At 43.8% G+C, this 118737-nt stretch overlaps 1 protein-coding gene across 4 annotated transcripts; it reads right to left on the bottom strand.

Moving 5' to 3' along the window:
* Positions 1-14564: 14564 nt before the first annotated feature.
* Positions 14565-113546, bottom strand: LOC112263394 (rho-related BTB domain-containing protein 2). 4 transcript variants are annotated; one of them, XM_024439561.2, is made up of 11 exons: positions 113120-113546; positions 112287-112405; positions 65376-65577; positions 65174-65277; positions 55570-55755; positions 53511-54312; positions 52935-53154; positions 44248-44366; positions 20837-21076; positions 20371-20476; positions 14565-20127 (listed from the first exon to the last, which is right to left on the bottom strand). In XM_024439561.2, exons 3-11 carry the CDS (start codon positions 65565-65567, stop codon positions 19949-19951), a joined length of 2148 nt encoding a protein of 715 aa, XP_024295329.1. In that variant the 5' UTR covers positions 65568-65577; positions 112287-112405; positions 113120-113546; the 3' UTR covers positions 14565-19948. The 4 variants fall into 4 exon arrangements, with proteins under 4 accessions (XP_024295329.1, XP_024295328.1, XP_024295330.1 ...); XM_024439560.2 differs by having other exon boundaries at positions 113202-113546; XM_024439562.2 differs by lacking the exons at positions 112287-112405; positions 113120-113546 and adding exons at positions 65700-65885; positions 77796-78181.
* Between the last annotated feature and the right edge of the window lie 5191 nt (positions 113547-118737).

The following is a 118737-nucleotide window of genomic DNA, read 5'->3' as shown; positions in this document are numbered from 1 at the left end:
ACTGTGGACCGCCGCTGGAGGTTCCGGACTGTGGACCGTTGTAGGAGGTTCTGGACTGTGAACCGTCGCCGGAATCTCTGGACCTAGTGCGTGGAGCCGGTATAGGTGGCACCGAACTGGTGACACACACTTCAGGGCAAGTGAGTGGAGCTTGCACAGGACGTACCGAACTGGAGAGGCACACTGGAGGCCTGATGCGTGGAGCCGGCACAGGTGGTACCGGACTGGTGACACGCACTTCAGGGCGAGTGTGCGAAGCAGGCACAGGACGTACCGGACTGCGAAGGCACACGGGAGGCCTAGTGCGTGGAGCTGGCACAGGACGTACTGGGCTGTGGAGGCGTACTGGAGACCTGGTGCGTATAACCGGCATCAATTGTACCGGAACGATGACACACTTCGCAAGGCAAGTGCGAGGAGCTGGCACAGGACGTACTGGGCTGTGGAGGCGCACTGGAGACCTGGTGCATAGAGCCGGCACAAATGGTACCGGACCAATGACACGCTCCTTAAGGCGAGTTTGGAGAGCTGGCACAGGACACAGGGATGTGGAGGCGTACTGGAGCCCTGGTGTGTGGAGCCGGCACAGATTTCACCAGACTCATAGCATGCTCCTCAGGACGAGTACGGAGAGCTGACTAAGGTGGCATTAAACTGATAACATGCTCCTTAGGGAAAATGTTGTGCATCTTCCACCAACTCAAGAACTCTTTCCGTTCTCTCGACTCCAATATCTCCATCCACTCACCAATGGTCTCTGACTCTCTCCGTTCACTCTCCTCCAGTTACTCCCTATTCTCCCAGACTGGCTCTGGTTCACTCCTTGGCTCCGCCGACCACCCCTTGTGCCCCCCCTCCAAAATCTTGTTGGGCTGTTTTTTGGGCTTTCTTTGTGGCCGCAAACCCCGGCATGGTCCCTGTCCTCCCTTCTCTCCTTGCGTCTGCGCCAAGTAAGGCGATCCTGTCCTGCCAGGATTTCCTCCCAACTCCAGGATCCCTTCCCATCCAGGATCTACTCCCAAGTCCAGGATACCTTCTCCTCCTGGGCACGCTGCTTGGTCGTGGTGTGGTGGGATCTTCTGTCACGATCGTCGTAAGAACATTCGGACCAAAGCACAGCGTGATATGGTTTCCTCATGTTAAATTAATGAAATGTACAAAAACAATAAAGAACAAACAAAACTTGAAGTCAATGAATAGCTCACAGGCAAATGCACCTAAACAAGATCCCACAAAACACAGTGGGGAAATGGTTGCCTAAATATGATCCCCAATCAGAGACAACGATAAACAGCTCCCTCTGATTGGGAACCATACCAGGCCAACATAGAAATAAACACACTAGATTACCCACCCTAGTCACACCCCGACCTAACCAAAATAGAGAATAACAAGGCTCTCTATGGTCAGGGCGTGACAATGTCACTTATGCCTGGAACCGGCCCTGTCAATCCCTTTAATCTGACAAGGCACTCTCTACACACTCTTTACTACTGCATGTACAGTAGTGCTACCACAAACTCCTATCCACCTGTGCCACCTCTGCAGTCGATTTCACTGCATCGCTCCTTAAAAGGCTAAACCTCCATGGGAGCCCACCTACAACCCCCCTGCGCCTACCACCCCAGCCACCCCCTGCCTCCCCCTCCACTGGTTCATCGCCAAGGCTATAGGACAGAGGGCAAGACATCCCTATATCCCCATGCATCTATTATTCTTTCAACTTCCTGTCATTAGGGGCTTCTCTCTGGCCTGTCTGGTGCCCCTGGCTGGATGTGAACTGTTGTGCTGTTACGCTTCACTTCAGACGGCTCTGGCATTTCCTCTGCTTGGGTGCGGTGGCAGGCAGTTTTTGTTGGATGTGGCTTTTAGTGAGAGAAGGGGGGGGTGAGATTCGGAGGAGGGCTGTTTGGGGAGGCGGGGGGGTATTCATTTGACTTTTTACTGAAACTATTTCTCTCTCTAAATTGGCTTAAGAGAATTTGCTGTTGGATGCTTTCCTGTGGCCTGAGAGCTGAGTTTGTTCAGGCTAACAGAGTGTTGAGAGGAGTATCCCAAAGGCAACATTCTGTCTCAGCTCTCTCGATTGTGTGTCTAGGCGGTTGTTATTGGTCACTATGTACAGTATATCCATTGCTAGAAATGGTAGGCTCATTCACGTTTATAAGCAGGGTTATAGGCATGGTTGATTACACAGTACATTGTTGCACGGCGATGTATTTCCTTGTAGTATATAAGCAGAGGTTTTCAGCTATAGAAAGGTGTTCTATAATGAAGATGTTATTTTGTGAGTGAGGTGTAATGTGCACAGCTGCCCATACCTTTACATGGCTAGGTCATTCTTCAGGAAGAGACTATCTTCTCAAAATGTACTTTAAAAACACTTGCGCAGTATGAGCTATGGCTGGTATGCTTTACTGTCTGCTTATTGAACCGATAAGTACAGCCTTTCCCAGGACATTATCATGTTTAGTTGTCTCGTGAATTTACTACTTTCTGGAATGTGTCCTACCTTTGAAGGCTGTGTGCTGTGTTTTGGTCATTACCGTGCTACACAGCATTATCTATCCTCCAAGGAAAACACTGCCATAGGCAAATCAGCAGAGGGAATCGTTCTCAGGCATTCAATGCCTACTGTAGTCTTTCCATCTATTCTGATCTATTAAGCTCACAGCCATGTTGAGGTTCAATTATGAATAACGATATGCAGGCTTAGCTGAAAAATATTTATCTTTACACATATCTCTCAAAGACATCAGCACATGATTTGTATGAAGTTCCAAGCAAAGTGATCATACACTATATGTAAAATTGCGCATGCAGCCATGCAATCTCCATAGACAAACATTGGCAGTAGAATGGCCTTACTGAAGAGCTCAGTGACTTTCAATGTGGCACCGGCATAGGATTTCCATCCAGTCAGTTCGTCACATTTCTGCCCTACTAGAGCTGCCCCGGTCAACTGTAAGTGCTGTTATTGTGAAGTGGAAACGTTTAGGAGCAACAATGGCTCAGCCACGAAGTGGTAGGCCACACAAGCTCGCAGATTGGGACCACAGAGTGCTGAAGAGCGTACAAATCGTCTGTCCTCGGTTACAACACTCACTACAGAGTTCCAAAATGCCTCTGGAAGCAACGTCAGCACAATAACTGTTCATCGGGAGCTTCATGAAATGGGTTTCCATGGTTGAGCAGCCGCACACAAGCCTAAGATCACCATGTGCAATGCCAAGCATCGGCTGGAGTGGTGTAAAGTTTGCCGCCATTGGACGCTGGAGCAGTGGAAACACGTTCTTTGGAGTGATGAATGACGCTTCACCATCTGGCAATCTGACGGGTTTGGCAAATGCCAGGACAACTGTAAAGTTTGGTGGAGGATAAATAATGGTCTGGGGCTGTTTTTCATGTTTTTCAAGGGCTAGGCCCCTTAGTTCCAGTGAAGGGAAAAGTTAACACTACAGCATGCAATGACATTCTAGACGCTTCTGTGCTTCCAACTTTGGGGAAGGTCCTTTCCTGTTTCAGCATGACTGCTCTGGACTGTGCTTCCTAACCCAGCTGGGATGAGCTAACACACTGGCAGCCTGATACTAGGGTGTGTCCTCTCACCAATCCAAAATTCACAAAATGGGACAATTACCAAAATTGAGAACTTGCATGCAGAATTCTGCAAGAATATCCTCTGTGTACAACGTAAAACACCAAATAATTCATGCAGAGCAGAATTAGGCCGATACCTGCTAATTATCAAAATCCAGAAAAGAGCTGTTAAATTCTGCAACTGCCTAAAAGGAAGAGATTCCCAAACCTGGCTTAAGAAAGCCATCACCCACAGAGAGATGAACCTGGAGAAGAGTCCCCTAAGCAAGCTGGGACTGTTCAAAAACACAAAAAGATCCCACAGAGCCCCAGGACAGCAACACAATTAGACCCAACCAAATTGGAAAGAATTAACAAAAAAAACTGAGCAAACTAGAATGCTATTTGGCCCTAAACAGAGAGTACACAGTGGCAGAATAACTGAAGGAAAGCCCATATCTATTGGGTGACATAACACGATGTGCAATCACAGCAGCAAGATTTGTGATCTATTGCCACAAGAAAAGGGCAACCAGTGAAGAACAAACACCATTGTAAATACAACCCATATTTCCATTTATTTATTTTCTCTTTTTTACTTTAACTATTTGCACATCGTTACAACACTGTATATAGACATAATATGACATTTGAAATGTCTTTATTCTTTTGGAACTTGTGTGAGTGTAATATTTACTGTTCATTTTTATTGGTTATTTCACTTTTGTTTGTCCATTTCACTTGCTTTGGCAATGTAAACATATGTTTCCCATGCCAATAAAGACCCTTGATTTGAATTGAATTGAGGGAGGAAGGAAGAGAGTGAGAGTGAGAGTGAGAGAGAGAATGCAGGCCTGTAGTAGTATATATTATGTGTCTGCTCTCTGACAGGGTTGAAGCTCCTGGCCTCTCAGGTGAGGTCACCCCTCAGCTATGCGCCTCCCCAGCTACTCTGACTGACTTATCTTCCCCTGGAGCCCCAGTGTGTCTTACATACACACACATGCGCACGCACACACACTTTACACACACGCACTGGCAAAATACTTAGACTTACTAAACACATTGTATAACTCTCTCTCTTTCTCTCCACCTCTCTTTCTCTCTTCCGGTCCCTCTCTCTGTTGGACAAAGACTTTACTGAAGAATCTTTGCTACTGACCAATCACCAACGAAGGGGCGTAGACTTTGGCGCCAGAAATACATTTTGGTGCCCGGACAGCCCGAAAAAACCCTCACCGAAATCCAAACAAACAAAAACGTCGCAAAATGTCATCATAATGTACGCACAAACTCTACTGAACTGTTTCGGCTGGGAAGTATGCGGACGCCTTTAGAGTCCCCTGTCCATCACAAAGTTGCCATTTCTCTGAGAGATGGGTTGCTTGAGTCGATTGTCGATATTTTTATCGCAAGTTGACGTGCTTGCTCTTGAAACGTCAGCTCAAATACATTTATTGTTAGCTGCATGGCAATATTCTCCCTCCTTTCTTCACAGATTCACATCCTCTCATCCTCTTCCTGGAGAAAGCTCTGAAACGAGAGCCACATGTGGTGGTGGTGATGTCACCGTGTGTCACTAGCTCTTAGACTGCGTTAAACGAGGCTGTGGCGGCGGTGCTCAGTGGGAACGCTGAACATATCCCTGATAAAGCAGCGGACACAGGGTTAAGGCCTGTAATCACTGCCTCACTGACGTCTCTGGCCAGGTGACACACAGCAACCCAGTGGTCACCGCCACACACACACACACGTTTGTAAATCCCCCCCCATTTACTACAATATGAGGAGAAATGACGTCAGTTATAAAGGAGTTTGGGTGGCAGTCGGTTACTGGTGATGCAGGGGTGTTGTCAACATTGTGGCACATGTTAGGGTTGTTATTGCCATCGAACAATTTTGCATGCACGCAGACACAATTACACACTCACGGGGGCACACACACACATTCACACACACACAGACCCGGATTGAGATGGCATGGATACAAGAACTCCATGACCTGTAACCACCCACCCACCCCCACTGCCCTTCTAATATTACCCATAAGCCACATCACTACAAGTAACCATGGCAACTCAGCAATCCCCAGCCCAGTTTGCGTGGCGTTTACTAAACGCTTACCAGACTTCCTCTATTAAAACACAAAACTCTGACGGTTGGAAAGACTATATCTTAATGATTCATGTCTGCTATGAATAGACCAGTGAGCAAAATGGCAAAGATTTGCGCTTACTCAGTATACAGTCTGTCTGACTTCCAGAACCTTTCAGGAAACTTAGAAAGTAGAATACCATCCTGGATACAGGCAGAATACGAGATGTTTTGTCAGAAAGCCATTACATGTTGGAGGGAACAAGTAGAGCAAGCTGGGGAATGGCATTTCAAAATGAGGTAACGGTTTGGTTTGTGTGGGAATTGTTATTAGACAGTCCACAACCATTATGGGGATATAGTCACATCCAAAATGATTGACACCCTTGCAAAAGATGAGCAAAAAGGATTTTATAAAAATTATATTATTTTATACTAATAAAATTGCTAAGCATAAGAGTAATTACTTTTTTCTTTCAAAAAGATAAGTGTCAGAAATGTTGTCACTCCTAAAGATTCGTATAAATAAAATCAAACAAAAATGTTATCTGCATTGACATTCTACTTTTTTCTCAATTTAAGGAACTGTATTGTGGCCTTCCATGTCTTCCTGTTTCACTGGGGTATGAAAATGAGGTACACAAATGTGAAATCCCTATGTCATCCATTACCATGGAAAAAGGCAAAGAACTCACAAACGAAAATATTGGTAAAAAAATAAATATATACCACAACAATTAAGAAGTTTAAATCCACTGGAACAGTGGTAAACTGTTCTGGTATTGGACTCAAGTGTATCTTGACGTACAGTGAGGAAGATGGTTTGTGATGCAAAGAAAAATCTAAGGGCCAATATATGAGAATTACAGGACTCGGTCACATCTTCAGGTCAACAAGTATCCAAATCTACAATTAGACTCAACCTCCATGCCAATAGACTCTGTGGAAAAAAAGCCTTTATTGAGAGCGACCAAAAAATGTGAACGCCTGGAATTTTCTAAATGGCATTGGCACTTGGATTGGAACCAGTACTATGGTCAGATGAGACAAAAATAGAGCTCTTATGCCACACACACTAGGGGGGTTTGGCATTGAAAGAAGGATACATATGCAGAAAACACCAACTGTAAAATATGTTGGTGGATCTTTGATGTTATGGGGCTGTTTCGCTTCCACTGGTGCTGGGGCCCTTGTTATTAAGGTCAATGGCATCATGAACTCTAGCATGTACCAGGACATTTTAGCCAACAACCTGGTTGACTCTGCCGAGAGGTTGAAACTTGGCTTTAAGTGGATCTTCCACAAAGACAATAACCCCAAGCACACATCAACATCCACAAATAAACGGTTAATTGACAACAAAATCAACATTTTACAATGGCCATCTCAGTCCCAGACTCGAAACCCCATTGAAAAGCTATGGTTTGAATTGAATAGGGCAGTCCATCTTGGCAGACTGAAGGACATACATGATAACTTATTAAACAAAATGGTTAAATATAGCTCAGTATTTGTGTTATTTATTTTATAGTCTTATTTGCTCATCTTTATCAAGGGTGATTATTTTGGACGCGACTGTATAGGTAAACGGGCTATAGTCTACTGATCAGTTCACTGAGTAGATGATCAATATCAATGGGTTGTGTTGATGATCTCCCACATTTCATCTTGCTCAAATGAGGAACTTCACTGGAGTTCTCGCTCTTTTCTTCTTCTTCCGCCTTCTCTCCACTCAACAATCTGTCTCCTTTATGACAATAACAGCAGCAATAATAACAGAGCTTGAGGTGACTTGCTCAGTGTGCATGTTGTGGCGCTAGAGACAGAGACCCAATGTGTGTGTGTGTGTGTGGTGCTACAGCTTCACGTCTTCATACTCCATTCCCTCTGTATAGGCCAAGGCTGGGATCGTTCCAATAGGTCCACAGGCTGACTGAGACTCTGGCGTTGTTCCTCACTCCAAGGGAAAACCGGTAGAGCATGGAGATCACATGAGCTTATGTGAAGGAAGGAGAGCAGGGTACTGCTGTGGATCAGGTGTAGGTAGGCCCCACTTTTATAGACTGTAGCTAGGACCCAGAGTTTTTCCAGGTCAGGTTACAGGATAGGCCAGTTCTTATTCAAAACCACTGGTGGAAAAAGTACCCAGTTGTCATACTTGAATAAAAGTAAAGATACCTTAATAGAAAATGACTAAAGTAAAAGGGAGTCACCCAGTAAAATACTACTTGAGTAAAAGTCTAAAAGTGTTTAGTTTGAAATATATTTAAATATCAAAAGTAAATGTAATTTCTCAAATATAGTAAAGTATCAAAAGTAAAAGTTCAAGTATAAATCATTACAAATTCCTTATATTAAGCAAACCAGACTGCACCGTTTTCTTGCTATTTTAATGTACGGATAGCCCTGTGGCACACTCCAACACTCAGACATAATTTACAAACTAAGCATGTGTGTTCAGTGAGTCTACCAGATCAGAGGCAGTATGGTTGACCAGGGATGTTCCTCTTGATAAGTGCTTGAAATTGACAATTTTCCTGTCCTGCTAAGCATTCAAAATGTAACTTTTGAGTACTTTTGAGTGCCAGGGAAAATGTCTGGAGTAAAAAGTACATTATTTTCTTCAGGAATGTAGTGAAGTAAAAGTAGTCAAAAATAGTAAAGTAAAGTACAGATACCCCAAAAAACAACTTAAGTAAAAATACTTTAAAGTACTACTTAAGTACTTTACACCACTGTTCAAAACCAATAAAATGTTGTGATATTAGGGCTATGCTTGACCCTTTAAATTCAATCCAGTATATCTACAATGATGTGATGGTTGACTGTGGTTGATGTGGTTATGCAGTGTCCTATAAAACTATACACTATACACCTTACCTAAACAGGTCTAAGTTTTAATACATCAAACTTGAATTCTCAAAAGGATCTTGATTTGTTGTGATGATTGAGGCATTATTATGTCATAAACTGAGGCAGGAACTATGAGGAAGAAAGAGCAGGAGGCAACGTTGATCTCTAGCCCCATCTACTGGTTACATAGATGAGTCTCCTGACACAGACACAGACCAATGACTGTATATATGAACGCACAAAGCCATTGATCACATGACACCATTCATTCCTTTGTGAAGACTCAATAGCCATTGAAGCCAAAAAGTTGGTTAAGATGGCATCTCATTGAGACAGAACATGAGCAGTTTGAGCTATTCCAGGAAGTGACGTTGCAGGCTAGCTCAGTGCTGCCCCCTCTCACTGAGCAACTCAAATTGAAGGCCACCCCGGCTACTGCAGGCTGCCATAAATCAAATCAATCAAATGTAATTGTCACACACTTCGTAAACAACAGGTGTAAACTAACAGTGAAACGCTTACTTATGGGCCCTTCCCAACAATGCAGAACACAATAAATAATAATGATAGAAAAAAATAGTAACACAAGGAATACATACACGATAGCTTGGCTATATAAAGTGCCTTCAGAAAGTTTTCAGACCCTAAGACTTTTTAAACATTTTGTTAGACTACAGCCTTATTCGTAATAGATTAAATAAAAATAAAATCCTCAGCAATCTACACATAATAACCCATAATGACAAAGCATAAACATGTTTTTAGAAATGTACAAATCAAAAACAGAAATACCATATTAACATAATTATTCAGACCTTTTGCTATTAGATGCGAAATTGAGCTCAGATGCATCCTGTTTCCAATGATCATCCTTGAGATTTTTCTACAATTTGTGGTAAATTCAATTGACTGGACATGATTAGGAAAGGCACAAACCTGCCTATATTAGGTCCCACAGTTGACAGTGCATGTAAGATTAAAAACCAAGCCATGAGGTCGAAGGAATTGTCCGTAGAGACAGGATTGTGTTGAGGCACAGATCTGGGGAAGGGTACCAAAAATTGTGTGCAGCATTGAAGGTCCCCAAGAACACAGTGGCCTCCATCATTCTTAAATGGAAGAAGTTTGCAACCACCAAGACTCTTCCTAGAGCTGGCCCAATCGCCAAACTGAGCAATCGAGGGAGAAGGGCCTTGGTCAGGGAGGTGACAAAGAACCCAATGGTCAGAGCTCTAGAGTTCCTCTGTGGAGATGGGAGAACCTTCCAGAAGTATGATCTCTACAGCACTCCACCAATTAGGTCTTTATGGTAGTGGCCAGACGGAAACCACTCCTCAGTAAAAGGTACATAACAGCCCAAAGGCACCTAAAGACTCTTAGACCATGAGAAACAAGATTCTCTGCTCTGATGAAACCAAGATTGAACTCTTTGGCCTGAATGCCAAGCGTAACATCTGGAGGAAATCTGGCACCATCCCTACAGTGAAGCATGGTGGTGGCAGCATCATGCTGTGGGGATGATTTTCAGTGTCAGGGACTGGGAGACTGGTCAGAATCGAGGCAAAGATGAACTGTGCAAAGTACAGAGATCCTTGATGAAAACCTGCTCCAGAGTGCTCATGACCTCAGACTGGGGCGAAGGCTCACCTTCCAACAGGAAAACGACCCTAAGCACACAGCTAAGACAACGCAGGAGTGGCTTCTGGACAAGTTTCTGAATGTCCTTGAGTGGCCCAGCCAGAGCCTGGACTTGGAACCCGATCGAACATCTCTGGAGAGACCTGAAAATAGCTGTGCAGTAACGCTCCCCATACAACCTGACATAGATTGACAGGATCTGCAGAGAAGAATGATAGAAACTCCCCAAATACAGTCTGCCAAGCTTGTGGTCATACCCAAGAAGAATTGATGCTGTTGTTGCTGCCAAAGGGGCTTCAACAAAGTACTGAGTAAAGGGTCTGAATATTTAAGTAAGTAAAATGTTTCAGTTGTTTTCTTTTTCTAAATTAGCAAACATTTCTTAAAACCTATTTTTGCTTTGTCATTATGTAGATTGATCAGAATAAAAACAATTTAATCAAATTTACAACAAGGCCGTAACGTAACAAAATATAACAAAAAGTCAACGGGTCTGAAAACTTTCCGAAGGCACTGTATACGGGGTACCAGTACTGAGTCGATGTGCAGGGCTATTAGGAATTTGAGGTAGATATGTACATTTAGTTAGGGGTAAAGTGACTAAGCAACAGGATAGATAATAAACAGTAGCAGCAGAATGTGTTGGAGTGTCAGTGTAAGTACTGTATGTGTGAGTGTGTGTGCATACTTTCTGAGTTATTGCAAAAAGGGTAAACTATTTAGCAGTTTTATGACTTGGGCAAAGAAGCTGTTCAGGAGCCTTTTTCTCCTAGACTTAGCACTCTGGTACCACTTGCTGTGCGGTAGCAGAGAGAACAGTCTGTGACTTGGGTGACTGCAGTCGGACAATTTTTAGGGCCTTACTATGACACCGCCTGGTATAGAGGTCCTGGATGGCAGGGAGTTCGGTCCCCGTGATGTACAGGACTGTCCGCACTACCCTGTGCAGCGCCTTGCGGTCATCTGCCAAGCAGTTGCCATACCAAGCAGTGATGCAGCCAGTTAAGATGTACTCAATGGTGCAGCTGTAGAACTTTTTGAGGATCTGAGGGCCCATCTTTTCAGCCTCCTGAGGGGGAAGTGGCATTGTTGTGCCCTCGTCATGACTGTGTTGGTGTGTGTGGACCATGATAGGACAATGATCTGCAAACTTGATGATGGTGTTGGAATTGTGCGCAGTCACTCAGTCGTGTGTGAACAGGGAGTACAGGAGGGGACTAAGCACACACCCATGAAAGGCCCCCGTGTTGAGGGTCAGTGTGGCGGATGTGTTGTTGCCTACCCTCACCACTTGGGGTCATCCCTTCAGGAAATCCAGGATCCAGTTGCAGGGAGGTGTTCAGTCCCAGGAACCTTAGTTTGGTGATGGGCTTGGAGGGCACTATGGTGTTGTAAGCTGAGCTGTAGTTTACGATCAGCATTCTCACGTAGGTGTTCCTTTTGTCCAGGTGGGAAATAGAGATTGCGTTATCTGTGGATCTGTTTGGGCAGTATGTGAATTGGACTGGGTCCAGGGTTTCTGGGATGATGGTGTTGATATGAACCTTGACCAGCCTTTCAAAGCATTTTGGCTACAGATGTGAGTGCAAGGGGCAATAGTCATTTAAACAGGTTACCTTGGTGTTCTTCAGCACAGGGACTATGGTGGTCTGCTTAAAACATGTAGGTATTACAGACTGCGTCAGGGAAAGTTTGAACATGTCAGTGAAGAAAGACACTTGCCAGCTGGTCAGGGCATGATCTGAGTACGCATCCTTTTAATCCGTCTGGCCCTGCGGCCTTGTGGATGTTAACCTGTTTAAAGATCTTACTCACATCGGCTACAGAGAGCGTGATCAGACAATCGTCCAGAACAGCTGGTGCTCTCACATATGGTTCAGTGTTGCTTGCCTCGACGCGAGTATAGAAAGCATTTCCCTCGTCTGCTAAGCTCGCCTCACTGGGCATCTTTCAGCTTGTTTTCTCTTTGTAATCTGTGATGGTTTGCAAAGTTCTGCCACATCCGACGAGCATCAGAGACGGTATAATAGGATTCAATCTTATTCTTGTAGTGACACTTTGCCTGTTTGATCGTTAGTCGGAGGGCGTAGCAGGATTTTTTTTTTTTTTTTAACAAGTGTCCTGATTAGTGTTCCTCCATTTGAAAGCAGCAGCTCTAGCCTTTAGCTCACTGCGGATGTTGCCTGAAATCCATGGCTTCTGGTTGGGATATGTACATATTGTCACTGTAGGGACCACGTCGTCAATGCACTTATTAATGAAGCTGGTGACTGATGTGGTAAACTCCTCAGTGCCATCGGATGAATCCCAGAACATATTCCAGTCTGTGCTAGCGAAACAGTCCTGTACCTTAGCATCAGCTTCATCGGACCACTTCCGTATTGGGGCGTCACTTGTACTTCCTGTTTGAGTTTTTACTTGCAAGCAGGAATCTGGATGATAAGAGTTATAGTCAGATTTGCCAAATGTGGGGTGAGTGAGAGCTTGTATGCATCTCTGTGTGTGTAGTAAAGATGATCTACAGCCCCCCCCCCATCTAGTTGCACAGGTGACATGCTGGTAGAAATGAGGTAAAACACTTTTTTTTCCTGCATTAAAATCACTGGCCACTGGAAGCGCTGCCTGTGGAAAAGCATTTTCTTGTTCACTTATGGCCCTGTACAGCTCGTTGAGTGTGGTCTTAGTACCAGCATCGGTTTGTGGTGGTAAATAGACATCTACGAAAAATATAGATAGACTCTCTTGGTAAACAGCATGGTCTAACTCAGGTGAGCAGAACCTTGAGACTTACTTAATATTAGAGATTGTGCACCAGTCTTTGTTGACAATGAGACACACCCCACCCCACCCCCACGGATCTTCCCGGACGCTACTGTTCTGTCCTGCCGATGCATGACAAACCCTGTCCATGTCCTTGTTCAGCCATGACTCCGAAAAGCACAGTTTATTATAGTTCTTAATGTCTCGTTGATAGGATAGTCGTGCAGCTTGTTCTCCAGTGATTGCACATTCGCCAATAGAACAAAATGGTAGGGGCAGTTTATTCACTCACCACCGTAGTCTTGTCAATGTGCCTGTCCGGCGACCTCGATAACAACGTGTTTTCCTCTTTCGAGTGTCGGGGATTAGGGTCTGCTCTGAGGTGAGCGCAGTATGTCCTGTGCCGAAGACTCATTTATTTAACCTTTATTCAACTAGGCAAATCAGTTAAGAACAAATTCTTATTTACAATGACAGCCTACCCCGGCCGTACCCGGACGACGCTGGGCCAACTGTGCGCCGCCCTATGGGACTCCCAATCACGGCCGGATGTGATTCAGCCTGGAATCAAACCAGGGACTGCCTCTTGCACTTAAATGCAGTGCCGTAGACCGCTGCGCCACTCATTGAAGTAGAAGTCTTCGTCCAGATTGAGGTGAGTGATTGCTGTTCTGATGTCCAGAATCTTTTTTCAGTCATAGGAAATGGCAGAAACCTCATGAACAAAAAAATGTAAGACTAAATAACAAAATTGGTTAGGAGCCCGATAATTGCGGCTATGCATCCAAGCGCCGTCTTTATACAACAATTAGCAACTAAATTAGCGGGTTAGCATTTATTGAGATGACTCATGTACTGGATGCAGCTATGCAGATTGGTCACAAGCTGCATAGCCACAAAGTCATAAAATCTGATTTTAAACCTAACCATAACCTTAACCACAGTGCTAACCCTAATGTCTAACACTTACAGTACCTTAAATTAAGTTCAGAAAGCACATTTTCATTAAGTTTTACAATGTAGCCATTTTTGACTTTGCAGCTGGTTCGTCGAGTAGAAACCGCTCATTTCTGCCTCCAGGGCAAGACTCATGACAATAAATGTCAAACTGAACTAAATGATCCCTTCTTTGTGTGATTTTAAAATAATCAATTCAAGGACATACATTTGGTGTATTAAAAGCAACTTTTGGTAACATGATTGTCTTTCAAAGATTGACCACGAAGATCACCTTTTTTAATTCACTATAATAGGGGATCCTGTTTTGTTCTAAAGATGCCTGCAGTACCTGCGGTTGGTCTTGAACCTCCGTGGTTTCAATGAGAGGGCAGTCGCTTTCCCCTGACACAGACACGACACACACACACACACATTTTACTATCCTAGTGAGGACTAAACAACTGATTCACATTCAAAATCCTATTTTCCCTAATCCCTAACCATAATCCTAATCCTAGCTCCTAAACCTAATTCTAACCCTAACTCCTAAGCCTAAAATAGCCTGTTTCCTTGTGGGTACCGGTGAAATGTTCCCACAAATGTCACACACACACACAGTTTCTAAAAAATTTCTGTGCACAAGAAGCATCATGGAGAATTGATATAGAACAATAGGCTCAAAAGACAAAAGGACAAATATATAATATTTACTTAGGGTTTAATTAAAAGCCAGGTGAAACATTAAAATACTGAAACGGCAAAAAAAGTATATTTTGTTTCCTTTTTCTTTTCCTTTTTACAAATCAGTGGTTAAAAAAAATATTACAAAGGATTATTCAAAACATTTTTGCAAAAGCAGCAAAACATTCTGATTGTTGTCTTTTAAAAAAGCCCTTAATATGGTATGTACGTTGTGTGTTGTGTGTGTCTGTGTGCTTTTTCAGTTTCAGAAACATATGAACACAAGCAGTTAAGACCAATATTCATTTGAAATGAGAAGAGGGAAACAAAAGTGCATATTAATACTATGTATAAGTCACACTGAAAATGTCACAGAGCAGAGATACACCTACAACCTACCAAGGCTTCTGTCCCTCCCAGCTCTCTCCGTCCTGGGCGAATGACGCATTCATGTGCTAATTGGAACTATTAAAACTCTAAAAAATGTGTGACTTGTCAGGGGCTCCAAGTCAGGGGCCTTATGCACTGTGTACCCCACAGCTACTGTAGACTACTGTAGGCCTCAACAACATAGCCCCTTTGGTACACAGCATAGGATGGCGGAATCATTGGTCAATCCACAGGCACTAAGAGACAAGGAGGAAACCCGCCTGGTCCAATGTGTGTGCACATGTGTTTTTAGCCTGCATGGTGGGTGCCAACCTGAACCCAGAAGGCATTGGTTTAGAGGCCCCTCCTCATATGTACAGTAAGCCTATAGAGTACCATGGTACGATTCATAATCGTTTTTCCACCATTCATTTTTACCATAGGAGATTTTAGAAACACCTCAGATATGGGCTGTTTCGTGTAAATCTCTCTAGGACAAGGTGACTTTTATCAAAATATTTGCCTGTATTTATCCCCCAAAAAAAAAAATGAAATGCTAATGTGGCTATCATAAAGAACTACAAATGCTTTGATGATCTGGGCGAGACTGCCAAATCGAGGCAAAGGTAAGAATATCTGGATTAACTATCTAATGTTAGCTAAATGTAGTAATGAAAAGCGTCAACATTTATATAAATTGACAATTATGTAAACTGTTTTGTGCATGTTTTAAATTGAGACAAAACCAGTTAGCAAAGGTGTCAGTTACAGATGACGTGCATGAGCTTGCAGGGATTTGTAGTCTTTCATGATGTCTACTTTGATGCTAATTAGAATGTTCAAATCTGAAAGTAAATAGAGCTAAATATAGTGATACAATTTATTTTAAGTGTTTCTAAAATTCACTAAGAGAAAATTTAATGGTGGAAAAAATGATCGGAACCATATCCCTGTTTGACCGCTAGAGGCTCGACAAGAGGGCGCCAGCATGAGGTCATCTCAAAAGGCACAGGAGACGCCAGACCAGGGGCAAACAAACAACAAGGGGTTCTCTGTCAATAAGCGGCATGGTCGAAAATATTCTTCAAATTCTCAGCAATACTCATGTTTTCTTTGGACAATACTACACTCTTGAGCTGATGCAAATTAAGGTGATGTGAAAGTGACATCAAAAGAGTATGGACTTAATGTGACTTTTCAAATGACAGGTACAGAAATGGGCCAATAGAGGGCAATGTGGGTCAACTATTGACGGCTGTTCAAAGCCAAAGATCCACTTCGTAATTTGTTTCCCTGTGTATACATGCATTTCAGCCCAATCAAAACATTCCTCTCACTGTAGCTCCCAAGGCTGCCCGATGTATAAATAGGACATTCCCAAGGTGTATGAATTCATATAGCGTTAGAACGTGAGCACAACCTACGTACTGTACCAGCACCCGAGATGTCAAATCCTGGGGAAACCATGGTCCCACACCTGGTAAAATACTGCTTTTAACACTGTACAAGAAGCAACACATCTTGCTAACATCAATAACCATTGTCATTAGTTACTGACATGCACACACATTCCTGTGTACCCTCAATGTCATGATGAGATCCCCAATGATGTTACATTTCGGCTGTACTCAAGCCAACTGAACTTTTGAGGATAATATTATATACAATTACAATAGTATGACTGACTTGAGAGGCTTCACACATAATGGACAGAGGCTTTCATTTCAGTCACTAATACTACGATACTACAGCTGAGCCCGGGTTGCCTTTGTATGTGAGCATGACGAGATAGATACACACTCAGTAGAAGCCCTAGAAAGCCACATGGACAGTTGAAGGGAGAAAGGAAGGTCCCATGCTACAAAATATCACATTTTTAAAACAACCCGTTAAAGAATTGTCCATGCCAAGCACAAAACAGTCAGAGCTAAAAAGACCACAAAAGGAAGGAAAGTGCAACCCGATACTGAAAAACTGAGAAAAGTGCATTTACAAAACCAAAATTAGGCCATGATGCAAAAATAATAACCACATCCCACAAGTGTTGAACAGCATTCACACAAGGCAACCAGTATTCTCATAGTAAGCGTTCGCATCCCCTAGATCACAGGTGTCTAAACCTTGATTTCTAGGGCATTCCAGAGGGTAATCGGCTAGTTTTTAGTGGCAGACTAAATCAGTTTCCCAAACCGAAACAGACTAAGAGAACATACAATACTAACAGCCCCTTCACCTACTAACTTAAGGCCTGTGTTTCCACTGACCACCCGAAGACCCAGAAACTCTCCGGGAGTAGCGCTGGGGTCTGCATCCCCAGAGGGTAGACTCAGACGTGGGAGGAAGGCGAGGGAGAGGCCTGCCTCTCTGGCCTGGTTGAGTGGGTGAGACTGGGTGTGTAAGCATTAAACATAGACTGAATCAATCAGCTCTACTATTATCCTTTGTAGAACCTGTCTGCAACTGTATACCACTACCTTACACTGTACATTTTGAGTATACTCCGATTCCTAATAGTGGATGTACACTTCCATGAGGGAAGGCTTTGTAGGGCATGTCTACCATTAGTAAGACAACTTTAATAGCTCATCCTTGGGGCACTGAAAGGGGACATGGAAGTCAAATAGCTCTATGTTCCTATGTCAACTCCAGATTAATGTTCCAATATCCTAGTCCGAAATAGGGGCGCAAGGACTATTTCAGTGTTCCAATTCCAAATATGCAGGTTTGCAGTTTTTTTGGGGGGGGTAAAAATCAGCCCAATTCTCACTTGGGTCTCGTGAGATCCTATCGCATAGCTATTTCAGTAGCTGTTGATGACTAGAACACGCATCCTGTGAAGAAAAGCTAAAAATAAAAAAATACACGTTTCACGCCATCCATCTATCTCCCACAGTCACCTGGGTAAAGGCGGGGTGGAAATCTCAAACCCACAAATAGAACGAAGGTGGTAAAGAGAAACATGTTACAAAGTCTTCTTTTTTCCCACATAACTACCACTTTTGTGCAAAAAGAAGGCAATTCAAATACAGTAATAATGCTTTGTTAGTTATTGGTTTCTTCTTCTTCCAACTTGCCTGTTGTAATACAATGTCTTGCATTCATTAAGATCTTGACGGTGCCGTGGGTTATTAAGATGTTCTCGGCAGCCCAAAATCCAACTCCATAGCACTCAACTAAAAGACAGTACTACACATTCCCTTTGTTAACAAAATGATTGAAGCGGCACACTCCCTCACAACGAAAACAGAACTGCACTCTGCAGCGCAAGAAATCAAAAAAAGCAAGTGAAATATTTGGTCTAGCGCGGCATTGAAAACGACAGAATGTCGTGAAATAAATGGAAAGATTCAACTTCAAAGCGTAGCTCTGCTCATACTGAAAAGACTGAAATTCATAATACTATGAAAATATTCACTAACATTAATGTCTATTAGACACCTTTTAATAAGAAAAAAATAATCCTAGTGCAGCACATCTGAATGTAACACTATATGGGTAGATTGAAAGGTTTCCGTATATTAACACTGATGAAGGGCTGAGCAGACATAAACCCCCCAAAATAGTGGACCGAAAAGACAGGTACAAGTGTAAATGTGAGTGTGTATGTATGTATGTTTAAGTGTGTGTGTGTCATAAACATACGGTCTTTTTTAGTGGACATCCTGAGCGCCATTTTCAATTCCAGCTAAAGGAGTGGAAGTCCTGCAGTGGCACCTGGGTTTTACCTGACATTGCAGCTTTATAAAAACATACTGAGAGGGGGGGGATCAAAAAGTTTATCTTCCTCTATTCCTTATTCCCTTCCTCCCCACATTTGCCATGTTATGGAGGAGGCAAGGAGAGGAAGGCAAGGAGACAGGAGGGAGGGAACATGTCACAGCCTCATTTTTTTGGTATAATACATGTGCTTTCAACACTCAGTGAGGACAAAAGACTACAGTTGACTTTCAAATACAGCTGTAATAAAATAAAGTTAAAAGACACTAGAATTAAGGATATATGCAGGCAGTTTGCTCCCGGTGAGGGTTGATGATGGAACCCTGAGCAGTGCTGCCCCCTGTGGTACGGGGGAGTTAAGGCAGGCTGGCTGAGGGGCACCCTAGTGGTCAATTAAGACAGAGCAAGAAGAAATCTGTTCAGTTCGGCTTCTTACTCCCTCCCATGGCAGTGGTATAAAATAGTCCTCTGATCCAGAAATGCTATCAAGTGTTCACTTTGAATGTCATTGAGGGGGATTTGTTCAGCACCGTTGGCCTCTCCTCTTGGTGTTATGTGGGGGATCACGATGGGTGCTTGAATCACAAACCACCACCTTTGCTTGAGCAGGTACCTCAACCCAGACTAACCACCTCTACTGCCCCTCCCTTGCACAGCTGATTCTAGAACAGAACCTCCAACACGGAGCTTCACTGGTATGAAACCCGGGAGAAAACAAAATGGTGTAAAACCTGTCCAAAGTGGATGACAAAGTCTGTGGAAGAGAAGTCAGACAGGCATAGGTGGTGGTCAGAGAGACTGAGGCAAAACACCCAACTCTGGGATGGGCTCTACTCTAATTTAAAATCCCTAAGCGAAATAAAAACAAACAAAGCATCCTTCCATGTGTGTTGAAGCAGAGCTGGCGCCCCCTGGCTTCTGGTCTTGTCCAGTGTGCTAACAGTCTAATAGACGTGAAGGCAGAGGTAACCTCCCCATAGGGGAGTCTTAGCAGTGGTCTGTGGAATGGTCTTTAGCTTCTGTGTGACTGAGGGGCAGAGAGAGAGAGAGCCCTTTTGTTCCCAGTCTCGTCACCCCCAGGCTGGTGGGTGGATCTCAGGGGGAGGAGGCAGGACTGGACTGGTCACTGAGGCCCAGCTAGGTGAGACCATCTTGGGCACAGAGAACTGGACTGGTCACTGAGCCCCCCCCCCCATACACAATCGTACAGAAGGGAGACTTGGCTCTCACGTCATGGAGAGGTGGTAGACTCATAGCTGGCTCCCTCAGTCTGGGGTGAGAGGTCAGAAGCAGGAGGGGTCATGGAGGGGTGACAGCCTCAGGAGACATGGGGCGAGGAGGACGGGTTTCTCGAGAAGCACCAGCCTCTCTTGGTGCGCAGCTTGCGTAGGATCTCCTCCTCGCGCTCGCGCTCCTTCTGAGAGCGCAGGTAGCGGTCCTCCTCCTTCAGGAACCACACCGGAGGCCACCGCTGCTTCTCAAAGTGCCTCTGGTTCTCTACAAGCAGAGAGAGAGAGAGGGGGGGGGGAGAACATAAGAGATGCATAAAAAGACATAGAAAGAGAAAGAAAGCGTGAATACAAGGGACCAAAAAGTAACGTTAGAAACAAGTGAGAGATGGGGAGCGAAGTTGGGGATCGGAGGTGAGACTGGAGGTACAAAAGAGATGAAAAATGTAGAACAGAGCGGACGAGGAGACACACACAGACGTAGAGAAGAGAGAGGGAATGCGGTCTGTACCTGGAGACATGACCTTCATGTCTTTAGGGAACTTGCGACATACGCTGTTGTAGTTGGTGCAGATGTGATGGAGACACCAGGCAGACAGCTGCTTGGCATTGTGGAACTGCAAGGGATGAATGAATAGGTGATCAGTCCATCAAAAAGGTCCAATGGAAAAAAAAGACCTCAAACTTTCTTACTTTACAAATAAGAAAGATGAACTTGAATGGGAAGTGGACAAATGACTTTTAAAGATGAATGTCACCTGCCATTGTAGAACAAAGTTTTCTATAGTTGGGTATCTGATATAGGCCTGAGCTATAGGGTGGTCCGATCCTTCTTGGATATCAATTAGAATGTTCTCTCCAGTGAAATAGTATTTTCCTAACAACAGAATGTAGTAGTATGTGTATTATGTGTATTGCAGTAACAGTGTCATCAGTACAACTGTCATTCAGAGTATACGGTACGTGTAAAGACTCACCTGAGCCAACTCCAGGTAAGCCAGCACCTGTCCGTCGATGTCCACTCCCTTCATCGCCCACTGGAGCAGCTCATTCACAGCATGCTGCTCTGTGAGGGCAACAAGGCGTGGCAGACACAGCCGGTTGGATAGGACGATAAGCTCAATAGGCTCCAGGTCAGGACAGGGCGAAAGCAGCCCACAGTACATGAACTCCAACACTGCACGCATACAGGAGCTACTGGTGTCAGGGATGGACACCTGGAGGAGGGGGAGAGAGGGGAGAGAAAGTTGGATAGAGAGATTCAAATTTTGTGAATTAGAAAATAATAACACTATGTCTTCTAAACTCAGCAAAAAAAGAAACGTCCTCTCACCGTCAACTGCGTTTATTTTCAGCAAACTTAACATGTGTAAATATTTGTATGAACATAACAAGATTCAACAATTGAGGCATAAACTGAACAAGTTCCACAGACATGTGACCAACAGATATGTAATAATGTGTCCCTGAACAAGGGGGGGTCAAAATTAAAAGTAACAGTCAGTATCTGGTGTGGCCACCAGCTGCATTAAGTACTGTAGTGCATCTCCTCCTCATGGACTGCACCAGATTTGCTAGTTCTTGCTGCGAGATGTTACCCACTCTTCCACCAAGGCACCTGCAAGTTCCCTGACTTTTCTGGGGTGAATGGCCCTAGCCCTCACCCTCCAATCCAACAGGTCCCAGACGTGCTCAATGGGATTGAGATCCGGGCTCTTCGCTGGCCATGGCAGATCACTGAAATTCTTGTCTTGCAGGAAATCACAGAACGAGCAGTATGGCTGGTGGCATTGTCATGCTGGAGGGTCATGTCAGGATGAGTCTGCAGGAAGGGTACCACATGAGGGAGGAGGATGTCTTCCCTGTAACGCACAGTGTTGAGATTGCCTGCAATGACAACAAGCTCAGTCCGGTGATGCTGTGACACACCGCCCCAGACCATGAAGGACCCTCCAGCTCCAAATCGATCCCGCTCCGAGTACAGGCCTCGGTGTAACGCTCATTCCTTCGACGATAAACACAAATCCAACCATCACCCCTGGTGAGACAAAACCGCGACTAGTCAGTGAAGAACACTTTTTGCCAGTCCTGTCTGGTCCAGCGACGGTGGGTTTGTGCCCATACACAACGTTGTTGCCAGTGATGTCTGGTGAGGACCTGCCTTACAACAGGCCTTCAAGCCCTCAGTCCAGCCTCTCTCCATCTACTGTGGACAGTCTGAGCACTGATGGAGGGATTGTCCATTCCTGGTGTAACTCGGGCAGTTGTTGTTGCCATCCTGTAGCTGTCTCGCGGGTGTGATGTTCGGATGCACCGATTCTGTGCAGGTGTTGTTACACGTGGTCTGCCACTGCGAGGACAATCAGCTGTCCCTCCTGTCTCCCTGTAGCGCTCTTAGGCATCTCACAGTACGGACATTGACATTTATTGCCCTGGCCACATCTGCAGTCCTCATGCCTCCTTGCAGCATGCCTAAGGCATGTTCATGCAGATGAGCAGGGACCCTGGGCATCTTTCTTTTGGTGTTTTTCAGTGTCAGTAGAAAGGCCTCTTTAGTGTCCTAAGATTTCATAACTGTGACCTTAATTGCCTGTCTGTAAGCTGTTAGTGTCTTAACGACCATTCCACAGGTGCATGTTCATTAATTGTTTATGGTTCATTGAACAAGCATGGGAAACAGTGTTTAAACCCTTCACAATGAAGATCTGTGAAGTTATTTGGATTTTTACAAATGATCTTTGAAAGACAGGATCCCGAAAAAGGGCCGTTTCTTTTTTTGCTGAGTTTAGTAGTAATTTAAGTGATAATGCCAGTGAAGCCGGTGTTTGTAGGATATATTGGCATGGGTGTTGTTAGGTCTGAGACTCAGTTTATGAGTACAAATTTGTTTACATCCCTGTTATTGTGCATTTCTCCGTTGCCAAGATAATCCATCCAGTTTACAGGTGTGACATATCAAGAAGCTGATTAAACAGCATGATCATTACAAAGGTGCACCTTGTGCTGGCGACAATAAAAGGTCACTCTAAAATGTGCAGTTTTGTCACACAACAATACCACAGATGCCTCAAGTTCTGGTGGACATTCCTGCTCACTGAAGGAATGTCCACCAGAACTGTTGCCAGAGAATTGAATGTTCATTTCTCCAGCATAATGTATTTTTTTTTAATAGAATTTGGCCGTATGTCCAATCGGCTTAACAACCGCAGACCACATGTAATCACACCAGCCCAGGACCTCCACATCTGGCTTCTTTACCTGCGGGATCATCTGAGACCAGCCACCCTGACAGTTGATGAAACTGAAGAGTATTTCTGTCTGGAATAAAGCCCTTTTGTAAGGAAAAACTCCTTCTGATTGGCTCATGTGAAATCCATAGATTAGGGCCTATTAAATGTATTTCAATTGACATATTTCCTTATATGAATTGCAACTCAGAAAAATCGTTGAGATTGTTGCATTTATATTTTTGTTAGACTGATATATAGTCCTATACTGTATATAGATGTCCTAGCCTACCTCTTTCAGGTAATACATTCAATGCAGTATTAGCCTTATATTTAGCTAATTCATGATTGGTTATGAATAATAAGCTTCTAATGTATAACCTGTTGTGCAAGAAACAGACACAAGCACCTTCTGCATCTAATTCAAGTACTATATTATAAGAATGTCATTAGAATGGTGAAGACAAGGACAACAAAACATTCCATTTAACTGTTGAAAGCAAGGAAGGAAAGAAGCAACAAGAGGGAGAAAGAGAAGGTAGGCTAATAGCATTAGGGGAAACATTATAAAAGCTATATATGCGTCTACCTGCTAATTATACAAATAGGCCATATTATATTTCAAAATTAAAATCAAATTCAATAGCCTATACTTGTAACTTGTGACTTTGTAGGCTGCATGTGCTAAACCAGAATCGCATGTTTTCTTCTGCCTTATCCTGGTTTGAACGACGTGCAAAATTCCAGTCCATACAATACAGTATAATACAGTTCACACTCAAAAATATTAGCCTACTGGAGAAAGTTATGTATTTACCCAGGAGAGATAGCCACATCTATGGGATTTTATGTTTTTCTGTCGTTCGTAATATGCAGTAGCCTACATCATCTACAGTGCATTCGGAAAGTATTCAGTCCCCTTCACTTTTTCCACATTTTGTTACTGTTACAGCCTTATTCTAGAAGGGATTACATTTTTTCCCACCTCAATCTACACATATTACCCCATAATGACAAAACAGAAAGATTATTTTTTTGCAAATGTAATAAACTGAAAAATATTTTTTTTGATACCTTTCTCCAGATCTCTGCCTCGACACAATCTATGGACAATTCCTTCGACCTCATGGCTTGGTTTTTGCTCTGACATGCACTGTCAACTGTGGGTCCTTATATAGACAGGTGTGTGCCTTTCCAGTCAATTTAAATTTTCCACAGGTGGACTCCAAGTCGTAGAAACATCTCAAGGATGATCAACGAAAACAGGATGCACCTGAACTCAATTTTAAATCTCATAGCAAAGGGTCTGATTACTTATGTAAATAAGATATGTTTAAACATTTTAATACATTTGCAAAAATGTCTACAAACCTGTTTTTGGTTATGGGGAATTATGTGTGGGCTCTGTACTGCATTTGGTATTTTTTGGGCTTGGGCTCATTAAAGGTCATCAATGTAGGGCTCATTAAATGTATTTAATATATATCTCATCAGGCTCAGGTAGCATCAGGTTAGATTTTTTAATGCTCTAATCAAATCCAGACATATTTACATGCTTTAATGCTTTTGAATGACACTTCCTGTTTTGGCGGGAAATACCGGGTTCCCTGGGAGAAAAGTGATTTATTCTCCGGATGGAACATTTGTAAAATACCGGGAAAATATTAAACTCTAACACCAACCTTCAATGTAAGGGCATGGGTGGGTGGATCACGTAAGTAAAGTGATGTCACAGGAAGTAGCGTGGGGGAATGGGGTTGTGCAAGGTGAAGGGCAGTCCGTCTCCAGTCGAGTAGAACCTTTTGATCCTGCCAGAGATGAAAGCTCCGGGCCCGCCAGGGAGGCGTTGACGCTAGCTAGCACTGTGGCTAAGGGTAACAGCCTCAAAGCACCCCAGAATAACCCCACTCGGCCAGTCGCTGCACGTGTCACAGAAGGCTTGGATGTCATTGTGGGACAAAGCTAAAAGCAGAGCTGTGGGATGGACCGAGGAGAAAACACCTCTGACTGGACCATTTACGTAAGCACATCCAAAACAGAGCAGTACACACAAAAAGAAAAGCTAATGCGTCCCCATATTACGGATAAAACAAGTACAAAAGTACAGCTGCAGAAAATAAGGTAATATTCGCTCACTGTTTGCTTCTCACTGTGTCCTGCTCCAATAAGATTGTCTGCTGTTGGAGCAGTAGCACACAGGCTGACCAGAGCTACCCATACAGGCAGAATGGGCTGGGCTTGAGGTGCAATAGACATGTGGCTGTTTGGTTCTTTGAAGATTTCGGTTCAGGAAAACAGTTAACCTCTCAGGAACACTGGATCAGTGTTAATTTTGTCAACAATAACCATGGTGAAAAATACTCTTCAACAACCTATTTTTCCTGACTAAAACTATGGCGATAATCAGTCGAAATGCCCTGCAAAAAAAAACGATTACAAATCCCTTCTCACTTTAGTTGACGAACATCTAACGAGACGAGAATTCCATGTGAGATCAATGGACCTATAATTTGACATGAAGCTGCTTTTCAACAGTTATGTCCAATCCTAAACATGCATGCAGCATATCATCTCATTGGCAGAATTGACATCTTTCAGTTGCACGGTCAGATTGAGCTGATCTGCCCAGCCCTCCTACACAGCCCCCAGGTGGTCACTTCAGTCACTCGTCAATCTTTTGAACTGATGCGAAGCCAGGTCCTTTGACTTGTAACTAACCTCAACTATACTTAAAAATATAAACGCAACATGTAAAGTGTTGGTCCCATGTTTCATGAGCTGAAATAAAAAGACCCCAGTAATTTTACATACAGACAAAAAGTATATTTCTCTCAAATTTTGTGGACAAATTTACTTACATCCCTGTTAGTGAGCATTTCTGGTTTGCCAAGATAATCCATCCATCATTGAAATTGATGCATGTTGCGTTTATATTTTTGTTCAGTATAGAAGCGATGTTAAACCTCTCACTTTCATGTAGGCTATTTTTGCTTTTATCACATCTGAAGTTCTACTTTTCCATGTGCGTTTCTATTCATTAATCTGTGTTTCCTGCTCTCGTGCGGCGGTCCTCGAATGCGAGTTGTGGTTGCCTTATTCTACTGGGGAAATTAATGCTATTTGTTGAATATTAGGAGGACAGTAATAGTTTTGGGGATTTTTGGAAAGCTCAAATTCTACCCTTTAAGGAAACAAACTTATTTACCCCCTTATTGGTTAAGACGGGGAGAAAATCAGAGCTGTTAATTGTACAACCTGTAGCCAAGGCTTTAAGCCTATATGGTTAATTATGGCATTAGTTACAATCAGCTACAATATCAATGTTGCCAGCCAATCTATACAAGGGGAAAGTAGGCCTAATTGGACAAGGCCATCTGCCTAAATATTCATTATTTAATAGAAAAAAATACACTGACTATTATGTGACTAAAATGGTTGTGACTAAAACTAGCCAAACATTGCCTTGAGTTTTAGTCGACTGATAATGACTAAAACTAACAAAGGATGAAATGACTAAAATGTGACTAAGACTAAAAAGGTATTTTAAGATTAAAACTAAATCTAAAATAGCTGCCAAAATGATCACTGCCCCACTGAAGAAAATTGACGGAGGAGAAGTTCTGTTAAGAAAAAGAAAGTACCAGATTCATGAAGACTACTCTATCCTTAGTGCAGTGTATGAGTTGACGGTAGGCCAAGACCCCCCTGAAACTTGTTCAGAACCTGGAGAGGAACCAAGTGTGTTTCTCTCCTGAGAGGAGAGCAAACAAAGGCACACTTATTCCCACAGCCACAGTGACGGCCAAGGAGTTTTACAGGGGGCGATTTTGGGAGGGATAGAAACAAAACTGCTGAGACTGCAGATTGCACCATCGGACCATGGTAACCCCTTTCTCATCATCTTCTCCCACCCGCCCTCACACACATGCGCACACACAGAGTATACATTTCTAAAAACGTCAGGGAAAATGTATGGAGTAAAAAGTACATTATTTCCTTTAGGAATGTAGTGGAGTAAAAGTAAAAGTTGTCAAAAATATAAATTGTAAAGTACAGATATAAAAAAAAAACTACATGAGTATTTTTAATGTTTTATTTTATTTAACTAGGCAAGTCAGTTAAGAACAAATTCTTATTTACAATGACGGCCTACCCCGGCCAAACCGCCCTATGGGACTCCTAATCACAGCTGGATGTGATGCAGCCTGGATTCGAACCAGGGAAACAGTGACGCCTCATGCACGGAGATACAGTGCCTTAGACCGCTGCGCCACTCATGAGTTTACTTTTAAGCACTTACAACCTCTGATACCAACATCCCCTCGAAGTGCCTTATTGCTATTAAAAACTGGTTATCAACGTAATTAGAGCAGCAAAAATAAATGTTTATAATACATTATAACTGTGCTTAGCGTAAGTTCTGACCAAGGTAGTGATTCAATTACATTTTTTGTTTTACATGTCATCCAGCAATGCCATGTGGTTCAGCCCAATATGTTGGTCAAACGGTGGTATTAAAAGAACATGACATTTAAAAAAAGTCTCGGAGCAGTCTCAACACCACTATTGAGCAATGCCATGTGGTCTAGCCAGGAGAGGGTTAGAGGTGGGTAGAGCTATGGGAACCACAGGGGTCCTTCCCCAGTCCCAGGGGTGCCCCTCACCTGCCTGTCTCTGTGCCAATTAAGAGAATGTCAGCATGGCAGTGACCCTTTATCATGGAGGAATGATCAAGGTAGAAACACAGGTGGACGCTCCTGTTCAAAGTTCTCTTGCCCAGACAGAGGAGCGGGGAATGTATGGACACAGCGCTAGGTCACCAGAGACAGGGAGACATAGGGAACGTTATGGGGGCCCAGGGCAATTTAGGGATTTTCCTGTCATTCAGCATCCTTTCCCAACTCACCCTCGTTGGTTTAGGAAGTGATTGGTTGACAGAAAAAAAGGAAATGGAGACAAGTAACTTTAGAGAACACGACAGAGAAAAGGTAGCCGAGGAGGGGAAAAAAGTTGAAGTAAGCGGTGTCAAAATGTCAAACGGCACGTCGTCAGAAACCAAACCGCCGTTACCACCATGAGAAAGAATTTGAAAGAAAGAGAGCAAGAGGACCTGGAGAGTGGTGGCAGTAACACCTCCTACCATTATACTTCTGTTGCAAACGTACACTGTCCCTCCCTCCCTCCCTCCCTTCACCCCTTAAATCGTGTCTCCTGTCACCGTTAGTCTTGTGTGAGAGGAACGTGACAGGCTTTCACACTCAACTAGTCAGAGATAAGCCACTGGGCACACTCACACACACTCACATGGAAAACCACAGTTTTGTGATTTTTCTATTAGCTTTAATTTCTATTCGTTTTTTAGATTTTTATTTTAAATTCTGTTGAGTTTCAGTTAGTTTTCAAACTTGATTCACTCATTTTTATTTAGTTTGAGTTTAATAAAATAATTTCTATTTTGTTTTGATATTTTTTGTGTTATGGACAGAAAGTAGCCTTGCGTGTAGAAGGCTAGGAGTCATTTATGTGTCGTAGGCCTATAGTTTGTGTTTTTCGGATGTCACTTCTTGCCACTGGGTGATGGGTCAAGTCATAAGTTTGGTTTGTAAAATATACTAAGAGCTGATCCGGGAGGACCATGGACAATGAGCAGTAGGTACCAGTGTATATGGTTCCACTGGCACAGGTCTGTCCAGCAAGAACAAGTCCAGATGTCGTTAGAAAAGGTTTATTACAGATAATGGTTCTTTAATGGATGACTCATCCTTATTCTGACTGGACATTCTGTAGTGGTTGCTACCAGCCTTAAGCAAGCAACTAAGGTTTCTTATTCCATTTATGGCCCTTCGACTCTCTACAACCTACTCCTATTTTCCAGTTAGGTTTAAATTATAAATCAATCTTAAAGTGACTTGGATTTAAAAGGATAATCGTCATTGTCCAACTCAGACTCAGACATTTCTGCCGCGCCATTGAAAGCTATGGCCAGCTCTGGAGGTTGAGCAACGCATGCTGTCCCTTGTTGGAGAAGGGGTGATAGAAGCAGGCTGATATGCCCATAAGCGAAACAGTCAGTCCTTTCTTGATCCATCGGTCTACACACAGGGTTATTTTTCATGGCTCTTTCAAGAATCTCATTAACTTCCTGAGTTGCTGTATCCATTTGCAAAACAATCAAGTCGTTTACTCTAGCAGTGACAGGACTTTTACATTTGGGATCAAGTGTTTGGTCGAATCTTCTGAAGGCTGGCTAATCTTGTGGACTTGCCAGACTGGAAGAATAAATTAACCAGTGCTTCTTCTCTTTTTTTAAACTCATTTGAATTAGGTTGTCATGTTTCTGCTCTTTTAATGCAAACTGCTAACGTTGGTTGTCCTGACATGCAGCTACTATTAGCTGTTGGCTGTCTTACCATGTCTTTATCCTGAAATTGTTTGGATGATTCTTTGAGTGCTGTTCAGATGAACTTTGATGAACTCCTTACTCATCATCAGAAGGGCATTCAGACCAAACTATCCAATCAGGGAGGGGCTTATTGAGTTTATTGTTGGCAGGACCAGAATAGCAGTGTTTTCACAGCACCGCATGAACACGAAGAGTGAGTCTAAAAATATGTGTGAAGGAAGTGAGAGTGGAGTGTGGCGAGTCAACTCAAAGGGAAAGGTGTTAAAGAAGGCACTGTGCTGGCTGATGGCAGACAGATAGAAATCCAGTCTCGCTCAAACGGATAAAAAAATTTTTTTGTTGCTTTGCTTAGCAGCAAGGCCGTGGAACAACCGTTTTTTCAGGCTCCGCTCTATTCAGGAGGAAAATAACTCAGAGAGGTGGTCAGGGTTGAAAAGAAGAAAGAAGAAGTGAAACTCCACACACTTTGAAACAGAGGCTCAAGATGAGTCACGGTACAGTACACCAGTACACGGTTTGGCCAGAGACTCCAAAGACCACTCTTCTCCACGCGCACCCATCACTCTGACAAAGACACATGCTTCTCCACACGCATGCTTCTCCACACGCACCCATCACTCTGACAAAGACACACGCTTCTCCACGCGCACCCATCACTCTGACAAAGACACACGCTTCTCCACGCACACCCATCACTCTGACAAAGGACGCACGCTTCTCCATGCGCACCCATCGCTCTGACAAAGACACACGCTTCTCACCCATCGCTCTGACAAAGATGCACGCTTCACCACGCGCACCCATCACTCTGACAAAGGAACGCTTCTCCACGCACACCCATCACTCTGACAAAGACACACGCTTCTCCACGCGCACCCATCACTCTGACAAAGACACACGCCTCCACGCACACCCATCGCTCTGACAAAGACACAGGCTTCTCACCCATCGCTCTGACAAAGACGCACGCTTCTCCACACTCACCCATCGCTCTGACAAAGACACACGCTTCTCACCCATCGCTCTGACAAAGACGCACACTTCACCATGCGCACCCATCACTCTGACAAAGGACGACTGACAAAGGACGCACGCTTCTCCACGCACACCCATCACTCTGACAAAGACACAAGCTTCTCCACGCGCACCCATCACTCTGACAAAGACGCACGCTTCTCCACGCACACCCATTGCTCTGACAGACGCACGCTTCTCCACGCGCACCCATCGCTCTGACAAAGACACACGCTTCTCACCCATGCTCTGACAAAGACGCACGCTTCTCCATGCGCACCCATCACTCTGACAAAGATGCACGCACCCATCACTCTAACAAAGACGCACGCTTCTCCACGCGCACCCATCACTCTGACAAAGACACACGCTTCTCCACGCGCACCCATCACTCTGACAAAGACACACGCTTCTCCACGCGCACCCATCACTCTGACAAAGACACACGCTTCTCAACACGCACCCATCACTCTGACAAAGACACACGCTTCTCCACGCGCACCCATCACTCTGACAAAGACACAGGCTTCTCCACGCGCACCCATCACTCTGACAAAGACGCACGCTTCTCCACGCACCCATCACTCTGACAAAGACACACGCTTCTCCACACGCACCCATCACTCTGACAAAGACGCACGCTTCTCCACGCACACCCATCGCTCTGACAAAGACACAGGCTTCTCACCCATCGCTCTGACAAAGACGCACGCTTCTCCACACGCACCCATCGCTCTGACAAAGACACACGCTTCTCACCCATCGCTCTGACAAAGACGCACACTTCACCATGCGCACCCATCACTCTGACAAAGGACGCACTGACAAAGGACGCACGCTTCTCCACGCACACCCATCACTCTGACAAAGACACACGCTTCTCCACGCGCACCCATCACTCTGACAAAGACGCACGCTTCTCCACGCACACCCATTGCTCTGACAGACGCACGCTTCTCCACGCGCACCCATCGCTCTGACAAAGACACACGCTTCTCACCCATCGCTCTGACAAAGACGCACGCTTCTCCATGCGCACCCATCACTCTGACAAAGATGCACGCACCCATCACTCTAACAAAGACGCACGCTTCTCCACGCGCACCCATCACTCTGACAAAGACACACGCTTCTCCACGCGCACCCATCACTCTGACAAAGACACACGCTTCTCCACGCGCACCCATCACTCTGACAAAGACACACGCTTCTCCACACGCACCCATCACTCTGACAAAGACACACGCTTCTCCACGCGCACCCATCACTCTGACAAAGACACAGGCTTCTCCACGCGCACCCATCACTCTGACAAAGACGCACGCTTCTCCACGCGCACCCATCACTCTGACAAAGACGCAGGCTTCTCCACACGCACCCATCACTCTGACAAAGACGCACGCTTCTCCACGCGCACCCATCACTCTGACAAGTGCTCTCGCCTCCCACGCCCTTTTTCAGAAGTCTCTTTTCAACCTCTCTCGTTTTGTTTTCCTTTCACTCGTCGAGTTTCACTTCTTCTTTTCAACCCTGACCACCTCTCTGAGTTATTTTCCTCCTGAATAGAGAGGAGCCTGAAAAACGGTCATTCCAGGGCCTTGCTGCTAAGCAAAGCAACAACAAAGAATTGAACTCCGTTTGAGCGTCTGTGTTAAGTGCTACATCAAGTGTCTTGCCTCTGCTCCATTGAGGCTGGCTCAGCCAGACATTCACCAGGCAGATTTTTATTTTACCTTTATTTAACCAGGTAGGCTAGTTGAGAACAAGTTCTCATTTACAACTGTGACCTGGCCAAGATAAAGCAAAGCGACACAAACAACAACACAGAGTTACACATGGAATAAACAAACATACAATAGAAAAAAATCTATATACAGTGTGTGCAAATGAGGTAAGATTAGAGAGGTAAGACAATAAATAGGCCATAGTGGCGAAGTAATTACAATTTAGCAATTCAACACTGGAGTGAAAGACGTGCAGGAGATGAATGTGCAAGTAGAGATACTGGGGTGCAAAGGAGCAAAAAAATAAATAACAATATGGGAATGAGGTAGTTGGATGAGCTATTTACATGTGCAATGATCTGTGAGCTGCTCTGACAGCTGATGCTGAAAGTTAGTGAAGGAGATATGAGTCTCCAGCTTCAGTGATTTTTGCAATTCGTTCCAGTAATTGGCAGCAGAGAACTGGAAGGATATGAGGCCAAAGGACAAATTGGCTTTGGGGGTAACCAGGGAAATATACCTGTTTGAGCGCGTGCTATGGGTGGGTGCTGCTATGGTGACCAGTGAGCTTTGATATGGAGCCAGTGGTTTTGGCAACGAATTTGAAGCAAGGGCAAGCCAACGAGAGCATACAGGTCGCAGTGGTGGGTAGTATATGGGGCTTTGGTGACAAAACGGATGGCACTGTGATAGACTAAATCCAATTTGCTGAGTAGAGTGTTGAGGGTATTTTGTAAATGACATCGCCGACGTCAAGAATCGGTAGGATAGTCAGTTTTACGAGGGTGTTTGGCAGCATGAGTGCACGATGCTTTGTTGCGAAATAGGAGCCAATTCTAGATTTCATTTCGGATTGGAGATGCTTAATGTGAGTCTGGAAGGAGAGATTACAGTCTAACCAGACACCTAGGTATTTGTAGTTGTCCACATATTCTAAGTCAGAACCGTCCAGAGTAGTAATGCTGGACGAGCAGGCAGGTGCGGGCAGAGATCGGTTGAAGAGCATGCATTTAGTTTTACTTGCATTTAAGAGCAGTTGGAGGCCACGGAAGGAGAGTTGTAAGGCATTGAAGCTTGTCTGAAGGTTAGTTAACACAGTGTCCAAAGAAGGGCCAGAAGTATACAGAATGGTGTCGTTTGCGTAGAGATGGATCAGCAGCAAGAGCAACATTATTGATGTATACAGAGAAAAGAGTCGGTCCGAGAATTGAACCCTGTGGCACCCCCATAGAGACTGCCAGAGGTCCGGACAACAGGCCCTCCGATTTGACACACTGAACTCTATCAGAGAAGTAGTTGGTGAACTAGGCGAGGCAGACTCAAGGCTGTTGAGTCTGCCGATAAGAATGTGGTGATTGACAGAGTCGAAAGCTTTGGCCAGGTCGATGAATACGGCTGCACAAGTATTGTCTCTTATCAATGGCGGTTATGATATCGTTTAGGACCTTGAGAGTGGTTGCGGTGCACCTATGACCAGCTCGGAAACCAGATTGCATAGCGGAGAAGGTACGGTGAAATTCAAAATGGTTGGTGATCTGTTAAACTAGGCTTTCAAAAGACCTTAGAAAGGCAGGGTAGGATATAATTAGGTCTGTAACAGTTTGGGTCTAGAGTGTCTCCCTCTTTGAAGAGGGGGATGTGCACGGCAGCTTTCCAATCTTTGGGGATCTCAGACGATACGAAAGAGAGGTTGAACAGGCTAGTAATAGGGGTTGCAACAATTGCAGCGGATAATTTTAGAAAGAGGGTTGTCTAGCCCAGATTGTCTAGCCCAGCTGATTTGTAGGGGTCCAGATTTCACAACTCTTTCAGAACATCAGCTATCTGGATTTGGGTGAAGGAGAAATGGGGAGGCTTGGGCAAGGTGCTGTGGGGCGTTCAGGGCTGTTGACCGGGGTAGGGGTAGCCAGGTGGAAAGCATGGCCAGCCGTAGAAAAATGCTTATTGAAATTCTCAATTATCACTGATTTATCAGTGGTGACAGTGTTTCCTAGCCTCAGTGCAGTGGGCAGCTGGGAGGAGGTGCTCTTATTCTCCATGGACTTTACAGTGTCCCAGAACGTTTTGGAGTCAGTGCTACAGGATGCAAATTTCTGTTTGAAAAAGCTAGCCTTTGCTTTCCTAACTGCCTGTGTATATTGGTTCCTAACTTCCCTGAAAAGTTGCATATCGCGGGGGCTATTCGATGCTAATGCAGTACGCCACAGGATGTTTTTGTGCTGTTCAAGGACAGTCTTATCTGGAGTGAACCAAGAGCTATATCTGTGCCTGGTTCTAAATTTTTTGAATGGGGCACCCTTACTTAAGATGGTGAGGAAAGCACTTTTAATGAATAACCATGCATCCTCTACTGACGGAATGTGGTCAATACTAGAGGTCGACCAATTAATCGGAATGGATTAATTAGGGCCGATTTCATGTTTTCATAACAATCGGAAATCGGTTTGGCCAATTTTTTTTTTTTACACCTTTATTTAACTAGGCAAGTCGGTGAAGAACACATTCTTATTTTCAATGACGGCCCTAGAAACGGTGGGTTAACTGCCTTGTTCAGGGGCAGAACGACAGGTTTTTACCTTGTCAGCTCCGGGATTCAATCTTGCAACCTTACAGTTAACTAGTCCAATGCCCTAACCACCTGCCTCTCATTGCACTCCAAGTTGCAAGCTAGCATTAAACTTATCTAATAAAAAAACAATCAATCAATCAATCATAATCACTAGTTAACTACACATTGGTTGATGATATTACAAGTTTATCTAGCGTGTCCTGCATTGCATATAATCAATGCAATGCAGGGGGATGATTTAACAAAAGGGCATTTGCGAAAAAAGCACAATCGTTGTACCTAACCATAAACACCAATGCATTTCTAGAAATCAATACACAGAAGTATATATTTTTAAACCTGCATATTTAGCTAAAAGAAATCCAGGTTAGCAGGCAATATTAACCAGGTGAAATTGTGTCACTTCTCTTGCGTTCATTGCACGCAGAGTCAGGGTATATGCAACAGTTTGGGCAGCCTGGCTCATTGCGAACTAATTTGTCAGAATTTTCCGTAATTATGACATAACATTGAAGGTTGTACAATGTAACAGGAATATTTAGACTTAGGGTTGCAACCCGTTAGATAAAATACCGAACGGTTCCGTATTTCACTGAAATAATAAATGTTTTGTTTTCGAAATTATAGTTTCCGGATTCGACCATATTAATGACCAAAGGCTCGTATTTCTGTGTGTCATTATGTTATAATTAAGTCTATGATTTGATATTTGATAGAGCAGTCTGACTGAGCGATGGTAGGCAGCAGCAGGCTCGTAAGCATTCATTCAAACAGCACTTCCGTGCGTTTTGACAGCAGCTCTTCGCAATTCTTCAAGCATAGAGCTGTTTATGACTTCAAGCCTATCAACTCCCGAGAGTAGGCTGGTGTAAACGATGTGAAATGGCTAGCTAGTTAGCGGGGTGCGCAGACAAACTGAATTGGTCCACTCACACAGACAGCATCGTGAGGAAGGCGCAGCAGCGCCTCTTCAACCTCAGGAGGCTCGGCTTGTCACCAAAAGCACTCACAAGACAGATTCGAGAGCATCCTGGCGGGCTGTATCACCGCCTGGTATGGCAACTGCACCGCCCTCAACCGTAAGGCTCTCCAGAGGGTAGTGAGGTCTGCACAACGCATCACCGGGGCAAAACCTGCCCTCCAGGACACCTACACCACCCGATGCTACAGGAAGGCCATAAAGATCATCAAGGACATCAACCACCCGAGCCACTGCCTGTTCACCCCGCTGTCATCCAGAAGGCGAGGTCAGTACAGGTGCATCAAAGCTGGGACCGAGAGACTGAAAAACAGCTTCTATCTGCCATCAGACTGTTAAACAGCCACCACTAACATTGAGTGGCTATTGCCAACACACTGTCAATGACACTGACTCTACTCCAGCCACTTTAATCATGGGAATTGATGGGAAATTATGTAAATATATCACTAGCCACTTTAAACAATGCCACTTTAAACAATGCTACCTTATATAATGTTACTTACCCTACATTGTTCATCTCATATGCATACGTTGATACTGTACTAGAAGCACAAGCATTTGCTACACTCTCGGATTTGATTTAATCATCGACTGCATCCTTATGTAATACATGTATCACTAGCCACTTTAACTATGCCACTTGGTTTACATACTTATCTCATATGTATATACTGTTGATATCATCTACTGTATCTTGCCTATGCTGCTCTGTACCATCACTCATTCTCCTATGTACATATTCTTTATCCCCTTACACTGTGTATAAGACAGTAGTTTTTTTGGGGAATTGTTAGTTAGATTACTTGGTTATTACTGCATTGTCGAACTAGAAGCACAAGCATTTCGCTACACTCGCATTAACATCTGATGTGTATGTGACAAATAAAATTTGATTTGATTTGATTTAATGTTTCAAACGTCACTCGCTCTGAGACTTGGAGTGGTTGTTCTCCTTGCTCTGCATGGGTAACGCTGCTTCGAGAGTGGCTGTTGTTGATGTGTTCCTGGTTCGAGCCCAGGTAGGGGCGAGGAGAGGGACGGAAGCTATACTGTTACACTGGCAATATTAAATTGCCTATAAGAACATCCAATAGTCAAAGGTATATGAAATAAAAATGGTATAGAGAGAAATAGTCCTATAAATACTATATTAACTACAACCTAAAACCTCTTACCTTGGAATATTGAAGTCTCATGTTAAAAGGAACCACCAACTTTCATATGCTCTCATGTTCTGAGCAAGGAACATAAACGTTAGCTTTCTTACATGGCACATATTGCACTTTTACTCTCTTCTCCAACACTTTGTTTTTGCATTATTTAAACCAAATTGAACATGTTTCATTATTTATTTGAGGCTAAATTGATTTTTATTGATGTATTATATTAAGTTACAATAAGTGTTCATTCAGTATTGTTGTAATTGTCATTATTACAAATAAATAAACAAAAATCGTCCGATTAATCGGCATCAGCTTTTTTTTTGGTCCTCCAATAATCGGTATCGGTGTTGAAAAATCCTAATCGGTCGACCTCTAGTCAACACCCTTCCAGGATACCGGGCCAGGTCGATAAGAAAGGCCTGTTCGCTGAAGTGTTTTAGGGAGTGTTTGACAGTGATGAGGGGCGGTCGTTTCACCGCAGACCCATTACGGACGCAGGCAATGAGGCAGAGGTGTATTTAGAGGGCTATTTCGAGGGTTCTACCTGGTAGGTTCATTGATCATTTGTGTGAGATTGAGGGCATCTATCTTAGATTGTAGGACGGCCGGGGTGTTAAGCATGTCCCAGTTTAGGTCACCAAACAGTACGAGCTCTGAAGATAGATGGGGGGCAATCAATTCCCATATGGTGTTCAGTGCACAGCTGGGGCAGAAGGTGGTCGAGAACAAGCGGCAATGGTGAGAGACTTGTTTCTAGAAAGGTGGATTTTTAGAAGTAGAAGCTCAAATTGTTTGGGCACAGACCTGGATAGTATGACAGAATTCTGCAGGCTCTGCAGTAGATTGCAACTCCACCCCCTTTGGCAGGTCTATCTTGTCGGAAAAGGTTATAGTTAGGGCTGGACATTTCTGGATTTTTTGTGGCCTTCCATAGCCAGGATTCAGACACGGATAGGACACCCGGGTTGGCAGAGTGTGCTAAAACACTGAATGAAACAAACTTAGGGAGGAAGCTTCTAATTTTAACATGCATGAAACCAAGGCTTTTACGGTTACAGAAGTCAGCAAATGAGAGTGCCTGGGGAATGGGAGTGGAGCTAGGCGCTGCAGGGCCTGGATTAACCTCTACATCACCAGAGGAGTAGGGCTAAAAGCTATAAGAATGGGTCGTCTAGTGCGTTCGGAAGAGAGAGTAAAATGAGCAGGTTTCTGGGTGCGGAAGAATAGATTCAAGGCATAATGTACAGACAAGACTATGGTAGGATGTGAATACAGTGGAGGTAAACCTAGGCATTGAGTGACGATCAGAGAGGTTTTGTCTCTAGGGTCACCCTTTAAACCAGGTGAGGTCACCGCATGTGTGGGAGGTCGAACAAAAGGGCTAGCTAAGGCATATTGAGCAGGGCTGGAGGCTCTATAGTGAAATAAGACAATAATCCCAAACCAAAACAGCAAGGCATACTGACATTAGGGAGAGGCATGCGTAACCGAGTGATCATAGGGACCAGTGAGTAGCTAGGCGGGCTGGAGACACGGTGATTCAGACAGCTAGCATGCCGGGGCTAGCAGAAGGGCCTTAGGGGGACGTCGCGACGGAAGAGTCTGTTGTAGCCCCCTCGGACGGTTACGTCGGCAGACCAGTCGTGATGGATCGGCAGGGCTCCGTGTAGGCAGTAAAAGGGTCCAGGCCAATTGACAAAATAGGTAGTTTAGCCCAAGAAATGAACTGATGGACCTCTTCAGCTAACAGTCCGATATACTCTAGACAGCTAGCGGGCCGTTGCTAGCAGGCTAGCGGATGGGCCTTCAGGGGATGTTGCGTCGGAGGAGCCTGTTGAAACCCCCTCGGGCGGATTACGTAGGTAGACCAGTCATGATGGATCGACGAGGCTCATGGTCGGCAGTAAAAGGGATACAGGCCAATTGTCAAAATAGGCATTGTAGCCTAAAGAGTATCTGATGGACCTCTTCAGCTAGCCGGGAGATGGGCCTAGCACGAGGCTAGTTCCAGGCTAACTGGTGCTTGCTTCGGGAGATGTGTCTCAGACAGCACGTGGAAATGCATTAGTGACAAGGGGACCCATCAGGCACAATGACACTGCTCACAACCACAGCGGTGCCACTCCAACAGAGGCTTTGTCCATGCACCGCAGGGCCTGCCAGCTAAGCAGTGAAAAAGAGGGATGTGTGAGGGTTTTTGTGCCCGAGATTTCAAACTGAGGTGAGTGTGCAACCGTAAGCATCTAGGACTCTATCCCACTATCCTGGCTGCTCCACTATATAAATCTCACATGCACACACAATGACGGCTTCACATTGTCTAGTTTCTCAGTCTTTGTTAGATGTGCACCTGGCCACTGCACTGTGCCAGCGAAACGCCATAAAGAGTGCCACAATGGGACAAACATGAAGCTTTCAGGGTTACCATGGATACTGGCAAGCATCCCGGTAGCCTCCACTGTCGACTCCAACCCTCACTGCTTTTAGTGTTTTACAAATGTCCTTATAGACAAAATGACCCCCACCCTGCACCATGACCCTGTCCACTCCACCTTAACCCCCAACCCTCCCTCCGTGTAGATTCTGGCTGTAAGAGCATCTATCGGACCATACCAGCGTCCTGGGGCTGTCGGCTTCCTGGAAGGGCTGTAACCAAAAGCCTGTAACCATACCTGGGGGATCTAGTTCATCAGAAGGACACAGGCAGCAGACACCCACAGCCCCCAGAGACAGGCGTTCCCCTCCCTGGGTGGGTTGGCCCGGTTCGTAGCCCTGTCCTGGAGGAGTAGTGTTTCTAGAAACCAAGCCGTCAGAAAGAAACTGGGGGTAACCGGACACCCCGTACAGGGAATACTGACCTGGGTATGGGGCTCGGAGAATCCGGAACCATCCGGGCCACAGTTCCTGATAAGAGAATTCTGTTCTCCTGTTCATTACCCAATTCAATTATATTACTCTCAGTCTGTTATATCAGGATTTGTAAGATACGGATGGAAATGAAAACAGACAGAGGTCCAGCTAAATGGTCAAAAAGGTTTATTCACGGAACGTTCTAAAGTCAAGAATACAAAACAATTCATTTTATACTGACTTCTCACACCCACACATACACACAAACATATGCACACACATACACACAAACATACGCACACACGTCCTGCTACGCACACACTGTCTGTCTCACTCCCCAGCCAACAGAGATAGTGACCTTGTCCTTGAGACGTACTCCCCGTTCTCTCCCAAATCTCTAGTCAGGTCGGCACCAAGCTCAGACAGTCTGTGTTTAAAATACCATAAAGACGTATTGTTTTACCCTAACTCTGACTAGGACTACACATTTATTGATTATGGTTTTATACATTCTAATGAATTCCATACAATTATATGTTTCAGGGCGGAATATTCTAATCATTCAATTAACAGACACTTCTCACCTATCAGTTCCACAATATCCTGTGTCATGACGTTGGCCTGGGGGTAGGTTTATGACAATCATAAATACCTCTTCCCCCCTTTTTTCCTCTCTCTACCCTACTGATGTTACATTTGCAAACACCTTGGTTAACATAGAGATTCTGTGAACATCAGAAGGTGGGGGGAAATGAACTATATTCTGGTAATCCGAGCAATTGAACATATGCGGTGGTACTTAATGAATATGATGTCAGTTCGGTTGTCATCTGAGACATTCTCATCCAAGATGACATAAACTCTACATTGGAAAGTCTACACATCAGAGTTATCGGATTCACATGGAATTGTTTTTCAATTTAAATGTTTGAATATGAAATTATTCGTGATGGGATGAAATGTGATTTTTGCTTCTAAAATGTGAGATTTGGGTTTTCATAAAGTAGGGCTCTGCTCAATCAGTGGCCCGCCCCTGTGAAGGGACATGGGCTGTAAAACTTTTCAAACACGCCCTCCTCTCCCTTCCTATATAAAGCCTTGACGACAATATAACCTCCTGTTCCAAGGATGTGAGGACGACGGTCCGATGTCAGAATGGTTCAGATTATAACTACAGAATGAAGCCAACATCAGCGTGAGCTGGTTGCGAATGGTATGAACGTTGAACTCTTATTCACTACAGAAGTGATACCTCCTAGCTGTTGAGTTAGCAACAGCAGCTGCAAACGCAGGTTAGGAAGGAACAGACAGAGTATTCCGTCTACCACACAACGACGTTACTACAACGTATCTAATTTACCAGCAGAGACATTCTTCAAATGACTCGGTTGGGCAACACGGCCTTCCATCTACCAAAAACCTACGGAAGCGCAGCTCAGAGTAAATATTTATTGCATTTCCCTTTTCCAAATGGGCAGTAATTTAGAATGCATAAGATTCTGTACTTACGATAGCACAGATTCAACCTTTGTTCCTCAGTCTTCCCGCTCTTTCACTCAAACCCAGCCCTTTTCTTTTGTGAAACCTGCTGTCATATCTGTTCCGCCCGCTAGGGACGTTTTCCTTTAAGACGTAATTTGTAATCAAGTTATGATTAATTACGTGTATGTGTAATTCTTTGTGATTAGTTAGGTAGTAAATAAATAATTAAACCCAATTTTGTATTGCTGATTCAACTTGTTAGCCAGGGTTCGTGCAGATAACCAAGAATTTACAACTTTCAGATGAGACTGAATTAAGATGACGATTAATATTGACTGCTATTGATGTGAAATATTACTAGGTCTTTAAGAGTTTATTCGGAAGATAACAGCTCTATAAATATTATTTTGTGGTGCCCCGACTCTCTAGTTAATTACATTTACATTATTAGCTCAATCAGGTAATATTAATTACGGAGAAATTACTTTATAGAATAGCATGTCATATCACTTAATCCGGCATAGCCAAAGACACGACACCTGTGTTCTAGCTGTTCTAGTGTTCTACTATATATAGCCTGTTGTGTGTTCCTGGATTGGTTCTCATGTACTGCTCATGGGTAGCTCTCTAAAGTGAATGCATGTCATGTTACACCGTTGTCTTGGGGGCAAATGTCAAAGGAAAAAGAGCTCCCTTTGCGATACATACCGTCTGGTACTCTACCATCTCTCTCAGCCTCCCTCAATAGCCTCTTCTTGATCAGTATGTTGATACCAGGCAGGAATGCAGGCGGTATGTGTGGTTAGTGCTGTGATATGATATTCTCACGATTCCTCTTGTCCAGCAAGTATGTGTAGACAGGAAATTAAACAGGACGTCCCGAGGTGAGTCTGCTCAGACGCGGAACCCTGTCTGCCTGCAGCTTTAAGCCACTCATCTGGCTGTACTCCAGGCCAGTACTCTATGTATTGTCAGTTAGCGTGGCAGCTAACTCTGTGAGCCCTTAGAGGTGAAATAGGTTAATAGATTGGAGTGCAGAATAAGGCTGTTACGGTGACCGTATTACCGCCATAACGTTTAGTCACGGTAATTAGGCTTCTCCAAGCTCTGATGCTGCTGATGGTCATTAGTAGCCTACCAAACTTGCTACCTGCCTGGAACTCCGCACTCTATTGTCCCTCTAATCACTCTGACATCAACGCAAATGTAATCAAACACTTCTATAGGCTATGTAATTGTGTGAGAAAACAGAGTTTTGATGGCCTCTATTAAAAAGAGGAGGATCCCATCAGCCCTCTATAGGCTAGGTTTACAAAATATTATTCATCAACTTTTCTAATATTAAGCACATTGATTCGCTTTAACACAGGAACACAGCGTACCTGGCTGGCATGAAAACGAACCATGGGAAAAGCGTCCTCTATTCGCTATTTAAGTGCATAGATGACATGTATTTTTTTCTCATGCCCCTGTTCCGAGACAGGTGCATGATAATGGTTCATTCTAAATCAAAACAAATTTCACACATATTATTGTGAATTAAATGAAATTAAGAAGTTTGATGGGTGACAATATTAGCCTATCACTTGTGAATGGTGTATTATCACTTGTGAATGATGCCCTGCTTGCACATTATTAAGGCATGAAACAGCGCATACCTTTTTTTGTGCAACATTTTCAAATCATACTCGCACACCTCATGTATCCTAGCCCATAGGCCTATATGTTTTTTATCACAACTAAATGGCCCAAAAAATTCTTAAAATTAAGCACATTAATCCGCTTTATAACCAGTGTAAAGCTTAACTGGCTGTGCATGAGTTTCAAATTTGGACAAGATAATTTTCACCATAAAAATGCACCTTTATAATAAAGCATTACATGCATAATCGCATTTGCAATCACTTTCAGAACAGTGTTTTCCCGCTAATTGATAGTATTTTGGAACATTAGACCTTTTAGCCTACTTTAGCCTAGTGCATATTGCTGCGCTTATAATGTGGGGGGAAAAAAATTGGCTAATAATACATAAACATTTTAAGCTAAACAATCAACCTCATTGCTTTTAAATGTTTTTGGGATGCGAGTGGTTGTATTAATTTGGCATCTATCACATCCCACAACTGTCCCAGAGTATGTTTGGAGTATTTATTTCTTGCACTGAAGTTGACCAGTAGAAAAATAAGCAAATAATGGCATGGATTTCTAAGCAAATCTTGTCTGCTAAATGAAACAGTGTAGCCCACAGCCAGATGGCATCGCCATATCAGGACCTAACACAAGGACAACAACTCATAGTATGCTATTCTGTTCTTCTGAAATAGACTACATTTCATGCCATGTTTCTTTAGACCTGTCTAAAATAAATAATGGATTTATTGTGATGGTGTAGGCTATATCAAATGGATTTATTCTACTTTTTAAAATGTAGATGTTCCAAAGGTCTGGATCAGTAGCTTGTAGGCTATGCGTGGAAGCCAGGAGATGCTAAACATGTTTAAGCTAATTAACAGGTCAATTACCGTTATTTGCTTGACAATCACCAGCTCATGTGTCCAACACAATAATAAGTTCCCCACACATTTAGCTTTAGCTAACACTTTGATATTTCTCCTACTGCTAGGTTCAACTGGGAAATGTGTGTCTGGTTTGACATTGTAACCCCAGCATCTCTCTCTCTTAAGGGCAAAAAAAATCTAATTGCGGTTTCATTTAACCAAATATTGCGATTGGACTTGAACTGTGTTGCTCGAGTGACAGGGGGCAAGGCTTGGTGTGTGTGGGAAGCAGCCGCAAGAGGAGAGAGGGAGACGTCCAAAAGAGCAAACAATAAAAATGGACGTTACACATGGCTGAGTGGCGTTTGAACATTTTGCATGCAATATGGATCTCTTGCGATATGGATATTGCGTATATCAAGATTGCAATTTCGATGTGCATTTCGATTATTTGTGCAGTCTGACTCCTGACTCACCTCCTCGATGTAGCTCTCCATGAAGGATCCCCGGAACATGGCCGCCATCCAGTCGCAGCTGGAGATGAGCAGGGGCTTGTGGGCCGGCAGGTATCCATCGTCCAGGTGGAACACCACATCTAAAACCAGGGGGAGGGAAAAGACTGAGCACTCATCTCGGAGTGAGCCACAGAGTCGAGGCTACAGAAAGACGGGAAGACAGATGGACAGACACAAACACACAGACAAACGCAGACAGATGCACACAGAGACATAGAGGTAGACAGAGCATGAGAGAAATCGACAAATGGGAGGGATAGGGTGGCACACAGTGACAAGCAGAGTTTAGATACTAAGTTTGAAACCTATATATACACACACTTGAAGGGCTTGAACTGTCCCTTTATTCTGTTGGAGGCCGAAAGATGTCCTTCTAAAGAAGAAGCATTCTATAAAAAAATCGAAACCAATCCCTAGGGCAGACCTATAGGCCTCGCCAATCTTCGTAGGGCATAGAAACCACTAAAGCGTGTAAATAATTTATATTCAGGAGGTACACTACATGACCAAATGTATGTGGACACCTGCTCGTCGAACATCTCATTCCAAAATCATGGGTATTAAATATGGAGTTGGTCCCCAATTTCCTTCTATAAACAGCCTCCATTCTTCTGGGAAGGTTTTCTACTAGATGTTGGAACATTGCTTTTGGGATTTGCTTCCAATCAGCCACAAGAGCATTAGTGAGGTCGGACACTGATGTTGGTCGATTAGGCCTGGCTCGCGGTCAGTGTTCCAATTAATCCCAAAAGTGTTTTATGGGATTTTTATGAATAATGACTAAATGATGTATACATTTAACGTAGAACTATAACTAAACAGAATACTACTCTGTCACTGTATGAATGTATGAATCTTATTATAATCATAACACTGAATATAATGTGTGTAGTTTTAGTCAAGAATTAGAACAAGGACTTTCTGTTCCTTGTTAGAAACTAATGAAGCTATCGTCAGACCGTCTGGAATACTGTGTTCCTTACAGGACATTCTGTCCCCACCCAGGGAGGGGAGAGACCTTGGGCTTGTAGTAGATTGTTTAACAGGTGGCAGACAATGTGAGAAGGCTTGTGAACTATATTGCAATTGTATCTGAGAGGAGGGACATTTATGATGAAATGTGAGGTATATAAACCAATGTACATGCTATTATGAGCAGAACTCATGAGAATAAATGCTATTGGCTAATTTTGGTAGCTGGTCACTGTCCATTTTATGCAAAAATAACCTTAAAAATTCTTAGAAATAGACAGAGTGTTTTAATTGAATTGGTTAATGAACGCATAAGAACTAAATTCATCTAACAGTGTTCGATGGGGTTGAGGTTAGGGATCTGTGCAGGCCTATCAAGTTCTTCCACACCGATCTTTACAAACCATTTCTGTATGGATCTAGCGTTGTGCACTGGGGCAGTGTCATGCTGAAACAGGAAAGGGCCTTCCCCAAACTGTTGCCACAAAGTTGTAAACACAGAATCATCTAGAATGTCATTGTATGCTGTAGTATTAACATTTCCCTTCACTGGAACTAAGCAGCCTAGCCAGGACCATGAACAACAGCCACAAACCATTATCCCTCCTCAACCAAACTTTACAGTTCCAGATCCAACAATAATATCAAGTGCCTAGAAATCCTGGGCTTAAAAACAAAAAGTGTCATTGCACACTGATAATTCATGTTCTTTTAAATCTACCATTTGGATCCCTCTGTAGCCTTATAGAGCATCTAGACAATTTTTCAAACCTCTCTGGATTACAATACAATTATGATAAGTGTACTATATTTAAGCAATAAGCCCCGAGGGGGTGTGGCATATGGCCAATATACCACGGCTAAGGGCTGTTCTTATGCAAGACACAACGCGAAGTGTTTGGATACAGACCTTAGCAGCAGTATATTGGCCATATACCACACCTCCTCGTACCTTATTGCATAAATATACGACAGCTGTCAGCCAATCAGCATTCTGGGCTTGAACCACCCAGTTTATAATATGCATTGGATCACAAAAAAATCCAACTTTACATTAGCTTGTAGTTTACCAATAAAATGGTCTGATGGTGAAGTGGAAATACTCATTCAATCATATCCCGAAAGAAAAAAATGATCTCAATACAATACATTTGAATAGAAAGTTAGCAAAAATAGTTAAGGTCTTGCTACAGTCGAAAGGAAAATACTTTTTTTTTTGGAAAACTCACCCTGATTAACTCTTAGTCATATCCCAGTTTACCCATTTGCTTATGGCCTTGTATGCACCTAGAAACTTGTTTTTGAAATTATATGAGCAAAAATGTTTCAATTTGACTTGGAACGGCATGTCAGACACCTTGGCAACGATTACAGCATCGAGCCTTGGGAAGGACGCTACAAGCTTGGCACACCTGTATTTGGGGAGTTTCTCCCATTCTTCTCTGCAGATGCTCACAAGCTCTGTCAGGTTTGATAGGGAGCTTTGTTGCACAGCTATTTTCAGGTCTCTCCAGAGATGTTTGATTGGGTTCAAGTCTGGGGTCTGGCTGGGCCAATCAAGGACATTGAGACTTGTCCCGAAGCCACTCCTGCGTTGTATTGGCTGTGTGCTTAGGTTCGTGGTCCTGTTGGAAGGTGAACCTTCGCATCAGTCTGAAGTCCTGAGCACTCTGGATCAGGTTCTCATCAATGATCTCTCTGTACTTTGCTCCATTCATCTTTCCCTTGATCCTGACCAGTTTCCCAGTCCCTGCCTCTGAAAATCATCCCCACAGAATGATGCTGCAACCACCATGCTTCACCGTAGGGGTGGTGCCAGGTTTCCTCCAGACGTGACACTTGGCATTCAGAACAAAGAATTCAATCTTGGTTTCATCAGACCAGAGAATCTTGTTTCTCATGGTCTGAGCGTCCTTCAGGTGTCTTTTGGTAAACTCCAAGCGGGATGTCATGTGCCTTTTACTGAAGAGTGGCTTTTGTCTCGCAACTCTACCATAAAGGACTGATTGCTGGAGTGTTGCAGAGAGGGTTGTCCTTCTGGAAGGTTCTCCCATCTCCACAAAGGAATTCTAGAGCTCTGTCAGAGTGACCATCGGGTTCTTGGTCACCTCCCTGACCAAGGCCCTTCTCCCCAGACTGCTCAGTTTGGCCGGGCAGCCAGTTCTAGGAAGAGTCTTGATAGTTCCAAACTTTTTCCATTTAAAAATGATAGAGGCCACTGTGTTCTTGGTGACCTTGAATTCTGCAGAAATGTTTTCGTACCCTTCCCCAGATCTGTGTCTCGATACAATCCTGTCTCGGAGCTATAGAGACAATTTCTTCGACATCATGGCTTGGTTTTGGCTCTGACATGGACTGTCAACTGTGGGACCTTATATAGACAGGTGTGTGCCTTTCCAAATCATGTCCAATCAAATTAATTTACCACAGGTGGACTCCAATCAAGTTGTAGAAACATCTCAAGAATGATCAATGGAAACAGGATGCACTTGAGCTCAATTTTGAGTCTCATAGCAAAGGGTCTGAATACTTATGTAAATAAGGTATTTGTTTTTATTTTATAAATTTGCAAACAATTTCTAATAAGCTGTTTTCGCTTTGTTATTATGGTGTATTGTGTGTGGATTGCTGAGGATATTTTAATTATTTAATCCATTTAGAATAAGGCGTAACAAAATGTGGAAAAGGTCAAGGGGTCTGAATACTTACCGAAGGCACTGTATATATTGAATATGAACTCAGAGGGTAGAAACAATTAAATATTAAAGCATTATACCTTTCATTAAAGGCTTCAGTCATCCAAAAGTTATACTTAAATCCGACCTGGTTCTTTAGCAGACTAGAAAGAATGTCTCACCCCATGTTCAAGAATGCCCTTTATTCAGATTACAACCTCTCACTTTTGGTTATTTGAAAATGTAATTAGCTCCAAAATATTGCTATTTTTAAAACAAGCCATAGAAAGTTGGTTGCAGTTTCAGTTTAATCCACCAGAAAACACAGAACATTTATTACAACACATATTATGGTTAAACTAAAATATACTAAATGAAGCTGGTTGAGAGAATGCCAAAAGTGTGCAAAGATGTCATCAAGGTGGCGACTTTGAAGAATATCAAATATCAAATATATTTGGATTTATTTAACAATGTTTTGGTTACTACGTGATTCTATGTGTGTTATTTCACAGTTTCAATGTCTTTACAATTTTTCTACAATGTAGAAAATAGTAAAATAAAGGAAAACCCTGGAATGAGAAGGTGTGTCCACACTGGTACTGTATGTACAGTTGAAGTCGGGTTTACATACACCTGAGCCAAATACATTTAAACTCAACTTTTCACAATTCCTGACATTAATCCTAGTAAAAATTCCCTGTTTTAGGTCAGTTAAGATCAGCATTTTATTTTAAGAATGTGAAATGTCAGAATAATAGTAGAGAGAATGATTTCTTTCAGCTTTTATTTCTTTCATCACATTCCCAGTGGGTCAGAAATGTACATACACCCAATTAGTATTTGGTAGCATTGCCTTTAAATTGTTAAACTTGGGTCAAACGTTTCGGGTCGCCTTCCACAAGCTTCCCACAATAAGTTGGGTGAATTTTGGCCCATTCCTCCTGACAGAGCTGGTGTAACTGAGTCAGGTTTGTAGGCCTTCTTGATCGCACACACTTTTTCAGTTCTGCCCACAAATTTTCTATAGGGTTGAGGTCAGGGCTTTGTGATGGCCACTCCAATAACTTGACTTTGTTGTTCTTAAGCCATTTTGCCACAACGTTGGAAGTATGCGTAGGGTCATTGTCCATTTGGAAGACCCATTTGCAACCAAGCTTTAACTTCCTGACTGATGTCTTGAAATGTTGCATCAATACATCCACAGAATTTTACTCCCTCATAATGCCATCTATGTGTGAAGTGCACCAGTCCCTCATGCAGCAAAGCACCCCCACAACATGTTGCTGCCACCCCAGTGCTTCACGGTTGGGATGTTGTTCTTCGGCTTGCAAGCCTCCCCCTTTTTCCTCCAAACATAACGATGGTCATTATGGCCAAACAGTTCTATTTTTTGTTTCATCAGACCAGAGGACGTTTTCCCAAAAAGTACGATCAAGGGGTCATATGCAGTTGCAAACCGTAGTCTGTCTTTTTTATGGCGGTTTTGGAGCAGTGGCTTCTTCCTTGCTGAGCGGCCTTTTAGGTTATGTCGATATAGGACTCGTTTCACTGTGGATATAGATACTTTGTACCTGTTTCCTCCAGCATCTTCACAAGGTCCTTTGCTGTTGTTCTGGGATTGATTTGCACTTTTCACACCAAAGTACGTGCATCTCTAGGAGACAGAACGTGTCTCCTTCCTGAGTGGTATGACAGCTGTATGATCCCATGGTGTTTATACTTGCGTACTATTGTTTGTACAGATGAACATGGTACCTTCAGGAGTTTGGAAATTGCTCCCAAGGATGAACCAGACTTGTGGAGGTCTACAATTTTTGGGAGGGCTGATTTCTTTTCATTGTCCCATGATGTCAAGCAAAGAGGCACTAAGTTTGAAGGTAGGCCTTGAAATACATCCCACAGGTACACCTCCAATTGACTCAAATGAGGTCAATTAGCCTATCAAAAGCTTCGAAAGCCATGATATCATTTTCTGGAATTTTCCAAACTGTTTAAAGGCACAGTCAACTTAGTGTATGTAAACTTCTGACCCACTGTAATTGTGATACAGTGAATTACAAGTGAAATAATATGTCTGTAAACAATTGTTGGAAAAATTACTTGTGTCATGTACAAAGTAGATGTCATAAGTGACTTGCCAAAACTAAAGTTTGTTAACAAGAAATTTGTGGAGATATATGTATAAAAAAAAAAGAGTTTTAATGACTCCAACCCAAGTGTATGTAAACCTCCGACTTCAACTGGATTTGATATAAACTCAACGAAAAAAGAAAAGTCCTCTCACTGTCAACTGCGTTTATTTTCAGCAAACTTAACATATGTAAATAGTTGTATGATCATAACAAGATTCAACAACTGAGACACAAAATGAACAAGTTCCACAAACAAGTGACTAACAGAAATGGAATAATGTGTCTTTGAACAAGGGGGGGTTAAAATCAAAGTAACAGTCAGTATCTGGTGTGGCCACCAGCTGCATTAAGTACTGTAGTGCATCGCCTCCTCAGAGTGTTGTGGACTGCACCAGATTTGCCAGTTCTTGCTGTGAGACGTTACCCCACTCATCCACCATGGCACCTGCAAGTTCCTGGACATTTCTGGGGGGAATGGCCCTTGCCCTCACTCTCCGATCCAACAGGTCCCAGACGTGCTCAATGGGATTGAGATCCAGGCTCTTCGCTGGCCATGGCAGAACACTGACATTCCTGTCTTGCAGGAAATCACACACAGAACGAGCTGTATGGCTGGTGGCATTGTCATGCTGGAGGGTCATGTCAGAATGAGCCTGCAGGAAGGGTACCACATGAAGGAAGAGGATGTCTTCCCTGTAACGCATACCGTTGAGATTGCCTGCAATGACAACAAGCTCAGTCCGATGATTCTGTGACACACCGCCCCAGACCACGAAGGACCCTCCACCTCCAAATCGATCCCGCTCCAGAGTACAGGCCTCGGTGTAACGCTTATTCCTTAAGAGATAAATGAGAATCCCACCATCACCCCTGGTGACACAAAACCGCGACTAGTCAGTGAAGAGCACTTTTTGCCAGTCCTGTCTGGTCCAGCGATGGTGGGTTTGTGTCCATAGGCAACGTTGTTGCCGGTGAGGTCTGGTGAGGACCTGCCTTACAACAGGCCTACAAGCCCTCAGTCCAGCCTCTCTCAGCCTATTGTGGACAGTCTGAGCACTGATGGAGGGATTGTCCGTTCCTGGTGTAACTCGGGCAGTTGTTGTTGCCATCCTGTACCTGTCCCGCAGGTGTGATGTTTGGATGTACCGATCCTGTGCATGTGTTGTTACACGTGGTCTGCCACTGCGAGGACGATCAGCTGTCCCTCCTGTCTCCCTGTTGCGCGGTCTTAGGCGTCTCACAGTACAAACATTGCAATTTATTGCCCTGACCACATCTGCAGTCCTCATTCCTCATTGAAGCTTGCCTAAGGCACGTTCACGCAGATGAGCAGGGACCCTGGGCATGTTTCTTTTTGTGTTTTTCAGAGTCAGTAGAAAGGCCTCTTTAGTGTCCTAAGTTTTCATAACTGTGACCTTAATTGCCTACCGTCTGTAAGCTGTTAGTGTCTTAACGAACGTTCCACAGGTGCAAGTTCATTAATTGTTTATGGTTCATTGAACAAGCATGGGAACCCGTGTTTAAACCTTTTACAACGAAGATCTGTTTAGTTATTTGGATTGTTACGAATTATCTTTGAAAGACAGGGTCCTAAAAAGGGACATTTCTTTTTTTGCTGAGTTTATATATTTACAAAGCAAATATATGGGGGATTGAAAATGAAGCAGACAATTACATTGATGGAAGCCACAATCTATTTGCTACAATGATCTGCTCCCTAAAAATACAAAAATCAACTTTACAGTTGGCACTATGAATTGGGGCAGGTAGCATTCTCCTGGCATCCGCCAAACCTAGGTTTGTCTGCCAAACTGCCAGATGGCGAAGTTGGATTCAGCACTCCAGAGAACGGTTTCCACTGCTCCAGAGTCCAATGGCAGCGAGTTTTACATCACTCCAGCTGACGCTTGGCATTGCGCATGCTGACCTTAGGCGTGTGTGTGGCTGCTCGGCCATGTAAACCCATTTCATGAAGCTCCCGGCGCACAGTTCTTGTGCTGACGTTTGGAACTGAGGACAGACGATTTTTACTCGCTATGCACTTCAGCACTCAGAGGTCCCGTTCTGTGAGCTTGTGCGTCCTACCACCTCGCGGCTGAGCCGTTGAAGCTCCTAGATGTTTCCACTTCACAATAACAGCATTTAGTTGACCGGTGCAGCTCTAGCAGGGCAGAAATTTGACTTACTGACTTGTTGAAAAGGAGGCATACTATGACGGTGCCACGTTGAAAGTCACTGAGCTCTTCGGTAAGGCCATTCTGCTGCCAATGTTTGTCTATGGAGATTGCATGGCTGTGTGCATTTAAAAAAAAATTTTTTTTTTTTTTTTTTTTACACCTGTCAGCAACAGGTGTGGCTGAAATAGCCGAATCCACTAAATTGAAGGGGTGTCCACAGACTTCTGTGTATATTGAAAAAGAAATACCCACGGAAACAGACACAATGACTATAAAATAAGGATTGTGGTATGCCAGCTGATGGTAGAAAAGTCTACAGTTACTTTAGAGATGGTATAGGACTCTCACCTTGAGGTAAACGCTATAGCCAACATTCACACACACGAACCAGAAATAAGTGACGTAAAGAAACACATGGGCACGGCACACATACGGAGAAAGCAGAGAAGCTCAGCGACACATATTTAGATCGATGACACCAAATGAAGGACAGGACACACAAACAAAATATTGCAGATAGGAAAAGCAATATCTTGGCCACAGATCCAGATGTGTGAATTCATGGGAGAATATTGGAATAAAGTGGGAATGCTAAACGTGCTGTGCACACACACACAAACACACGCAAACGCATGCACACTAGCTCTGAGAACGCAGTATGTCAAGGAAAGTGGGGGCAGTGTGTTTACCGGCGAAGGTACCCTTGCTGAGGCACTCTTTGATGCGGTTGGCTCGGCGGACATGGAAGGCCTTGGTGATCTCCTGGTTCATGAAGCTTTCACGGTTCAGCACGTTGGCCACCATCATCCTCAGGTCAAACACCTCTAGCAGCTCGGCGATGGTGGCCACCTGCATCAGGCCCCCTCGGCTCTCGTCCAGACTGCCTGTGTACAGGTACTGCAGCACCGCCTGGAACCACAGCAAAGTTGAAAAAATAATAAACACCCTCTCGGAATTGAGTATTAAGCCAAGCAGTGGTATAAATTAAGTTAATAAACACCATTTGATGTGTTTGGATTAACTTCACTTCACTAATGACCTTTAATTCTCCTTAAAAATGTCTTTGTTGCCCTAAAATGTGTTATGGTTGGAATGACCAGTAGGGGGCATTCTTCACAGTGAACTAAAATGATTATACAACCCTGGAACAGTGATGGGAATGGGAACCTCACGGTGCTGGTTTTGCATGATTTAATATAGTGATTTAGCAGGCGCTATTATCCAAAGCATCTTGCAAGACTTGTTTTGTTGGTATCTGATCTTACCTGGAAGGGTTCTTCCTGTATGAGGCCGTCCATGGAGACCACAGTCATGAGGCGAAGTCGCCCCGTCTCAGGGTCAGCTATGTGCTCCAGGTACACACTCAGGAAGCCCCTCCCCCATCCCGAGAGGCCACGGCCGGCTCCCAGGGGCCCCAGAGGGCACTGGCTCCTGGCGGGGAGGGCGTTATCACTTTTGGAAGTCCTCAGGGAGCCCTGCTGGAGCATGGGTGGCCGTTTGAGTCCCCTGGCGCCCCCCTCCCCCTCCTTATCGATGTCCAAGCTCTTTGTGCGCCCCGCCTGCTCTTTGGCCCCTCTCCTGCTCTGCTCGTCCTCCTCCCCGCTCTCAGCTCGCTCCTCTCCCTCCCAATCTGACTCAGTAGCCAGCAGGTCCAGGGTGAAGAGGTCATAGAACTTGGAGCAGGATGTGGCCAGGTAGACTTTGTGTGCGAAGACGCGCGTGGCACCGCCCTGGAGGAGGAAGAGGACGTCGGCACACAGCGACTGGCAGAAGAGGGAATCAGGGGCCTCTCCATCGATGGGAGGGGGGTCGGGGATGCCAACCACAGGGCGAGGGGGACGGGGGGGCAGGAACGGGGCCTGGAGGAGGGGCCGCTGGACTCTCTTCAGGTGGGACTTCCAGAACTGGAGGTGGCGGCGGGAGATAAGGGCAGAACGGATAGCATTGTCGAACACATCCTTTACCCCAAACTGGGCCACGATGCTGGTCTCAAAGTAGGGAATGCCCAGCTCCTTTGCCACCTCGTGGCCTCTCTCTGGAGGTAGGATGTCTGTAGGCTTGATGGGTCTGAGGACAAAGGGAGAGGGTTAGAGAATTAGCAGAGAGATAGATATCTAATGAAATGATTGTGCTATAGTGGGCTGTAACTGAGTCAAGAATGTATTAGACAATAACAAGGAAAGAAACTATGGACAGACAGAAGGCTGGACAGGTTTGTTTGCGATTCAATCAAATGCAAAACATCCAGCCAATGGATGTGATGGGACTGCTGCGGTCAAGGGGGTCCAGACCTGGGTTCAAAAACTATTTTAAGTATTTCAATTACTTTCAAAGAGTCAAATATTGCCATGTATTTGAAAATACTGAAATACACAGACAAGTGTATTTTCAAACACAAATATTTAAAACACTGCATTTGTTCCCTGGTCTGTTTTGTCCTAGGGGATACTTGAGATATATTTGGAAACAAATATTGTTGGCTATTTGAAAATTATGGTAAGTTTCAAATAGTAGGTCTATTTCTAGGAAATTATTTGAAAATACTTTCAAATACTTCGAATAAAAGTAGTTGAAAATTAAAACGTAAAATAAAAAAGTAAATATGCTTATAATGGCGCCGGAGGGGATGGGTGACGATTTACAGGCTCCTAACCAACTGTGCTATTGTGTGTGTTTTTTCGTACATTATTTTGTACATAATGTTGCTGCTACCGTCTCTTATGACCGAAAACAGCTTCTGGATATCAGATCAGCGATTACTCACCTTGAACTGCACCAACAAGCTATCATGTTCAAACACACCAAGACAGTCGTGAAGAGGGCATGACAAAACCTTTTACCCCCCCCAGGACACTGAAAAGATTTGACATGGGTCCCCAGATCCTCTAGAAGTTCTACAGCTGCACCATCGAGAGGATCCTGACCAGTTGAATCACCGTCTGGCATCCGAACGTAAGGCGCTAGAGGGTAGTGCATACTGCCCCCCCGTGATTTTACACTGCTGCTACTCGCTGTTTATTATCTATGCAGGCACTTCACCCCTACCTACATGTACAAATTACCTCGACTAACCTGTACCCCCGCACATAGCCTCGGTACTGTTATTTTCTTGTGTTACTTTTTATTTTTTACTTTAGTTTATTTAGTAAATATTTTCTTAACTCTATTTCTTGAACCGCATTGTTGGTTAAGAGCTTGTAAGTAAGCATTTCACGATAAGGTCTACACCTGTTGTATTCGGCGCATGTGACAAATACGATTTGATTTTAAACCCAGGTCTGACATGGACCCGTCTCAGGAAGACCAGGGTGATTGTGGTCTTACTTGGCTAGGGGTCTGCGGGCGCGGTTGACAGCCTCCAGGTCGGCATAGCGCAGGTCCAGCTGGCAGCCCACCAGGATGATAGGGGTGCGGGGGCAGAAGTGCTTAATCTCAGGGTACCACATGGTGCGGACGTGGCGCAGGGAGTTGGGGTTGGCCAGGGAGAAACACAGCACCACCACGTCAGACCTGTGCCACACACAAATAAGAGAGGTAGAGAGGAGGGCGAGATAGTTGGGGAAAGGAGGGAGGGAGTAAGAGAGAGAGAGAGAGAGATGGAAGTACATTCCTGGAGGTCAAAAACATGTCTGAAAAGAGTCTACACTAGTGCTGCTAGGCACAGTGAATATGGATGGCGACACTGAGCGGGCTGGGGTGTGAGGTCATAGGGTTGTGTGTGTGTGTGTGTGTCATGTCTACAGGCCTCTGAGGCTGGTGGGCTATGAAGCCCCTTTCTCTCTCTTATGTAAGCCCACTAAGGCTGTAAGGCTGCCAATGCCACAGAAAGTGGCTAATAATAGAGCAACACACACACACACACACACACACACACACACACACACACACACACACACACACACACACACACACACAAACAATAGCTCCAGTGCAGCATCAGCTACTTACTTCCTCAGCCAGTCAGTGCGATGGGCCAGGCTGACAACGGGACTTAAGGCTGTTCTCAACCACTAGTGTCTCTGAGGCACGGCTCTGACGGGCATGTGTGTGTGGCTTCCCATATGTGAATGAATATGCCAGCTACCACATAACCAGCACAGCACAGCACTAAGGGAGCCTCTCCACTCTTCCCTGATTTCAGACTAAACAGAGCACTCTGTTATAGTGGCAATGGAAATGGACTTCAGTAAAGATAAATAGGATAATTGTTATATTTTATTGGGATTTATCCGGGGTCAAATCATGGAATTCACTAAATATATTATAATAATTTGAATCAATAAGTAGGGCTGTGACAGTCATAGAATTTTGGATGACAGTAATTGATATAATGGCATAATTGGGTGGACCATAGTGAGTGTATCTATAGGAGCGAAGAAGGAATTAAAAGCAGGAAGTCAAAGAAGGAAGTGTATCCATCAATATGTGCTGATAATATTGTTGATTCAACTGAGACATTACAAAAAATACATTCCATTGCATGAGCCTCATAAGTCAACATAATTAGAATTAACATTCCACATTTCAGCACGGAGCAACAAAGTTTTAGTACGTTGTTAAGATTCCATGTTACCGCAGAAATGGACTCAACTGCAGGAATGTCCCGCTGACCTGTCTTCAGTCAGCTGTTCATTCCATAATCATTGGTTACACAGTTATACAGTAATTATTCCAGCCCTAAGGCCAACAACCATGGTCAGATTAATGTTTTTTCAAAAGGGTTATTAACCCATAAGTGTCTAAATCCTGTCTAAACTGGCAGGGGAGTGTGTGTGTGGGGGGGGGTTTCTACTAAGCTATATGGCAGCCTTTCTTAAAGTATGGGTTGCGACATGTCAGAGTAAATGTATAATTATTTCATGAAATGATTTGGCCAAGTGCAACTGCACTCTCTGTTCAGTGCGCTCTGATTAGCAGCGTTTTTTCTCTACTCAGTTTGGCAGCTGCGTCAGTGGACGGGAGATCCCAGTGTGCTTCGAGGTTTACCTGATCTTTTTTCTGCAGTTTTCTTGAAGATCACTCCGCAGTACTGTCATACAGCAGCAGATGATGGTGCGCCATCAGCCACTTGCCGTGTTCAAGACAACTGGGAACTCGGAAAAATACGAGGTCAAATCATGATTTCAGTGATCTTCAGGTTGGAAAGTTGTAGCTATAGAAAGAGGCCGAGTTGGATAACCATTCAAATTGATTTGACCCAGTTGGAACTTGTTTTTTTCTCTCAGAGTTCCCAGTCATATTTGAACACACTGAAGCTGAATGTGGGAGATTTCCGAGTTCCTGGTTGTTTTGAAGCGGCAACTGAATTGTCATTCCCACTCGCCATCCCTCACCGCTGTCATCAAATGGACTCAAGCTAGCAACAAGTTCTGACTGAGCTCAACTGTCATGAAACGCAAATACAGCGATGAGTTTCTCTCTCTTGGTTTAATACACACTTTGAGAAATAACGAGGAGCGCCCAATGTGTTTTGTGCGGGTTAGTGCTGAATGAGTCTCTCAAAATGGAACAAATTAAAACGACACGTCCCGACCAAACATCCACAGCATGACGGTCAACCCAGGGAGTTCTTTCTGGACAGGGCAGAATGCTTCAGGAAACAGTGCTTCGACAGTGGATGACTAAATCAGGTGATGGTAAGCAGAAATAAGGGAGTACTATCTCCCATAGTAGTCGATGTGAGTTTCTCTTTCAAACAATCTCCTTGTACACAGCTAATAGCTAGCTAGCTAACGTTAGAAAAAGCAAGCTAGCTAGCTACTGATAGTGAAATCATAAGTAACAGTACATATGAAGATGAAACATGATCAGGCCTACTGTATAAATTATTGTTGAAAACAAGTCTAAGTTGGAACTGTTGCTGTTTAAATACAAGTCATATTTTTTATTCTGAACGGCTATAAACTGCAAGGTGGTTTTTGAGGCAAACACACACACACAGTTCTGGGTTGCTGATCTACAGCAGGAAGCGGTCACCTGCCTGGCTGAGAAAGCAGTAGATGTTCTGACCTAGTTTGGCACCACATACTTATGTGAGACAGGGTTCTGGATTCTGGCATACTTTAAAAAAACAGCACAGAAACAGATCCAATGCTGAGCATTACCTCAGGGTTGCACTGTCAAAAACTAAGCCCAGAATAGACACGCTTGTTGAAAACTTCAACCAGTCGCACACCTCTCATTAGGACTGTGTGCGCGTGTGTGTTTTCTGGTCTATATCTGTGTGAGGCCTCAAAAAGAATCTGGCTTCAATCAGTTTATTCCAGTTTCTGAAAGAAAAAGATTTCTTTGTTTTTAATAGCAACAGTTCCAACCTAGACAGATATGTAAGAGTGTTTTTTAATGGGGAAAAACAAACATGAATAGTTAATTAAATGGGTATTTCATTTCATTGTTATTTGTCTATATTGCATTTGTTTTAGGCAATGAAATGTACCAATATTTGCATGTTTTCATAAGCTTGGGTCCCAGGAAAACAGACTTTCTCAGTTGGATCTCAGGCTGAACAAGTTTAAGAACCCCTGGTATATGTAATTGTTTAAGTATGTCAAACCAAGGATCATTTAGCTATTTGATTTTGAAGACCCCTTGAAGTATCAAACAAAAAAAAGAAAGTTTTTGTGAGAACACCGATTTTCTGGATGTCTCATGGTCTGACAAACACAGCTCTAGCCCTGTCACTTTTCACCGCAGATGCGGAAATGTAATATAGGCGTATCCAATGCAACAAAAAAAAGATATCTCTAGCTTTAAACTGACATATTTATGGGGATTTTTGTATTATGCTAATTCGATTTCGGTGGGGCGTGGACGTCAACCTTAGGGGTTAAAGATGATAATGGAAGATGAAACATTCGGGGGATGAGATCAAGTTCTACTGAAACGTAACCGGTCAACAGGGTCAACTAGGTTTTAAACAACTAAGTAATGCACAGCCAACATGATAGAAGCTAGAAGCTAGATAGAGTCGTCGGCAAAATAGACAACAGAATAACACCTGTTCCATAGACCACAACTTAACTTCCACCAATATGTAACCTACGGAAAATTACACCTTCTCTAAATGTTCGACGTAATCCTGTGCTAAACCATGACATCATAGGGCTAGTACTGACACAGTACGCACAAGTACACACACAAACAGGAATTTCCATTAGCATCCTGTCAAAGTGTCATTTCCATGGCTCAGACTGCTTCAATCTATGTTAGTGTGTTTGTGCTTTTGCCCTTGTGGTAAGGGTTGTGACTACCCCTGCATCTGTCTGATGAATCTGTCCATGTGAATGTTCATACGTCCATGTATGAGTCAGAGAGGAGAAGACAAAACACGCTGACACACATTGGGAGTCTATATAGCTCACTGACACCGTTGGCCAATCATTTACCAACTGCACGTGAATAAGAACTATTAGGAGTTTTTTTTTGTTGAAGTTTCATCTGGGTACAGATCTAGGATCCCCTCCCCCAAACCTAACCTTAACTATTAGTGGGGGGAAATCCAAAACTGACCCAAGTTCAGCATCTAGGGGCAACTTCACCCTACTCTGTCATTGTCAAGTCAATCTACAAAGGTCAGCAGGGCTGCTAGCTAACATTATGTAACCAAAGCTAGGTGTTAAGTGTTTTTACAGGATATAGAGAGAGGCTGAGCTCAAACTCCTGGCTGACTGGCTGACTGCTTGGTGTATACACAACCCAGCAGAGATCCCTAGATACAGACACACACTTCCCACTGTTATTAGAGATTTTGCAAGCACTATGTCACTCCATAAGGGTGACAGAAGTGTTAATAACTCACCTATTTAGTCATTAGAGTGACATACTGTGGGCATTAAATCAATAATAGGCTAACTTCTTGATAACGTCTTGATACAAATAAATAAGTAATAAATAAATTAGTAATTGAGACTATAATATATACATACATACACACACTACCACTCAAAAGTTTGGGGTCACTTAGAAATGTCCTTATTTTTTAAAGAAAAGCACATTTTTTGTCCATTAAAATATCATATTGATCAGAAATACAGTGCAGACATGGTTAATGTTGTAACTGACTATTGTAGCTAGAAAGGGAAGATTTTTGTATGGAATATAGGCATACTGTGCCCAATGAGACTGTGCCCATTATCGGCAACCATCACTCCTGTGTTCCAATTGCACATTGTGTTAGCGAATCCAAGTTTATCATTTTAAATGGCTAATTGATCATTAGAAAAACCTTTTGCAATTATGTTAGCACAGCTGAAAACTGTCTCACCGTCAACAGTGAAGAGGCGACCTGGCCTTCTAGGCAGAGTTCCTCTGTCCAGTGTATGCGTTCTTTTTCCCATCTTAATCTTTTATTTTTATTAGCCAGTCTGAGATATGGCTTTTTCTTTTCAACTCTGCATTGAAGGCCTGCATCACAGAGGTGCCTCTTCACTGTTGACGTTGAGACTGGTGTTTTGCGGGTACTATTGGAATATAGGACTGATGGATGCTGATAATGGGCCTCTGAACACCTATGTAGATACCCCCCCCCCAAAAAAATCTGCCGTTTCCAGCTACAATAGTCATTTACAACATTAACAATGTCTACACTGTATTTCGGGTCTATTTGATGTTATTTTAAATAGACAAAAAATTTACCTTTCTTTCAAAAACAAGGACATTTCTAAGTGACCAGAAACTTTTGAACGGTAGTGTAAATATATATACGCCTTATGATCAAATAACAAACCCTATGAAATACTCTTGTACACAGAGAGGACAGTGTGAGCATACTTATAAGTAGTTGATTGGGGGAAGTTAGGAACCAATATACACAGGCAGTTAGGAAAGCAAAGGCTAGCTTTTTCAAACAGAAATTTGCATCCTGTACCACAAACTCCAAACAGTTCTGGGACACTGTAAAGTCCATGGAGTAAGAGCACATCCTCCCAGCTGCCCACTGCACTGAGGCTAGGAAACACTGTCACCACCGATAAATCCACGATAACTGAGAATTTCAATAGGCATTTTTCTACAGCTGGCCATGCTTTCCACCTGGCTACCCCTACACCGGTCAACAGCCCTGCACCCCCCACAGCAACTTGCCCAAGCCTCCCCATTTCTCCTTCACCCAAATCCAGATAGCTGATGTTCTGAAAGAGCTGCAAAATCTGGACCCCTACAAATCAGCCGGGCTAGACAATCTGGACCCTGTCTTTCTCTACAAGCACATTCATCTTCTGCACATCTATCACTCCTGTGTTTGCTTGCTAAATTGTAATTCTTTTGCCACTATGTCCTATTTATTGCCTTATCACCCTTATCCTACCTCATTTGAACACACTGTATATAGACTTTTCTATTGTGTTATTGACTGTATGTTTGTTTATTCCATTTGTAACTCTCTGTTGCTGTTTGTGTCGCACTGCTTTGCTTTATCTTGGCCAGGTCGCAGTTGTAAATGAGAACGTCTTCTCAACTAGCCTACCTGGTTAAAAAAGGTGAAATAAATAATACTAAAATAAAAATAAGGGTGCTTGCATGGGGTGGCATGGCGATCTGATCGTGGGTTTAGGGCAAGATGTTGAGCCCCACAACGCCCAAACAGACAGGCAGAGAACAGCTGAGCTGTCACTGTGCTATCAGCTGACTGCAGGCTGGCTGAGCAAACACAGACAATGAGTCACTGACAATTTGAAAAGGAGCAGAGCCACACACACACACAGCCGCGCACGCATGCACACTCTCTGTCACTCAAAACATCCTTCTCTCTCTCTGTGTGTGTGTGTGTGTGTGTGTGTGTGTGTGTGGATTAAGTCCTGCTAGCTGGCTGGGTGAGGATCAGTGCTATGTCTGAAAGGTCTGGGTGAGAGGGATAGAGATGATCCCGTTATGTCTGTCTGATGGAGGAGAGTAAATATACATGTACGTTTTCCTTGGAATATAAAAATACCCAGCACTGGAATGAGTAGGTGTGTCCAAACTTGTGACTGGTACTGTACTATATGTATGTATGTATGTATGTATGTATGTATGTATGTATGTATGTATGTATGTATGTATGTATGTATGTATGTATGTATGTATGTATGTATGTATGTACAGTATGTATGTACAGTATGTATGTAATGTATGTATGTACAGTTGATGTCGGAAGTTTACATACACTTAGGTTGGAGTCATTAAAACTCATTTTTCAACCACTCCACAAATTTCTTGTTGACAAACTATTGTTTTGGCAAGTCGGTTAGGAGATCTACTTTATGCATGACAATACATTTTTCCAACAATTGTTTACAGACCGATAATTTCACTTTATCACATTTTCAGTGGGTCAGAAGTTTACATGCACAAAGTTGACTGTGCCTTTACACAGCTTGGAAAATTCCAGAAAATGATGTCATGGATTTAGAAGCTTCTGATTGGCTAATTGACATCATTTGAGTCAATTGGAGGTGTACCTGTGGGTGTATTTCAATTACTACCTTCTAACTCAGTGCCTCTTTGCTTGACATCATGGGAAAATCTAAAGAAATCAGCGAAGACCTCAGAAAAAAAAATGTAGACCTCCACAAGTCCGATTCATCCTTAGGAGCAATTTCATCCTTAGGAGCAATGTAAACTTCTGACCCACTGGTAATGTGATGAAAGAAACAAAAACTGATATCATTTGCATTCTTAAAATAAAGTGGTGATTCTAATTGACCTAAAACAGGGAATTTTTACTAGGATTATATGTCAGGAATTGTGAAACTGAGTTTAAATGTATTTGGCTAAGGTGTGTGTAAACTTCCGACTTCAACTATATGACATTTAATCCTTGTTAAAATTCCCTGTCTTAGGTCAGTTAGGATCACAACTTTATTTTAAGAATGTGAAATGTCAGAATAATAGTAGAGAATGATTTATTTCAGCTTTTATTTCTTTCATCACATTCCCATCGGGTCAGAAGTTTACATACACTCAATTAGAATTTGTAAGCAATGCCTTTAAATTGTTAAACTTGGGTCAAATGTTTCGGGTAGCCTTCCACAAGCTTCCCACAATACGTTTGGTGAATTTTGGCCCATTCCTCCTGACAGAGCTGGTGTAACTGAGTCAGGTTTGTAGGCCTCCTTGCTCGCACACGCCTTTTCAGTTCTGCCCATAGATTTTCTATAGGATTGAGGTCAGGGCTTTGTGATGGCCACTCCAATACCTTGACTTAATTGTCCTTAAGGCATTTTGCCACAAATTTGGAAGTATGCTTGGGGTCATTGTCCATTTGGAAGACCCATTTGCAACCAAGCTTAATCTTCCTGACTGATGTCTTGAGATGTTGCTTCAATATATCCACGTAATTTTCCTGCCTCATGATGCCATCCATTTAGTGACGTGAACCAGTTCCTAGTTCCTAGAAGTGAACCAATCTCTAGGAGACAGAACGCGTCTCCTTCCTGAGCGGGATAATGGCTGCATGGTCCCATGGTGTTTATACCTGCGTACTATTGTTTGTACAAATGAACGTGGTACCTTCATGCATTTGGAAATTGCTCCCAAGGATGAACCAGACTTGTGGATGTCCACAATTTTTTTTCTGAGGTCTTGACTGATTTCTTTTGATTTTCCCATGATGTCAAGCAAAGAGGCACTGAGTTTGAAGGTAGGCCTTAAAATACATCCACAGGTACACCTCCAATTGACTCAAATGATGTCAATTAGCCTATCAGAAGCTTCTAAAGCCATGGCACAGTCAACACAGTTCACTTCTGACCCACTGGAATTGTGATACAGTGAATTATAAGTGAAATAATCTGGCTGTAAACAATTGTTGGAAAAATTACTTGTGTCATGCACAAAGTAGATGTCTTAACCGACTTGCCAAAACTATAGTTTGTTAATTAACAAGAAATTTGTAGAGTGGTTGAAAAAGCGAGTTTTAATAACTCCAACCTAAGTGTATGTAAAAATCCGACTTCAACTGTATATATATATATCAAGAAATAATGTTCTGAATGTTTTAATGAATATCACTAGCAACAACAGAGTAAACTCATTTTGAATTACCTACCTACAGTAGAAATTAGTAGAATATCTCCTTTCTAATGATCTCAACTTTATTTATCAACCCCTAGTATTGAGCAAATTACAGTCATTGGAGCCAATAGGCTTTGAAAAGCACCCACAAATAGGCGGCCAGTGCGGAAAGCTTACATTTTCGCCTTCACATGGCTAACCTTTGTTTAACCAGCTAAACAGCTGCCCTTAGCAAAAACGTATTTGTAGTTACCTTCCTAGTAGCCTTAACGCGAACCAGGCTTCCCTAATGTGACAACGACGTGGTTTTGGAGGTATGGCAACGTGAGACTTTTGTAGCTATTAGGCTACACTCTCACTTATGGTATGAGGTTGGCCAGCCTCCCCAAACCACAGCACTAACCTTAACCATTTGGAATTAATGCCTAAACTGCTAACCTTTGAGTTGCTTCTGTTTTAACCCTGTAGCCATGCGGAAATAACTCTAACCACACAGAATTACTGCGTCACAAATAGAAGTTCATCCATAATACGTTGAATTTTGAAGGGAAACTATGAGATCTTGTTGATACTGTATCTAGCTTTCAGTACGCACATATCAGCCACAATGACCACGTGTGACAGTGCGTGTGTATATGTAATAGTGTGTGTGTGTGCGTGTGTGTGTGCTTAAGCCCAAAAGCCACATCAGTCTCCTGAGGTGAACGGTGGGGAATTTGGGTAGATTTTAGCCAAATTAAATATTGTCAATCCTTTACAATGCCATGGCCTTAGACACTGGAGAGGGGGTATTGCATTGTAGGGGGTTGCATTATAGACAGGCAGGTTGAATTATTAGGTCAGTTACCAGAATCTGTCTGGACAACAAGTACCCTGACCCGAAAGTAGCCACGGCCTCTCAGTGAGTGTGTGTGTGCATGTTTGTGTGCCACCTCACCTGCCGTACGCGAAGCGTCTGTCTTTGTGATGGTCACCGAAGGTGTCCCATAGTCTCAGGGACACACTGACCTCATCCACAACATCCCGTGATCTCTCCAACACCTAGACGGACAGGCACACACCACACCACAGCATGAGACAATTATTTTCAGGCTGTGCCTGTGTGTGTGCGTGTGTGTGTCGCATGGGTCCATGCCCACCTCCTGGCACACGCGGTACTGGTCAATGGCCCAGACAGTTGGCACGTGGGTGGCGAGCAGCTGGTACTGTGTGAGGGTGGCATTGCAGGCGCGGGCACAGATGAGCCTAGTCTTGCCCACCGCATTGTCCCCTACCACAACACATTTAATGGTTTCCACGTTGGGCCGCTCATAGTCTGTGTCTATATCCATGGAGAGGGCCCTGGGAGAGAGGGGGAGAGGGAGAAGGAGAGAGCGGGGGTTAGAAAGTAACTCTGGTCATAGAATATAGAACGACACATTGACACATCCATACCAAAGTGGAATGTTTAAAAAAGGACTTACTAGTCACCAAAGTTCCAGAGCATGTCTTTGAGTGAAGTATTCAGGTACAAACGGAACAATACTGAACAGCTTTTGGCCAAGACAACGGCCAGGGTAGCTCCTAAATCAATCACCAACAGAAAAGCTTGGCCAAGGCTAGAAGCCCGAGTCCGCACTGACCAGTAACGAGCAGCTCCAGCCAAACTCCTCCAGAGTGAACACATGGTACGGGGGCAGAGAAATAAAAAATAAAAAACTGAGTGGCTATTTATGTCATAACAGAAGGAGAGAGCAAGAGAGAGAGAACAAGAGGCAACTATATAAACCAGAGCACAGCCCCAGTGGCAGATTTTTATTTTTGGAGGAGTGAATGATGATCCCATCTGCTGAGGGGCACTCATGAAAGACACCACCCCACTCCCACTCTGCCAGGTGATATATTGATACAGCTGATATGGGCAGACCAAACCTGCAATCCTGTCCTACCACCGTTTTGAAAGATTCATAGGCTTATTATTATTCCATTGACATAGATGCGGCGGTGTGGCACTTCGTCCCTGCAGTGACACACAGTAGCGGCCCAAAAAAATGGCACCCATTCATCGGACACAAGAGACAATGGACAGCGGCAATCCCGCTTGCCCCGCCCACACCTCCACTCATTCCCACCAACACCTGCTCCTCTCATACATTTTATGTCCCATTTGCTACAGATCGAGACGATATTGTTTACAGGCCTAAAACAAACAATGTCAGGTCTTGCTTAATAAAAGCTACAAAAAAACAATGTTCCCGTTTGGAATATTCCATGTCCATTGAAGTCCTAGAGCTGCCAAAGCCACTGAGCGGCAGGTGTTCAGGTGCGGGGCCAAAACAAATGGTACTGTACAGCCTACCTTAGCCTATGTGAGTAGGGAAGAGAGTGAGCCAACCCTGAGAGATTCCGAGGGAACAGAGGGAGTTCCTGTCTACTCTAGGATTTATCTGTGCTCCATCCCTAGTTCTCCTCTCCTCTGTCTGTCTAAGACACATAGTGAGGCACGTGGGTTTACATCAGTATCGCAATAGAGGGAGTCGTAAAAGTTCCTACATCTTATCCTTATGTAACAGTTCTTCACGTAATGGCCAAAGCAGCTGCAAGAGGAGTGGACCAATAACCGCTCTCTCTGAGAGTTGTACATGGACAAATAGGAGGGAAAGGAGGAGCGGGAGAGAGATCGCAATATTAAATCAAATGGTATCACAGTGAAATGCTTACTTACAAGCCCTGACCCAACAATGCAGTTAAGAAAAAACAAGTATTAAGTAAAAAATACAAAATAAAAGTAACAAATAATTAAAGAGCAGCAGTAAAATAACAATAGCAATATATAAAGAGGGGGGAGGGGTTGACGGTACAGAGTCAATGTGCGGGGGCACTGGTTAGTCGAGGTAATTGAGGTAATATGTACAGTGCCTTGCGAAAGTATTCGGCCCCCTTGAACTTTGCGACCTTTTGCCACATTTCAGGCTTCAAACATAAAGATATAAAACTGTATTTTTTTTGTGAAGAATCAACAACAAGTGGGACACAATCATGAAGTGGAACGACATTTATTGGATATTTCAAACTTCTTTAACAAATCAAAAACTGAAAAATTGGGTGTGCAAAATTATTCAGCCCTCTTAAGTTAATACTTTGTAGCGCCACCTTTTGCTGCGATTACAGCTGTAAGTCGCTTGGGGTATGTCTCTATCAGTTTTGCACATCAAGAGACTGGGGGGGGGTCGTGGGTCTGGCATTTTAATAGGCTTAGGTAGGCTGTGAGGCATGGGGAGGCATGGGGAGATGTGAGCTGTGATGTAACTGGGAGCAGTGGAAAGTTTCTCAGGGGGATCAGACAGAAGTCCTGGAGCACTACACCATCGCCCTGACTATGCAGAGGTCTCTCACCCGCACGCACCTGCCTCTCACAGCCAAGCCGTAACTAGACACTGTGAGAGCAGTGTAGGGTTTCATTCACAGCCAGTGACTGATACTATACATATCACGTGTAAAGCAGCAGTCTAGACATCATCTGTTAGGCTGTCACCTGTATTACAGGGATTGAAAATGAAATAGTGGAAAGCACACACACTGAGGAAGGTGCAGGCCAATACTTTGGGTGTGCTACTGGGACATGTTGCTGTGGAAAAGAGCATACACAAATCCAAATATCTAATATATCTCTATATCAGTGCTGGCCTTATTTCTACCTCTATATTAACAGATTGTTCAAACTTCATCTGATAATGGAAAAAGCGAGTAATGAAAGGTGGTATTAGATGGGTATGGCTCCATGTGAATGAGAATCCAGTTGTTTCTCTGGTTTGATCAGCTTCCCTTCCCCCAATCCTTACCTTAACTATTAGCGGGGAAAATTCTAAATTGACCCAAGAGCAATTTCTAGGGGAAACATCACCTTACACACCCTAGATGCCTGTGACTGGGGTGTGGCGCAGCAGTCTAAGGCACTGCATCTCAGCGCTAAAGGCATCACTACAGACCCTGGTTCGATTCCAGGCTGTATCACAACTGGCCGTGATTGGGAGTCAGACTGCAGTGAGAGGATCACTGTGACACTGCCTGCTGCCCCCTTCATCCACACATTTAAACAAACCTTCTGCTACACTCCGTCTGGCCAAGGAGCAAACACACACACACACACATACAGACCAGGCTGGGTGATAGGGGGATATACCGTTTATACCATATACCAGGGAATTTAGAAATACCGACTGTATCTCAATACCGATTATCAATAATGCGGGATGCGTGCTACGCCACTCCTTATAAGTTAAGTATAACTAAAATAAATCTATGATGTGTTAAATAAATTATATTCAGCTCAGGGCTCCAGCTATGCATTTGGTTTGCTGACTTGCTAGCTAAGTGGCTAGATGTCAAGAGCAAGCTTCTTGGTTACAGCAGAGACATTCAATCCCCTCCTGGATCAAGATCCCTGTTGCCCCAAATAATGTGTGCGTAAAAAAATATCTGTTGATGCACTTTGAAGATGCTAGAACGATCCATATTTACTTTTCCAATCAAGTTACGATAGGGAGGGAAACATGCATTCTGACAAGCAGTTAATGCACAACAATTCTTGCAATCGTGGGGAAAACTGTAGTTTTAATGGCTTTGTTAAAAATGGGGTGATCTCAGCTTTCCATTCCTACTTTATTTATCGACTCATAAATATGCGGGAACTGCACCATTTTAAACCCCAAGTATTTTTAAGCAGCATCATGATGAAGCACTTTACAATTCACCCTGAGTGCATAGGGGAGTGGGGCTAAATCAAATCAAATCAAATTTTATTTGTCACATACACATGGTTAGCAGATGTTAATGCGAGTGTAGCGAAGTGCTTGTGCTTCTAGTTCCGACAATGCACTAATAACCAACAAGTAATCTAACTAACAATTCCAAAACTACTGTCTTATACACAGTGTAAGGGGATAAAGAATATGTACATAAAGATATATGAATGAGTGATGGTACAGAGCAGCATAGGCAAGATACAGTAGATGGTATCGAGTACAGTATATACATATGAGATTAGTATGTAAACAAAGTGGCATAGTTAAAGTGGCTAGTGATACATGTATTACATAAGGATGCAGTAGATGATATAGAGTACAGTATATACGTATGCATATGAGATGAGTAATGTAGGGTATGTAACATTATATTAGGTAGCATTGTTTAAAGTGGCTAGTGATATATTTTACATCATTTCCCATCAATTCCATTATTAAAGTGGCTGGAGTTGAGTCAGTGTCAGTGTGTTGGCAGCAGCCACTCAATGTTAGTGGTGGCTGTTTAACAGTCTGATGGCCTTGAGATAGAAGCTGTTTTTCAGTCTCTCGGTCCCAGCTTTGATGCACCTGTACTGACCTCGCCTTCTGGATGATAGCGGGGTGAACAGGCAGTGGCTCGGGTGGTTGTTGTCCTTGATGATCTTTATGGCCTTCCTGTAACATCGGGTGGTGTAGGTGTCCTGGAGGGCAGGTAGTTTGCCCCCGGTGATGCGTTGTGCAGACCTCACTACCCTCTGGAGAGCCTTACGGTTGTGGGCGGAGCAGTTGCCGTACCAAGCGGTGATGCAGCCCGCCAGGATGCTCTCGATTGTGCATCTGTAGAAGTTTGTGAGTGCTTTTGGTGACAAGCCAAATTTTTTCAGCCTCCTGAGGTTGAAGAGGCGCTGCTGCGCCTTCTTCACGATGCTGTCTGTGTGAGCGGACCAATTCAGTTTGTCTGTGATGTGTATGCCGAGGAACTTAAAACTTGCTACCCTCTCCACTACTGTTCCATCGATGTGGATAGGGTCACTTGGGGTAAAATGCCACCCTACCTCAAAATATTTTTTTTGGGGGGGAGTGACTTAAATTGTGATGAGAAAGATTAGATTTATAGTTGAGCAACCAGGGAATTTAACCACGTGTTTAAGGAAAAAAATGTGATGTGGTTTCCGTGAGAAGTACAGGCATGATGTGGTTTCCGTTAGAAGTACAGGCAGAGGTGCCACACTACAAGTTACCCTAACATGTAGGCTTAAATTATATTCATTGCGTTTATGCATGTTTTTGGGGAGATACTAATTAAAATATCTGAGGGGACCCCCAAAACAAAGGGGGAGGGAACTCCCCTTCAATGCAACCCCCCCCCATCCCCTAACCACTGGTCTGTAGTGCTACTGTCACTGTGCAGGTGGTCTGTGCAGATAAAGAACAGACAAAGACAGCCTCATGCATATTTGAGAGGAGTGTCTCAGTACAGGTTTGGGTCAGTGCAGTGCAGTGGGGGCTTTCATAGAGAAAGACTGAACAACTCAGCTCCCCACCTCCTCAACTCTCCCTTTCTCCATCCACTACTCTTTTCTCTTTCACTGTTTCCATTGCTCACCATCCTTATTGCCCTTTTCTCTCACTAGGCTCTAATTTTACTCTCTGTCCTTTCGACACCCACCATCTCAGATTGTTCTGAAACTGTTCTGTAGTTAGAAACAGATAAGATTAGCATTCCTGAAACACAGTGAATATAATTTAGGCATACCTGTTATGGTAACTTGAGGTAAACCGCCACCCGGGGAAATGCCCCCTGCCTGTACTTCTCACAGAAACCACTTCATGTCACAATTTACCCCCCAATCAAGTTCCCTGGTTGACACTACTCTTTAACAACTAAAAATCTAATCGGTCTCATCAAAAAATGTTCAGTCACTCCCCCCAAAAAAAGATTGAGGTAGGGTGGCATTTTACCCCAAGTTACCCTACAATTGACCAGTGTTAGCCTTAGCCCCACTCTCCCCTATGCACTCATAGTGAATTGTGACCCGATTCAGGAGACTAGGCATATGTCGCAAGTCACAACTTTACAGGAGAGCCTTTGAACAAACATTTGGTTTTTTTAATCAAAATGTGTTTTTTGGCAGAAATGCCTTCTCGAACATGTGAACTTTCATGTGCCTTAATAACAAACTTGAATGCCATCTGTAAATACGAATACAATTGCTAAAATTACGAGCCTTGTTGGTTAAGCCACAGAGTTAGCAACCTTCCCACTCTAGCCATGATTGGCTGAGATAATGAGTGGGCTGGACATGCCAAGAGAGGATTTCAGATTGGTCTGCCACATTGAAGGTGTCTGTCTATTTGAGCTCATCAGTCTGTGTTGGTAATCCTTCAAACGTGGCTTTAAAAAAAAATGTATTGTGTAGTGGAGCTGCATAAGTGTTGCTCTCCATTTTCTGGAGGATCAAGTTTTTGAAATGAGTGGAATATGATAGCTAAAGAGATGGAGAAAACACTTGTCTTCGGATTATATTTTCAAACTAAGGGAAACCGTGGTATGGCATTCCCGACAGAGAGACACGTCCATGAGGCATGTTGATGTATGCAGGGAAGATAGCTAGATACATTTTCATATTTTACACGTTTCAAATTTTGACAAAGTGGTTTAATTTCAATCTAGTGTTCTGTTAGCTAGCTAGGTTCATTGTTTACCTACAGTTGAAGTCGTAAGTTTACATACACTTAGGTTGGAGTCATTAAAACTCATTTTTCAACCACTCCACACATTTCTTGTTAACAAACTACAGTTTTGTCAAGTTGGTTGGGACATCCCCTTTGTGCATGACACAAGTCATTTTTACAACAATTGTTTACAGACAGATTATTTCACTTATAATTCACTGTATCACAATTCCAGTGGATCAGAAGTTTACATACACTAAGTTGACTGTGCCTTTAAACAGCTTGGAAAATTCCAGAAAATGTCATGGCTTTAGAAGCTTCTAATTTACATAATTTGAGTCAATTGGAGGTGTACCTGTGGATGTATTTCAAGGCATACCTTCAAACTCAATGCCTCTTTGCTTGACATCATGGAAAAATCAAAAGAAATCAACCAAGAACTCATAAAAAAAACAATTGTAGACTGGTTCATCCAGTCTGGTTCATCCTTGGGAGTAATTTCCAAATGCCTGAAGGTACCACGTTCATCTTTACAAACAATAGTACGCAAGTATAAACACCATGGGACCACGTAGCCGTATACAGCTCATGAAGGAGACGCGTTCTCTCTCCTAGAGATGAACGTACTTTGGTGTGAAAAGTGCAAATCAATCCCAGAAAAACAGCAAAGGACCTTGCGTAGATGCTGGAGGAAACAGGTACAAAAGTATCTATATCCACAGTAAAACGAGTCTTTTATTGATATAACCTGAAAGGCCACTCAGCAAGAAAGAAGCCACTGCTCCAAAACCCCCATAAAAAAGCCAGACTACAGTTTGCACAAAGAGCGTACTTTTTGGAGAAATGTCCTCTGGTCTGATGAAAAAAAAATAGAAATGTTTGGCCATAAGGACCATCGTTATGTTTGGAGGAAAAAGGGGGACGCTTGCAAGCCGAAGAACACATTCCCAACAGTAAATCACAGGGGATGGCAGCACCATGTTGTGGGGGGTGCTTTGCTGCAGGAGGGACTGGTGCACTTCACAAAATAGACAGCATCACGAGGAAGAGAAATGATGTGAATATATTGAAGCAACATCTCAAGACATCAGTCAGGAAGTTAAAGCTTGGTTGCAAATGGGTCTTCCAAATGGACAATGACTCCAAGCATGCTTCCAAAGTTGTGGCAAAATGGCTTAAGGACAACAAAGTCAAGGTATTAGTGGCCATCACAAAGCCCTGACCTCAATCACATATAAAATTTGTGGGCAGAACTGAAAAGGCGTGTGCAAGCAAGAAGGCCTACAAACCTGACTCAGTTACACCAGCTCTGTCAGGGAGAATGGGCCAAAATTCACCAAAAAAATATACGAAAATTCTACTTATTGTGAGAAGCTTGTGGAAGGCTCCCCGAAACATTTGACCCAAGTTAAACTATTTAAAGGCAATGCTACCAAATACTAATTGAGTGTATGTAATCTTCTGACCCACTGGGAATATGATCAAAGAAATAAAAGCTGAAATAAATCACTCTACTATTATTCTGACATTCACATTCTTAAAATAATGTGGTAATCCTAACTGACCTAAAACAGGGAATTTTTACTCAGATTAAATGTCAGGAATTGTGAAAAACTGTTTAAATGTATTTGGCTAAGGTGTACGTAAACTTCTGACTTCAACTGTAGCTAGCTAGCTATATGTCTTAAGCTGAAGTGTACTGTTGGCTAGCTAGCTAACTTTAGCTGGCTGGCTGGCTCCCTAGCAGAGGTTATTATTAGTTTCCCAGAGTTGTTTGCTTTTCTAGTTAGAGCCTAATGTTAGGCAGTGTTGGCACTTTGTTCATTGTTGTTTACCTAGCTAACGTTAGCTGGCTGGCTCGTTGGCTAACGTCACGTGACGTGTATACAACACCTGTTGAATATGGCCTGTGTCAGTAAAAAAAGCATAATGAAATTGTTGCCAGTGGAGCTGGTTCGGCTGTTTTTATGTTATTGAAAGGTAAACAAATCATTGGCCAGAGCGTCAAGTGTGCGTTCCGAGAGTGAAATGAGATGGGTGGGGCTAAAACAGGGTGTGAACGATGCTGAATGCGTGTAGACAAAGAAGAGCTCTTCACTAGATACCAAAACATTCAAAGGCGATTTTCTCTAAAGTGAGTTTTTCAAGTTGATCAACTTTCAAAGCAGAATTGCTTACCCATTGTTCCACAAATGCAGTGTATGACATGCCATTTTGTAGCTCTGAGGCTCTACTTTTATCCAATGTAAAAAAACACCATTTCACTCCATAAGACCGAATCCAGGTGGTGAGTCATAATTGTAAAGTGCTTCACCAGGATGCTGCTAAAAAAAGTGCAGTTCACATATTTAGGAGTTGATACCATAACTAGATTCACAGGGAATACATTACAAAGGTTGAAGAAGCAATACTCCAAGCAGCAGCTCCATATTGTCAGACATAGAGAACTGATACTGTATACTGGTTGTTGGGGTGGGATTGGCTTCGGGGGTCTGTGGGTGGCTATTGATCATTTTATTGGATTCCTCAGGTATTACTAATTGTCAAGAAGAATTATGGTCCTAATCGGATGTTGGGTATAATATTTATTTTATATTATATGAATACTGTACATTAAAAATGGCCAATTTGGGTGCAAACAATTAGCTTAATTTCTCAGAGATCAAATTATATACTAAAAAATGTCACAGGAATGCTAATCTTATCTTTTTCTAGATACAGAAACCATTTCAGAGCAATCATGCAAAGGTGGGTGACATGACTTGCTGAAATTACATGGAATTACCCATTTCTCTTTCCACCATACTCCCCTCTGTTTCTCTCTCTCTGTCTCTCTCTCTGTTAGGGCCATGCGAGGAGCAGCAGGCAGACGCGTCTCTCTCCACTCCCTCATCTCTCTCCCTTTGAGTTATGTAAACGTTCCAGTGGTAGCAGCCGTTCGACCCCAGCGCTTCATAAACCCGATCTCTCATCCTGCTCTTCCTCCCCCACCACCTCCTCTTCCTCAGGGCTAGAATTCACCCTAACACCATGACACAGCTGGCTGCCTGTAACACCCCTCTGAGGATGACCACACACACACACACAACAATCCCAAGTACGGAAAGACAGATGTGTTATTATAAATGTATGACATTTGCAGAAACACTTGGGACATTTTAAACTGAATGTTAAATCGCCTCCCTTCATGGAAAATTACTAAATCGCTGATAGGTAGGACGCTCACACCTTCGCAAAATGTGAACCATAGGCTATGTATTGATGCAGTTCTGTGTGTGTGCCATGTCTGTGGATCTGTGTGTGTGTGTGTGTGTGTGTGTGTGTGTGTGTGTCTGAGAGAACACAGACAGAGGGATCTGTGGCGACAGCGGCTGCCACAGGCGAGGGGGGCACAGACTGGTTATATAAGGCGGTAGTCTGGTCTAGTCTGCTGTTTTTGCCTGGCTGTATACAGGTCCAGGGGAGTATGTACTAGGGGAGTATGTACATCATCCTGTACTATTAAACTGCCCTGGGGTTTTGGCACACAAATGTATGTACACAATACACACATCAATACACACATTCACACTTCAATATGCATGCAGCGCTTCATAAGCGCCATGTACACGTCAGCAAAACATCGCCTGGGAATACCACTACCACTAACTTCATAAGCGTCATGTACACGTCAGCAAAACATCACCTGGGAATACCACTACCACTAACTTCATAAGCGTCATGTACACGTCAGCAAAACATCACCTGGGAATACCACTACCACTAACTTCATAAGCGCCATGTACACGTCAGCAAAACATCACCTGGGAATACCACTACCACTAACTTCATAAGCGCCATGTACACGTCAGCAAAACATCACCTGGGAATACCACTACCACTAACTTCATAAGCGCCATGTACACGTCAGCAAAACATCGCCTGGGAATACCACTACCACTAACTTCATAAGCGCCATGTACACGTCAGCAAAACATCGCCTGGGAATACCACTACCACTAACTTCATAAGCGCCATGTACACGTCAGCAAAACATCACCTGGGAATACCACTACCACTAACTTCATAAGCGTCATGTACACGTCAGCAAAACATCACCTGGGAATACCACTACCACTAACTTCATAAGCGTCATGTACACGTCAGCAAAACATCACCTGGGAATACCACTACCACTAACTTCATAAGCGCCATGTACACGTCAGCAAAACATCACCTGGGAATACCACTACCACTAACTTCATAAGCGCCATGTACACGTCAGCAAAACATCACCTGGGAATACCACTACCACTAACTTCATAAGCGCCATGTACACGTCAGCAAAACATCACCTGGGAATACCACTACCACTAACTTCATAAGCGCCATGTACACGTCAGCAAAACATCACCTGGGAATACCACTACCACTAACTTCATAAGCGCCATGTACACGTCAGCAAAACATCACCTGGGAATACCACTACCACTAACTTCATAAGCGCCATGTACACGTCAGCAAAACATCACCTGGGAATACCACTACCACTAACTTCATAAGCGCCATGTACACGTCACCAAAACATCACCTGGGAATACCACTAACTGCTTAGGCATATGTAAACACCAAATGCACTTAAAAACACAAACTGTAACTGTCTCTGCGATCTCAAAAGAGGTGACTTATCATTAGAAAGAACCTCCCTCGCAACACTCACACTGTTGTCCGCGTTTAATGTGAAAGCATTGCACTCACAAATGTACCAGGAAACCAACTGCCCACACGAACACTGTGTTACCTTGGACTGCAGGATATTTGTCACTCTTGTGTCACTCCACTCAGCTCAGGCCTTCAGCTTGGGTGCCTCTGCTCTGTCATGGTTGGCAGTCTCAGCCTCTGGCATTGGGCATGAATCTGCCTGTCTGCCACAGTCACCCTCACTAGCCTCTCTCTCCCTCGCTCTCTGTCACTGCGGTAGCCACTCAAGACATACACTGCTGGCTGCCTCTTCCATGTGGGTCAATGCAGCATGTTATCTCCTAACTGTTGACACAGACAGAACAGGCCCTGGTCACTATAGTGGCTTGCTTTGTCCTGTATCCTCTAGAATTAATACATATGATAAGGTATAGAATATGAACTAAAGGCAGGCATTCAATGACAGGAGCAGCAGACCATTTTTTTTTTTTAGCACAATGTTAATTTCTACTTCCTGAGCACAGGGCGTAAGCGGATGGAATGCTATGTGTTTATAACAACATGTTTGGGGAGTACACTACCTCTCATGTCCTCCCTAAGAAAATGTCACCTTTCCGCACATCACATTGGGTTTGGCTAACATATAACCAAAGCACGTTTCTAACATGGGATTTGGAGTACTGACTGACAGTCTCCTTAGCTGTGACACTGCTACAGCCACATAGTGTAATCGAACCCTCTGAATGACCTGGATCACTATTAATGGCAGATTGTGTGTTATGTTGATCATAAAGCAACAATATATTTGAACTGCTATTTAGATTTTCTATGAAATAGTGCATGGTAAAACATTGAGGGAAACAAGAAACTGCTGCAGACCATTACATCAATGGAGGGTGTTTTGACTGATTGTCTGTGCAGCCATTCATAACCAAGCATCTGGCTCATTTGTATTTTTTCTACTGTATGAGACCCAGTCTTGTAGGAAACTGATAGACTACTTCATTGCATTTCCAGTGCTGACAAGAATTATCCCCAAAATATACAGGAAACTACACGAAGTCCAACGTCAATCGAGTTAGAATTGATAGACCAAAGCATGTTAACGTAGCGGGTAAGTGGGATACAACCCAAAATAGATGCATTGATACTCTTGCGTAACGGACCCAGCCTATTGCTGCACCACAACGAAATGCAAGCAGCTTTCAAGCAGAGCAGAACACCTGCGCACAACAACAACAAAAACTACCGTCATTATTCGTGTTACATTGGAGCCTACAAGTCTCCCGGAGCGAAGAGGCTAATTGTAGCCTATTGTTGACAGTTCCAATTTTTCGGAACCAGTGAGATTATTTCATAATCTCCTAAAGCAAACCGAAACACAAAGTGAACACGTGACCATGTGCATGCAAAACTGTTGTACTGACGTTTCCCCCCTACCTTCCGACTGTTCCGGTATTGACCCACATGCCACTCCGCGCCAAGTTCGACCGAGCACAGGAGACGAGTGGAGGCAAGAAGACTAACTCAAGACTAACTAACTCAAGAGCCTTGAGAGAACCAACGTTACTGTGAATGTTGCCCAAAAACTCAGCGCTGTCACAAAGATAGCATCTTCCTTCTTCTCGCTGTTCTCTTGCAATTGATTCCAGGCCGCTCACTAACTCCTTTGCATCTAGCTAAAGTACTAACTCTGAACTTTTACCTAAAACTGGGGTTATTTGGTGAAATATTAACCATCGCTAGTTCTAACTATGTCACCTATGAGACACCCGTCTGTGTTTTTGTTTCTCCAGCTGATTTGTTCTAAAGCACACCCCCATAGGTCTGCGTCATGAGATCGGGATGGATGGGAGCCAATGGTAAGGAGCTGTGCTCTTCCTGTTACCGCCCCGAAGCAGGTTTCCCCGCCCCGTTAACTCAAAACACGCCACTTCTGTCTTCGGGCTTTCTTCTTTATTTATTAACAGCAATGCCACAAATTCAAATCGTGTCTTTTGACGCACACTGTAGATGTAAACAGTCAGGTTGAATATCTATCATTTTGAAATACTTGACACAGCCTATTACACAGTTATTGATGTCGCATTACTTGATCTAATATTGCAAGCTAACCAAATGACTATAGGGTACTTCACTCACCAAAAACAACACACAAACATTTCAAATTCAGCTAAATGTTTGCCAAACATCACTGTGAGGCTCTCTGGCTAGTTAAGTAAGTTCAATGGTATGGCAAAAACATACCACACACAAGGACACCAACAGTCATGTGCTCAGCCACTGCTGTAAATATAGGAGCACATACTGTAGATGGCACTGTAGATGAGAAAGGTAAGCCTCCCCACTTGTATAATGAATTAGCCATTCTGAATCATGGACGGAACGCCTGGGAATTCAATGCCTGGAATGTTAAGCTTTCCCACAGGGGAATAAATGCCCAAAATTAAAAAGAATCTAATGGAATGCATTACTTTGTATTTTCATTATAAGGGCATAGATTTAACACTTAATACCCATACACTGTGACCAGACAATGTGTCCTGTAGGATGTTAATTTTGGCATCAAAGGTCATAAGGTCATTACTATGGTTACGATAATAAAAGTCACCCTTAGCCTTTGGCCTATTCATGACAGTGCTGAGGTTGGCCCACTATTGACAATGTGCACATCCGATTCATAGTAAATCAAGGAAGAACAGGTTGCCATTATATCTGAGTAGTCTCGAACCTATATCTGAGTAGTCTCGTCCAATGTTTGATCAAACACTATAACCTTGTTCAACATTCAAATTAAAACGCCTGTGGTCATATACACTTATGTAGGTATAGTCCAAAATGTAGGTGCCTGACTAATGATACATGCATGATGCTAATGATACATACAAGAACAGAAAGGCCCTCACACTGTATGCTACTAATTACCTTCTTTAATGAAATCAAACAGGACCTGAGGAAGATGACCTCTGACCTCTTGATGAAAATGTTGTCATTAAAGGTGGGAATTAGGACCAACATTTAAATGAGCTACCCAAAAAGCCTTCTCTACTGCAGTGTTTCCCAACCCTGGTCCTCAAGTACCCCCCGGCAGGACACCGTTTCGTTGTAGCCCTTGACAAACACACCTCATTCATCTCATTGAGGGCTTGATGATTAGTTGACAAGTTGAATCAGGTGTGCTTGTCCAGGGTTACAATAAAAATGTGTACTGTTGGGGGTACTCGAGGACCAGGGTTGGGATACACTGCTCTACTATGTATAAGGAAAAGGCTGACATCCCCTGGTGGATCTAGGTACTGCATTTTCCAAAAGAAAGGCTTGAGGAGTGTAGCCTGTTATTGCTAGGGAACAGTTTAGTTTACGCCCCTGTTCCCACAGTCTTGTCAATGCATTCACTCAGCCCTGTCCGTCAGCCGACACACACACACACACACACACACACACACACACACACACACACACACACACACACACACACACACACACACACACACACACAAAGCCCTCACCATACAGGGGTGGGAGCAGTAGAGGTGCAGGGGTAAAATCACAGTGGAAGCCATGCCAAGCCAGTAAAGAAAAGCCATATCACAACCTATGTTGTGATAATTGCGTTGTTTGTTCTATAACCCATTCGTTCATATGACATATAATAAGGCTGTGACAACAGAAAGACAACAGTCCCAACAGAGCAATATCTGTTCGGTGAAGTCCACAAAGCAAATATTGCATGTATGACCTGCAGCATGGTCAAGCAAGTTAATGTTTTCGACAGTTTTACTAAATAACTACTGATTTAGAACCCCCAACTAAGCACAAAGACAACAGGAGCACTGCCTGGCAAAACGGTCTATGGCTCTGTCATACAATACGCTTTCAGTTTTTATTGTCATAGTCTACCGAGCTAAAATACTTGCCAGCCTAACTTCCTCACATGGGCATCAAGGAAGCAGCTAAGTTAGCTAACTAGTTAACTTGTGCCTACTAGGCTACATCTAGGCTACATATTGAACTTCAATCGTCTCAGGCCAGCGGCCTAACATATTAAATGATCCGAATCGGAAGAGACAGGGGGGCGCTGTTTCCCTCGCTCTGATGATTTCTCCGGTGAGATTCAGCCACTTGCTAATTGACTGAAAATTATGAAAACGCAGAGCTACATTTAAAAAAATATATTTTTATTGGTCAAATATTTGGAGAAGCCTGGCTTCCCTTGGCATCCATGAATACATGCCACTGACTGGGAGTGCCTATAGCAGTGCCCACAGCAACCAGTCCTGAGAAAGTGATGCCCCCTGGCCCCTCTGGCATGGCTCAAATGGAACGCCATGAATGATGGGGTTGGAATGTTGTATAAAACGGGGGGTCTTGGTTTTGCAATCGGGGTCATAGAATTTGGAAAGGCAGCGCTTGTTAAGGAGAGACCTTGTGAGCGAACTTCAAATGCATGCTGTGGTTGTGGCTGCCCTATTTCAGTTGCAAGAAGCACTAGGCTTGTATCAGTGTTTTATGACTATGTTATTCAAATTGCAGGCCTGCGTAACATTATCGTTAAATGTGTATGGAAATGTCTCCTTGCTGGTGTACTGTAATGAACGGTGGGTTGAGAATGAGATGAGGGCATAGATCAAGGAAGGGAGTTATATTATCGAAACAAAGTCAATTCTTTAAAAAAAAAACTTGCAAGTGTTCTTAAGGAGACTCTGACATATTTGTTGATTTAGCTCTCTTCAGTGCGCGCGCACACACACACACACACACACACACACACACACACACACACTACATCGAGGTTGGAAAACATATTGTATTCCCAGGCTGCTGGAGCAGTAGGGGTGCCTGGATGACCGGGCCACAGAGGTCAGGTTGAACTGAGCTGGTCTCTGTATGTTCTAGTAATGTCTGTCTGCCTGTCTGTATCTCTTTCTCTCGTTGCCCCGGGAGCCCCTGACCCTGAGACATACGCCCCAGAGCTCACCAAAAGGAGGCACATTCTTTCACACACAGACACTACTCTCAAAAGCCCGACAGCTCACCCCAATGCCCTATGCCTAATGCCCATACTGGAGCTTACATCTAGCTGTCAAAACACCAAGCATCTTCCACCACACCCACAGAGAGCTTCCCTCAGTCAGACACTATGCCAGCGGCATCGGCCTCCACACTCTGACACAAGTAGGTCCGTGCCAAAGTGGGCCATCCAACAGTCCCCCAACACTTGAGGATATTTCAAAGTCAGTAGGGAGGGAGCTTGTTTTTGTCTTGCAGAGGGAAGTGGAGTTTGCTGCTTGCTTGTCCTCAGGGAAACTTAGAGGTCAAGGGTGAAGGGTGATGATGGTGTTATTGGAGGGGCAGGCAACCTTGTCGAAAAGAGTGAAGCTGGCATTCCTAAACATGCACGCGTGCTTGCACACACACGTCACACTGGGTCTGAACCCCCCTGTGCAACTGGGTCTTGGACTTACTGATAGGCCAACCCAAATGGTGAAGGTAGGCAACAACACCTCCACCATGCTGATCCTCAACACAGGGGCCCCACAGGGGTGCCTGCTCATCCCCCTCCTATACTCCCTGTTCACCCATGACTGCGTGGCCCCGAACGTCCCCAACTCAATCATCAAGTTTGCTGACAACACAACAGTGGTTGGTCTGATTACCAACAACAATGAGACAGCCTACAGAGAGGAGGTGAGGGCCCTGGCGTAGGGTGGTGCCAGGACCATAACGTTCCGCTTTAAATGACTTTCGGCTTTCGACTTTCATAATGCCTTCATAAACACAACATAAGTGTTACAAAGCATCTATAACTGTATGCCATGCTTTATAAAGGGTTCATAAATGTGGCATAACTGTGGAAAATAATCATCAATATCAAATGTGACATCAAATCAAACTTTTTGTCACATGTGTCAAATACAACAAGTGTAGACCTTACCGTGAAATGCTTACATACAAGCCCTTAACCAACAGCGCATTTCAAAAAGAGTTAAGAAAATATTTACCAAATAAACTAAAGTAAAAAATAATAAAAAGTAACATACAGGCTATATACAGGGGGTACCGGTACAGAGTCCGTGTGCGGGCGTACATTTTAGCTGAGGGAATTTGTACATGTAGGTAAGGGTGAAGTGACTATGCATAGATAATAAACCGAGAGTAGCAGCAGTGTACAAAACAAATGGGGGGAGGTGGTGTCAATTTAAATAGTCTGGTGGCCATTTGAATTTTTATTAATTGTTCAGCAGTCTTATGGTTTGGGGGTAGAAGCTGTTAAGGAGCCTTTTGGTCCTAAACTTGGCGCTCCTGTACCGCTTGCCATGTGGTAGCAGAGAAAAAAACGCTATGACAATTTTATAGGCTTTCCTCTGACTCTGCCTATTATATGGGTCCTGGATGGCAGGAAGCTTGGCTCCATTGATGAACAGGGCGGTACTCCCTACCCTCTGCAGCGCCTTACGGTCAGATGCCAAGGAGTTGTCATACCAGGCGGTGATGCAGCCGGTCAGGATGCTCTCGATGGTGCAGCTGTAGAACTATTGAGGATCTGGGGGCCCACGCCAAATCTTTTCAGTCTCCTGGGGGGGAAAAGGTTTTGATGTGCCCTCTTCACAACTGTCTTGGTGTGCTTGGACCATGATAGTGTCCACATCACCAATGAACTAAGTAACTTGAAACTCTCGACCCACTCCACTATACCCCATCGATGTTCAGCCTGCCTTTTCCTGTAGTCCACGATCAGCTGCTTTGTCTTGCTCACATTGAGGGAGAGGTTGTTGTCCTGGCACCACACTGCCAGTTCTCTGACCTGCTCCGTATAGGCTGTCTCATCGTTGTCCGTGATCAGGCCTACCACTGTTGTGTCGTCAGCAAACTTAATGATGGTGTTGAAGTCTTGTTTGGCCACGCAGTTGTGGGTGAACAGGGAATACAGGAGGGGACTAAGTAACCACCCCTGTGGGGCCACAGTGTTGAGGATCAGCGTGGCAGATGTGTTGTTGCCTACCCTTACCACCTGGGAGAGGCCTGTAAGGAAGTCCAAGATCCAGTTGCAGAGGGAGGCGTTTAGTCCCAGGGTCCTTAGCTTAGTGAGGCGCTTCGTGGGCAATATGGTGATGAACGCTGAGCTGTAGTCAATGAACAGCATTCTCACATAGGTGTTCCTTTTGTCCAGGTGGGAAAGGGCAGTGTGGAGTGCGATTAAGATTGCGTCATCTGTGGATATGTTGGGGCAGTATGCGAATTGGAGTGGGTGTCGGGTATCCGGAAGGATGATGTTGATGTGAGCCATGACCAGCCTTTCAAATCACTTCATGGCTGCCGACATGAGTGCTACGGGGCAGTAATAATTTAGGCAGGTTACCTTCGCTTCCTTGGGCACAGAGACTATGGTGGTCGGCTTGAAACATATACACTACCATTCAAAAGTTTGGGGTCACTTAGAAATGTCCTTGTTTTTTAAAGAAAAGCACATTTTTTGTCCATTAAAATAACCTACAATTTATCAGAAATACAGTGTAGACATTATTAATGTTGTAAATTACTATTGTAGCTGGAAACGGCAGATTTTTTATGAATATCTAGAAAGGCGTACAGAGGCCCATTATCAGCAACCATCACTCCTGTGTTCCAATGGCACGTTGTGTTAGCTAATCCAAGTTTATCGTTTTAAAAGGCTAATTGATCAGTAGAAAACCCTTTTGCACTTACGTTATCACAGCTGAAAACTGTTGTTCTGATTAAAGAAGAAATAAAACTGCCCTTCTTCAGACTAGTTGAGTGTCTGGAGCATCAGCATTTGTGGGTTCGATTAAAGGCTCAAAATGGCCAGAAACAAATACTTTGTTCTGAAACTCGTCAGTCTATACTTGTACTGAGAAATTAAGGCTATTCCATGTGAGAAATTGCCTAGAAACTGAAGATCTTGTACAACGCTGTGTACTACTCCCTTCACAGAACAGCGCAATTTGGCCCTAACCAGGATGTAAAGTGGGCGCCAGTGTACAACTGAGCAAAAGGACAATACAAGAGAGTGTCTAGTTTGAAAAACAGACGCCTCACAAGTCCTCAACTGGCAGCTTCATTAAATAGTACCCGCAAAACACCAGTCTCAACGTTAACAGTGAAGAGGCGAGCTCTCTAGGCAGAGTTGCAAAGAAAAAAGATATCTCAGACTGGCCAATAAAAATAAAAAATTAAGATGGGCAAAAGAACACAGACACTGGACAGAGAAACTAGAAGTCCAGCATCCCGGAGTTGCCTCTTCACTGTTGATGTTGAGACTGGTGTTTTGAGGGTACTATTTAATGAAGCTGCCAGTTAGTACTAGTTAGGCATCCTTTTTATCAAACTAGACACTCTAATGTACTTGTCCTCTTAATCAGTTGTGCACCGGGTCCTTCCACTCCTCTTTCTATTCTGATTAGAGCCATAATTTCTGGTCAATTTGATGTTATTTAATAGACAAAAAGTGTGCTTTTCTTTCAAAAACAAGGACATTTCTAAGTGACTCCAAACTTTTGAACAGTAGGTTAGGTATTACAGACTCGGTCAGGGAGAGGTTGAAAATGTCAGTGAAGACACTTGCCAGTTGGTCCGCGCATGCTTTGAGTACACATCCTGGTAATTTATCTGGCCCCGCGGCTTCGTGAATGAAGACCTGTTTAAATGTATTTCTCCTATAGGCTACCTAGATTGTTATCACACAGTCGTCCAGAACAGCTGGTGCTCTCGTGCATGCTTCGGTGTTGCTTGCCTCGAAGCGAGCATAGAAGGCATTTAGCTCATCTGGGTCGTCTGAGGGCATAACGTGTTTTCTTATAAGCGTCTGGATTAGTGTCCCACTCCTTGAAAGCCACAGCTCTAGCCTTTAGCGCGATGCGGATGTTGCCTGTAATCCATGGCTTCTGGTTGGGATATGTACTGTACGGTCACTGTGGGGACGACGTCATCGATACACTTATTGTTTAATCCGGTGACTGAGGTGGTATACTCCTCAATGCTAATGGATGAATCCCAGAACATATTCCAGTCTGTGCTAGAAAAACAGTCCTTTAGCATAGCATCCCTGTCATCTGACCACTTCCTTATTGAGCGAGTCACTGGTACTTCCTGCTTTAGTGTTTGCTTGTAAGCAGGAATCAGGAGGATAAAATTATGGTCAAATTTGCCAAATGGTAGGTTGGGGAGAGCTTTGTACGCATTTCTGTGTGTGGAGTAAAGGTGGTCTAGAGGTCTGCCGGTGCATCTAAGGTGGTCTATCTGTTCTAAGGTGGTCTATCTGTTCTGCCGGTGCATTTAAAATCCCGCCAGCTCTATATTATCCGTGTCGTCGTTCAGCCATGACTAGGTGAAACAATAGATATTACCGTTTTTAATGTCCAGTTGGTAGGATAATCGTCGGTCATCAATTTTATTTTCCAATGATTGCACTTTAGACAGTAGAACGGATGGCAGTCGGAGTTTAGTCGCTCGCCTACGTATTCTCAGAAGGCATCCTGACCTGTGGCCCCCTTTTCCTCCGTCTTTTCTTCACACAAATGACGGGGATTTGGGCCTGTTCCCGGGAAAGCAGTATATCCTTCTCATCGGACTCTAAAGGAAAAATCTTCTTCCAGTAGAGGTGAGTAGTCACTGTTCTGATGTCCAGAAGTTCTTTTCAGTCATAAGAGTCGGTAACAGCAACATTATGTACAAAATAAGTTTAAAAAACAAGTTACAAACAATGCAAAAAAGACGAACAAATAGCACAGTTGGTTAGGAGCAAGTAAAACGTCAGCCATGCTCTTAGGCGCCATCTTAACATACCAAATATGTCGAATATGATATAAACATGTACTCTATGAAGGGTGACATGTTGAGCTGAAGGACAGCATATACTCTAAAGTGAAGTTATGTAAGTCACATTACACCTAATCTTATTCGGTTAGTGTTATCTGAGATTCTTGGGACGTCCCTCTCCTAAACCCTAACCCCTACCCTAATCTTAACCATGTCCCTTACCTAATCCAAACCTTAACCATTTTAAATTTCACTTTCAATGGGGTAGGGACATCCCAAGGATCCCCGAATGGCAGAGAAACAATCTCATTCCCAGACACTTTCACCTCAAATGTGCGGAAAGGTCTGTTAGACCGACACGTCAAACTTGGCCTTTGTTAACCAATGCAGAGTGCCCAGTTGAATCTCCCGGCGCATTACTCTTTGGCTTAATCTACCAACCAATCATCTCCCACAACACCTTCCACCATGTGTCTTGTGCATCATATCGTTGCGACATCTTGGCAACAAAGAGATTGTGTTTGTAACTCTTATTGGTATGGTTTTCCCCACAAGCGTGACACACATCGAGCACAGATTTTAAGGGTGTAATCTTTCTTCTTCTCGGTGGAGCCATTAGCTAGCTAGCTATGTCCTTTGCTAATAAGATAGCTGGAAGGTAGGACCTGGACCTGTTTTTTTTATCCCTTGAGGGAAAAAATTGGCTAATATCATAAAGATTTATGAAAACAAAAAATGAGCTTTTTGGTCTTAATTTAAGGTTAGGCATAAGGTTGTCACTGTTTTTAAGGTTAGTTTTAAAATAACATTTTAAGAAGATACGTTTTGGAAATGGGCGGGGTTTAGCCATAATTATGGCTTTGTGGCTGTGTTAATTAGTGACGACCAGGGGAAAATGTTTTTGCTAGCCTGATGACAAATACTTTACCTAGTAAGGTCACTCCCATATAACAATATGGTCACTCCCATTAATGCCAACTTTGACTGGTTGATATCCCAGGCGTATACAGTGCATTCGGAAAGTATTCCGACCTCTTGACTTTTTCCACATGTTGTTGCTTTACAGTCTTATTCTAAAATAGATTAAATCGTTCTTTCCTCATCAACCTATACACAATACCCCATAATTACAAAGCAAAAACTGAAATATCACATTTACATAAGTATTCAGACCCTTTACTCAGTACTTTGTTGAAGCACCTTAGGCAGCGATTACAGCCGTTGGTCTTCTTGGGTATGACATTACAAGCTTCACACACCTGTATGTAGGGAGTTTCTCCCATTCTTCTCCGCAGCTCATCTCAAGCTCTGTCAGGTTGGAAGGGGAGCATCGCTGCACAGCTATTTTCAGGTCTCTCCAGAGATGCTAGATTGGGTTCAAGGACATTCAGAGACTTGTCCCATAGCCACTCCTGTGTTGTCTTTTCTGTGTGCTTATCCTGTTGGAAGGTGAACCTTCACCCCATTCTGAGGTCTTGAGCGCTCTGGAGCAGGTTTTCATCAAGGATCACTCTGTACTTTGCTCCATTCCTTTCCCTCTATCCTGACTAGACTCCCAGTCCCTGCTGCTGAAAAACATTCCCACAGCATGATGCTGCCACCATTGGGATGGTGCCATGTTTCCCCCAGACTTGATGCTCGGTATTCAGGCCAAAGAGTTCAATCTTGGTTTCGTCAGACCAGAGAATCTTGTTTCTCATTGTCTGAGAGTCCTATAGGTGCTTTTTGGCAAACTCCATGCATGTGCTTTTTACTGAGGAGAGGTAGTTCTATCTGGCCACTCTACCATAAGGGCCCGATTGGTGGAGTGCTGCAGAGATGGTTGTCGTCCTGGAATGTTCTCCCATCTCCACAGAGGAACTCTGGAGCTCTGTCAGAGTGACCATCGGGTTCTTGGTCACGTCCCTGACCAAGGCCCTTCTCCCCTGATTGCTCAGTTTGGCCAGGCGGACAGCTCTAGGAAGAGTCTTGGTGGATGCAAACTTCTTCCATTTAAGAATGATGGAGGCCACTGTGTTCTTGGGGACCTTCAATGCTGCAGATATGTTTTGGTACCCTTCTCCAGATCTGTGCCTGGACACAATCCTGTCGCTGTGGTGTACGGAGAATTCACTCAACCTCATGGCTTGGTTTTTGTTCTAACATGCACTGTCAACTGTGGGACCTAATATAGTGCCTTTCCAAATCATGTCCAATCAAGATAGTTTACCACCGGGGGACTCCAAACAAGTTGTAGAAACATCTCAAGGATGCTCAATGGAAACAGGATGCACCTGAGCTCAATTTCGAGTCTCATAGCAAAGGGTCTGAATCCTTATGTAAACAAGCTTTTTCAGTTTTTTTGCATACATTTGCAAAAATGTGTAAAACCCTGTTTTCGCTTTGTCATTATGGGTATTGTATGTAGATTGATGAGGGGAGAAATGCATTTAATCCATTTTAGAATAAGGCTGTAACAAAATGTGGGAAAAATCATGGGGTCTGAATACATTTGCGCAGTCTTACACAACTTCCCCCACCCCTGGCACATTTTATGGCTGGCACTCGCATTGCCTTCATTGTTGGCTTCCTTAAAAAGAATAACTTTGGACATGTGTGCTGTCATGAATCTCCTGTGACGATCTGAAGGATCCGGTTACAGTTGGTCCCCTCTACAGCACCCTCACTCTCCCGTTTCTGGCCATTTTGAGACTGTAATCGAACCCACGGACCCACAAAACAATTTCAGCTGTGCTGACATAATTGCAAAAGGCTTTTCTAATGATCAATTAGCCTTTTAAAATGATTCACTTGGATTAGCTAACACAAAGTGCCATTGGAACATAGGACTGATGGTTGCTCATAATAGACCTCTGTACGCCTATGTAGACATTCCATTAAAAATCTGCCATTTCCAGCTACAATAATCATTTACAACATTATCAATGTCTACACTGTATTTCGGATCAATTTGATGATATTTTAATGGACAGAACAATAGTTTTTCTTTCAAAAACAAGGACATTTCTAAGTGACCCCAAACTTTTGAATGGTACTGTATGTATGGAGCATAATGTATTTACAGTTTTATTCACGTTTTCATGTACTGTGGACAATTCATGCATACCAATTTATTGCATAGATTGTAATGGACACCTATGATGTGTGTAAAATACTTTTTTGAAGGTTGTACTGATTATGATGAGCTAATTTTATTTCTATTTATTTTTATTTCACCTTTCAACCAAGTAGGCTAGTTGAGAACAAGTTCTCATTTACAACTGCAACCTGGCCAAGATAAAGCATAGCAGTGTGAACAGACAACAACACAGAGTTACACATGGAGTAAACAATAAACAAGTCAATAACACAGTATAATTTTTTTTTAAAGACTCTATATACATTGTGTGCAAAAGGCATGAGGAGGTAGGCGAATAATTACAATTTAGCAGATTAACACTGGAGTGATAAATGATCAGATGGTCATGTGCAGGTAGAGATACTGGTGTGCAAAAGAGCAGAAAAGTAAATAAATAAAAACAGTATGGGGATGAGGTAGGTAAATTGGGTGGGCTATTTACCGATGGACTATGTACAGCTGCAGCGATCGGTTAGCTGCTCAGATAGCAGATGTTTAAAGTTGGTGAGGGAGATAAAAGTCTCCAACTTCAACCATTTTTGCAATTCGTTCTAGTCACAGGCAGCAGAGAACTGGAAGGAAAGGCGGCCAAATGAGGTGTTGGCTTTAGGGATGATCAGTGAGATACACCTTCTGGAGCGTGTGCTACGGGTGGATGTTGCCATCATGACCAGTGAACTGAGATAAGGCTAGATAGAGATAGAGCTTTACCTAGCATGGACTTGTAGATGACCTGGAGCCAGTGGGTCTGGCGACGAATATGTAGCGAGGGCCAGCCGACTAGAGCATACAGGTCGCAGTGGTGGGTGGTATAAGGTGCTTTAGTAACAAAACAGATGACACTGTGATAAACTGCATCCAGTTTGCTGAGTAGAGTATTGGAAGCTATTTTGTAGATGACATCGCCAAAGTCGAGGATCGGTAGCATAGTCAGTTTTACTAGGGTAAGTTTGGCGGCATGAGTGAAGGAGGCTTTGTTGCGAAATAGAAAGCCGATTCTAGATTTTATTTTGGATTGGAGATGTTTGATATGAGTCTGGAAGGAGAGTTTACAGTCTAGCCGGATACCTAGGTACTTATAGATGTCCACATATTCTAGGTCGGAACCATCCAGGGTGGTGATGCTAGTCGGGCGTGCGGGTGCAGGCAGCGAACGGTTGAAAAGCATGCATTTGGTTTTACTAGCATTTACGAGCAGTTGGAGGCCACGGAAGGAGTGTTGTATGGCATTGAAGCTCGTTTGGAGGTTAGATAGCACAGTGTCCAAGGAAGGGCCAGAAGTATACAGAATGGTGTCGTCTGCGTAGAGGTGGATCAGGGAATCGCCCGCAGCAAGAGCAACATCATTGATATATACAGAGAAAAGAGTCAGCCTGAGAATTGAACCCTGTGGCACCCCCATAGAGACTGCCAGAGGACCGGACAACATGCCCTCTGATTTGACACACTGAACTCTGTCTGAAAAGTAGTTGGTGAACCAGGCAAGGCAGTCATTAGAAAAACCGAGGCTACTGAGTCTGCCGATAAGAATATGGTGATTGACAGAATCGAAAGCCTTGGCCATGTCGATGAAGACGGCCTGCACAGTACTGTCTTTTATCGATGGCGGTTATGATATCGTATAGCACCTTGAGTGTGGCTGAGGTGCACCCGTGACTGGCTCGGAAACCAGATTGCATAGCGGAGAAGGTACGGTGGGATTTGAGATGGTCAGTGATCTGTTTGTTGACTTGGCTTTCGAAGACCTTAGATAGGCAGGGCAGGATGGATATAGGTCTGTAACAGTTTGGGTCCAGGGTGTCTCCCCCTTTGAAGAGGGGGATGACCGCGGCAGCTTTCCAGTCCTTGGGGATCTCAGACGATATGAAAGAGAGGTTGAACAGGCTGGTAATAGGGGTTGCAACAATGGCGGCGGATAGCTTCAGAAATAGAGGGTCCAGATTGTCAAGCCCAGCTGATTTGTACGGGTCCAGGTTTTGCAGCTCTTTCAGAACATCTGCTATCTGGATTTGGGTAAAGGAGAAACTGGGGAGGCTTGGGCGAGTAGCTGCGGGGGGGGTGGAGCCGTTGGCCCGAGGTTGGAATAGCCAGGAGGAAGGCATGGCCAGCCGTTGAGAAATGCTTGTTGAAGTTTTTGATTATCATGGATTTATCGGTGGTGACCGTGTTACCTAGCCTCAGTGCAGTGGGCAGCTGGGAGGAGGTGCTCTTGTTCTCCAAGGACTTTACAGTGTCCCAGAACGTTTTGGAGTTAGAGCTACAGGATGCAAATTTCTGCTTGCAAAAGCTGGCCTTTGCTTTTCTGACTGACTGCGTGTATTGGTTCCTGACTTCCCTGAACAGCTGTATATCGCGGGGACTATTCGATGCTATTGCAGTCCGCCACAGGATGTTTTTGTGCTGGTCGAGGGCAGTCAGGTCTGGAGTGAACCAAGGGCTATATCTGTTCTTAGTTCTGCATTTTTTTGAACGGAGCATGCTTATCTAAAATGGTGAGGAAGTTACTTTTAAAGAATGACCAGGCATCCTCAACTGACGGGATGAGGTCAATATCCTTCCAGGATACCCGGGCCAGGTCGATTAGAAAGGCCTGCTCGCAGAAGGGTTTTAGGGAGCGTTTGACAGTGATTAGGGGTGGTTGTTTGACTGCGGACCAGTAGCGGATACAGGCAATGAGGCAGTGAATGCTGAGATCCTGATTGAAGACAGCGGAGGTGTATTTGGCCCTGGGCTAGTAGGAGCGTCTGCTCCAACGGAGGCCGGATGAAGGCACAGCGGATGGAGTATTCGTCGGCAGACCAGTCGTGGTGGTGCGGCGGGGCGCCGTGTCGACAGAGAATCCAAGCCAGATGGCGAAAGAGGTATTGTGGAATTTAGTTTGCTAGCTGGGAGATGTGCCTGGCTCACGGCTAACTGGTGCTAGCTTCGTGGCAGTGGCGTTAGCCAATATATCCAATCGGTAGCAGTGGTGATCCGGTGCCAAGGTCCAGAGTTTATAGCAAGGATCCGGTGGAGTATTGGGCTCTAGCCGTGTATGAGTGTGGTTCGGGTGAACAGCTGAGTAGGCCGGGAGGTGGGCCACAGGGATAGCTTCGGTACTGGGTCACCACGGTGAGTGCAAGCTAGCTGTGAGCTAGCTGTGAAGATCAGAAGTAGTGGTCCAGGGATGACGGCAGGAGTCCGCGTTGTTGTGGAGAGACAGTCCGATACTGGTAGACTAGAAAGTAATTATCCAGGCTAAAAACAGGGCTGGTATCTGTGCAGAAGGTAAAAGCCGCTAGCAGTGGCTAACAATGACTAAATAGCTTGTAGCTAATTAGCTGGTTAGCATCTGGAGGTTCTTGAATGTGTTCTAAAATTTCAAATAATAGCGATTCCATATCACATTGGGTGAGGCAACTTACCGGAAGGTATAATTGAATTATAAATCGAAAAGAGATTGAAAATAAATTGAAATATGTGTATAAAAAATACGAAAAATTCTAAAGTACACGAGAGGACAAAACAAACACGTCTTCACTGCTACGCCATCATCTACGCCATCTTTGAATAATGCTAAGCTATTTGCCAGCTATGTGTGATGCCATGTTTGTTGACATTATACACTGCATTTAGGGTGTCACATAAAATTTCAGACCAAAGATGTTATAAGAAAATGAGATGAAGGAATGGTTCACTCATCTTTCGAGCAAACTTCTGGAATTGAATGAAAGGAATTGAGTGATCGTAGACGGCACTCCCACTTCAACATGCCTACTGCAAACAGACCAAACTCATCTTGTCTCCTCTTCTTATCTTTGGTTGACGCGAAAAAACAAACATTGTGGCATGCATAAACTACCCATCGTCTTTTTTTTTTAGCCCCTCGCCCCTCCACATGTTGAGGGTCAGTGTGCCAGAGGTGTTGTTGCCTACCCTTACCAACTGGGGTCGGACCGTCAGGAAGTCCAGGATCCAGTTGCAGAGGGAGGGGTTCAGTCCCAGGGCCCGTAGCTTGGTGATGAGCTTGGAGGGGATTAGGGTGTTATGAACAGCATTCTCACATAGTTATGTCCCCTCTTATCCAGGTGGGAGAGGGCCGTGTGAAGTGCAATTGAGATTGCGTCATCTGTGGATCTGTTGGGGTGGTATGCGACATGGAGTGGGTCTACGGTGTCTGGGATAAAGGTGTTGATGTTTGTCATGACCAGCCTTTCAAAGCACTCCATTACAGATGTGAGTGCTACAGCGATAGTTATTTAGGCAGGATACCTTGGAGCTCTTTGGAACAGTGACAATGGTGGTCATCTGGTAACTTGTTGGGGTTACAGACTGGGACAAGTATAGATTGAACATGTCTGTGAAGACACTTGCCAGCTGGTTTGGGAATGCTTTGAGAATGCGGCTTGGTATTCTGTCTGGCCAGGTGGGCTTATGATTGTTAACTTGTTTAAACGTTTTTCTCACATCGGCCATGGAGAGCGAGATCACAGTCAACCGGAAAAACAGGGGTTTTCATGCAAGGCACAGTGTTAAATTCCTCTAAGCGAGCATAAAAGGCATTTAGCTCGCTTGGGAGTTCCACATTGCTGGGCAACTCATGACTAGGTTTCATTTTGTAATCTGTTATCGTCTTCAAGCCCTGCCACATACGACGATTGTCGGAGGTGCAATAGGATTCCACCTTCCTCCTATATTGTCCTATTGTATGTTTGATGTCTTGTCAGAGGTCGTAGAGGGCTTTTTTGTATCTGTCGATGTCCGTGTCTAGTTCCTTATAAGCGGTAACTCTAGTCTTTAGCCCAGTGCGGATATTGCCTGTAATCCATGGTTTTTGGTTTGTACATGTTCTTATAGTCACTGTGGGGATGACATTGTCTATGCACTTATTGATGAAGCCCACGACTGTTGTGGTAAACCCCTCAATGCTATCGGATGAATCCTGGAACATATCTCAGTTTGTACTAGCAAAACAGTATTGTAGCTTTGCGTCTGCTTCATATGACCACTTCCGTATTGAGCGCATAACTGGTGCTTCCTGTTTGAGCTTTTGTCTGTAAACAGGAAGCAGGAGAGTGGAGTCATGTCAGATTTGCCAAAGAGAAGACAAGGGAGGGGGTTGTATGCGTTTCTGTGGGTAGAATACAAGTGGTCTCGAGTTTTAACACCCCTAGTGGGGCAGGAGACGTGTTGGTAGGTGAAGTAGGACAGTTTTAAGTCTCCCCGCGTTAAAGACTCCACCCAGCAGAAAATCTGCCTCTGGGTGAGCTGTTTCTTGCTTGTTTATGGCCCCATATACACACACAGAGGGTGTCTGAGACATGTTGGCAGAGCAGACATGCTGGGACTTGAGTGTTTTGCTGATTGGTGAAGAGCATGTGAGCATCGTGTGAAAACAACACAGAGTTTGATAAGGCCAGAGAGAGGGCGAAAGAGAGGGCAAATGGGAGGAAAGAAAGAGAGAAAAAGATGGAGAGAGGGTGATGACATGGATAGGGAGGTGGGGGGAAAGATGTGGAGAGATATAGAGAAAGGAAGAGTAAGCGAGTGATAGAAAGTGAGCTAAATAAAAAACGTGAAACATTGTTTAATTGGTGCTTTATCTCATGCAGATTGCATTATCGACAGTCAATGTCAAACTCTGTGTGTGTGTGTGTGTGTGTGTTAGCAACCGGTGGGTAGGACAGCTGTCAGGAAACAGTGTGTCTCACTGTGTTTTAATGGAGACTTAGTCACTGCACACAACACATATCCTTCATGATACAGGAAACACGCTTATATTTGACTCCTATATACACTATATATACAAAAGTATGTGGACACCCCATCAAATTAGTGGATTCGGCAATTTCAGCCTTACCCATTGCTGACAGGTGTATAAAATCGAGCACACAGCCACGCAAACTCCATAGTTAACCATTGGCAGTAGAATGGCCTCACTGAAGAAGTCAGTGACTTTCAACGTGGCACCATCATAGGATGCCACCTTTCTAACGAGTCAGTTGGTCAAATTTCTGCTATGCTAAAGCTTCCCCGGACAACTGTAAGTGCTGTTATTGTGAAGTGGAAATCTCTAGGAGCAACAACGTCTCAGCCGCGAAGTAGCATGCCACACAAGCTCACAAAACGGGACCGTCGAGTGCTGAAGCACGAAGCACGAAGGGGTTGCAACACTCACTACCGAGTTCCACAATGCCTCTGGAAGTAACGTCAGTACAAGAACTGTTCGTCGGGAGCTTCATGAAATGGGTTTCCATGGCCGTGCAGCCTCACACAAGCCTAAGATCACCACGCGCAATGTCAAGCGCTGGCTAGAGTGGCTAGAGTGGTGTAAAACTCTGGAGCAGGTGAAACGCGTTTCCTGGAGTGATGAATCCCGCTTCACCACCTGGCAGTCCGACGGACGAATCTGGGTTTGGTAGATGCCAGGAGAACGCTACCTGCCCGAATGCATAGCGCCAACTGTAAAGTTTGGTGGAGGAGAAACAACAGTCTGGAGCAATGTCCTCTGGTCTGATGAAACAAAATTAGAACTGTTTGGCCATAATGACTATCGATACGTTTGGAGGAAAAAGGGGGAGGCTTGCAAGCCGAAGAACATCATCCCAACCGTGAAGCACAGGGGTGGCAGCATCATGTTGTGGGGGTTCTTTGCCGCAGGAGGGACTGGTGTAAAATAGATGGCATCATGAGGCAGTGAAATTATGTGGCTATATTGAAGCAACATCTCAAGACATCAGTCAGGAAGTTAAAGCTTGGTCGCAAATGGGTCTTCCAAATGGACAATGACCCAGACGGCATCCCCAGCCGCGCCCTCAGAGCATGCGTAGACCAGCTGGCTGGTGTGTTTACGGACATATTCAATCAATCCCTATACCAGTCTGCTGTTCCCACATGCTTCAAGAGGGCCACCATTGTTCCTGTTCCCAAGAAAGCTAAGGTAACTGAGCCAAACGACTACCGCCCCGTAGCACTCACTTCCGTCATCATGAAGTGCTTTGAGAGACTAGTCAAGGACCATATCACCTCCACCCTACCTGACACCCTAGACCCACTCCAATTTGCTTACCGCCCAAATAGGTCCACAGATGATGCAATCTCAACCACACTGCACACTGCCCTAACCCATCTGGACAAGAGGAATACCTATGTGAGAATGCTGTTCATCGACTACAGCTCGGCATTCAACACCATAGTACCCTCCAAGCTCGTCATCAAGCTCGAGACCCTGGGTCTCGACCAAGCCCTGTGCAACTGGGTACTGGACTTCCTGACGGGCCGCCCCCAGGTGGTGAGGGTAGGCAACAACATCTCCACCCCGCTGATCCTCAACACTGGGGCCCCACAAGGGTGCGTTCTGAGCCCTCTCCTGTACTCCCTGTTCACCCACGACTGCGTGGCCACGCACGCCTCCAACTCAATCATCAAGTTTGCGGACGACACAACAGTGGTAGGCTTGATTACCAACAACGACGAGACGGCCTACAGGGAGGAGGTGAGGGCCCTCGGAGTGTGGTGTCAGGAAAATAACCTCACACTCAACGTCAACAAAACTAAGGAGATGATTGTGGACTTCAGGAAACAGCAGAGGGAACACCCCCCTATCCACATCGATGGAACAGTAGTGGAGAGGGTAGCAAGTTTTAAGTTCCTCGGCATACACATCACAGACAAACTGAATTGGTCCACTCACACAGACAGCATCGTGAAGAAGGTGCAGCAGCGCCTCTTCAACCTCAGGAGGCTGAAGAAATTTGTCTTGTCACCAAAAGCACTCACAAACTTCTACAGATGCACAATCGAGAGCATCCTGGCGGGCTGCATCACCGCCTGGTACGGCAACTGCTCCGCCCACAACCATAAGGCTCTCCAGAGGGTAGTGAGATCTGCACAACGCATCACCGGGGGCAAACTACCTGCCCTCCAGGACACCTACACCACCCGATGTTACAGGAAGGCCATAAAGATCATCAAGGACAACAACCACCCGAGCCACTGCCTGTTCACCCCGCTATCATCCAGAAGGCGAGGTCAGTACAGGTGCATCAAAGCTGGGTCCGAGAGACTGAAAAACTTCTATCTCAAGGCCATCAGACTGTTAAACAGCCACCACTAACATTGATTGGCTGCTGCCAACACACTGACACTGACACTGACTCAACTCCAGCCACTTTAATAATGGGAATCGATGTGAAATGATGTAAAATATATCACTAGCCACTTTAAACAATGCTACCTAATATAATGTTACATACCCTACATTATTCATCTCATATGCATACGTATATACTGTACTCTATATCATCTACTGCATCCTTATGTAATACATGTATCACTAGCCACTTTAACTATGCCACTTTGTTTACATACTCATCTCATATGTATATACTGTACTGTACCATCTACTGTATCTTGCCTATGCTGCTCTGTACCATCGCTCATTCATATATCTTTATGTACATATTCTTTATCCCCTTACACTGTGTATAAGACAGCAGTTTTGGAATTGTTAGTTAGAGTACTTGTTGGTTATTACTGCATTGTCGGAACTAGAAGCACAAGCATTTCGCTACACTCGCATTAACATCTGCTAACCATGTGTATGTGACAAATAAAATTTGATTTGATTTGATTTTGACCCCACGCATACTTCCAAAGTTGTGGCAAAATGGCTTAAGGACTACGCAGTCAAGGTATTGGAGTGGTCATCACAAAGCCCTGACCTCAATCCAATAGAAAATGTGTGGGCAGAACTGAAAAAGCGTGTGCGAGCAAGAAGGCCTACAAACCTGACTCAGTTACACCAGCTCTGTCAGGAAGAATGGGCCAAAATTCACCCAACTTATTGTGGGAAGCTTGTGGAAGGCTACCCAAAACGTTTGACCTAAGTTTAACAATTTAAAGGCAATGCTACCAAATACTAATTGAGTGTATGTAAACTTCTGACCCACAGGGAATGTGATGAAAGAAATAAAAGCTGAAATAAATCATTCTCTCTACTATTATTCTGACATTTCACATTCTTAAAATAAAGTGGTGATCCTAACTGACCTAAGACAGGGAATTTTTACTAGGATTAAATGTCAGGAATTGTGAAAAACTGAGTTCAAATGTATTTGGCTAATGTGTATGTAAACTTCCGACATCAACTGTATGTGTCACGCGGTGGGTAACTAGTGTAGTGAATCGGGCGCAGAAGAGCAGAAATGAGTGTACAAGGTATTTACTTCCACGACAGCACCAGTATACAGACAATACTCAAGGTGCGGAGAAATACCGGTCACTCGAAAATAACGGGCGTAAATACATAACCCGGCAAACATAACCAGCCGACAAGTACCAACATGAACAATCAATAAACACGCACATTAACATGTGGGAAACAGAGGGTTAAATAATGAACATGTAATTGGGGAATAGAAACCAAGTGTGTAAAAAAGTGGATCGGCGATGGCTAGAAGACCGGTGACGTCGACCGCCGAACGCCGCCCGAACAAGGACTGACTTCGGTCATGAAGTCATGACAGTATGCGTACGCCTGTTGCTCAATAACTTTTTGGTATGCACTGACAAAAGGCATCTCTGGATAAGATTTTGGCCCATATTCACAAAGCATCTCAGAGTAGGAATTCTGGTCTAGGATCAGTTTTGGATACGGCCCTGCGTTACACTGATAGATGACTATAATCCACATGTCCAGGTCTGTAGCTGTGATAAGAGGTTGTGATAGGGAGCTATGCAGGGAATGTGAAGTGACATTAGAGGGAGGGGGTCGTGTTGTGTTTAAATACCTTGTGTCTCAGTGCATTAAAACAGGCCTCAGATGATGAGTTTTATCAGAGGTATCATCCATGCCAAGCAGAGCTGGGTGCACAACCAACTGGACCCAACTCCCTGGCATGCCATAGAGCAGAGCAGGCAGTCCTTTCACACCAGGGGCACTGCCCATTTATGTGGCATCTCTGCTCTCTTACCCTCATCCTTTACCTCTAGATAAAAGGAGGAGGGGAGGGAACATGGGAGGAACTCAACTGTGAAACTCCTCACAGTGCTCAAGTATAAACACTTCAGCCAGAGACTCCAGCCATTCTTTGCTAGCTAAATAGTTTCTGTTTTGCTTCAGCCTTTGAAATGCCACGGCCCTGAGCGCAAAACAGTTTATAACAAGGAATGGGATAGGGGAGGTAGAGGCGGAGGGGGTTTGAAGTGGATGCTCTGAATTCTTGAGAGGCACAAGCTGCTTTGATAGAGACAAACTGCACGGAACGATGTCTGTGGATGGCCTGCCGTTTGTCCGCATCGACCCCCAACTCACTTACACACAGACACATACCCCACCCTATACCTACTGCCTCGAGGGGAACGAGGTTGGTCAGGCAGGTCTTATAGGGACAAACACACACACACACACACATCATCCACTCAGCAGGGAAAGGGACACACAGGTCAGCAGAGGTGCTCCTTATTGCATGGCCCGGTCAAGTGGCAGGTCTAATCTGATTAAGGATCCACTCAGCCTCTGTTCTAGGGGCTTAATTACGTGATGGGGCTGGGTCCCGGCCAAACACACACACACACACACACGCACACAGGCACGCACATAAAAACACACACACGTTTGTTTTACTGTCCTTGTGGGGACCAAACAATTTATTCATATTCAAAATCCTATTTTCCCTAACCGTTAACCCTTAACCTTAACCATAACATTACCCCTTACTCTTAACCCTAACCATAAACCTAACCTCTAGTTTAAAATAGCCTTTTTCTCTTGTTAGGGCCAGTGAAATGTCCCCACTTGTTCAAATGTTCTTTGTTTAACTATCCTCGTAAGGGCTTCTGGTCCACACAAGGAAAATAAAACCAAAAACACACACACATGCAACCATACACACACACACACACACACACACACACACACACACACTCGCAGAGCCCCACAATCTGCTTCTGCACTGGACACACACACACAAAATGCTCATTGGGTACCTCACCCAGGTAGGCCCAATGTATGATACAAGCCAGCCAGGGACACACCCACAACTCTCAGGTTTAGTGATCAAAACATCTACGTCCAAAGATGAGTGTTTAACAAGTACAATCCAGTGAACATGTTACTTCTATCGGCCTGCATAAAAATCACACACTAACCACTCGATCCATGCGTCCAGTGATCAGTGACCAGTCCTGAAATTGAGATAATCTGCTAGAATTGTTCCCTATCAACCTCATTTAGTGCATCCTTTAGTTGCCCCATCACCGTGGAGCCACTTGACATGGGCTGCCGTGTCATCTGCATACTGAGAGGATCCTGACACAAGCAACCCTGCTTCTGGGCCTTTAATCTTTCCACAGGCCTGGCTCAACATGCACTTACTAAGCATTTGCAGGCCTGTGCTACTTCTGGGATTGTTGGAATGTTCTTAACCAGTGTGAACTTCGGACAGATCCAAGCCGCTCATCACACTTTGGCGAGGACGTGTCACAGTAGACGTTGGGCTGGGCTTGAGAGCTTGAGACGATACAACAGAGGCAGAGATAGTGAATCTAGCACTGATGTTGCTTTCCCTCAACCTGACCATCCAGGATGAGGAAGAGAATGATACGATGCTGCTGGACTGGGACACGGTTGATGATAAATGGTCCCTTATGTCATAGTAATGACATGATGATAGATCTATTGATGTGTTTAGGAGGGGGAGTTGTATGCTACCTCTGTAAAAGTGAGTGAGAAGATTAACGGCTGAACAAGTACTACCGAGCAAAATCTGCGAGAAGGAGAGAGAGAAAGAGAGAAATGGGGGGAGACGGCGAGGGAAAGAAAGAAAGAGAAAGAAGGTGAATGAGAGAGAGAGAGAAAGGGAGAGAGAGAAAGACTGAGAGAAACATACTGATGAAGAAAGGGAGTAAGAGTGATATTAATTGAAGAAATAAAATGTGCTAGAGAGACGGTGATAGATAGAGGCCTTGGAGAGTGGGGCTAAAACACCTCTGCACTTCAGCCTGGTGGTCCCACTGATCAGGTTGTACACACTCACAAGCCTTCTCACAGTACAGCTCTTTATTCACACTAACACACTCAGCCCTTAACACACTGTAATGTTTCAGAGAAAGTCTACAGAAAGAAAGAGAGAGAAAAATAGAGATAGGGGAGAAGAAGGGACAAGGGAGTGAGAGAGAGATGGGGGAGAGGAAGAGACAGGGCAAAGAGAGAGAGAGAGATAGGGAAGAGGAAGAGAGGAGGGAAACAGAGAGAGAGAGAGAGAGAGAGAGAGAGAGAGATGGGAAAAGGAAGAGGGAGAAAGAGACAGACAGACATAGAAAACATACTGTATCACCAGACAGTCTAGTTCAGGAAGAGAGACCCCAGTCCCCCACTGCAAACAGGCCTTTGTTGTGATTAGGCCAACTAGCTTGAGTGTTGTTTGTCTGATTCTGTTGCTCTGTTAGTGTGTGTTCCTCTACACACACACACACACACACACATACAGGCACACACACAAACACACACACTTATTAGATAAACACACACAGCTACATCTCGTTCATTGACAGTCTGGTGCACTCGGCTACACAGTCAGAGTGAATGGTACGCTCTAAAAAGAGTCATGGAAAAATCTATACTGGAGTCCGGATATTTCTGGACCAAGCGGTCGCCTGGCGTTCTTCATTGGCTACCGACGGTCACCACACACTGTGACCACATGTCAATGACCGCGACACTGAGTGCACTGGGGCAGAAAGAACCAGATTATTGTAGGCCTACAGCAAGACCATTTGGCTATGGTTGCAGTAATAGTATTTCCCTATGATTTATGACACATTTGTATCTTACAGTTTGCATTTTGGATAACAATTGACTGTAGGTGTCTTATGCATGTACTCATGTAAAGCCTTTATTAAAGCCATATAACACATTATAATATTTGCCCGTAAACTGTCATAAGTAGTTTTAAATAGTTATGAGTCAAGGCATGAGATGCAATAAGACCGTTTATAACGGGTGTTGAAAATGACTGTTCATCCAGTCATATGGTCTAACGTCAACATGTTAATAACAACTGCTATTGTACAGTCTGCATGACAACATGCGTCATATGTTTTTACATGCTACATAAGAGTCCACATACCAGGGTGTTTATGTCATTTACCAACCTATGTGTCACATTATTACATTGAATGGAATGATGGGCACCATAACCATGTCATATGCCCTTATAGAGTGTGTACAGACACCTTAAGTAAAGTTCTATTCATTTGAGGTGTTGAGGTGAAACAGTGAATGTGCTTAGATCAATTCCTCAGTACACAGAGTATTTCACCAGAATGCACCGTTGTGTGTGTGTGCACAAGGTCCTGTGAAAAGAAATGGGCCCCTCGCCTAGGGAAATCAAATGCCCGTCCAACTGATTGGTTCTGGTGACGGCCCTAAATCCCACTCTTCTTCTTCCAATTTCAGCAATATGATTAGCTGAAACAAGAGCTCTCAATAACTTTACATCGGATCTGCAAATTGTCTATTTGTGTCAGCGAATCATATAGCTGAAATTTCATGAACAGTTTGGAGAACCATCGAAACGTTACAGAGCGTTTGTGCCAGCGAATCATATCGCTGAAATCGGAAGAAGGGTGAGATTAACATTAAATGGGAGAAGAGTTATTGGCTCATGTTGCAAACCTAGCTAGCTACTCAGCAAATAACAAGGATAGCTAACAATAGCTTGAGTTAAATAATGTGTATTAACAGGAAACGGTCATTGCGTTTAAAGTGTAGGAGGATGTTAATGTGCTACAGAGGAGTATGTTTTTTAATTACACCTGTAGCTAGCTAGCCATCGGTAGGTTGATGTTGCAATTCTTAAGTACATCTGTGCTCCCATTTCCCCATGTTTCTCACTAGTGTGTGATGCAGTCCACAATTCCGTGCGTTCCTCCATGTAGGGATTCTTGCATCTGCAAAGCTCAAGGAAAAGGGTGGCTACTTTGTAGAATCTCAAATATAATATAGATTTTGATTTGTTGAACACTTTTTCTGGTTACTAAATGATTCCATACATGTGTTATTTCATACTTTTGATGTCTTCAATGTTATTCTACAGTGTAGAAAATAGTAAAAAATAAATAATAAAAAACTCTGGACTGGTACTGTATATTTAATATACACATAGCAATTATTACTGCCCACTAAAGCTTCCCATCTCTTCCTTCTGTCATGGTGAAGACAATCTGCATGATGTTGTATAGGTAGTTACACAAGCTAGTAGGAGTCACCATAGACCTGAATGACCAGAGAGCTGACGGAGTCTATTATCAGAGCTCTGAAGATTTATGAGCAGTCAAAATCTTTATTCACACAGAGGAAATGAATCACACCTATATATAGTGCTGTGTGACTTTTGTCACTACACCTGTGCTATACCCTAACCCATGGACACTGTTTTATTGTATCCAGGGGCCCTCCTTTACTTTTTCTCCTCCATGGTAATGCAGAGATTATAGTTGTTCCACATTGACCTCCCAGTAGTATAAGCCGGGCTGGGAGTCGGCCACAAAGGCTGACGGAGAGAGAATATGGGAGTCTCTCCCACTGAAGAGACTCTCCCACTCAACCTGTGGTTTGGGTGTCTGACTCATTCACTATAGCCGTGATATTACATCAGTCTTCCCAATTAAAACAAGTGCCCTCTTACACAAGCTTGATTAGGAAGGCCAATTGTCTGGTTTCTTGGATGGCTTGAGTTCGTGCATGCGTGGATGCATGCGTACACGTGTGTCCTTTCAAAATCCTGTTTTGTTTTTTATATGTCTTGTCAATGCTGATTGGTGGTAATTGCCAACCTCCTGATTGTCAAACACTATTATGGCGCAATTCCACTGGATGAACGAAACCATGGTGGGCTGTGCCGGAACCAGAACAAACTAGCCTTGTTGGTTCTTGTTTGTTTTCCATTTGCAGTTGAACTGGAATCAGGACTAGGTTTAATTTTCGAGAAAAACTGTTAGTGTAAATTTTAAGACAGCGACCGATGACGCAATTTAACAGCGAAATTGTTGTGATCCTTGGTGACTGGCATTTTTAAGTATGGAGGAGTTGGCTATTTTGTGTCATCCTTTTAAATTGTATTAATGGGCAGCAATCTAGACTGAACGAGAGGAGACAGCTGAAAAGAGATGGAGAAATACACAATGTAAGTTATTAACATGCGAGGAGAGGATCGAGTCAGCCGGTTGAAAGACCAGCTTACAAAACAAATGCTCCGTGAGAGGTACAGAATGTGCTTTTATCTGTTTAGCTAGCTGTTGTGTATCTGTCTTTGTGAATTCCTCAAAACTTATTTGGAATGAGGCCAGCCATTACAGTTTCTTGCAATAAGATGCAGTCCTGCAATACGGTATTACTCTTGCAGTATGCTGTGTGTGACAGGACCCTAGGAAGTATGCACAATGTATCTATCTAGCTGGCTACATAATGTGTATCTGTCTTTGTGATAGATATACATTGTACATACCTAGGCCTACATATTGCAAGAGTAATAATGCAGGACTGCACCTTATTGCAAGTGTAATAGCTAGCTGTCCTCCTTCAATACTGCAAAAGTCATTTAGCACTCCTATGAGAAACACTTCCTGACCTAATCAGATGATAAGTAATCAACCCAATCAACTTTTATTATCTCCAACTATGCTATGGTGAGTTGATGCCCCACTGACAAACAAACACAATGTTTAATGACAGATTTTCTCTTTTTTCCTTCTTCTTTATGATTTTCTCAGACACCCAACTCCACCAACACCGTTTGGACAACAAAGCGCCTGGACCAAAACCGAACTATTAGCATGACAGACCAAGCCTGGCCACTTAGTTCAGTGGGTCTCTCCCTTTTTGGTTACTACACCCCCTATCATGTGATTTTACCCTGATTAATAAAGTACTGATATACTCCCTTGTGTTCATTTTACCATTAGACATATGTTCTTATAAGATTTGTTTCTTACTTCCTGTGAATAAGCTACTACACAATTGTATCTTCTATGTTCGACCAATGTTTGTTGTTTAATAAATGTGTGTAAATCATGTCTAATCTTTATTTCCGACATTTAAAATCAACACAAGCATGTTTAAGAAGTTTATTGCTCCAACATGTATATTGTAATTGTTTAACCGTAGGCGAAATTAAATTAACAGTAATTGAAAGCCACATTCACAATGCGTTTGGTGTAGAGCAAATTTAAGAAAATAAAAAAATAAAAAGTATTTTACATAAGAACTTCAGCCAGTTTAGTCTAGTGACACGTTGAGCTTTTATGGCTTGGACAAACTGTCCAAATACAGCCATGTAGTTGTTCTTAACAAGGCGGTCTGGGCCATCTCAGCAGCCCTGGCTGTCCTGTCTGCTGCCTCATCTTCACACAGCTGATTAAAGAGCTGATCCTGCTGCTGACACTGGGCCTCAAGTGTCTCCAGGTATGAGTTCGCAGTCTCACTCACGAAATGCAGGTATTCACTGGTTTTGCTTGCAGTGCATTTTCTCTTCCCCTGGGAAAATATTTAGGCAGAAGTACTGCCATGTAAAAGGTCAGCAATGATAAGGTACACACTCCAAAACAAACCTGAGGGTAGCAAGTGTGAGTTCAGTTTTGTTCTCCAGCCGTAACTGTCTCATCAAATGTATTAAATATTTTCCCGGAAAGGCCACTGTGGGGGCAAGCAGATCAACCAGATACACCAATGATGCAAATAAAGGTAAGGTATTGGGCCAGAATTTGATTCATTGAATCAGTGTTACAGTTTTATATATAAATTCCTAGATCCACACTCCTTGAATAATGTTTAGGATCATAATCCTGCCATGACAAAAGCCCTCTGTGGATGAGATTGCCCACCCCTGTTGAAGACTGCTAAATTGTGCGATTAGGGCTAAACAATTGACAGTGAACTGTTTACCAACCAAGAATGGACCCTTGGTGCCTGGGGGTGCAGGGATCAGGAGTTGCAGGAGCATTGATTGTGTCGATGGACGCGGGGTGTCTGTGGGTGCAGAGCTCTGAGGTCGTAGGTTCACTAGTCTTGCACGCAGCTTCCTCTGAGTCGGTAGGTTCAGGAATGTCCTCTATGTATGTTTGTATAATGTAAAGTCAGATACTCCGGCTAACGTCAAACATGTACTAAGTCCACAGCGTTGGCCTTCCATGGATATTTACATGACAAGTTGTCATCCCTAGTTCACGTCTCGCACAGTGCTCACTCTCACGAGCTACAGCTAGCTACGCTGAAGACATTGGTAGCTAGCTAGATAGTAATTTGGCTAAAAAACAGTGTATTGCCGTGCTGATCATCGCTGCTCGCCGTCATCATGGCTTCAAATATCACTGTCTGATCCACTGTTGCTGTTGTGGTCTTTTTATATTTTTATATTCTTGTTTGAGTTTCTGAATTTTTTCCCTGCACTGTTTTACTGACCGATGGAATCCCATCTCGGCTAATGATTCCAGTATGTTTTTGAAGATCTTTTCATTCCTGGTGGGAGAATCCAGTTGCCACTGGATTCTCCAACTGACCAATTTGCTGCTTCCATTATTTGTTTTTGGCTTGAGAGTTATTCACTAGTGTCGCTGTACCAAGTTCTATCTTTGGCTGTAGCGTTCGTGGTCAGATTGACCTTCTCTTATAAAAATGGCGCCAGTGACTTGTAAATGAGTGTCAACATACGCGAGCGACACTGCGATATCATTGCACAAGACCAATCATTGAGTACGGCCATTTGTAAACCCACCCACCAGCCTACTTGGTTCGAGGTCAGTACCAGATATCAAAGGGCTGAATATCCTGCTTGGTTCCAGGAATCAAGCGGGCCATGGGCAAATGGAAATGAAATAGGAACTGTGATATTCACGGCCCAGCACGGCACGGCCCTGCAGTGGAAAAGCATCACTAGTTACCTAGCAGAGTGAGGGCAGGCGAAAGCACAGTAGGACAGAGTGTGAAGGGAACAAGAGTGAATGGCCCTCAATGTATAGTAAGGGCATTTGAGGACACTGCCCACCACTGCCCAATTGCAATAATATCTAGTATCTAGCATACTAGAACCTACAGGCATCAATATCCAACACATAAAGCAGATATTTTTCACCACTTCTTAGCGTTCACACTGTGAGAGCATTACAAACGCAGAGGTATAATGTCATTAGGAACTGGGTAAGTGTATATGGTGTACCTTTGAATTGCCAAAAGAGGAAGGTGAATGTCTTGAACACTCAATATGTCTTGGACACTGTCTTGGACACTCAAGTCCAAGGCAAGGTTAGGCCGCATGTAAGTATCATCAGGAATGGCTTTACCTGGTCTGGCTGATGTAACAATGCTACAACCCAGTGTCGGAAGCCAAAATACCCGTAGAAGAAACAAGACACACTTAGCTGTGCTGAACCTTTGGCCCAGAAGCGCTGAGCTCTTACCTCATAGTGTGTCAGTTGAGAGTTGAGCAACAGGCAGGCTTATCTGTTACGTCACCCTGGACCTGGGACCCAGACTGGACATCCACTCAGGCCCTGTCCCTAGCCCAACCTAGGGCTCTCAGAGCAGGGGTAGAGGTCAGAGAGAGAGAGAGGCCCCCCTCTGGGAACACCAGCTGGGCTTATCTCTACTGCTGCCCCTCTTGTCCTCTGTGTGTGTGTGTGTGTGTGTGTGTGTGTGTGTGTGTGTGTGTGTGTGTGTGTGTGTGTGTGTGTGTGTGTGTGTGTGTGTGTGTGTGTGTGTGTGTGTGTGTGTGTGTGTGTGTGTGTGTGTGTGTGTGTGTCAAAGATTCTGAGTACTATTGTGAGTTTCTGTGTATGTATGCACTATACACAGAGGGCTTGAATTTATTTCTGTGTGCTTGTGAGCATACAGTTGAAGTCGGAAGTTTACATACACCTTAGCAAAATACATTTAAACTCAGTTTTTCACAATTCCTGACATTTAATCCCAGTAAAAATTCTGTGTCTTAGGTCAGTTAGTATCACCACTTTATTTTAAGAATGTGAAATGTCAGAATAATAGTAGAGAGAAGGATTTATTTCAGCTTGTATTTCTTTCATCACATTCCCAGTGGGTCAGAAGTTTACATACACTCAATTAGTATTTGGTAGCATTGCCTTAAAATTGTTTAACTTGGGTCTAATGTTTCTCGTAGCCTTCCACAAGCTTCCCACAATACGTTGGGTGAATTTTGGCCCACTGGTGTAACTGAGTCAGGTTTGTAGGCCTCCTTGCTCGCACACACTTTTTCAGTTCTGCCTACAAATGTTCTATGGGATTGAGGTCAGGGCTTTGTGATGACCACTCCAATACCTTGACTTTGTTGTCCTTAAGCGATTTTGAAACCACCACTTTGGAAGTATGCTTGGGGTCATTGTCCATTTGGAAGACCCATTTGCGACCAAGCTTTAACTTCCTGACTGATGTCTTGAGATGTTGCTTTAATATATCCACATAATTTTCCTTCTTCATGATGCCATTTATTTAGTGACGTGCACCAGGTGGACGGTGGATATAGATACTTTTGTAACCGTTTCCTCCAGCATCCTCACAAGGTCCTTTGCTGTTGTTCGCACCAAAGTACGTTCATCTCTAGGAGACAGAACGTGTCTCCTTCCTGAGCGGTATGACGGCTGCGTGGTCGCATGGTGTTCATACTTGCATTCTATTATTTGTACAGATGAACGTGATACCTTTGGAAATTGCTCCCAAGGATGAACTAGACTTTTCTGAGGTCTTGACTGATTTCTTTTGATTTTCCCATGATGTCAAGCAAAGAGGCAATGAGTTTGAAGGTAGGCCTTGAAATGCATCCACAGGTACACCTCCAATTGACTCAAATGATGTCAATTAGCCTATCAGAAGCTTCTAAAGCCATGACATCAGTTTCTGGAATGTTCTAAGCTGTTTAAAGGCACAGTCAACTTAGTCTATGTAAACTTCTGACCCACTGGAATTGTGATACAGTGAATTATAAGTGAAATAATCTGCCTGTAAACAATTGTTGGAAAAATTACTTGTGTCATGCACAAAGTAGATGTCCTAACCGACTTACCAAAACAATAGTTTGTCAACAAGAAATTTGTGGAGTGGTTGAAAAACGAGTTTTAATGACAACCTAAGTGTATGTAAACTTCCGACTTCAACTGTATGTGATTAACATGAATGTAAGCTTTCATGCATGATATACAGTACATGAATTTGATGTGTGTGTGTAAATATATAAATGTATATTATTACAAACGGTACATTTGTTTTTACTACAATAAAATATGCAAATCAAAAAAGATGTATCTATTGGAAAGGCAGTATTTTGTAGATGTGTTATTACATAACTATGCACAAAAGTTGTGAAGTAGCAGCTGCAGTAGCCTCAGACCTCTGACACACACAAAGTAACTTGAGTGTCCTGAATAATGAAATTCAGATGTCCAATGGATCCCTAAGAGGCCCTACGTTTTAAGGGGCTAATCCAAACTTCCACTGAAGTCTTCCTACGAATGTTCACTTAGTCATCCATTAATATCAATGGGAGACTGAGTGAAGATTCTACTTAAGTGGAAGTTAGGATTCACCCCAAAGAGCAGAGGACGCTGGAAAGAACTAGAAAGCTAGCGGCCTACTACTGTAAGAGACATGGCAAGTAGATTACTCTAGTAGTCTCTGTCTGTCTGTCTGTCTGTCTGTCTGTCTGTCTGTCTGTCTGTCTGTCTGTCTGTCTGTCTGTCTGTCTGTCTGTCTGTCTGTCTGTCTGTCTGTCTGTCTGTCTGTCTGTTATGCAGAGCATTGGATTTTCTATGTTTTTGCACAAGGTGTTGTAACTGACCTAGTGCCTGACTCCCAACTCACAAAATATATGGTACTGGCAAAACAAAGGCTTTCCCAATATCTAGCCCTCTTGTCTCAGTGTCCGGTTGTGTATTACTCTCTGTTCTCTGTTGTTCCCCTGGCCATGTTACCCCAGAAACCCAAACATGTCCTTTCTCTCTTCCTTAGGATCTGTGCTCTTTCTTTCCTCTCTGGGCAAACACTATCCCGGCTCCAGTTCTCCTCTCTGCCACCATACAAAACACACACACACACACACACACACGCAGGCCGCGCACACATTCTTTGCACACGGACACCCTGTTTAAAAAACAAAACCGGGTGGCAGCCAAACAAAGAGAGAAAGAATAGAACAGAAACTGTATGACTGCCATCCCTCTCTCTCTCTCTCACAATCACCTGCTTCTCTTCCACCGCCTTCTCTCATTCTCTCACTCTCCCTGAGACGACATTACTGCAGCAGAGTGACAAACATCATGTGGTTTAGAGAGAAGAACTTTGATCTGGCGTATCTTTGTGAGTCTCTCTGTGAGTGTTTGATTGCCAAGGTGACAAGGGGTATGTATGTGTGAGAGAGTTTCCACATGTGTGCACTATGCAGTCTTTGTGTGTGTCTTCCTTTGTCTTGTATGTAACTTTCCAAGACTGAATCAGACTGTTATGAAACATCCCTTGGTTTTGGCAGCTCTCTGTCCCTTGATAGAGAGTAGAATGCACACACACACACACACAGCCCTCCCTACGTCCTCCTGCCCCATGCATTGGTCGGGGTATGCAGAGTTGAACAGTGGGGGGGGGGTCAGAGGGTGTGTGTGTGCATGCTATTGCTCAACACACAGACAAACAGCGTCTTATATGGTTCTCGTCTGCACGGAGCTGGCCCGCTAACCCTCCATTCAGCAGCCTGGAATGTTTGGTGATCAACTCCACTGGAAAGCCCCGTTTATCAATACACACTCCCAGCCCCCTCAGGAGACTAACATATTCCACAGAGCAGGAAAGGCCTCACCCAAGGAAGAGAGGTTCAAATTCCACAGCTGATACAAAAACAGAGCAGAGGAACTGATGTCAACACTATCTGAACATCCCACCATTCACATCTCATGAAGTGGAAAATCAGACAGGGAGACAGGGAGAGAGAGACAGGGAGAGAGACAGGGTGAGAGAGAGAGAGAGAGAGACAGGGTGAGAGAGCGAGCGAGAGAGACAGGGTGAGAGAGAGAGAGAGCGAGAGAGAGAGAGGGTGAGAGAAAGAGATTTTGGTCACACATGCTCCTAAATATTTGACCAAGTGGTCAAAAATGTCCATTTCAAAAAACCTTTTTTGATCCTTCTGAAACTTTAGGACTATGTCAAGCAACAAGTTGTTGACAAAAAAAATCTGAAAACATAAATATGGAACCATCCCAGATTTGGGGGGCTTGGCAGCCACTATAACAAACAAAAAAAATATATATATATAATAATTCAAATACATATTTAGCTCCCAGTCAATGTCAGTATAACAAGACAAGAGTCTCATCTATTCAGATGCAATTGGAACCGAGTAGATAGCCCATAGAGTTCCAAAGATAGAGCTAAAAGTCTGATGGCACCGGCGCCCATATCAGTGGCCATTTTAGGTCGCACTGGTATGTCAGATTAGCTCAATCGTCAGTTTCTCAGCCTCTGAGTGTAACAGAAACACTTTGAATGAATAACAGACAAATGTTCATAACAAGCGGCCATGGATGACATTTATAAGAAATTAAAAAAGGATCTGTTCAAAACACGAAAAACTTACACAAATGCATATGTTGAAATATCACATTTTACAATTGTATTTGGGGGAATTTAAACCATTTAGGCCTACTTTCTGTCTCTTTGACAGAAAGTGTATTTCTTTTTTTTTTACCATCATTTACAATTGGGGGGTGTTAAAGGACCCACATATCATAGATATTGTCATACAGTGGTGAATCATTATAAAGTAGGCCTCGCTAATTGGTACACAAAACAACATTTAAAAAAAGTTGCGTTTAATTATTCATGTAATAGCCTAAGGTAGGTTGCAAGTAACAGCAAAATATAGGTGTATTCAACATGCTTATACGGTTATGCAATCCAATGCAAGCGTGGTCAGTTACTTCTGTTACGTTTATGCTGCATTGTTTATTCTTGTGATAAGACCTAGGCTAAATTCTATAATTACGGCACTCAACCAGGTGCTTACCTTCAATGGTCATTCGCCTCTGGAATCTTTACTGTTCTGCGTGGTCCACTTCACAGTCCTCGTTTTCCCTGTATTTAAGTTATTTTGGACAGCGCTCGTCTATTTCTCTTTCCATTTAGCTGCAAGGCACAACACACAATAACTATTCAGTAAACTACAATCCTGTATGATACGACATTTGTGAACACTTCATTTCTACTGGCAAGTTTTCCTTCTTTGTGAGATTTGACCCCTGTCTTTAGATGCCTTTTGAAGTGGTTTTGCTGAGACCACTACGCTCTGATCCAGACTTTTCAGACGCCAGAAGGAATGCAATTACATGGAGCCTATTGCATATTGCAAAAAAAGTGCAGACAAACTTGTATTTTCCGGATATAGTCTTAAAATTATGAAAGTGTCATCCAATAACAGTCGCTATCAGGGCTGTCAACTCTGGCTGTCTTTCGTCTGCCTCTCTGTCTGGGTGTTCACTGGTGCTGATGCGAGTTTTTCCACTTTCCTTTTGTTTCTTTCAAACCTAAACATGGGCTTTGTAGAAGCTTGCGCCCGACTTTCGTTGTCTAATTCATTATCTTGCCTCCACCAAGACAACGCTGTAGACTACATATAATTTTGCGGATATTTCTTATTCGCCTATTATCTATTCTAACCAGTGACTGGTCTTTTACTACGTTCCAAATCGAACTGCCTACGCGCAAATGTGTTTGCAATTAAGCCTATGACGAAAACACACGTGGTATCCACAACGTGCATTGCTTTTACATAAATAAAGGCTATACCAGTATTTATTTGTCAATGATGTAGGCAAATTTTGAGACAAAAAAATGAATTACATCTCAAGTCCTTGTTTCACCTCCAATCACACCCCATTCAACGCGATAGTGCATGCGTTGCAAGACTGCGGTGTATCCTCACCAAATTGGCCCGAAGTTACTGGAGTCTCTGTGGTCTCGCCGTCCTGTCTCTCGCTCTCTGTTGCCACATGCTGTAGATGAACCCAGTTTCGCTCCAGCCCATCCAGCCCATCCAGCGACACAAACGCCAGTGCCTATCAACGAGAGCCGTGACGGTGACGACAGCCCGGCGCCAGTTCGCGAACGATTGGTTCTTTTTGAACGACTCTTTCTACTGACTCGAGAGTCATGATTCGTTTTGCTGAGTGACTCGTTCGTTTTAGACATTTGTTCGATCTGCTGGCCGCAATGAATTATACAGCAGGGTTAATACTCGCCCATCCGTTGACTCTAGAGACGTGCTCCAACCGAAAACTGTCTGTCTGGTCCGGTGTTATGGGCCTGGCTCGCCCTACCGTACCGTGTTGCCCGTCAAAATGTAATATTTTAATATTTATCAGTTATTTGACCGAGACGCGCGCGGACAGAAAGACGCATAAATCTCAGTTAAAGCGTCCGAGCGAGCGAAACAGCGCCTCTCTGTCTCAGTATATGTAGACTATGTATCTGATGCTGTCTGGACAAAAAGAGCAGCCTCTGGCATGCCATACTATTTCTGTCCAGGCAGCATCACATAGATGGGCCACATATAGTAAGACAGAGGTGCACTGTTTCGCTCGCTAGTGTCAGCAGAGAGGACGAGGCGAAGCGAGCAGGCTCACTCTAGCCAAAATCCGTCCAGAATAAACCCAATGCGTTTCTATGGGCATAATATGCAGACCTAAACTTGTCGCCTGCATTCCCTCCTTTGGTACAACGACTCCCATTTTTAGGGATGGTAGTAATACAGTCGTACCCTGTTGCATTTGTGGTTGGTTGTTGGAGAGAGAGGTGAATTAAACCTGATCTAAATGCTCAAGCTATAGCCTACCAATATGCCAATTGCTGGACTTGATGACATCTTTATAGTGACTATGCTTAATCAAATTCACGGCATCTCTGTCATATTCTTTACCACAGGATAAATATATTTGGCCTACTATGCATCCTGAGTATTATGTATCTCTCTTCCTTGCTCAACCCATGTGTGTGTGTGTGCGTGTGTGTATGTGTGTGTGTGTGTGTGTGCAGTGAAGACATGCCCACGTTTTATCATGATTATTTCTAATTAGTGTCATTGGAAGGAACCCCCAGTAAGGGGTTCCTTCCAATGTGAACAGAGCAAAGAAATGCTGGGCAGATTGTTAGATACTCAAGTGTGTGCAGTATCGTCAGTGGAGGAGGAAAAGAGTGTATAGTGAAGCACAGCGTTTGGTTTGATTTTAGATGCCGTTGATGTGCAGTCCTCACAGGATTTGTGTTAATAAATTCAGTTGATCAAGCTACAGTATGTAGTCTATTAATTCCTTTTTGATTAATAAATAAACTGACAGGTTTTGTTGTTTCTCTGTAATACTAGCCACCTAGCAATTTTATGAAGTTGGCATACACAGCAAATTTGAGATCAGAATTTTAACACCAACAGGGTTACGTGAAACACTTCCTTAGTGTGTATATGTGACCCACTGAAATAGTCTTAAAATTTAAGGAAAGAAATTCCACAAATGTACTTTTAAGAAGGCACACCTGTTAATTGAAATGCATTCCAGGTGACTACCACATGAAGCTGGTTGAGAGAATGCCAAGAGTGTGCAAAGCTGTCATCAAGGCAATGGATGGCTACTTTGATGAATCTTACATTTAAAATATATTTTGATTTGTTTAAACCTTCTTTGGTTGCTACATGATTCCATATGTGTTATTTCATAGTTTTGATGTCTTCACTATTATTCAACAATGTAGAGAAAAACCCTTGAATGAGTAGGTGTGTCCAAACTTTTGCATGGTACTGTATATTTTTTACATAGAATTAGGCATAATGATTATGGCTATAGATTGCTGGAAAAATATGTTTCAGGTGTTTGGAAAATGCAAAATTCTCCAACCAGGACTTAGTGCCCCCTCTAAGTACTAAGTACTAATGCCCCCTCTAAAATAATGGGCATGTGACGCCCATGTGTGTGTTAACTAACACTGAGAATTCTAGAAAGTTGAGTGAAGTTCAATCTTGTGCTTTTCTGCGCGGGCTAATATTTCTCCTGCACTGCAGTCCTGGTTAGAAATTACATTGCCCCTCACTATAGCTGCACTTTTACACAAGACATAGTGGTCTTCTCCCCTTTAAATGTTCTTCTGCTCATCCTTGAAAGATGCCATAAGGTCTGAATTAGACACCAAAGTCGACATACTGTACAGGCTAAGTAATACAAAATTATTTGTTGATCTACTGCTATGCTAACTATCTAGCTAAAGTGTAGTCAGTGGCTAGCTAAGACAGAGAAAGGGGATGGAAGAGGATCAACACTTTGTTCAATTCATTTCAATACTGCACATTGATTCATCATGGACTGGGCACAGGTCTCCGATCGTGCTGGTGAACGGTAAATGACAGTGTCGGCTAGAGATGACGTGCAGGAGCTTCCTGCAGGGATTTGTCTCATTTGAGAGTAAATTGAGGCAAATATACTGATCAAATTCACCTTGTCCGAGGTAAGCCAACACCAAACACATACTTAGTTTGAAGTGTTTGTAAAATTCACAATGTGAAAAATTATTGGAACCATTTCCGTGTTTGACCGCTAGGTTTGATGGGTATTTCTCCAAGTCACAGTTGAGCTTCAACACCGGCGTTCGTCCTTGTTTCGCTGCCTATACGACACTTATCTTTGAATTTACATTTTTCTCCAAACAGCTAACCCCACTGTCTCCCTCTCCTGTGTGGAGGCAAACTGCTGATTCCAGGGGTGGGAAAGGCCTACATCGGCTAAATCCAACAAAGCTGGGGTGGCTCATGCCACAATCATGAAATGGTGGTACTAATCCCACCCAGATTGATTTCACTCAGAAACTCTTTCTGTTCCACAGAGCCCAACCCATTCTGTCTGCTGATCCCTCTGACAAAGCAAAGTTACAGAAGTGCCAATTGAGCTTGAACAATCGCTTACAAAAGGGAGGCACTCACTCGGCCCACCCCACTGACCATACGTACCCTAGCACACTGGGTAGCAGCCAGCCAGCCAGCCAGCCAGCCCTGTGTGCTAGGGGGACTGGGTGCCCGTTGTTCACTGTTCAGCTGAATTAGATCATTTCGCCCATGTGTGTGAGACATCAATTGATTGGAGATTAATAAGCTAGTAGGTCAGTGTGTAAGAGAGAGCTAGGACCTGAGTCACTACCATAAAACTGACTCACAGCTAGGTGAAAGGAACAAATGCAATCTATTCTACAGGATCAAATGTGATCCTGGATGCAATCCAGAGCCCGAGGTCCCCCTTTGTGATTGAAAGCTCATAAGATTTGGGTCATAAGCTCTGTGACTAGACATAATACATTCTGTCTCTGTAGGGCAGTACGGAGAGCAGGTGTCACTCCCAGAATCTGGAGCAGGATCAGAGCGAGAAAGAGATCAGGTCCACGCCGTGTCCCTTCGTACACCTGCCCACTGCCACACCACCGCCTGGGCCCTCGTCTGGGCTCCAGAGAGGGGGGTATCAACCACCCTCGTCAGGACCCAGCATCTGAGCCCAGTCCTGGCTCGGTGCAGAGTGCTATGAATAGCCACGCTCATGAGAGGAGCCAGGTTTTGGCACGTGTGGCTCAATGCCGCTCAGCATAGCACTCCCAGTCGTGTCACTACTTCAACGGTACTTTGGGGTTGCCATGGAAACAGGGACCAATACCGCTGCCACTGCCCTGACATCGTTGCATGAGCTGACTGAAGATTCCTATTTCACGTTGAGACTCTCGCTCTCTCCCTATATTCTCTTTCTCCTTTATCTCCTCTCCCCCTCTCTCTCTCTCTCATCTCACCAAACTGGTGGGATTAAGACTTGTGAAGCTCAGAGAGGAACTAGAGATTTGAAGTGTTTTCTGGGGGTTATCTACTCAGTGTCTCTGTCACTATGTGTTTCTGGGTGCATAGCTGCAGTGGCATGTCATGTTCTTCCTGTGAAACTGAAAGGGGCACACCTGAGAATGTTCATGATGTGTGTGTGTGTGTGTGTATGTGTTCAACAAGCCGTTGAACAGGAGCTTCTCAAACTTCACAGATACAAGGGGGACTGCCACGTTGCTCTCTTTCTCCCTCTTTCCCTGCTTGCTTGCTTCCTTCCTTCCACAGCCATACAGAGTATGAGAGATCCCCTTAATGGACATCTCTGTGTGTTTGAAGCTTTGACCTTTTATTGATGTCTAGCAGTCCCCCTGTGTTCATTTGTTTTCTATGGCTCTGAGGCCAGGCTGTGTGCTCAGTGCATGCATTGCTAAATTACCAGATTGAAATGTTATCACGATTGTACCCTGGCAGGCAGATGGGAATACAGGCAGGAAGATTTGCAGACAGATAGAGCAGTGGTGTCAAACATACAGCCCGGGAAGTCCAATCCGGACCAATGGATCTTTAGTGCATCCCTCCGGACCTCGTTGACGACCAAATGCTCCCCCTCCCCCATTGAAATGAAATTGACACCCCTACTGTAGAGTCTGGTTCCACTCAAAGTTTTATACCGACCAAGTGGCATTTTCCATTCCACCCTCACCTTGGCAGGTTCTTTTGATTGTTCAGTGGCTACCCTCTAGGCACACCGTGCCATTTCAATATTTGGTTGAGATGCTGATCAATGAGATTGCAACCTATAAAATCACCGACTCAAAATGACAGACAAAAGTTAGTTGAATTTCCAATGTGTTATCACTATGCGTTCAACCAATTAAAAACAATGTCTGACTTTCGGTTTAGTTGTCACCCAAATGTCTATCACTGTGCATACAACCATTTAAAAGCACAGCCAAATTCAAATTGAAATAAGTCAGACATTTGATTTATTTATACGAAACAGATTGTGTTACCACTGTGATTCATCCAATAACAGAACCAAATGATGTGTCACTGATGTAATCTTCCTGTCTGGGTTGGTGCCCCCCTCTTGGGTTGTGCCATGGCGGAGATCTTTGTGGGCTATACTCAGCCTTGTCTCAGGATGGTAAGTTGGTGGTTGAAGATATCCCTCTAGTGGTGTGGGGGCTGTGCTTTGGCAAAGTGGGTGGGGTTATATCCTTCCTGTTTGGCCCTGTCTGGGGGTATCATCGGATGGGGCCACAGTGTCTCCTGACCCCTCCTGTCTCAGCCTCCAGTATTTATGCTGCAGTAGTTTATGTGTCGGGGGGCTTGGGTCAGTTTGTTATGTCTGGAGTACTTCTCCTGTCTCATCTGGTGTCCTGTGTAAATTTAAGTATGCTCTCTCTAATTCTCTCTTTCTCTCTTTCACTCTCTCTTGGAGGACCTGAGCCCTAGGACCATGCCTCAGGACTACCTGGCATGAGGAATTCCTTGCTGTCCCCAGTCCACCTGGCCGTGCTGCTGCTCCAGTTTCAACTGTTCAGCACCTGAGGTGCTGACTTGCTGCACCCTCGACAACTACTGTGATTATTATTATTTGACCATGCTGGTCATTTATGAA

This window comes from Oncorhynchus tshawytscha, linkage group LG12, assembly GCF_018296145.1.
Source record: "Oncorhynchus tshawytscha isolate Ot180627B linkage group LG12, Otsh_v2.0, whole genome shotgun sequence".
Taxonomy (NCBI): domain Eukaryota; kingdom Metazoa; phylum Chordata; class Actinopteri; order Salmoniformes; family Salmonidae; genus Oncorhynchus; species Oncorhynchus tshawytscha.
The sequence above is the reverse complement of the archived record's forward strand: the minus strand, read 5'-3'. Positions and strand labels throughout refer to the sequence as shown.

Coding starts and splice junctions, on each gene's coding strand:
- LOC112263394 (XM_024439559.2), bottom strand. CDS start 77,824: ATGTGGGTCAATACCGGAACAGTCGGAAG. Junction 54,313..55,569: donor GCCCGCAGACCCCTAGCCAA/GTAAGACCACAA, acceptor CTTTGTCCTCAG/ACCCATCAAGCCTACAGACA. Junction 44,367..52,934: donor CAGCAAGGGTACCTTCGCCG/GTAAACACACTG, acceptor CCCTGGTTTTAG/ATGTGGTGTTCCACCTGGAC.